Below are 121,896 nucleotides of genomic sequence, written 5' to 3' on the forward strand. Positions count from 1 at the left end.
TGTCCATCACCAACTCCCGGAGTTCACTCAGACTCACGTCCATCGAGTTGGTGACACCATCCAGCCATCTCATCCTCTGTCGTCCCCTTCTCCTCCTGCCCCCAATCCCTCCCAGCATCAGGGTCTTTTCCAATGAGTCAACTCTTCACATGAGGTGGCCAAAGTACTGGAGTTTCAGCTTCAGCATCATTCCTTCCAAAGAACACCCAAGACTGATCTCCTTTAGAATGGACTGGTTGGATCTCCTTGCAGTCCAAGGGACTCTCAAGAGTCTTCCCCAACACCACAGTTCAAAAGCATCAATTCTTCGGTGCTCAGCCTTCTTCACAGTCCAACTCTCACATCCATACATGACTACTGGAGAAACCATAGCCTTGACGAGACGGACCTTTGTTGGCAAAGTAATGTCTCTGCCTTTGAATATGCTATCTAGGTTGGTCGTAACTTTCCTTCCAAGGAGTAAGCATCTTTTAATTTCATGGCTGCAATCATCATTCTGTTTAATAGCTGCAAAATACTCCATGGTATACATATGCAGCAATTTATCTAATCTTCTATTTTAAGAAATAGGAGGTTTCTTCTTCCCCTTCTTTTTTTCAGCCTTACAAATAGTGCTGCAATAAACAGTCTTAGACATAGATATCTACAGATAGAGGCATAGATAGATAGATAATATTTACTTAAAAATACATATCCATGTGGTATATGGATTTGCCTTGAAAAGAACATTGCTTTTTAAATTTGGCAGGAATTGTCCACCAAAATTATCATAACAATTTACTCTCCCAGCAGCACTGCAGGAAACTTCTGGGTAACCCTCACCAAAACTGGACTTTATCAAACTTTATTTGGTGTCATTGTTGACACAGATGACCATTTATATTGCATTGTTGTTTTGATTTATGTCTTTAATTATGTGTGTAATTGAGAAATCTCTCCCATGTTTGGTTGCTGTATACATTTTTATTATTATGAACCGGCTGTTGCTACACTATTTTTCTGTAGAACTATTCACTTTTTTTTTTTTTTCTGCTGTAACAGCTCTTTGCACAGAAAGAAGCCTGTGACCTACGTGTGCGGCAAAACCTCCCCAGTATATTGTTTATCTTTTGGCTTTGTGTATTTTTTAAGTAAACGCTTAAAACTTTTTTTCTACAAAATTAATCAATATTTTTCTTTATTAATTCTGGCCTTCCTTTATCAAGATTATTTTTGAAATCAGCCATCTTTTCTTAGAACTCACAGTTATAACTAATTTTAACAGATCACAAAATTTTTAAAGGTGATTATATAATCTCAGTGGCTCCTGGGCAATGTTCCTGTGAAAGTTTTAACAGTTGTAAGCAAGGTTGTGTCTTAAGTGACCTTTTTCCAAGGATGACAAAGTCAAATGCCATTAGCTACCTGTCCTTCCTACCATGACTTTCTGAGGAAGCTGAATGCCAGTTAAATAGTCATGTGAACGTTCATGGTAACAACTATCAGTTTTCCTAGTTCTCTTTAATTATGAAAGATTCCTGGGCTACTATGGTCCTAACTGAATGTACAGTGTATCTTATTCAATGGTAGTGTCATTTATTTTTAATTGGAGTGACATTTCTTTTACTGAAATACTTTGAAAGTGTCCTTAGGGGCGCACTGAGCATGCTCAGGACCCGTGTCTGTGGGAAGGAAGGGGGAGGACAGGCTTGGCTGGGCAGCAGCATCTGCATTCAGCTCTTCTCTGATGCCCTGGGCCCACACGTCCCTCCTTTGGAGCACAGCTGTGGCTCTGGTGCTTTAGAGACGGTCCAGGTCGTGCTAAAGGCTGTTTGGTGGGAACACATACCACATATCAAACGGGAAATGGTTCTTCAGTCACTCACAGCAATGCTGCACAATTTTTTTATTTGCTTTTCCGTAATTTCGATCCTTATGTAACGAACCAGTATTAATTTTACTTTTTATAAAGATAATGGATGTGGGGAAAAGTTAAATAACAATAGTGTAGAAATTTAACTCTTGTTGGATGAACAGAGAAGATTTCTGAGTTCATTCGTTTTGAAGCCAATGTGGGAGGGTGAGAATACATGAGCTGACAAGGGTCCCTAAGGACCCCTGGTGGTCAGATGTCCTCATGGCCACTGAGGCGGATTCTGCAGTGTAGGCCACGGGCCGGCAGAGATGGCCAGCAATCACCAGAAGCTGGAACAGAGGCGTGGCCTTGCCAACACCTTGGTTTTGGACTTCTGGTTTCCAAAGTGTGGAACGATGCATTTCTGTAGCTTTCATCTGCCCGATTTGTGGCAATTTGCTGTGGCAGCCCTGGAAGTCCCTAACTTAAGGAACTCAGGCCCCTGAAGTGGAAAGTTTGACCAAACCCTCCCGCCAGGATTCACACTGAGGTGTGCCTGACCCTGAAAAGACTCATGTTTTTCCCTACTCCACTCTCCCCACAGGCCAAATGAGCAGCGGTGGTGACTGGATGGCGCTCCTGCCTCCCCTGCAGTAGTGAAGACACCATGGAAGGAGGCAGGGAGGAGAAACCGCCTCGGGGTGGTGCTGCCTTCCTGAGCTTGGCAGTCCTCAAGCAGGCGCTTTCTCAAAGCAATGGCGGACACACTAGAATAACTAGAACTCCACAGTCTGGCTAAGAAATATTTATCTTCAGAATACAAATCAAGTCAGAAAGGCTTAATAATAATAATAATAGTTGTGATAGAAGAATAGTTCAGGTGGAGAGCTTGCAAACAGCAAGTTGTTTATTGTTTCTTGTCCTCTAGCTAACCTTACTTCTCAGTGCTCCTTTTATGAGGGACCTGAGTCCCAGGGAGTAAAAGTGACTTTCCTAAAGACACACAACAGAGAGCTGGAGCTATGACTTTTAACCCTATGAACTGACTCTATACCAAGTGCTGACCTGATAGAAAGTTGTCGTAAGGGCTAACTAAGCACAGGAGAGAGCGCCAAGGGTCAATAAGGCCACTTCCACAAGGGCTTCCAGACTAAGGTCTTGCTGTCAGCTCTTGGGGAAGATGCATTTGTTATTCAGACTCTTGGCCCAGGAATCTTTTTTTTTAATTAATTTATATTGGAGTACAGTTGATTAACAATGTTGTGTTAGTTTCAGGTGTACAACAAGGTGATTCACTTGTACATTTGCATGAGTCTATTCTTTCTCAGTTTTTTCCTATGTCAGCGACTATAAAACACTGAGCAGAGTCCCCCGTGCGACACTGTAGGTCCTGTTGTCTGTTTTATACACATCGGGGTGTGCATGTCAGTCCCAACCTCTCCCTGGCAACCAGAATGACCAGAAGAGAGTGGCTGTGACAAGCTGGGGGCTTCCCTCGGGACCCCAGACTTCAGGGAAGAGGGCGGGGCTGGGACTGAGGGAAGCAATGGAGGAAGGAGGCAAAGTACCCCTCCTGGGCCCCCAGCACTCATATTAATAATAACTAGTCCCTAATATTCCCTTCTTCCACAATATCTTGGGTTTGTTGTTTGGGACCAAGTACCCCGATATTTTCTTTTCTCTTTTTCCCTATTCCTCTAAAGCTAAATGTCACATAAATAGGTGGCACTTGGTAAGAGTGGTGTCGGGTGGGAGGGAGATTCCTGGGCAGGTGGACTAGAGCTGCTGGAGTGAGCCCAGCAGGTGGGGGAGCCGGTCCTCACAGGGGTCCCAGGCCAGCCATCCAGTGTGCCAGAGCTTGCTGCACATCCTCATCAGATCTTACTAATACAGTGATGTAAAGCAATAATCCTCTAACAAAAAGAAACTTTAAAAGAGAGTATTTTATTCATAAATTTTCTTTTCTTTTCCACAGTGAAACCAGGAAAGCCTAAAGAGATTTTAAACTCAGGTTTAAATCAAAAGTCTGATCAGTGAATGTGAATAATTTCCTATTCAAAAAAGAAAGAAAAACGGAAGGAAAAAGCTTTTGGAAACTTCCTTGGTGACTCGATTTTCCTTCACCTGTTGTGCTCTCTTTCTCAAGACCTCATTTTCCATTTTTTCAGACATCACAAAGCAGAAAAGAAACTTATCTCACATAGACCCATCCAGGACGAGGAACCCACCCACACACCGAAGGCTGTAAGGGGGAATGTGGTTAATAATTTCACAGAGAGAAACCTCTTTCTGGGGAGAGCAAAGAGAGAAGAGGTTGAAATATTTACTCACTTGAGATCGACAAAATAAAATTCGAGAATTGGGGTCCATAAGACCAAGAGGGACAGAGAAACAATGAGCGAACAGCGACGTAGACTGCCCCAGCGATGCGTGCCTTTCACAGCCCCACTGCCTTCTCTCCATGCTCCTGGAAGCCCAGGTCTCTGGGGAATTTTATCTAGGATGTTGATAAGGAAACAATAGGGTTCTGGGAAGAACTGTTAAACAATTAAGAGTGTTGCACTTCTGACCTCAGCCCTATGTGGACAGTAAATAGAACTTACTGTAACCAGAAACAATTTCTTTTTCAAAGTCCATGTTTCTTGCCTGTTGGGAGAAACTTGTTCTCAGGCAAGACAGGCCCTCATCCCCTCCCACCCCAAGACTGATTCAGACACAAAGCAAAGCTCTGCTTCCAGCCCCGCTCACCCGGGACCCTCCACATTCAGGTGGTCGCCCTGCCGCCGGCTGCCGGCACACAGAGGCCTGCAGACTCCTGGTTTCTGTCTCCATCTTCCCAGATGCGCTACTATTTTTGCTTTCTTGGTGATTCCCTTTTACCCTCTCAATCTCCCTAGAAGTCACCTAGAGTTTCAAAGGAAAGTATTTTGTGCCACAAAATGCAGTGGAAACTGTACGCGAATCTAGCTTTTTGATCCTATAAAGAGAAAGAAATCTAAGTTGCTGCTAGCCTGTTTGATTTTTTTGTCTTTCATGTTACTTCAAGACTCCAAAGCATCAGCTAAAAATGAGTCTTGTCACAGAACCAATAGAAGACAACTTTCCCTGTAATATGGAAAAGCAGCCACACACATAGCAGCTGTCAGTGCTGAACGCTGCAGGCCCGTGGCAGTCTGTTTACTCATCGTAGAAACATAAATGGCACACAGCCCCTGTGATGAGTAATTTGGCTGCTGCTGCTGCTGCTGCTAAGTCACTTCAGTCGTGTCCGACTCTGTGCGACCCCTGAGACGGCAGCCCATCAGGCTCCCCTGTTCCTGGGATTCTCCAGGCAAGAACACTGGAGTGGGTTGCCATTTCCTTCTCCAATGCATGAAAGTGAAAAGTGAAAGTGAAAGTGAAGTCATGTGCAGAAAGCGACCCCATGTGCAGCCTACCAGGCTCCTCTGTCCATGGGATTTTCCAGGCAAGAGTACTGGAGTGGGGTGCCATTGCCTTCTCCCAAGTAATTTGGCAGTAGGTGTCAAAAAAAACCTTACATGTTTTGAACACTCATCAATTCTACTTGGAAAAAAATTTTAATTATATGTTAAAAATGACATGTATACCCCCAAATATGTGTGCACAATATTTATTACGTGAAGTGAAGTGAAGTCGCTCAGTCGTGCCCGACTCTTTGCGACCCCATGGATAGTAGCCTGCACCAAGCTCCTACGTCCATGGGATTTTCAAGGCAAGAGTACTGGAGTGGGTTACCATTTCCTTCTCCAGGGAATCTTCCCAACCCAGGGATCGAACCCAGGTCTCTCACATTGTAGACAGACACTTTACTGTCTGAGCCACCAGGGAAGTCCAATATTTATTAAAGTATTGCTTAAATAGTGAATGATCCAAAACCATTTGAAAATCCAAAAATGGACTCACTAAATATTTATGATATTTTCTTACAACGAAGGAAGTATGCAATCATTAAAATTTGTTGTAGATCAATACTTAACCACATAAAAATATCATAGCATCCGGTCCCACCACTTCATGGGAAATAGATGGGGAAACAGTGGAAACAGTGTCAGACTTTATTTTTCTGGGCTCCAAAATCACTACAGATGGTGACTGCAGCCATGAAATGAAAAGATGCTTACTCCTTGGAAGGAAAGTTATGACCAACCTGGATAGCATATTCAAAAGCAGAGGCATTACTTTGCCAACAAAGGTCCGTCTAGTCAAGGCTATGGTTTTTCCTGTGGTCATGTATGGCTGTGAGAGTTGGACTGTGAAGAAGGCTGAGCGCCGAAGAATTGATGCTTTTGAACTGTGGTGTTGGAGAAGACTCTTGAGCGTCCCTTGGACTGCAAGGAGATCCAACCAGTCCATTCTGAAGGAGATCAGCCCTGGGATTTCTTTGGAGGGAATGATGCTGAAGCTGAAACTCCAGCACTTTGGCCACCTCATGCGAAGAGTTGACTCATTGGAAAAGACCCTGATGCTGGGAGGGATTGGGGGCAGGAGGAGAAGGGGATGACAGAGGATGAGATGGCTGGATGGCATCACTGACTCGATGGACATGAGTCTGAGTGAACTCCGGGAGTTGGTGATGGACAGGGAGGCCTGGCATGCTGCGGCGATTCATGGGGTCACAAAGAGTCGGACACGACTGAGCGACTGATCTGATCTGATATTATAAAGTTCATATTACAAAATAATATTTATAATATTGTTTTTATAGAAATTTATATTATGTGATATGAATAAAGCAAAGACAAAAAAAATTCCCTTAAAAACTAAAATGTTATCACTAGTATTCCTAGATTATGAGAAATTAAACTTTTCTTCCTTTTTCTAAAATGCTTACAATGTATTTTGTGTCTGTATTGTATACAATTATAACTTTTTAAAAGAAATTCACTGGAGGGCCAGTTACAATATTTTTTATTTTTAAAATAGTTTTTAGTATTTTGCTCTGCATCACAATGTTCTCTCCAACATAAAGCCCGCAGAAGGTAGCACTGTGCTCAGCTTCATTCAAACTTGGAGAACACACTTCACAGAAATGAAAACCACTTGTGTCTCACACACCTGTTGTAAACTGGAGGCTAAAGATAACAGCTCCTCCTGAATTCAAAATAAGTTCACAAAAAACAAAAACAATCTCCTTAAGAAACAAACAACCCCCCCCATCTACCACATACTCTTTCAGTGAATGTGAAATTCATTTTTTCTACTTGATTGTCCAGTTTCTCCCATGATTCTTGCTGTAAAATGATCACTCAAACTAGACAGCTTTTATTGATCATTGGCAACATTGAAATCCAAGAATATAGAAACTGCACAAACCTAAAACCAAACCTGCATAGGGCAACTGAGAGGGCGCCAACCAGAGAGATTGCACGCACACAGCAGTGCCATCCAGAATGCAGACTGCACATGCTCTTTTCTTTAAGATTCTTTATAATACACATGTATATATACGCATGTATGTACACATAAGAAAACAGCCATCGTTGGAGTGTCTTAGTGAAGTAAGAGGGAGCTCTTACTATATATCATTACATTACTATTAATTAAGTTTAATTTTTGGAAGAATGCACTTCACAGAAATAAAACCACTTGATGCTACAAAATGGAAAGACCTGATGAAGCAGCATGCGTGTCTGATCTGAGTGGCAGCGTCTCTGCTCCCTGCTCTGCCGCACCCCCGCGCACCAGTGTCTCCAGGAGAGGAGCTTCTCTACGCCTGGTGACCGACTCTGTGCCGCTACCACCCAGAAGGCACCCCTGATCCCCTGGCTCTGTAGGCCAGGGAGTCTCGAGTTCCCAGGTCCCGTGAGACTGTGACAACGGGAAGGGAAGTCCTTGGTAGACATTGCTCCCAGGGCACTATCAAGACCTTATGCTGAAACACACCCCAGTCTTTCTGAGAAGGAAGCCTATTCAGCTTGAGGAGTGGGCTCTGGTTTGCAACGTTCACAGGGACCTGAACAGAGGCTCCCAAGGAATGGAGACTGGTGGATACAGTCTTTGTACTCTGCCTTGCCCCAGATCACAGCATCTTACAGAGAGGAGCTTACACCCTCTCCAGAACCTTGATTTTTGTGGCTATTGCCGGGGGACACCTGTGCTTTTCCTGGCTCTAACGTCCAGCAGGACTTTTGCTTCCAGGTGCCACAGGACTGTAACCAATAGCAAAGAATACGTAAACAGCTACCACCCCCAGGGCACAGCAAGGGGCAACAGACCCAGGAGCTCAGTCTTTCCAGGCAGAGACCTTTTAGCTAATCCTCATAGCTGCAGCTGGAGGGGCTTCTAATTCAGCACACATACAAGGGCTGACTGTAGAGCTTTCCTGATACCTCCGAGGGTGGGCACTCAGCACGCTAGCCCTCTGTTGAACGCCAGAGAGCCAGGGAGCTTTGACACATGTCAGGTATCCGAGGTTTTATGTCTACACCCTGGTGTTTGCAGCTGCCACTCAGGAGACGCCCTTTTGCCTTACTCTGTTGGCCGGGGCTTGCATTCGTGGCCTCACAGGACTGCAACAATCAGAGGGAATGTTCCGAGAAGGTTACACGGCTAGCGCCCTGCACAGAGAGCAAAATGACAGAGACCGACTTCCTTGTCCTGAAGCTTCAGCTGTAGAGGCAGGCACACCTGGATCTGTGGACATGCTCACAGGGGACCTCGGGTGTGGGTGCTATCCCTGTGCTCTCCCTCTGCCTCATGGCAGCTCAACAGGCTCCCCAGAATGGAGCTTGTGCACCCACTTGGAGCCCCAGCTTTGGCAACTGCAGCCCAAGGAGCAGCTCCAGATCACCTGGCTCCAAGGCCAGTGGGGCTCACACGTGTGGTCGCACAGGACCATATATATTTGCATTATTTCAAAGCTGCTACCTGATGGTCTGGCTTCCAGACAGCCTGGTCTAAGAGTTGACCGAAGTCAACACTGAGCAGTCATGGCACCCCTTCAACTACTTGGAGATATTAAAAATAAAATAGGTTGCGTGGACAGTCACAAAGGTTTGAAAGACACCCAAGGGAATGATTAAATGATAAGGTTCTCCTGCACAAGGCCAGCCCTTTAAGACTGGGAAAAGCAGCTATTCTAACTAATGTGTAGAGACTAACAGGGAGTCAAGCAAAATGAAGAAACAGTGGAATATATGCTGAGTGAAAGAACAAGATAAAACCTTAGAGAAACACCTGAATGAGACAAACACAAATAAATTACTTGATAGTGAATTCAAAATAATGGTCACACAAATGCTGTCCAAACTTGGGAGAAAAATGGATAAACATAGTGGGAATGTCAACAGAGAGACGGAAAACGTTAGAAAGTTCCAAATATACGTCACAGAACTGAAGAATGCAATAACTAAATGAAAAAAAAATCACCAGATGGATTCAACAATGTACTAGAGGAAGCAGAAGAAAAGATCAGTGAACTCAGAGGCAGGGCAAATGACCTTATTCAATCAAAGAAGCAAAAAGAAAACAGAATGGAAAAAAACAGTGAAGACAACATCAAGCAAACTAACATTTGCATTACAGAGATATCGGAATGAGAAGAGGGAGAAATGAGCAAAAAACTTCTTTAAAGAAATAATGGCTGAAAACTTTCTTAACCTGAACGAAAAAACAGAAATCCAGACCCAGTAGCCCAGAGATTTTCAAAGAAGATTTGCCTAAAGAGACCCACACCGAGACATATTATAATTGAAACGCTGAGAACCAAGGGAAGTAACAAAGCCCATATTTCAAGGCTAAGCAGTCAGTTAACCTCAGAGCCAGAGCCAGAGTCTGAGTCTTCTCATTTCTAGCCAAGAAGCACTCACCTCCACCACCCTCTTCTAGATCACATCTCAGAATAGTGACAGCTCCCAGCACCTGGAAATGCTCCCCTCTGTACCACCTGGCACTCGAGGCTCTTAACTAAGGACTGCTGCCCAGGAGAGAAGCGCAGTGCCTCAGGGAGCACCCATTGCAGCTCAGAGTTTGGAGTGCTGAGGAGTCTCAGTGGATATAATAACCTCCCTACAAACCTTGAGTTACCATGTTATCATTTCGGCATCCAGTTCAGTGACTCATTTCTTTGGGCAATACTGTGAACAGTGGCTTATAACTTTCTGTTATTTTAAAATCCACCTATTGATCTCCCCCGGTTGATTTCTCTGTGGCCTTTGACCTGGAGTTTAAAAATAGTATTAAAGGACCTCTCTGGTGTCCCAGTGGATAAGAATCTGCCTGCCAACGTGGGGGACACCGGTTCAATCCCTGGTCTGGGAAGATTCCACATGCCACGGAGCAGCTAAAACCATGCACCACGACTACCGAGCTGGTGCTCTAGAGCCCGCAAGCTGCAACTGCTGAGCCTGTGTTCTGCGGATCCTGAAGCCTGGGCACCTAGAGCCTGTCTTCCGCAACAAGAGAAGCCGCAGCAATGAGAAGCAATGAAGACCCAGCACAGCCATAAATAAATAAAGCTAAAAAGAATTATCTTCAAAGAAATCTTATTAGAGACAGTTATTCTTATACTTGGACCAATTCCAAGAACTGTGTTTTCCAGAACAGAGAATTAGTGGGGATTGCTTTGGCCTAAGTAGACCTGAGAGTGCAGTGAAAGTGTTAGTTGCTCAGTTGTATCCAGTTCTTTTTGACCCCAATGCAACCCCGTGGACTGTGGCCCATCAGTCTCCTGTGTCCATGGGATTCTCCAGGCAAGAATACTGGAATGGGTTGCCATGCCCTCCTCCAGGGGATCTTCCCAGTCCAGGGAGCGACCCTGCATCTCCTGCCCTGTGGGTGGTTTCTTTACGATCTGCACCACCAGGGAAGCCCTATGTCTAGAGAAATAGCTCCCGCTATTGGCTGTGCCATTGGCCCGTGCTTTGTCTGTCATCACAGAAGGGAGACATCCGGGACAAACGCTACAGACCAGCCTCCAGGAGAGGGGAGAAGGGGAGGGATGGAGGGAGATGCTCCTCTTGCACGTATTTTCTTCTTCTGTGCTCACGGCAGCCTGAGCAGAAAAATGATGATCATCCCCATGTTAGAAAAAAGGAAACAGGGAAAAAAGGAACAGGGGCTAATACCGCAAAGAGGAAGCCAAGGGTCAGGATCTGCCTCAGCCCACTTAATTCTGATGAGAGCCCGCTCTCCAACAGGCCCGGGAGGCCCGGGGCCCAGACCCATGATACTTTGAGGACCCACAAAAATAAAATCAGAAGAAACAATAAACAATGGTAAACGTATAACGTTGACTCCAACCTGGACTTCGTCATTGCATCAACACAACCATAAAATAATTTTCCAAGCACTTATACATCAGGGAGCCACAAAGGCCACAGCGCCCTTCACTGCATCTCAGAGGGAGCCTGTGCTTAATCGGAGGAGGCGCTGGCCCTGGACCCAGTCCCAGGCCCTAACAGTTCCTGGGTGCCCAGTCCTGCCCCGTGGCTTCCTCATCGTGCTATCGTGAGTTCCCCAAGCCCCTGTGTCCTCGTTTCTCTAACACGGGAATGATCAACAATCTTCACCTCGGGGCTGCTGAGGATAGAAGAAAACACGTGTAGGAGGAGTAACACCCGCCTCATCCCTCAGCTTCTCCCCCTCCTGGCAGGCTGATCCGCCGCACGTGCCATGGATTTCTCCCTTCTGTGATGACAGACAAGCTGCTGGCTGGTGGCGCAGCTGTTAGCAGAGGCTGCCTCTCTAGGCATCAGGTCCTTTTCCTCCCTCTGCTCCTGTCAGCACATTCAGGACATCCCTAAAACTTCCCTGTGATGATGGCCACTTCACCAGAGAGGAATTTATGTCTCCCGGTTTTTGCATAAACACAAGCTAACCTCCTGTACAGAATAATCCACTTTGAGCATGTTTTTAAAAATTAGCTACATAACAGAGTTACTTCAACAATGAGAGACAGAGGAGAAATATATGTCCAGTTAGTGGTGAAAATAATCAAGATTGATACATTCTGTAGTATCCTGAGGCCTGTCTTGCTCAGCTATTCATTTGTCGTAAATATTTGTGAAATATTTCAAGTGGGGAAAAAGTAGGTGAAAATATGGTGCAAGTGATTCTTGTTCACACAAATGCAGTTTAATTGAGCCCTTATTACAAGGCAACTGATCATTGTCCAAGAGAAGAACAGTTATAAGACTATTTGCATTATATACTATTCATTTTATAGTTCCTTATTCCCTCACTATCTAGTTCTTAAGAATTCTCCCTTGAACTGGTTGTAACATCTTACTGGTTCCCTTATTTAATTAATGAGTACAACAAGATCTTTGGTACATGTTCATTTTATATTGTTTGAGAGTCTCGTTTTACCTTTTTGTAAAATTATTGACATATTTCATCACCATTGATGAGATAACTCTTGCCTCCTTTACACAATCTTATCACATTCTGACATGGACCAAATCCTAAAACAAGGTTTTTAAATCATAGGCCCATGATAGGCCTAGACTATCTGACAGAGGGAAAAGATGTCAAATAAAACAAACATTATAAGAGGAACGACCTCACTATGAGACATCTGGAAACCCAACCTCTGATTACTGGTTTGAGATCATCAGATACACATACTCTGCTTTGGCAAATGTTAAATGTATGTGTGTGTTTGGCTGAACTATGTGAAATTTCTATCTTATAGGTTGAAATGGTCAAACATAAGCACATTCACAGCATTCAGTCTCATATCTATGTACACATATAGGTACTCACAGCACACACTTATGCAGAGTAAAGCCCTGAACAGCAGTGGAATTTTCTGGGCTGACTTAGGAAAAAGCAGAGAACTACATGTCTTTGTGTTTCTCCATTTCTTTAAGCTCTTATTTCTGAAACTTTCAGTGAAATGTCAAGAAGAGAGGCAGGATAGTATTGTAAGAAACATTAATCCAGGAATTAAAAGACTTTCAGTCTAACTCTTGCTTGAAAATGTATTCATTCCATTAGTACACATCACCTTAGAAAAATTGTCTTCGATGCTGAAAGATCTTGCAGTTTCTCTAGAGTACCATTTTGATAATCTGTTTTCCCTGACGGTCTGGAATGAATAGGAAGTAAAGTAGAGCTGGAGCTTGAAATTCTGCTTGACTTTTGGTTGGTTTGCCTCGGGTTTTGAAGAAGAAGATTCTTCATATGAACTTTTGTTCTGATTGAATTCTTTCTGCCCGAGAGGAGAGCAGCAAACACAGACGCTAACCGAGACTCCTCTTAGGGCTGCGGTGGTTCTGAGTTTGACGCTCCTGTATTTTCGTTTCACAGAACACTGGCCCCATACAAACCCACGCTCGCCCACATCCATCACGGTGAGCGTGCCACTCAAAATGACAGTGACTCAGGTGGCAGGGGAGGACCGTGTCCTGCTCATGGTGCCACAAGCGGCCTGGGCTCAGTCACGGCAAAGACTCTCACTGAGTCATCTGCACCTTCTCACCTTCTCAGCAATGCGTGTGACCTTCCAGCACAGACCTTAGAAAAAGGACTAGGTCGAGGGCAAGACAAAAGAGAGAGAGTAAGCACTTTTTTATATAATGGCTTTATTGAGATATTATTCATATACATATAACTCAACCTTTTAGCGTGTTATATCCAGTGATTTTAGTGCGTTCAAGGGGCTGTGTAATGATAGCCACTCATTTAGAACAAACCTCTCTTACTCATTAGCAGTCACTCCCTGTGTTCCCCTCCCCCAGCCCTCGACAGCCACCAATCTACTTTCTGTGTCTATGGATTTGCCTATTCTACATATTTTATATAAATGACTCATGCAGTACATGGCCTTTTTTGTCTGACTTCTCTCACTCGCTGTGTTTTCAGGGTTCATCTGTGTTGCAGCATGTATGAGTACTTCATTCCTTTTATGGCTGAATAATGATTCATTGTGTGAATAAACCACATTTTGTTTACCAATTCATCCATTGATGGACATTTGAACTGTTTCCATTCTTCAGCTATTATTTAAAAAATGCTACTACTATGAACTTTTATGTAGGTGTATGTTTTCATTTCTCTTGAATATCTATCTAGGAGTGGGATTTCTAGATCATGTGAGAACTCTGTATTTACTTTTGTGAGGAGCTGCCTGCTGTGCTCCTGAGTGGCTGCATCACTGTATATTCCCATAAGTGAAGCAGGAGGGTCCACCTTCCCCACAACCTTGTCAGCATGTATTATGGTTTGCCTCCTTGATTATAGTGATGCTAACGGGTGTGACGTGCTCTCCCGTTGTGGCTTTGATTTCCATTTTCCTGATGGCTGGTGATTCTGAGCATTTTTCCATGTGCTTGTTGGCCATTTATAGATCTTGTTTGGAGAGCTGTCTATTCAGATCCAATGTCCAGTTTTAAAAATTGGGTTAGTTTTCTCTTTATCGTGAAGTTATAAAAATTCTGTGTTTGTTGTGAACACAAGTCCCATATAAGACATATGGCTTGCAAACAATTTTTTCATCATATGGGTGGTCTTTCCACGTTGATGGTGCCTTTTGAAGAGCAAAAGTTTTAAAATTTGATCAATTCACCTATTTTTTCTTTTTTCACTTGTGATTCAGTGTTGTGTCTAGGAAGGTTTTGCATCATTCAAGGATACAAAAATGTACTCCTTGAATTACTTCCAAAAGTGTTATAGTTTTAGCTCTTAAATTAAGCTTTTTGACCCAAATGGAGTTAACATTTGTATATAAAGTAGGAGGCCAACTTCATTTTTTGGTATGTAGATAACCAGTTCTCTCAACGTTATTTGATGAAAAGATTTCTCCTTTAAATAATTTTGGTACCCTTGCTAAAACTCGATTGACCACAAAATGAGTGTTTATTTGCAGACTCCAAGTTCTTTCCATTCATCCCTGTGTTTATCCTTATGCCAGGACCACACTCTCTTGCCTTCTGCTGTTTTGTAATGGGCTTTTAAATCAGGAAGATGAGATCCTCTTTCAACTTTGTTCTTGTTTTACGAGATTGTTCTGGATATTCTCTGCCACTTGATTTCCATATGAATTTTATGCCACAAAGGAAAGCCAGCTGGGATTTTGATAGGCATCACATTGAATCTGTAGATCAATTTGGGGAATATTTCCATCCTAACAATAGAAATTGGGTATTCCAACCCATGAGCATGGAATGTCTTTCCATTAATGTAGGTCTTATTTCATTTTTTGGGTGATGTTTTGTAGCTCTCAGTTTGCAGGTTTTATATTTCTTGTGTTAAATTTATCCCTACGCATTTTATTCTTTTTGAGACTACTATAAATTGAATGATTTTCTTAGTTTCATTTTCAGATTGTTAATTACTAGTGTATAAAACCAATTATCTTTTATATATTGATCTTTCACCCTATAATCTTGAAGAACTCATTTATTAGCTCTAATATTTTGCTTTGTGACTTCCTTAAGATTTCTGTGTAGAAGATTATGCCATCTGCAGATAAAGATAGTTTTAATTCTCTCTTTACAATCCGGATGTCTCTCACTTCTCTTTCTTGTATGGTTGCCCTGTTGACCCTCCAGTACAAGCTGGATACATGTGGCAGGAGTGGTCACTCCTGCCTTGTTTCTAACTTGGGGGAAAGCATTCAGCCTTTTACTGTATAGTATAATGTTAATTTTGAGTGTTTATAGAAACTCTTTATAACATTGAAAATTTTCCCTTATATTCTTAGGTTTTTGCTGCTTTTTCTATGAAATGATGCTGAATTTTAATTTTAATTTTTTTTTGATGCTGAATTTTATAAAATTCTTTTTCTCCATCTATTGAGATGACCATGAAGTTGTGTTAGTTATTTTTTTATTATGGTATACTACACTGATTGCTTTTACAATGTAAACCGATCCTAGGTTCCTCAGATAAACCTTATTTGAATTAATCCTTTTTATATGTTACTGGACCTAGTTTGTTAGTATTTTGTTGAGGACTTTTGTGTCGGTATCCTTGAGGAATTATTGGTCTATAGTTTTGTTTTCTTTTTTTGTGGTGTTTTTTGCACCAGTGTAATACTGGCTTCATGGAATAACTTGAAAGTTCCTTCGTATTTTGTATTTTGAAAAGTTTGTGAGACGTTGGAGATGGTTCTGCTTTAACACTTGGTGGATTCATCACTGAAGCCAGCAGAGTCTATGTGTTCATTGTGGGAGGTTTTTTAATCACTAATTCAACCTCTTTACTTATCACGTGTATGTTCAGATTTTTTGTTCCTTCTTCTGTCAGTTTTGGTAGTTTGCTTCCGGTGCACACATGTGAAAAGAAAAAACTTAATTTGAAACCTCTTTCTCTCCCTCTCATCTATCTTGTTAATTAGGTTCACAGTGACTATAGAAAAAAGGAGAAGGAAAAAAATACTAAAGTATTGCGGATTCCTTTAGATTTTGCTGTGGTTTCTCTTCATATACATGGCCTCCTTTTAGCTACCGCTCCTTGTCTTGAAAACTACTCAACTGTAGAGGAACAAAAACACTGGGGCAGGGGAGGGGGAACCCATGGTGGGCAAGAGACGCTCCAGTGAGACCTCAGTCTATTTGCCCTGGCCACATGGGTGAAAAATCGGCACATCAGACTTCACTAATGGGCCAGCCCACGCGGGCATTTTAAAGCTCTTACAGTGAGCAACTGTTAGAAAAGGTGTGATGATTCATAATTTCAGCAGAATTGAGAACATGAAATTCTGTATTTCCTTCCTGTTTAGAATTGTCCAGAGGAAGAGAATACTGATTCTTCTATGAAAGTTAGTTGTAAGTTCCTTTCCTTTCTTTCTGAATGAAACATCACATTTATTGATGGTGAATCACTTTCACAAAGAACTAGGTAAAAAAAGATTACAGTTCTCATATAATACCAAGGTAATTGAGCAAAGAGGCCTTATTAGAAGGAGATGAATTATTTTCCCCTTATTGCACCTTAAAAAACAAAAACTAACCACTACCACCACCAACAAATACTCCTTAAACTTGTGTTTAAACTGCAGTGAGAATAAACTGTGTGAGACTCTAAGATAAATATTCATTTTTAAACTCAATTCTATAGTTTCTTTTACACTTTCTTAAAGCCGCCACTCTTTTACAATTATAAAAATAATGTTTATTATGATGTCTAAGTCTTTGAATGAAACTTTCAAATTGATTGTCAGTCTTGTTCCTTTGGCATTCTGATGCCTGTATTAAAATTTTGCCTCATTTATTTACTTATAGACGTTACTTTGAAATCAGTTCAGATTTACGGAAAAGTTGCAAAAAGAGCTCAAAGGACCCCCATATTTCCTCCACCAGATGTACCCAGGTGTTACTATTTTACCAATTTATTTTGCCTATGCTCATGTTTTTTAAAAAGCGGTGAGCTCTAGGATGGATTATGGAACAAAGGCTCTCATTTCATCGAGCAACAATCAACCACCAGCAAAACGTAAAGCATTAACAAGGCAGTTGGCTGCTGTTCAGAGCTCATCTCCAGTTTTCCTAATCAGTTTTTTTCCCTTGTTTTCCTTCTTTGTTTGCTTCTTGAACCCTGTTTCAGAAAGTCTGAGAACACAGGTTCTCATTCATTTACCAAACACTGCAGGACCTGAAAACGTCTGTCCTCAGTTATTTCACGACTGAAAGCAGCGCAAGTTGTAGCCTGTCGCACCGCCGCTGAGCCACACACAGGAAGCGCACGTCCATTGTGGAATGCAAACAAGCTGTTCTCGCTTCTTGTATTCCACAAAGTAAGGCTAATACTCATTTATCAGCACATAGAGCTTAACTCAGACATTAAACAAAATAAAGAGACCTTTATTTTCTACCCGACAGTGACAAAGTGATGGTCACAACAGCTGGAATAACAATAAAGCAAAGATATTTGATATGTCATAAAATGTTTATTTTCAAGCAACTATATGCTAATAAAAATTCAAATAGTAAATATCTTTTCCTTTAGATTAAAAAAAAAGATGTCTATTTCCTGGTTTGAGAGAAACAGTGACCCTATTTGGAGACCATAATTACTCTTTCTTTTCCATTTTCTTTCTTGTCCATGGGCGTTATCTTCACAGAATTAGATTATTCATAATTATGAACCAAGGTTCATGACAAACTCACCACTGGTCCGTATCTTGCTGTTGTTTAATTGCTAAGACATGTGCGACTCTTTGAGACCCCATGGATTATACCCCATGAGGCTCCTCCGTCCACGGGATTCTCCAGGCAAGAATACTGGAGGGGTCAACCATTCCCTTCTCCAGGGGATCTTCCTAACCCAAGGATCGAACCTGCATCTCCTGCACTGCAGGCGGATTCTTTACCATTAAGCCACCAAGGAATCCCTGGCCCATATCTGACTCTCTTTTATTAGCTTACTCATTTATGTACTTTTAATTATATAAAAACACCCATGGTCCCACTACCCATCACCACCAGTACAGAAGCCAGTACTTTGGCAATAGTATAATCCTCGTGTTCTGGCCCTCTTAGGAATCGTGCCACCATCCTAAATTCTTTGTTTATCATTCCCTTGCCTTTCTTTTTAAAGTAAGCTTTTTCCTTCCTTCTCTTCATTAGCAGGTCAACTTATCTTACTTATTTTTGAATTCTTCCTAGGTTTCACTCAGATATGCCTTTCACATAATTGTGTGTGAGAAAATGTTTTTGTTCATCACTGTTGAAGTAATCAGTTCTTCATTTAGTCTTATGACTGGCAAGGGTAGAGGAAAAATCCCATCTCACTGGACGATAAAACCAGAAAGTGCTTCTGTGAGTTGTCCTGTTACCTCATGTTGGGTCTGCTCATCACACACCAGCTTTGGGCAGTTCCTCCTCGCCCATTGAACAGTATCTGTGGCTAGCCAAGCTCAGAGATGGTCAACACCATGGGTTTCCTTTTCAGGAGAGTTTCTATATGATGGCTGACTTTTGAACTCACACTGAGGAAGTTTTAAAGGGAGGCTGGTTTGGGGGCTGTTGTCGGTATCATCCACTGGGGTCAGTGGAGGTGGCTCAGCAGGAAGGAGTGTCACAGAGCTGTGGCAAGAACACGGGCTCCAGAGCCTGGAGATGTGAGTTGTAGTTTCAGTCTTGCTGCTCACTAGCTGTGTGACCTTGGGCAAATGGTTTTTACCTCTCTGGGCCTCAGCTTCCTCTTCTGTAGAATCAACACTTATATCAGATGATTTCCTTCAGAGAAGGAACCTGGAGAAGGAATGGTTAAGTAAGCTGCCGAGAGTCTTGAGGCTCTTCTTGCAGAGTCAACATTCGGCCCCTTGAGTTCCGACAATGCACCAGGAACACAGGGAAGAATAAAGCGCTGTGGCTCCTAACTCAGGAGTTCAGAGTCCGGCTGCACCGGAAGGTGTTGTGAAATGTAGCTTCCAATCTGCATTACTGACCAAAGATCTGCTCACGGGCAGAATGCTGTGTTAAGACTGCTGAATGTGAGCAACAGAAGCGCGCTGGCACCACCTTAATCAAAAGAGGGTGCTTGTGGTAAGAACACGGGGTATGGAGGGCTTCATGAAATCATTAACAGAAATACAATTGGGAGCCAGATAAGTCCAGAGACATCAGCTTGGTTATGGGGGACACCCAGGAGACCACCTCTGTCCATCTTTATCTCCGATTCTCCTGTCAGCCGGCTTCTTTCTTCATTTTTCCAGCAGCTGCCACTTGACAGAAAATAGCTTTGACAATCACCTTGTTTTAAATGGAAGGAGACAAGCCTGTTTCCTCTGGGTCTCAATTCTGAATTCCTAGGAAAGAACTGTGGTGGCCCATTTCCATCCCATCTACTGTGGCCAAACTGGACTGGGGCTCCAGGCATGCCTGGAGTTCTTCCTCCACAAGCGTGGGATGTGGAGACACGCCTGGGGAAGGCCTTCTGGCGTCAGCCCTGAGATAGCCCATGAGCAGCGCTGTCAGGCACGTCCCCATGGGGCTCCAGCCCCGAACCGGTCCTCACTACATGCTTTTTGAATGAATGCACAAATGAATACTGTCAGCTAAAAGTGAAAATTTAAGGAAAGACTCACCAAGAGAACTTCATCTTTTTGGCTTTAAAATGAAACTAAAAGGCTATCAGCCTAAGAGAGTAAGCCATATGATTCTGAATTAGAAGTTCCTAGATGTTCCAGCTGCACATGTGGAATATTGTATGAATCCATGTGATGGAAAGAAAGGCTGATCATGACCCTTGGGACGAGGATGTATTGTCTTAAAGGCATCAAACAAAAAGGAAGTGGGAATAGAATGACATCATTTCTGAGATTTCAGTGATTTGGAGGTCTTTCTCAAAGCTCGTTACATTCCTTTAAAAATGCAGATACTGAAAAAAGAAGAGCCAAGGTAGACAGGGAAGCCTTGCAGCTTGTCTTCTAGTGGCTATGACCTTAAAGCCTAAAGAAAGCCGCAAATGGAAACCTGTGGCGCTTTAGAGCTGAAATGAGGCCGACCCACATCTCATTCTCTGCCCTAATTTTATAGGAGAGACTCAACTATTGACTGCCAGCTAGTGGCAGTGACCCAGCTTGGTTTTCTAGAGAATTAGTCTTTTGCAGCCACTGGTTTTATGTGTGCACAGTACTTAACAGCCGTCCTACTACTCGGAGTAAAGAGGAGAACCAAGGGTAAATGCATAAACGAGGGCTGTTAGCAATTCGGTTGTTGCTGACATAGTCAGTAGAAGTCTGGCCCTGACCTGGACATGCTCAGAGCTAAGCATCATGTTTGCATCAAGTTACTTGCTGTGTATTATCTATATTAGTGCTACTACGATGTAGTCGGACACTACTCAAGTGACTTAGCACTCAGACTTGAGTACTCTCATTCTCCCTGGCCTGTCTAGCAAATGCTTTGTTAAAGCCAGGCCTGAGCCCTGCGGGCCCCTGTGTAGGTGCTCAAAGAGGGTCAGGGGTCAGCATTTATACAGTCAGCCAGCTGGTCAGCATACGAACACACTGAGGTAGGAGAGCTGCAATACTCTATGTAACCTTATATTTATCTTTATAGATAGATATAGATGTGTATAGAGATATACACTTACATAACATATAGGTGTACATATTAAACATAGATAGAGATATATAAATATATAGATATACAGCTTGTGACAAGGTATCCTTTCCCTAGAATGTATCTGCTCTGTACCTCATGGGGCCTTTTAAAGGGAAGGCATATTTGGCATTTTATTTTTAAAAATTTAAAGCTAATCACCTTAAACTAATCATTTCAAAGTTAACTTGGACCTAAAATTCACTGGGGAAGGAAGCTCATGAGAAATGTCTCAGCATGAGAATGCTACCTGTGTTTTTGAAGGACAATATACCCGTTTACAAAGTCGACGATGTGTTTTCCTCTAGAATACTGAAAGTGTTCGCAAAATACACATGTCCTGGAGAAGCGGTTTACTTTTGAAATTTTGTTTTATTTTGCTCCGGCTGACATCAGTTGACTGATGTGTGAGGAGTTCCCCTTGGTGAGGCAATTCTAACTCTGATGCTGTCACCACAGGGGAGAAAGCCTCTAATTCCTCTCTAGCAGGGAGGGAGCAAGTGCCCAGGGCAGAGAATCACTCCCCTGAAGGAATATCATCTGTTGCTCAGTTGAATTTGTTGGCTTAAAAATTGATTTTTCAGTGCTTAAAAACTGAAACTATTGCTATAATTAGTAAAGTAAGTGCTAAACAAAGACTGTATTTGTAAGGTAAGCGTGGAAAGCAAATTTTACGGAAATGGAAACAAACGGCATGGGGCACATCTTTTGAAAGCAGCCCAGAAAATGTTCTATATCTTGAACTGTTACAAGAGTGTCGACATGTAAAAGGCCAACAGTATTATGGACTTGCCTGTATGTACATAGTATGTAATTTATATCATTACATAGTATGTAATTTGTCTCTCATTAAAAAAGGCAGAACAAACTAGCAAGCCAGCTAGTGAGCCGTGTAGAGAGCTCCTCTCCACACCTAGGATCAGCTTTAACCAAGCCCATCTCATCTCTGCTCCCGGCTCCAAACCACCCAGGTGCACGGCAACTCCACTCTGACAGGCGTCCGAAGGCAGCTGGTAGGGTGTGCACGGCTCTTGTTCTACTTTTATTGCTGAGCGGAAATGATTCTTACCTACTCCTGAATTGGTTCCACCCCTCAGGTGACGGAACTTGGAAGGGGACTCGGACCGTGTGCGCTGTGCCCCTTCTGCCTCCTTCCTCAGCACAAGGGGCTCCCTGGAGGCCCCTGACCCCCCATGCGCTGCCCCCACCCCTGCCCCTCCTCACTGACTGTCCTGCAGGGACATGCCTGCCACAAGAGGGGACTCGGACACTGCCTGTGATTGAATTGGGGGTCCACACTTGCCTGCACATACAAGCTGTTTCTTTATTAATATATCAGCTCCTCTTCTTATTTCTTAATTGGCTCAAGCCTCAGGTGTGAATGAAATGTGCCAATCATCGTATTCCTGCAGAGCCCCTGACACTTGTCTTCCAGGTGAGATGGATGAAAAGCTCCCCGCTTCTCTGAAAGGAAAGCTGGCGTGCTGGATTTGAGCCTTGCTAAAGCCTTGTAGAAGTATTACTTTTAAATATCTTTCATTTTTGAGGAAAACTGGATCCACTGTTGTTTTTGATGTTTGGGTGGCGCTTGTCACACTCGGTTGACAAACAGACACAGAAGCCAGATGTGGGTCAACATGTCGGCTTTGCTACTCGGAAGGTCAGATCAAAAGGATTGGCTTGCGCCCAAAGCCCACATGGTCTTCAAGTTACCACACACCCACAGGCAGAACAGCTGTAGCCTGCCCCCGCAGGGGCAGCACCTGGCTCCTTGGGCTTGCCCCGGGAGGGGAAGACAGGTGCATCCTGTGGCCAGGCTGTTTTAAAAAATCTTGAGAGAGAGAAAGAGATGGAGGGAGGGAGAGAGAGCGAGAGCACCACAAGGGGAGGAGAGAGGGGGAGAAGAAGAGAACTATATATGTTGAACTTGATCTGTAATGGACAGCACCAGTAGTTATCATTGCTAAAGAGCTAGGAAAGGAAAAAGAGGAGAGGGGGAGGGTTCTTTCCAACACTTCTGAAAAGCTGGTTTGAGGCAGGTATAGGTGGGGACAGGGAGATGTCTCTCTTGATTGATGATTTCAGTAGGTCACTGAGAATGTTATCGTGGGCCAAAACTGAAACTAGGCTTTGCCTAATACTCCTTTGCTCACGTTGCATCAAACATTGAGAGTCCAACAAAAGTTTTAAATAATGATTGGTAAAGACTGTGTACGCATTTGAATCCCGCCTCCCCAATAAACATTCTGCCACCCACACTATGGCCTCAGCAAAGGGGCCATGAATCCAGATCCAGCCTTGGGCCAGCCTAGGGGCCAGCAAAGTCACAGGGCTGGAGACAGTGTCCTTCTGTGGGCGTGGAGAGTGTCCCTCTTCTCCTCTCCGTGCCTTTTCCGTGCTGCACATCCTGCCGACTCTTTTGATTTGAGGAATTTCCCTTGTTGCTTGTCTCTAGCATCAACATTGGTAGTTCAGAAGCTGAAAGGAGAAGAATTCCATTCAAATGTTAGAATTCTTTCAGCACTTACCATGTACTATTCTAGGTGCTGGATATGCTACACTAAATGAAATGGTACATTCTAGTACAAGAAAACAGCAGTGAACACGAGATCAATCCCTGGAGATAATTTTGCTTGTATACATTTGCTTTTTATATGCTTTCACATAAACCAGTACATTAATAAGACTGGTTTCATTTACTTTGAAGATACTCATTGAGACAGTTCTTCGAGGAGTGATTATTGTAAAGAGGCATGAGTGACAAATCACTGACAGTAACACGGATACACATAACTGAGTTATTGGCCATTCAGGCTGGGCAACAAACACTTTCATTTTAAAGTTTACTATGTTTCGGGAAGTATATTAAAACCACAAACTGGTTCCTTTTTAATGGTGGACAAGAAAGCTTGAGCTCACATCTCTTCTTGGTTTTAATCAGATAACCAAAAGGGAATAGTAAAAGATTTTGGCTTTTTTTTTTTTTTTTTTTTTTCAGATAAAGACAAGTTTGAGAGGAAGATGTTTCAAACTTATTTTATAACCAAGTCACTGTGTTGATCTCTGTCCAGTGACAGCTGCTTCTTGGAGCCCACTTCCTCCTGCTGCCTATGCCTTTTGCCCTTACCAGCTCTTTATAAACAACAATTTATTTTGTAATCCAAAGAAAAGACACTCATCATATAGCAGCCTGCTGTGAGTATGTAGATTTATAGACTCAACATGGGAGGAGCCTGAGACTCATGAAGTCCAATCTCACCTGCAGCACAGCTGAGAAATGGTCATCTATCATATGTGCTGGCTGCAGGTCCCCAGGGAGGAGCTGCACTTTTGAGGGGGAACGACTATTCCACTGTTGTCTAGATGTACTTGTTAGACGTTCCTCCATATGCTGTGATTAGAATCAATGTCCATGCAGCTTCAACATGTGAACTAACTCAGACCTATGTTCTCTTGAGCATTTGGACCCTTCATAATGCAGCAGCTTGCAAATTGGCACTGTTGGATGTTTTATTCTTTCTGCATAAGGTTTTAATTTTTAGAATAGTTGCCAACACGTAAAAGTTGAAAGATTTCATATAATCCAGCTGCTCTTTATAAACTAGAGAATCAGGTAACGCCAGGTCTTCAGCAAGCTAGAAGAAATGGATAAATTCCTAGAGGCATACAATCTTCCAAGACTAAATCATGAAGAATTAGAAAATCTGAATAAACCTATTATTAGTAACAGAATTGAATGGGTAATTAAAAAACAACTCCCTACACATGAAAGCCCAGGTTCAGATGGCTTCACAGGTAAATTCTACCAAACACTTAAAGAAGAACTAATACCTATTATTCCCAAATTATTTAAAAGTGGAAGAAACACTTCCAAGCTCATTTTATGAGGCCAACATTGCTACTGCTAAGCTAAGTCACTTCGGTCGTGTCCGACACTGTGAGACCCCATAGACGGCAGCCCACCAGGCTCTGCCGTTCCTGGGATTCTCCAGGCAAGAACACTGGAGTGGGTTGCCATTTCCTTCTCCAGTGCATGAAAGTGAAAAGTAAAAGTGAAGTCGCTCAGTCGTGTCTGACTCTTCGTGACCCCATGGACTGAAGCCCACCAGGCTCCTCCATCCATGGGATTTTCCAGGCAAGAGTACTGGAGTAGGGGTGCCATTGCCTTCTCTGAGGCCAACATTACCTGGTACTAAAACCAAAGAAACCACACACAAAGAAAATTACAAGCCTATATCCCTGATGAACACAGACACAAAAATTCTCAACAAAATGTTAGCAAACTAAACTTCAACAATACATTAAAAATCATATATGATCATTAAGTTGGATTCATTCCAGGGATGTAAAGATGGTTCAACATTGGCAAATCAATCAATGTGATATACCACATCAAGAAGTTGAAGAACAAAAACCATTTGATCATCTCAATAAAGGCAGAAAAAAAGCATTTGACAAAATTCAACATCAATTTACAAAAAAACTCTCCAGAAAATGAGTTTAAAGGGAACATACCTCAACATAATAAAAACCATGCATTATAGTTCAGTTCAGTTCAGTCACTCAGTCGTGTCCGACTCTTTGAGACCCCATGAATCACAGCACACCAGGCCTCCCTGTTCATCACCAGCTCCCAGAGTTCACTCCAACTCACGTCCAATAAGTCAGTGATGCCATCCAGCCATCTCATCCTCTGTCATCCCCTTCTCCTCCTGCCCCCAATCCCTCCCAGCATCAGGGTCTTTTCCAATGAGACAACTCTTCCCATGAGGTGGCCAAAGTACTGGAGTTTCAGCTTTAGCATCATTCCTTCCAAAGAACACCCAGGACTGATCTCCTTTAGAATGGACTGGTTGGATCTCCTTGTGATCCAAGGGACTCTCAAGAGTCTTCTCCAACACCACAGTTCAAAAGCATCAATTCTTCAGCACTCAGCTTTCTTCACAGTCCAACTCTCACATCCATACCTGACCACTGGAAAAACCATAGCCTTGACGAGATGGACCTTTGTTGGCAAAGTAATGTCTCTGCTCTTGAATATGCTATCTAGGTTGGTCATAACTTTCCTTCCAAGGAGTAAGCATCTTTTAATTTCATGGCTGCAGTCACCATCTGCAGTGATTTTGGAGCCCCCAAAAATTAAGTCTGACACTGTTTCCACTGTTTCCCCATCTATTTCCCATGAAGTGATGGGACCAGGTGCCATTTTTCTGAATGTTGAGCTTTAAGCCAACTTTTTCACTCTCCTCTTTCACTTTCATCAAGAGGCTTTTTAGTTCCTCTTCACTTTCTGCAATAAGGGTGGTGTCATCTGCATATCTGAGGTTATTGATATTTCTCCCGGTGATCTTGATTCCAGGTTGTGCTTCTTCCAGCCCAGCATTTCTCATGATGTGCTCTGCATATAAGTTAAATAAGCAGGGTGACAATATACAGCCTTGACATACTCCTTTTCCTATTTGGAACCAGTCTGTTGTTCCATGTCCAGTTCTAACTGTTGCTTCCTGACCTGCATGCAGGTTTCTCAAGGTATTCATAGAGCCATTCAAATTCAGCTTCTTTGGCATTATTAGTTGAGGCGTAGACTTGGATTATTGTGAAACTGAATGGTTTTCCTTGGCAATGAACAGAGATCATTCTGTCATTTTTGAGATTGCACTCAAGTACTGCATTTCAAACTCTTTTGTTGACTATGAGGGTTACTCCATTTCTTCTAAGGGATTGTTGCTTACAGTAGTAGATATAATGGTCATCTGAGTTAAATTCACCCATTCCAGTCCATTTTAGTTCACAGATTCCTAAAGTGTCGATGTTCTCTCTTGCCACCTCCTGTTGGACTGCTTCCAATTTACCTTAATTCATCGAACTAACATTCCAGGTTCCTATGCAATATTGTTCTTTACAGCATCAAACTTTACTTCCATCACCAGTCACATCCACAACAGGGCATTGTTTTTGCTTTGGCTCCATCGCTTCATTCTTTCTGGATTTATTTCTCCACTCTTCTCCAGTAGTATATTGGGCACCTACTGACCTGGGGAGTTCACCTTTCAGTGTCCTATCTTTCTCCCTTTTTCATACTGTTCATGGGGTTCTCAAGGCAAGAATACTGAAGTAATTTGCCATTCCTTTCTCTAGGGGACCAAGTTTTGTCAGAACTCTCCACCATGACCTGTCTGTCTTGGGTGGCCCTACATGGCAAGACTCATAGTTTCATTCAGTTAGAGAAGGCTGTGAGTCATGTGATCAGTTTGGTTAGTTTTCTGTGATTGTGGTTTTCATTCTGTCTGCCCTGTGATGGATAAGGATAAGAGGCTTGCGGAAGCTCCCAAGTGTCCTTACCATAAAGTTACCCCTCCCTTGTCATTCTTCTCTTTGGAAGCAAGCCATCAAGCAGAGCCCATGCTAAAGAGGAGTATGGGGCAGAGAGGAAGAATTAATCTATACCTCCTCGAAGGCCAAGTGTCTACATAAATTTTTTGTCATTCTTCTATGTATATGTAAGATTCTTTTCCTTCTTCCCTTCATTTATTTCTTCAGTTATTCTTTCATTCAACCACTTATTTATCTTAGTATGGAATCACTGATATTTCTCTTACACCTTGGGTTATAGTCCAATTCTATGTTCTTTATTCTGTTGCTCAACATACTCCTTTCCTAATTTTGAGCCAGGCAGTTGTTCCGTGATTGGTTTTAGCTGTTGCTTCTTGACCCGCATACAGGTTTCTTAGGAGGCAGGTAAGGTGTTCTGGTATTTCCATCTCTCAAAGAATTTCCCACAGTTTGTTGTGATCTACACAGTCAAAGGCTTTAGTGTGGTCAATGAAGCAGAAGTAGGTGTTTTTCAGGAATTCCTTTGCTTTTTCTATGACCCAGCAGATGTTGGAAATTAGAATGGAGATAAACAAAATCAAGAACATAAAAATAGAACGTCAACAAGATCAAAAATAGTTTTTCCAAAAAAATAACAAAATTGACACACATTTAGCTATACTGACAAAAAAAAAAAAAAGGGAGAGACACATACAACTAAAATCAAAAGAAAAAGTGGGGACATATATTTTACAGAAATAACAAAATTATAAGTGAGCACTCTGAACAGCGGTAACCAACAAATTAGATAACCCATACACAAAAATTAATTCAAAATAGGTCATGATCTAAACATAAGGGTGAAAATGATACAACTTCTAGAAAGAAAACATAGGAATAAATCTTTGTAACCTTGAATTTGTTAATGAATCCTCAGATAAGACAACAAAAATGCAAGCAACAAGAGAAAAATAGATAAATTGAATATCAAACATTTTACATTTATGCATCAAAGGACATTATCAAGAAAGTAGAAGACATGCTGCAGTAGGGGAGAAAAATATTTTCAAATCAATATCTGATAAGGGATAGATATACAGAATATATTAACAACTCCTACAACTCAACAACACAAAAACTGAAGAATAAATAAAATGAGTAAAAGGCTTGAATAGACATTTCTCCAAAGAAATACAATATAAAGAAATACAACTGGTCATTTAGTTCAGTTACTTCGGTCACTCAGTTGTGTCCAACTCTTTGCAACCCCATGAACTGCAGCATGCCAGGCTTCTCTGTCCATCACCAGTTCCTGGAGCTTGCTCAAACTCATGTCCATCCAGTTGGTGATGCCATGCAACCATCTTATCCTCTGTCTTCCCCTTTTCCTCCTGCCTTCAATCTTTCCCAGCATCAAGAGTCTTTTCCAATGAGTCAGTTCTTCACATCAGGTGACCAAAGTATAAAAGCAAATCAAAATGGGCTACCACTTTACACCTACCAGGATGACTATAATTTAAAAAATAGAAAATTACAAATTTCAGCAAAAATGTGGAGAAACTAGAACACTTTTACATTGCTGATGGTAATTTTAAATGGTTCAGTCATTGTTGAAAACAGTTTGGTAGCTCTGCAAAAGGTTAAATATATAATAGAATTACCACATTATCCAGGAATTCTGGCCCTAGGTATATGCTCCAAAGAACTGAAAACAGGAACACAGATAATTTATGTCAATGTTTATTGTAGCATTATTTACAATAGTAAAAAGGTGGAGACCATTCAAGTACCCACCAATACATGAATGGATACATAAAATGTGGTATATACATTCAGTAGAATATTATTTGGGCATAAATTGAAATAAAGCTCAGATTCATGTTACAACACAGATGAACTTGGAAAACCATATGCTAAATGCAATGTCAGACACAAAAGGACCCAAACAATCACAGGATTCCTCTTATTTGCAATGTCTAGAATAGGTAAGTTCACAGAGATAGAAGTAAATCAGAGGTCATCAAGGGCTGAATCAGGGTGGAGAGGGTTCTGTTTGGAGCAATTGAAAAATCTTGGGAAATAGAGATAATGGTGGAAGAAAATTGTGAATGTAATCAATACCACCAAACTGTACACCTAGAAGTGTTTTAAATGACAAATTTTATGTGTATACTTTCCACAATTAAAAAAAAAGGAGAAGAATAAAGAGTGGCCTCAAAAAAAAAAAAAACAACAGTGGTTAATGTGTCATTTTTCCACTTAGAATTCTCAGCTGCTATTTGTAGTAAAGGCTTCAAGCAAGCAGCACGTTTGCTCCACACTCGCCTGAAGTGTGCCTGGGGCTACACACAAAATGCGAGGACATGGGCTGCGTTTTGAAGGGAAGCAAAGTAGAGATGAGAGGAATGCTTTTCATTATGTACTATTTTGTTTCTTTGAATTTACTATTTGTTTCATTTAAACATGTGGATGGCAGTGAAACTTTTGAAAGAGAAGACTGCCTTGTGAGCAGTAAAGCATGAACTCAGCAGGTCTAGGTTATCCAGACTTGTACTTCTCAAAGGAAGGTCCAGCTCTGCTGGCCTCCTGGGAGTTAACTTCTAAGTCCTGTCAGTTAAGACAGCCTGAGGCCTCACCAAAGGTGTATGTTGATATTCAGATTTATAGCTGGGGCCTTGAAACATGAGGTAATAGCTTGACCTCTGGAAGGAATGGTCATCTGAATTAAACGTACCCATTCCAGTCCATTTTAGTTCACTGATTCCTAAAGTGTCTATGTTCACTCTTTCCATCTCCTGTTTGACCACTTCCAATTTATCTTGATTCATGGACCTAACATTCCAGGTTCCTGTGCAGTACTGTTCTTTACAGCGCTGGACTTTACTACCATCACGGGTCACATCCACAACTGGGCACTGTTTTCACTTTGGCTTCGTCTAGTCATTGTTTCTGGAGTTATTTCTCCAATCTTCTCCAGTAGCGTATTGGGCACCTACCGACCTGGGGAGTTCATCTTTCAGTGTCATATCTTTTTGCCTTTTCATACTGTTTATGGGGATCTCAAGGCAAGAATACTGAAGGGGTTTGCCATTCCCTTCTCCAGTGGACCACATTTTGTCAGAACTCTCCACCATGACCCATCTATCTTGGTGGCCCTGCACAGCATGGCTCATAGTTTCATTGAGTTAGACAAGTTGGGCAAATTTAATTCAAATGACCATTATATCAACTCTTGTGGGCAAGAATCCCTTGGAAGGAATGGAGTAGCCCTATAGTCAACAAGAGTCCAAAATGCAGTACTTGGGTGCAATCTCAAAAACAACAGAATGATCTCTGTTCGTTTCTAAGGAAAACCATTCAATATCACAGTAATCCAAGTCTATGCCCCAAGCACCAATGCAAAAGAAGCTGAAGTTGAAGCTTTATGATGACCTACAAGACCTTCTAGAACTAACACCAAAAAAAGATGTTCCTTTTATCATAGGGGACTGGAATGCAAAAGTAGGAAATCAAGAGACACCTGGAGTAACAGGCAAGTTTGGCCTTGGAGTACAAAATGAAGCAGGCAAAGGCTAACAGTTTTGCCAAGAGAACACACTGGTCATAGCAAACACCCTCATCCAACAACACAAGAGATGACTCCTCACATAAACATCAGTTCAGTTCACTTCAGTCGCTCAGTTGTGTCTGAATCTTTGTGATCCCATGGACTGCAGCTCACTAGGCTTCCCTGTCCATCACCAACTCCTGGAGCTTGCTCAAACTGATGTCAATCAAGTCATTGATGCCATCCAATAATCTTATCCTCTGTCATCCCCTTCTCTTCCCACCTTCAATCTTTCCCAGCATCAGGGTCTTTTTCAATGAGTCAGTTTTTCACATCAGGTAGCCAAAGTATTGGAGTTTCAGCTTCAGCATCAGTCCTTCCAATGAATATTCAGGGTTGGCTTCCTTTAGGATTGACTGGTTTGATATCCTTGAAGTCCAAGTGACTCTTTTTGTGACCCCATGGACTATTATATAGTCCAAAGAATTCTCCAGGCCAGAATACTGGAATGGGGAGCCTTTCCTTTCTCCAAGGGATATTCCCAACCCAGGTATCGAACCCACATCTCCTGCGTTGCAGGTGGATTCTTTACCAGCTGAGTCACAAGGGAAGCCCCACACAGAAATCACCTGATGGTCAATGGCAAAATCAGATTGATTATAATCTTTGCAGCTAAAGATGGAGAAGCTCTATACAGTCAGCAAAAACAAGATCCAGAGCTGACTGTGGCTCAGATCATGAACCCCTTACTGCCAAATTAAGACTTAAATTGAAGAAAGTAGGGAACACTACTGGACCATTCAGGTACGACCTAAGTCAAATCCCTTACAATTATACAGTAGAAGTGGCAAATAGATTCAAGGGATTAGATCTGATAGACAGAGTGCCTAAAGAATTATGGATGGAGGTTCATGACATTGTATAGGAGGCAGGGATTAAAACAATCCCCAAGAAGAAGAAATGCAAAAAGGCAAAAGGTTGTTCTGAGGAGGCCTTGCAAATAGCCGAGAAAAGAAGAGAAGTGAAAGGCAAAGGAGAAAAGGAAAGATATATCCATCTGCACGCAGAATTCCAAAGAATAGCAAGGAGAGATAAGAAAGCCTTCCTCAGCAATCAATGCAAAGAAATGGAGGAAAACAATCTAATGGGAAAGACTAGAGATCTCCTCAAGAAAATTAGAGATACCAAGGGAACCTTTCATGCAAAGATGGGCACAATAAAGGACAGAAACAGTATGGAGCTAACAGAAGAAGATATTAAGATATTAAGCAGATATTAAGAAGAGGTGGCAAAAATTCACAGAAGTACTCTACAAAAAAGATCTTAATGACCCAGAGAGCCACGATGGTGTGATCACTCACTTAGAGTCAGACATCCTGGAATGTGAAGTCAAGTGGGCCTTAGGAAGCATCACTATGAACAAAGCTAATGGAGGTGATGGAATTCCAGCTGAGCTATTTCAAATCCTAAAAGATGGTGCTGTTAAAATGCTCCACTCCATATGCCAGCAAATTTGGAAAACTCAGCAGTGGCCACAGAACTGGAAAAGCTCAGTTTTCATTCCAATCCCAAAGAAAGGCAATGCCAAAGAATGTTCAAACTACTGCACAATTGCACTCATCTCACACGCCAGCAAAGTAATGCTCAAAATTCTCCAAGTGAGTCTTCAGCAGTATGTGAACCAAGAACTTCCAGATGTTCAAGTTGGATTTAGAAAAGGCAGAGAAACCAGAGATCAAGTTGCCAACATATGTTGGATCATAAAGAAAAACAAGAAGATTCCAGAAAAACATCCACTTTTGCTTTATTTACTATGCCAAAGCCTTTGACTCTGTGGATCACAACAAACTGTGGAACATTCTGAAAGAGATGGGGATAATAGAGCACCTTACCTGCCTCCTGAGAAGTCTGTGTGCAGGTCAAAAAGCAACAATTAGAACCAGACATGGAACAACGGACTGGTTCCAAATTGGGAAAGGAGTACGTCAAGGCTGCATATTGTCATCCTGCTTATTTAGCTTGTATGCAGAGCACATCAAGTGAGATGCCAGGCTGGATGAAGCACAAGCTGGAATCACATTTGCCGGGAGAAATATCAATAACCTCAGGTATGCAGATGACATCACCCTTATGGCCGAAAGCAACAAGGAACTGAAGATCCTTTTGATGAAAGTGAAAGAGGAGAGTGAAAAAGCTGGCTTAAAACTCACCATTCAAAAAAGTAAGATCATGGCAACCGGTCCCATCACTTCATGGCAAATAGATGGGGAAACAATGGAAACAGTGACAGACTTTATCTTTTGGGCTCCAAAATCATTGCAGATGCAATGATTTCATGCAACCATGAAATGTAAAGATGCTTGCTCCTTGAAAGAAAAGCTAAGACAATCTAGACAGCACATTAAAAAGCAGAGACATTACTTTGCTGACAAAGGTCTGTCAATCAAAGCTGTGGTTTTTCCAGTAGTCATGTATGGATGTGAGAGCTGGACCATAAAGAAAGCTGAGTGCCGAAGAACTGATGCTTTTGAACTGTGGTGTTGGAGAAGACTCTTGAGAGTCCCTTGGACTGCAAGGAGATCAAACCAGTCAACCCTAAAGGAAATCAGTCCTGAATATTCATTGTAAGGAGTGATGCTAAAGCTGAAACTCTAATACTTTGGCTACCTGATGGAAAAGACCCTGATGCTGGGAAGGATTGAAGGCAGGAGAAGAAGGGAATGATAGAGGATGAGATGGTTAGATGGCATCAACAACTCAATGGACCTGAGTTTGAGTAAGCTCCAGAAGTTGGTGATGGACAGCGAAGCCTGGTTTGTTGCAGTCCATGGGGTCGCAAAGAGTCAGACAAGACTGAGCGACTGAACTGAACTGAACTCATCAGCAGTCACTCCCCATTCCCAATTCCTGCTCCGCAGCCTGAGGCAACCACTAATTTATATCTGGTGTGTAGATTTGCCTGCTCTGGACATTCCATGTGAATTGATTCATGCAATATTTATCCCTTTATGTCTGATTTCTTTCACTCTACATAATGTCTTCAAATTGTTTTTCTTAATTTCCTTTTTGGATTGTTTATTGCAAGTGTGTAGAAAAGCAAATTATTTTTGTGTGTTGATTTTGTGTTCTGCAACTTTGTTGGAATTATGTATTAATTCTAACAGTTTTTGCTTCTTACTCTGTATGTATGTGTAAAAATTTTAGCATTTTTGACAAAAAAAAATCCTATCATCTGTGAATAGATGTTTTAATTCCTTTTCTTGACTAATAGCTATGATTATATTATGGAACAAATGCTCCCCCCAAATTCATATGTCGAAGCCTTAATCCTTGATCTTCTGATATTTGAGAGGTAATTTGGTCTTGAGGGTGGAGTCCTCATGAATGCAATGCATACCCTTATTTTCTACAAAAGGCACAAGAGAGATTCTCTCTCTCTTTCTCTCAGCAATGTGAGGAGGCAATCTGCAAACCAAAAATAGAGTTCTCATCAGGACGCAAATTGCCTTTGATCTTAGATTTCCCAGACTCTGGAACTGTGAGTAACAAATGTCTGTTGTTTAAGCCACTGGATTTATGGTATTCTGCTCTAGCAGCCCAAACGGAAAAGAAAAAAAATTAAAAAGGCTAGAACTTTCAATACTCTGTTGAATAGAAATGGTAAAAATTAACATTCTGGTCTTGTTTCTGATTTCAGAGGAAGAGTTCTCAGTATTTCACCACTGAGTGTGAGGTTAGCGGTACCTTTTTCATATATGACCTTTATTATGTTTAGTAGTTTTCTTCTATTCCTAGTTTGCTGAGTGATCCATGAAAGAGTGCTGGATTTTGTCAAATGCTTTCTCTATGTTAATTGAGATGATCATGTAATTTTCCCACACTGTGTTAATGGGTGTACTTCAGCATATGAAAGATATTCATATGCTGAAGCATCGTTGCATTGCAGGAATAAATACCACTTGTCCATGGTGTATAATACTTTCAGCATGCTGATAAGATCAGTTTGATTATATTTTCTAGAAGAGTTTTGGATCAATATTCATGAAGGACCTTCATCTGTAGTTTTCTTTTCTTGTACTGTTCCGTGGCTTAGGTATCAGAGCATTGCTAGCCTCTCCCTGATAGCTCAGTTGGTAAAGAATCCGCCTGCAATGCAGGAAACCCCAGTTCGATTCCTGGGATGGGAAGATCCCCTGGAGAAGGGATAGGCTACCCACTCCAGAATTCTTGGGCTTCTCTTGTGGCTCAGCTGCTAAAGAATCCACCTGCAATGTGGGAGACCTGGATTCGATCCCTGGGTTGGGAAGATCCCCTGGAGAAGGAAAAGGCTACCCACTCCAGTATTCTGACCTAGAGAATTCCATGGTCTGTATAGTCCATGGGGGTCACAAAGAGTCAGACACGACTGAGAGACTTTCACTTTCATTTAGAATAAATCTGGAAGTACTCTCTTCTAAATTCTTTGAGTTTGGGAAGGATTGGTGTTACTTCTTCTTCAAATGCTGTCTGGTCCTGGGCTTCTCTTTGTTGGGAGATTTTTTTATTACTGATTCAGGCTCCTCGCTAGCTACATCTCTATTCAGATTTTCTATTCATGATTCAGTCTTGCTAAGTTTTGTGTCTCCAGGTTTTTGTCCATTTCATATAGGTTATCCAATTTGTTGATGTACAGCTGTTCATGTGCTCTCTTGTATTCTTTGGTATACCTGTAGTTTGGTAGTAATGTCCCCACTTTAATTTCTAATTCTAGTGATTTGAGTCTTTCTTTTTGACTTACTCCAACTTGCTTCAGGTTTGTCAATTTTGTTGATCTCTTTGAAGAACCAACTTCTGCTTCATTGAATTTCTCTATTGTTTTTCTATTCTCTATTTTATTTATCTCTGTTCTGATCTTTATTATTTCCTTCCTTCTGCTAGCTTTGAGGTTAGTTTGTTCTTCTTTTTCTAGTTCCTTAAAGGATAAATTTAGATTGTTGATTTGAGATCTTTCTTCTTTTTTAATATAAGCATTTACAGTCGTGAATGTTACTCTTTGCAGTGCGTTCACTGCATTGTATCAGTTTTGACACGCTCTATTTTCACCTTTATGCAATTCTAAGTATTTTCTAATTTCTTTTGTGAGTTCTTCTTTGACCCACTTCTTATTTAAGACTGTACTTTTACATTATTACATATATGTAAATTTTTTCTATTTTATTTCTGTTATTAACTTCTAATTTCAACTTGTGTTTAGAAAAGGCATTGTGTGATAGCAATCTTCTAAAATCTATTGAGACTAGTTTGTGGTCTAGTGTATGGTTTATCTTGGAAAATGTGCCATGCACACTGGAGAAGAATATGTATTCCATTTTTGTTGTTGTTAGGTGAAGTGTTCTGTATATTATGTTTGTTAGATCTAGCTGGTTTATTGTGTTGTTCAAGTCTTCTATTTCCTTACTTATCTCCTATCAGGTTGTTCTATTCATTATTGAAGATGGGAAATGAAATCTCTAACTACTATTGTAGAACTGTCTATATCTCTCTTCAGTTCTGCCAGATTTTTCTTCATATATATTTTGAGGGTCTGTTATTAGGTGTGTAAATATTTATAATTGTTATATATTCTTGCTGTATTGAAACATTATTATATAGAGATTTTTTGTCTTTTACAGGAATTTTTGATTCAAGCTTATTTTGTATGATATTAGCATATGCTCCCAAGCTCTCCTGGTTTCTACACATAGAATATCTTTTTCCATCTTTTCACTCTAAATCTTTTTATGTCTTTGAATCTAAAGTGAATCCTTGTAAGCAGCATACAGTTGGATTATTTTTAAAAATTCATTCTGCCAATCTTTGTCTTTCATTTGAGAGTTTGATCCATTTACATTTAAACTATTTACTTTAAGGAGGGACTTGTTTCTGTCATTTACTGTTCATTTCTGTAGGGTTTATTGTGTCTTTGTCCTTCATTTCCTGCATTACTGTATTACTTTGTGTTTGATTGAAACAGTTTCCTTGCTTTTTCAGTTTCTTTCCGTACACACACTATAACTATTTTCTTTGTGGTTACCATGGGGATTACATTTAATATCCTAAAGTGTTAACATTCTAATTTGAGGTTATACCTGTCTGAGTTTAATACAAAGCAAAACCTCTGCTCCTACACAACTCTGTTCTGAGTTCCCATCTAACCTCCTTTTATTTCAACCTGGTGGATTCCCTTATCATTTCTTGCAGTGAGGTCAGATGCTAATAACCCCCCTCAGCTGTTGTTTATCTGGAAACATCTTAATTTCTCCCTTATTTCTGAGGAAGAGTTTTCCTAAATGTAGAATTCTAAGTTGACGGTTTTCTTCTTTCAGCACGTTGATTATCTGAACTCATTGCCCTCTGGTCTCCAAGGTTTCTGGTGAGAACTATGCTAATTCTGTTGGGGGTGCTGGGTGTGTGTGATGAATAACTTCTTTTACTTTCAAGATACTCTCTTTGTTTTTATCTTTCAACAGTTTGAGTATAACTTGCCTCAGTGTGGGTCTCGTTGAATGTATCCTGCTTGGAGTCCATTGAGCTTCTTGGATTTGTAGATTCTTATCTTAGTTCAAGTTTAGGAAGTTTTATATCATTATTTCTTCAAATATCTCTCTGCCCCTTTCTTTCTTCTCCTTCTGCGATGATGCCTCTGTTCCTTTTCTTGATGATGTTCCACAGATCCCTTAGGCTCTATTCCCATTTCTTCAACCTTTTTTCTGTTCCTCAGACCTGATAATTTCGATTGTCTTTTCCTCAAGTCTACTGATTCTTTCTTTCACCTGCTCAAATCTGCTTTTGAATCCCTTTGGTGGATTTTTCATTTCTGTTACACTTATCAGTTTCAGCATTTGTTTTTGGTCCTTTTATGCTTCATGTTTCTTTATTGATATTTCTATTTTGTGCATACATTGCTTTTCCTGACTTGTCCACATCTTCCTGTAACTCTCTGAGCATCTTTAAGAAAGTTGCTCTAAAGTCTTTGTCTAGTAAGTCTGGCATTTGGTCATCCTCAGGAATCATTTCTATCCATTTATTTGTCTCTCTTAATGGGTCATACTTTCCTGTTTCTTATATGCCTTATAATTTGTTGTTGTTGTTGACACCTGGATATTTGAATCTTATTACAAGTGACTCTGGAAAGTAGATTCTCTCCATTCCCTAACGCTTGCTGTTTTGTCTTTTTCCTACAAAGAAAAGCAGTCAAACTTTTGAAATATTGGGAAGACTATATGCTAAGCACTGTAACCTTTACATATGACTTTTTATTGCTGAAAACTATTTGCAAAATGGAATGAGATCTTTTCCTTATGTTAAAAATGTATAGTGTAATAAATCCTTGACAGTTGCTAGATTATTTTGAGATATTTTCCATTTCCCCAAATTTGCAATATGCTATCTTTGTATCATAGCAGTTGAATTTCTTTGGAGGTCATCTCACAAAGAACAAAGCTTTAACCTATTTATGGTGATAAGTGGAATACAACAAACTGTAAATGAAATGTGTGCGCTCATCAGTGGTAAAGCACACATATCAACCAAGTAACTTGGTTCTACACTTTGTAGAGCAAAATGATTCAGATTTCCCTCAAAAACATTATACATGACCATGAGTTGAAGACCTTTGACATCTCTCATATTTAATCTTTAAATCCCATTGTACAAATGTTGACCATAAATAGCATTTATATTTTTTCTTTGTTCATTTTAGTTTTGTCTCTCTCCCTCCATTCCTCTGTTCTTACCTCCATCTCTCTTTCTTTCTCTCATAGTTAAAATAATCTGAGCTGCTTATTTAGGACACATTTTATCATTTTCCTAATTTTAAAAAGTCATGGCAGCCTTAATAAATGTAATAGAATCCTTACATTTTGTACATAAAAACAACTACCGAGTCCTTACCATGTGCAAGACACTGAGTCGTCTACATGCTTCTTTGAAGCTGCATATGCAGTGCAACCGCCCAGGGAATCTTTTAAAACTCAGATACCCAGGTCCAGGCTTAGACCTGCTGAACCAAAGGCAGGTAACCAGTGGATTCCTGAGTTTCTAGCTCCACCAACCACTTTCATACACATCTCTTAATCTCATAACTGTGTGAGGTTGTATCTTGCCACACACTATGCTTGAGACGACTGACTCTCTTCAGTAAACTGCCCAGGGTTGCCAGGTGTCCTTTTCTTGCTCTTGATCTTATATAAAAAGTTTTCAGCTTTTCACCATTGAGTATGATGTTAATAGAACTCCCATACAGGTAAACAGTTTTGAGAGGTAAATAGGTAACTGTAAAGGTTGTTGCTGCTGCTGCTGCTAAGTCACTCAGTCGTGTCCGACTCTGTGCAACCCCAGAGACGGCAGCCCACCAGGCTCCGCCATCCCTGGGATTTTCCAGGCAAGAGTGCTGGAGTGGGGTGCCATTGCCTTCTCCGCACTGTAAAGGTTACCACCTCTGAGATATTAGTGTAACGTGTTATTCACACCTTCATAGCGCTGGTAGCACCATCACTGTACATTTCTAGCACAGTAACTGTAGTCCTCTTAAAGTGAGTTAAAAGAGATGCAAGCTTTAGTATAATTTTGAATACATTTCAATGTCATTTGGTAAAACTTTTGGTGCTGCATTGTGTTGGCCATCAATATCACATAATAAAACCATGACCCAGTCATCTAGTTAGAATTTCAAGTTTAAGTTTCATTCATGTTTACTTTCTTAATGTAACAGACATCACTTGACTAAAGGTTCATCCCATAATTAACATTTCTCTAGAATAGTCAAAACACAAAGTTAGATTTCCAGGCATATTTCGTCTACACTAAATGTCCCTGATTTCAGGGTCATAATTAATAAGCCCAGTGTACACATCTGACCTAACATGGGCCAATCAAACTTTTTCTCCCAGGCATTTAAAATCTGGAAATGAAAACCCAGATGTTAAGAGTTGCTGGAGGAGAGTTACATTATTGCACTATCTCAGGAAAAGTTCACCAATTCCTGTTGCTCAGGAATGCTCCCGTTCCTTGAAGACATGCTGGATATTTCTCTCCTGACTATTGGTTGCTTCATTTTTCCTTTGAGTCTGAGATAACTCATTGTTCACTGCCTAGTCAAGAACCCTCCCTCACTCTTCTTTGCTTAAACCCCCTAGATATCTCTCATGACTGTTCATGAGATGACTTATAATTGCTCTAAGACTTTCCAGACAATGTAGTTTATCTCTACCAGATACTATATTTTTTATCCTTTCTTGCAACAAAGGTGGCCATTTGACCCCATACTGACCAAAGATACATAAGAAAGTTTGAAGGAGAGATTCTGTAATAATTCTCCCTCTTTTTCATGGCCTTGAAAGCAGACACAGTGCCTGGGACTGCAGCCGCAGCAGCAAGTGCAAACACTGAAGACGGTGGAGTAGATGCAAGAGGCCCATTCCCTGACGGACACCCAAAGTAGAGCGATGCAAGAGGCCCATTCCCTGACGGACACCCAAAGTAGAGCGATGCAAGAGGCCCATTCCCTGATGCACACCCAAAGTAGAGCGATGCAAGAGGCCCATTCCCTGACGGACACCCAAAGTAGAGCGATGCAAGAGGCCCATTCCCTGATGCACACCCAAAGTAGAGCGATGCAAGAGGCCCATTCCCTGATGGACACCCAAAGTAGAGCGATGCAAGAGGCCCATTCCCTGACGGACACCCAAAGTAGAGCGATGCAAGAGGCCCATTCCCTGACGGACACCCAAAGTAGAGCGATGCAAGAGGCCCATTCCCTGACGGACACCCAAAGTAGAGCGATGCAAGAGGCCCATTCCCTGACGGACACCAAAGTAGAGCGATGCAGAGGCCCATTCCCTGACGGACACCCAAGTAGAGCGATGCAAGAGGCCCATTCCCTGATGCACACCCAAAGTAGAGCGATGCAAGAGGCCCATTCCCTGACGGACACCCAAAGTAGAGCGATGCAAGAGGCCCATTCCCTGACGGACACCCAAAGTAGAGCGATGCAAGAGGCCCATTCCCTGATGCACACCCAAAGTAGAGCGATGCAAGAGGCCCATTCCCTGACGGACACCCAAAGTAGAGCGATGCAAGAGGCCCATTCCCTGACGGACACCCAAAGTAGAGCGATGCAAGAGGCCCATTCCCTGACGGACACCCAAAGTAGAGCGATGCAAGAGGCCCATTCCCTGACGGACACCCAAAGTAGAGCGATGCAAGAGGCCCATTCCCTGACGGACACCCAAAGTAGAGCGATGCAAGAGGCCCATTCCCTGACGGACACCCAAAGTAGAGCGATGCAAGAGGCCCATTCCCTGACGGACACCCAAAGTAGAGCGATGCAAGAGGCCCATTCCCTGACGGACACCCAAAGTAGAGCGATGCAAGAGGCCCATTCCCTGACGGACACCCAAAGTAGAGCGATGCAAGAGGCCCATTCCCTGACGGACACCCAAAGTAGAGCGATGCAAGAGGCCCATTCCCTGACGGACACCCAAAGTAGAGCGATGCAAGAGGCCCATTCCCTGACGGACACCCAAAGTAGAGCGATGCAAGAGGCCCATTCCCTGACGGACACCCAAAGTAGAGCGATGCAAGAGGCCCATTCCCTGACGGACACCCAAATCTAATCGCACTGCCTCCAGACTTCATCTTATTGCAGAGAAATAATTTCTATTTCTTTAAATCGCTATTAGTCATGTTTTCTATTTGCAGCTTCAAAAATTTTGACTGATGCTCTATGGTAGACAGAATAAATCAAATATGTGCACATCCTAATCTCTTGTGAATATGATGCTTTATACAGCAAAATGCACTTTGCTGCTGTGATTAAGGCTAAGAACCCTGGAATAGAGATATTATCCAGACCCACTGAACCCTTCAAAGTGGAAAACTGAAAGAAGAGTGTCAGAGAAGCACAATGTGCAAAGGATTGATGTTACTACTGCTTTGAAGATGGAGGAAGGAATCCAGTGATCCCCAGAAGAGGAAATGGCCCTTTGCTTACAGCCAGAGGGGCTTCCCCGATGGTTCAGATGGTAAAGAATCCTGCCTGCAATGCAAGAGACCCGGGTTCAATCCCTGGGTCAGGAAGATCCTCTGGAGAAGGAAATGGCAACCCACTCCAGTGTCCTTGCCTGGAAAATCCCACAGACAGAGGAGCCTGGCAGACTACAGTCCATGGGGTCGCAAAGAATCAGACATGACTGAGCAACTTCACTTACAGCCAGAGAGAAAACATGGACATAGGTTTTACAACGGCAAGAACTGAATTCTGCCAACAAACCAATGAGAAGGAAACAGATTCTCCTCTAGAGTCTCCAAAAAGGAATGCCTCCTACCAACACCTTGATTTCAGCCCAGTGCAACCCAAGTCAGACCTCTAACCTATAGAACTGTATAAGTGGTAACTTGTTAAAGCAGCAGGAGAAAATTAGAACATACACATAACATCTCAGTAAATTCAATTTATCTCCCCTAGAACTAAAAGAATTTTTGTAATTCAAGAATTTAGATTCATTAAATTAAGCCTGTATATTCTCTGAGTTAAAAGGAAAATATGCTCCCAATGCTCTCAGATACGTGCCCAGTATAATCATGTTTTTGTTGTTGTCATTGTTAGTCTGTACTCTAAGACAAGGAAATTTCTATATTGCTCTCTGTTATTCTTCAGAATTATATCTGGAATTGTGGTTCCTCTTTGCTGCTTCCTCCATCAACTTAGATACACTCAGCCAATCAGAAACAAATATTTAGCAGAATTAATTAGAATCACAGTAGATATCTAGAAATAAAAGTGTATGAAATGAAAACAATAAATTCTAATCTGTGACTATGTTATTCAGCTCAACATATGGATAATTCATTAATATTATTAAAAATAACTTTATTATTTTAAAATGGTTGTTTGAATTCCATGTGGAATTGTTCAGTAATTATCTCTAATGAAATGCAGAGTAAGCATGCATAATACATTGGAATAACAGTTGAGTGCTGGCTCCCTGAAGCCACACCGCCTGATACAAATATCACTCTTTCCACTTACTCAGCACATGATTATACGGAGTTAGTCTCTTTTAAGGCTTCCCAGGTGGTGCTAGTGGTGAAGCACCCACCTAACAATGCAGGAGACATAAGAGATGCGGGTTCAGTCCCTGGATGGGGAAGATTCCCATGGAGGAGGGAATGGCAACCCACTCCAGTATTCTTGCCTGGAGAATCCCATGGATGGAACAGCCTGGCAGGCTACAGTCCATAGGGTCACAAAGAGTTGGACACAACTGAAGCAACTTAGCACTCACACACCCTCTTTTAACTTTAGTTTTGGATCAGTTAAAATGGGAATACAGTAAGTGAATCATAGACCTGTAGGCATCAAGTTAATAACCCATACTAATGCTAAAAATTATGTATTGTGTATGTAAAAACAATTTTTTTTTCTGACAACCCTACCCACACATGACCTACCAAAGATATGCACAACAATGTGACTCCCTGGGAAGGGGGAGAAGCCCAGTCCTGGAGCCCCAGGCACACCTTCTGAGACTCACACTGAACCAGGATGACAGACTTTCCCCTGTTTTGAATCCAAAGACAGTAAGCATTAAGGAACAAGAAAGAGTTGTCTACCACTGGGAGGTGGCATATTTACACAAATTTTTTATTGTTCGTGTGAAACTCAAATTTAGCTCTATTTTTATTGCTAAATCTGGTAACCCCGTGTGTTGCAGTCCCTGCCGTCTCCCAGTGGCAGGAGATTCTGGTACAGGGTCCCGGGCAGGACTGTCTTCTGTCCTTCCCCCAAAGATAGAGGGCTTTATTTCTAAACTTGCTTCAGACACAATGCATGTTCACTAGTGCCCCAGGGCTGACAATGTTTCAAAGCTCTCCCCGTGACATAGAGCTTTAGTCACACAAGGAAGAAAGATCTGGATGGGGCTCACGGTTCTCCTGGAGTGGAAGCACCTCCTCCTCCATGTCTGCACCCCCTCGGGGAGAGGGGGCTGTATTCAATCTCCTGCCCCTCCCACCCCCGATCGCACTGATGGGAAAGTGGTGAAAGTCTGCGGGATGAGCCTGCAGAAGGGCGCAGGCGCTCCTCATGTCCTTTGGTGCCTTCTGTTACAGAAAGCATAGCTCTTACCTACCTGTCTGGTGTCTGACGTCTTTCCACTGTGTCCCCCCACTGGTGGGCAAGTGCTGGTAGGCCTTGAAAGGGCCTACCTTTCCTTGGATTTGGAGCTGTTTGGTTAACCTATAACCTCAGGTCTTTGATGGGTTCAAGGCAAGTTACAATTGTACGGTTTATCTAGATCTCACTTGTTAGAGCAGGAGAAACACTCCTTGTTTTCTGGATGTTTACAACTCCTTGTCGTTCTGTTTTTATTAGGACATAAAAAAGCATACATTTTATTGGAATAAAGAAAATACAATCCTTAGTGCCTTATCTTTCTTATTAGCCAACTATATATCAGGGCGTTTTTGCACCAACAGTGTGACCACACAAAAGCTCCTGCCAGGGGCTTTTGGGACTGAAGGCCGCTTCTGTCACACACTTCTTGGCTCCAAGGAGCATATGCTGACCACAACTAGGGCTGGCAGAACTACCAAACCACTGAGGCTGAGGTGGACGATAGAATAAATGACTTTAAATTAAAATCTAATAAAGCCATCCTTGAAGTCTCTTTTTTAGAACACATAGGCATTTTTATTATCTTTACAAGTTTCAGTATTGCATAGTTCACTTCCTCATTATGCGTTGCCTCTCTGAGCTGACTAATTTGAAATGTTACACTAGAAAGAGACCTACTGCATGATGTGTATAATGTGCTCTATCTGCCCTTTATGCCTACTGTTACTGTCTTTCTTTTTTATAAGATACTACTCCTTTGCCTTTTTTTTTTGGCTGTGCTGGGTCTTCTCTGCTGTGTGAGGGCTCTCTCCAGCTGTGGTGAACGGGCTTCTCACTGTGGTGGCCCCTCTAGTTGCAGAGCATGGACTCCAGGCACATGGGCTTCAGCGGTTGCAGCACACAGGCTCAGCTGCCTCATGGCGTGTGGAATCATCCCGAACTAGGGATCAAACCCGTGTCTCCTGCATTGGCAGGTGGACTCAACCACTGAACCACCAAGGAAGTCCCCTCACTGCTATTTTCTATAACATAGGTGGAGTGTGGCTTCTGAGCAGCTCAGCCATCACACTGGTGTTCAGCGGGGAATCTGGAGACTCATCATGTGCGCATTTATCCCATCCCTTCCGGGTCACTCTTCTGTTTCATTTCTGTAACCCCACCTGCTATTCCCAGAAGACTTGATTTTATTCAACTTTCACTACTAACGTCCCATCTCCCAATACCTATTTTTAGTACTTTACGTAAAATTGGAACAACACTTTCGTGTTTTAAATGGTACTGAAATAACATGCTTATAACTATGACGTAATCATGGTGGTATTTGCTTACCTCTCAGAACAAAGGTAGGAAAAATAATCACTTTTTAGAGCAACCAAAATATTGTGATTCATAAGATGCAACAAAATTTAAGTTACCACTGGGTTTTCTGTATTTCCTGGTGTAATTTAGCTCTATATTTTCTACCTGGATGACCCAGAGGCATGTGAAACTCAGCATATCAGACAACAGTTGTCGCTCTCCCTTCAGCCCTCGCCCTCCTGTGTTCCCACCCTGAGACTGGCACCACCACGTGTGTACGTACCCAAGCTAAGAACCTGGGGGCAAACCTTTGGTCTTCAATTCTTCCAATTTCCTGTATCTAATAAGTCTTCAAGTCTTATGAATTCTCCCTCCTCCCCTTTCCCCAACCAGGCCCCACTGCCAATCTTTATTGAAAGTTCTCATTACTTGTCATCTGGCAATGGCCTTCTAAGAGAGCTCCCCATCTTCACTCTCACTTACTAAAATGCTATCCTCCATAAAGCCCTCAAGATGCTCATTTTAAAATCCAAATCCTGCAAAGGGTCCCCAAGTTCTCTGAGAAGGAGTCGGCATTTCCTGGCATGGCATATGAAGATGTCTCTACACTGCCCTGCCCCCTTGCACTGGTGTCTAGCTTCTCTCCACTTTGCATTCCGGTTGTCACCTTGCTAAACCTTCTCAGATCCCCAGCACGCCACTGTCTCTCTTGGCAACATGACTTTTTGTCTATAATACCCTCTTTCAGACTGTCCTTCACCCAGGCTTCATCATCTGGCTGACGGCTACCAGGATGCAAATTGGATGGGCCGCTCTTGAGCTGGACAGGCTTGAGGCAGGTTGAGCTGTTTGCTCAGCCTCTTGTCTGTAAGAAGGGAAAGTAATGCCAGCCTTTGTGAACTGCTAGGTTGAGCTAGAAATAGTAAATGCAAGGGTCTGGTGGTGAAAACAACAACACACATAACTCACACTACGGTGTAAGAAGTCTAAGCGCTCTATTCATGCTAACCCCTTTATTATTCCCACACTCAGCTCAAGAGTCACCTCCTCCATGTAGCCTTTCTCGATTTCTCAAAACTTGATGAGATGTCTTTGCTGATCATTTTCTACTTGTCCCCCTGAATCCATTCTCACCCTTCTCTGTCCTGCAAAGCCCTGGGAGAGTACACATGTGGAGCAAGTCACCTGAGCTCCTTGGCCGGCCTCCAGATTGCTTTTTTTAAGTGAGATCACAGAGCCGTTGGAGAGAGAGGCTAGGGTACCTCTTCCCATGGCCTCCCTGACAGAACCGTGGTTCTGCCATGGCTGCTTCCTTCTCTGTATTAGTTTGCTAGAACTGCTGCCATATCAAGGCACCACAGCCTGGACAGGAAACAGCTGTCATCTCTTCTAACAGCAGGACATCCATGTCCCACAGTTCTGGAAGCCAGAAGTCCAGGACCAAGGTGTCAGCTGGGTTGGTGCCTTCTGCATCCTCTCCTTGGCCAAGTTCTCCGTGTCCTCCCGAAGAAGTCGTCTCTCTGCGGTCTGTGTCCTGGTCGCCCCTTCTTATAAGGACACCAGGCATGACTGACCCTCCCACAGGACCTCATTTTACCTTGATCACCTTTGTACAGACCCTCTCTGCAAACACAGTCACATTCTGAGGTGCTGGGTTGACTTCGACATACAGCTGGGGACACGACTCAGCCCACAGCACTCCCCACCCTCAGCTCCAGTCAGGTGTCCCGGCGTCGCGGCTGCAGCCTCCACTGGGCCTCTGGCGGTCTCCCCTTCAGGAGCGGGTGTGGCAGCGGCCCCCCCGTGCTCTCCCCTGCTGCCAGCATCTGCTGTGGCCCTCAGCCTGGGTACACTGTCGCGAGGTAATTCCTCACTGTTGTCGCGTGAGCTAGCCAACTGCATTCCATTTCCTGATGCGGTGCTACTCCGGGACTTCCTCGCCTACCCCCAGCGCTTAGGTTACAGTATGGCAAGTGTTGACCCCCTGTCCATGTTCCCTTCAGAACTGCAAGTTCCTCGGGGATAAAAACCTTTCCTTTTAAATTTTGTACCTTTGGGTCTGTACAGTAGGTGTCAAAGTCTGCTGTGCAGTTAAACCATTGGCTGATGCTCCCTGCCAACTTTCCTTTATACCCTCTTGCAGTCTCATTTCTTTAGAACACTAGTAAATCACCCCAGGCTGTAGAAACAGCTTCTGAGTGGATCTCACCCTTCCCCATCTCTTCCTCCATCAGTGCTGATGACAGGCTAAGCTTCCTATTCAGTGATGCTCAGTGATGTCTATACTGTCCTAACCTACCCTGCCCATCACCACCACCCGCCTTGCAACCCAGAAAAAACTTCTACTGCCAACTTTGCGCTGCTGCTCACGAGCCTCTTTCCACCTGAAGCGGTTGCCTTCCTTACCTTCGGCTGGAATCTCACCCGGCCTTCTAGGCTGGACGTTCAGGACATCACGGTATCACAAGTACTGGCCCACCCAAACAAGATTAGCTTGGAGTGCGAGCAGGGCTGAAAGGCTGGGCTGTGGTGAGTTGCCCTTCTGGTCACTGGTTAGGGGGAAGGCACGTGAGTATCTGAGGATGGGCTGGATAATGAGGGAAAGCCTGAGACAGCAGGTGTGTTCTGCTACTGCGTATTTGTGTGGCCCTAAGAAACCACTGCTTATTTTGGTGCCTCAGTTGTCCAGCAGCTTAGACTAGAATCTGATGGTCTTCAAAGGCCCTTCAAGTTCTGCAATTCCATTTTCTTCAATATACACCAGATTTGATTTGCTGATTTAGCTCATGATAACTTTCTATCTCTTAAGGCCACATTTCCCTCAAGAAAAAGGAAAAAAGCTTTCTCTTCACAGGCTGAATGTTTCCCAAACCTGTATATTGTCTGCCACTTTTATTTATCTGCAGTTTCTGTAGGTCCAGTCTTGTCTTGACAATGGTACCTGTCAGTTTTGGCTCATAAGCAAGAGCACAGTCTAGGGCTGCCCTTGTTATGTCCAGTCATGAGGGAAACGCATCATTCCATGTGTTCCAACACTCTTGAAAACAATATTTTATGAACTGAGAGTTCCTGAATGTGGCAATAAGACAAGCCCTGAATAACCAGAACCTCTGTGCTTGAAACGCACACGAGTGTATGTGTTTGATGAGAACTTGCACATGAGTGTATACATTTGAAGAGAACTCGCACACAAGAAGTGGGAAATGGAAGGCGGTCACAGAAAAGAAGAGTCACTGAGGCAGTTCTGAGCACCTCCTCTACCCTAAAAGCAAGCTTTACAAGCTCAGAGTGTATCACGTTACATGGAAATCATTCATGTATTAAGTCCCTATTTCCAAATAACTTATGAATGAATGTGAATTAAGCATGGGAACAGTTCGGGTTTATTTCTGTATCCTCAGCTTCTGGCACAATATGTAGAACATAGTAGGTTTTCAACAAATGGTAGTCGAATGAAAAAAAATGCCACTTCAGTGCTTGGAAATGGGGCTGCAGAGGACATGTATGACCCTGTTCCCTGCAGAGCAGTGACTGGGCTGAGGACAGAGAGCAAGCGGTGAGGGTGTGAGACGAGAAAGAAGAGTATGAATTAAAACACTTCTGTACCCAAACCTCCTGCTTTATGAAAATCTAACCACTTTTAGGAGTCTATTTCCCTTGAAATAAATACTCATTCAAGCATTGTGATCTCTTCGATTTAATATTTTAAGGAAAATCTATTAGGCTTTCGTGGTTGCTCTGAGACAGTTTCTATGGCAAATACTCAAATTGAACCTAACACAACTATTGATTTGTTTTGGGAAAGATCAATATGTATTTTTCTTAAGGGAGAAATACTAACATTGACTTTTCTTTAATCAATGCTTCCCTTCTGGCAAGTGCCAGCTGCCAATGACGAGGTCAGAGGAGAGACCAGTGCCTGCTGGAAACTGCCAGACCCGTCCTGTAGTGGAGGAAGCAGGGCTCCTTTCCTATGTGGCACACCTGGAGCCATTTGTAAACAAACAGGAAGCCAATTGTAAATAAACAGGAAGCCATTTGTAAACAATTTAAACCAATTGCTTAAACAACAATTAAGTATTGTCTCTCGTTTAAAGCCAATGTACCTTTTCCCAAACACACCACAGATCAAGGGTCACCAGTTGTCCCGCGGCCAAGGAGTAAAGGGCTCCCAGGACGCAGGACATCTTTTTCAGAAAGAAAGAGACCCAGGGCACACTGGACAAAAGGGTCCACTCATGAGAGACACTCTATACCGAGTGCAAGGACCCAACTTCCCCTCTTCTTTATGTGACAACTGAACATTTTATGAATAAGAAAATGTTTCAAACTAAAAGCAGCAGAAAATGACCAAGTATTTCTTTAGAAACTAGGTAAAGAGGGCTAAGGGATTACTACTTCCACTCTGTGAAACTGTATTCAATAACGAGAAGAGAGCACCGTCTGCCTCCCACAGAGGAGGCCCTTCACCCTGAGCCTATCGCCGTCAGACGTGTGATTCTGGCGATCAGAACAACACTTGTACTGACTGAAGTTCTAGAGCTGCTGTTACTCAAGGAAAAAACCACACACGTACCTTTATAACAGAAAGAAACTTCATACATGGCTTGAATAAAACAACCACAAAGCAGAGAGCTTCCTGCCCCACTGGCTTGGTTGTTATGACTGCAATGAAAATAGTGAGATTTTAAAAGCAAAAGTTCACCTTGTATTGCACATTTTTATGATATTCAATAGTTTGTAATAGCCTGTAATGAAAAATAATCTGAAATTTTGTGTGTGTGTATATATATATATATATAACTGAATCACTTTGTTGTACACCTGAAACCAAAACAATATTGTAAATTCTATACTTCAAAACACTGTACATGTTTTTGAAAGCACTGCACTGAGGAAAGATGTCCACAGATCATACTGCCTTATGGACCAGTTATCCGTGTCTCTAACAGACAGTGCGCTTGTCCTTGGTCTGCCTCACAGAACTGTGACAAGCGGGAGGGAGACTGCCACTTAAAAGTCACAAAGTTTTCTCTGTTTAGAGACAGAGATCTCATATCCCCTTCAAAACTGTGCCCTTGATAGGGTTAAAACACCATCATGGACGCTTTAATTACAAGAGTGGTAAAATAAGCACTCCCTTGTACTTTGGAGCAGAACGGGAGAGAAATGGACGTCAGTATAAAGTCAAGTATAAAAACTACATAAAGTCAAGTATAAAGACATCAGTATAAAGTCAAGTACAGGTGTTTTTAGATGGAGAGCTGCTCCAGCCTGTACGGTGCGCAAGTTGTGTGTTGGTGAACCAGGGCGTGCATGGCCACAGGCCCCCTGCCCTCGTTCAGGGGTTACTGGATGTGAAAGAAATACACCCTCACTTCCTGTTAACTGAGTAACCCTGTCCTCCCTGCGGCAGCTCCTCCTGTGCTAGCGGCTGTGCCTCAGCCTGGAGTGGAAGCCCTGCACAGAAAGGGCATGCAGGCTGGCAGGGCTGCAGAGTGCAGGACATAGCACTGGAGGTGTGGGCTGTGGACGGCAGGTGCCGCGCGGACGGAACCCGTCCTGTCTGGGTGGAGGCAGGCAGCCCCCTGCAGACCAAGAGGTGGTCAGCGAGAAGTCACCAGTGCTTGTTGTGGGTAAGAAAATGATCCCGCTCTGTCATCTAGCCCGAGGAGCACTGTATGTATAATGGTCTTTCCGTAATGCACAGGGCTTTAAAGATGAATGACTAATCAAAATACTGACAAATATTAATAAACTGTCAACAGAGTGTTGAACAGGGACACCATTATGTAATATGCAATGGACTTCCCCCTCACAATAAGTGAAATTTCTCTTGGGACATTCCATCCTCTGAGGAAACCCCCTTCTCCCTCCAGCCCCCTACCCAGACACCTTTTAATGTCTTCAGATCCACTCAATTTCTGTTTCACATAAAAGGGGAAGAAAACAAACAAACAAAACTGACCAACATGAGCTCTTCAGTAGGAAAGAACTGCAGAGTAACATTTAGCAGATGGGGGTCAGTTTCTCTGAAGGGGAGCAGCCCTTTCCTTCTATCACTTTGGGCTGCCCCAACCCCCAAAGGCATTTGAAGAAGCAGAAGTGTGCCTCCAAGAGGGCAGCTGGATACGTAGGTGTGGTAAATGCAGACAGACGGGATCCTCTGACTAGGGACACTTAGGGACTATCCCTCTCCACTGGATTTCAGTCATGTGGTCACTTTGAATAGGATTTTATGAGGATTTGGAGATCATGAAAATAGAACTACAGAGAGTGCAACTCTCTGTGTGCCCGGATGAGTTAGAGTGAAAAGCAAGGCCCAAGCTGTCAAACATAGGTGAAAAAGACAATTATTCGACTAAATCTAAAAAGACACTAGTTGTTCAGATTTTGTCAGATACTTTGGGCTGGGATCATCAACTGTGAAGACTTTTTTGTTTTTTTCATCATAGAAAGTTTTAAAGGACCTGTTTGTTGTCTCAGGTAGACCATCCAGATAGAAGGAAATGCAAACTGTCCCAGACAAAAAAGAAAAAAAAAGAACCACAGCCAACCGGCAAGATGATGTTCATAAACCAGGAATGCTTCCTAACCAATGCTCAGAGAACACAGGATGTCAAGGGCGGAACTGCAGCCTGTACTGGGCCCTGCCGACCACAGCTATGGCTGCAAATCAGGGGGAAGACCACAGCAACTCTGAAGACACTGCGGGAAATGCCTCCCCCTCCCCTCATCTTCTTCCTTCGCCTCCCTACTTGTCTCTTTCTCTCCAGTAGACACAGCATCTATTTCAAAAGGACTTCAGTCACTCCTAGATCACGCCATCCCACTTGGAAACTGTGCTGCTGTAGAAAAGCCCCACCAGGGAGATACAGCCTTGACACAGTAGCTGGCAAATAAAGGGATAATTATTTGTGAACCTCACAGCTGGATAAATGCAACAATCTCCCAGTCGTATTTTCTCTCTTGAATCAACAAACATCTAAAAGCTTCCCCACGCAGCAGGGCTTATTTCAGGTGCTGGAGAGTAAGACTGAGGACACCTTGCCCCTGCTCCCATGAAGCTTGCAGTTTTGCAACCTAGTGCCGCCTTCACACAGGCACGCATCTGTGACCGCGGGCTGACAACACTGTCGCCCTCCTCCAGGGTTAGGAACCTGGGCTCTGTCTTACTCCCCCTTGCCTGATGCTCTGCTCTATAATTTGCTGAACAGCTCCATTCCTCCACAGCTGGCCGTCCTCTGCCAACTCTGTTGGGGACTCCACATGTCAACAGGCTCCCAACTATATGCATGCCAGGGTCTCTCCATTTACCTCTCCCAGGTTCTCTCTCACATCTCGCTGCTCTGCTTACCTACCTGGGTATTCATTCCTCTTGCTGTATTCCCCTGACACCACCCTCTTCAGAAGTCAGTGCTCTGAGATCTGAGGTCTCCAAACTTCTTAAGTGGAAAGAGGAAACCAAGTTCATATTCAGGAGAGTGTGTGGACGGCTGGAAATCAGTGACCTTTTAAAGGCTGAGGTCATTGAAGGACCCATCCTCATGATCAAGCAGTCAGCTGGATGCCCACTCTCTTTCTAGACAGTTGGAGAAGCAGAGAAAATGTTTTGTGCTTTTGCTTCAGTAGTTATAGATTCCACTTAACTTTTACTTCTGTCCACAATTCATTAGGTTCCAGCTTTTACATAAAAAACTTTCAGTCATGTTTTTGGCTAATTAGCTCTTCATTTTAACTTCTTGTTCTTAATTTGCTCTAATCTGACAGTGTGGCCTGAGGCTTCTGCAGAGGGCTGACATTATCTATTAGTATGTATTTAAGCGGTTATCAGTGGGAGAAACAGATGGAAAGAGACACCGATAAAGACATTTCATCCCTAAAAGATATCCCTGTAACCCCACTGCACAGAGGGTAGTGGCAGGAGGCACGTGCTCTCTGGGGCTGGAGACTCTTCCGACAATCATCTGGTGGGGGGCGGTGCTGGCTCACAGGAGCAGAGGCCAGGGACGCGCTCAACACCGCACTGCGCGCAGGACAACCCACAGGAAAAAAGACGTAGCCCCAAATGTCAGCAGGCCCGAGGCTGAGACACTCTGGACCACAGTATGTTCAAAAAGCCAAGGAACGTTACTTAACTACTTTCCGCTTGCGCCAAGGTTTATCTCAATTCTCTTAACTGTCAGTAACGCCCCAAAGGGCTCGGCTGGCTCTAATGGCTGAACTTCTGCTTGTGGTCTTTTACCCACTCCCACCTTAAAGTTCAAAGTTATTGCTCACTAAACACACCACTAACTGGTTATCCTTAACCACATGCGCATGGTTCTGGTTGGCCCACATGACTAGTGACCGTTCCACATTCTGCACACATGAAGCCTTTGTTGGGAGTTGCTGCCAAAATCTGTGATGCCGGCTGCGCTGAGACGGGGAGGCAGCAGGAGACGAGTAAAAGGAAGAGTCTTATGCGGCGTGGAGTTCCACCAGGCTTACGATGCCTTAGCAATTTTATTAATGAGAGAGAACACAAATGAACAAATTCTACCTTAAATGTGACAAAAGCCAGCTTCTTCTAGGTGTCTTTGTCTCTCCCTTCTTTCCATTATCAGGGGCTTTATGGAATGAGGAGGAAGACAGGAAGGAGCCTGGAAATTGCATGACACCAGCTCAGCATGAGAGCTGAACTTGAAAATCTCTGGTCTATGAAAATGAAGAGAGAGAACCAGGATCTGTCAAAATGGGTCAGACTTTCTTTTTTCCTTTTCTTTAGCTTGAACTGCAAGACAACGGCCATTACTAGGTGGGGTCAGGTTCAAGGAGAAGGTGGATGCAGTACAGGGAGACTCTGTCTTATGGAAAACCTTCCCCAACATACACACACACACACACACACACACACACTCACACACACTGACTCTTCTGACTTCTGATGCTAATGCTTTCACTTTTCTCATTTAACCAAAAAGCAGAATTTGAAATGCGCTCTGGGCATGTAAGTCTTGTAGGGCCATACTGAATGTAGGCCAGAGTGCCACTTCTGACGGTTAGGAGGCAGCCAGAGCTGGTTCTGAGCTTAAGAGAGATTGCTAAGCAGCTGATCTGAGCTAGAAAAATAAATTTATGAGAAATAAGAGAAAGAAAATGTTCCAAGTGAATGGCAGAAGAAAAATTGGGTGTGGATCTGTCATTTATGGGCAAAATACTAACTTATGGATTGTGATTTCACAAGTTCATCTGACTACTACAAGCTCAATAGCACAGTAGAGAAGGAGAATAAAAGTCATTCATTGATTTCGGGGTAGGATCTTTGTACATTTTCAGGAGGAAAAAACACACACACACACACACACACAGTTCAGAAAAGTCGATCATCTTGCCCAATAGCACACTGAGATTTAGGATCAGAGGTTGGTCTTGGGATTCCCCAGGCAGTCCAGTAACCATGCTGTGCTGCCCACACAAGCAAGAATGGTGCAGAGCAGAGGAGGAGCTGCCCAGGTGACTGGGAGGTCAGAGGGAAAAGAGGACGTCAAGGCAGGAGGGAAGGAACACTCCAGAAGCAAGGGGCAGGGAGGGTGCTGTCTGGTCTGGGTGCCATCCTACCCATGGGGGACAAGGTGGGAGCACGCTGAGGGGGCATTTCCTACACATGGGGCTCTGGTACCTGTTGTGGCCCAGAAGACATTAACAAGGGGGGAAATGACTAAGATGGAGTCTGCAAGTTCTTTTCAAAATGTCAGCATTCCTTAGAATCACACAACTGTTTTCTTAGCCCTCTGGAATTCATTAATTTATTCAACAAATATTTACTGAGCACCTGTTTTAGTGCCTGGCACAACGGACCCTTAAACGACAGGCCCTTTTCCTCTGGAGGGTGTTCTAGTGAGATATAGGAAAATAAATAAATATGAGAGTGTCTAATCATGTTAAGTGCTATGAAGAAAACTGCACAGGGTAATATGAGAGTGACTGGAGGATCTCCTTTGGACTGGGTGGTTAGGAAAACCTCTTTAAGGAGGCGGCATTTGAGCTGAGACCTCGAAGAGAAGAGCCAGTGACACAGTGAGACAGCTGGTTAGAGAGCACAGCCCATGCAAAGGCTCAAGGACAAGGTCAAGTGATCATGAGACCAAGGGTGGCAGGTTCAAAGAAACACAGAAAGTCTGTGTGGCTGTGACTCTGGGAGGAAGGAGGAGCAGATGAAATGAGGTCATCCGGGTGAGCTCAGCCATACCAGAGTGATGCATCTGTCCATTTAACAAGTATCAAGCGTCCACTAGGTGCAGGGCATTGCTGAGGATATAAAAAAGCAAGATGAAACCCTGATTCAAGGGTTTTGTCTGCAGGGAAGAAGTCAGGAGTTTAGCAGGCGTGCAGAATACTTACACAATTGTGTTAGAGAGTACTCCACTCCGGGCAGAAACACGGTGCGGACATGACCATGTGCTGAGCAAGGGCAGGGGCTTTCCAGAAGCACCTGAACCAACACACCCATGCACCTACTCGAGCCAGTTTATAATCTGAAGAAGGGAACGCACTAGCCGTCCAAAGTCACGGTATGAGGTCTCAAATCCGGACATCTGCTCTGCTGGGGTCGGGAGGTGAGGTCATCCCAGAGATGAGTCACCGAGCCCACCTTTCGCCACCGGGTGAGCCTTCTCGGTCTTCGTGGGTGGGGCAGGGCCGTAGGAATCCCCCCACCCGGCCTAAATCGGGCGCACTCAGAAAACCCAGACAGGGGAGCTGCCAAGACCAAGGCTCTGATTAGCACCTGATTCACCCAGGCAGTCAAGGCAGGGCGGTGACTGCTGGTAACAGGCCCCCAGTCTCCCCGGGGAAAGGCCTGCGGGAGTTTTGGTGACCGTGATCCCAGGGGAGCCTCCGTGACTGTCCCCACCGGGTAGGGGCGCGCCTGCGTGACCACCGGCCCCGCCCAGACTCAGAACGCGCACGGCAGCTGCGGCTGGGGCGCGCGTGCGCCCTGGCCCGGGCCTCCGAGGAGCCCCAGTCCCCAGTCTCCTGGCCCGGCCGCCGAGGAGCCGTAATTCCGGAGGCCTCCGACCCCAAGAATCTTGTCCCTGTCCCCGCCCCCCGCCGTCCCCAGGAGACAAATCCATTTGCCCTGGCCCAGCCTCCAAGGAGTCGTGTCCACAAGTCCGGGGGTCCGGCGTGGCAGGCGCCCAGCTCACTGGGGGGCGGTGGGGGGGGGGGGACGTCGCGAACCCCTTCCCACAGGGGCGCTGGCGCCTCTGCCTGGCGGCCGGGAAGTCCGGGGGCGGAGAGCAGGCAGGAGCGGAGCGGTCGGACCGGCCGGGCGGCCGCGGGCCCCGCCGTTGGTCCGCGGGAGCGCGCTCCTCCTCGCCCGCCCCACATGCCCTGACTGCGCCTGCCGCCGCGCCCCGGGCGCCAGACTGCGCGGCCGCCATGGGGAATGGGATGAACAAGGTAACGTGCCCCCGCTCCTCCCTCTGCCCCCAACCCCAGCCTCCCTGCGCGGGGCTTTTGCGGCGAGGGGCGCCCTGAGCGCCCGGGCCCAGAGGGCGGGGGCCGCGTGCCAGCGCCGCGAGGCCGGGCCGCGCTTCCGGGCGGGCGGCGCTCGGCCTGCGCGCCGGGCTGAGCGGGGAGGGCTGTGGTTTCTCCCTTCTCCCCCCACCCCCTCCCCACCCCCCGCTTCACCCCCAACTCAGCTCTTGAAGCATCACCGCCCACGTCATTACTAAACAGGAGATAAGTGTCTCTTCCTCCGTAATGTCTTCCCAGATTTTTTACCGTGTACGGATAACTTTTTCTTACGGACAGAAAAGTTGATAGAAGCCTAAATCCTGGGGTGCTTGTAACTGCCCGGGTGTGGGGCACAGATTCGAAGCTGCTTTATCGCGGTCGTGCGGCTGCTCCCCGCCTCTGCTCGGCCGGCCCTCCAGCCCTCCCTGCCCAGAGCCCTCCCTGCTATGCCTCTCCTGCGGGGGAGGGGATCGGACTCCAGCTGCCTGGGGCAAACGCAGCGAAGGATTTTATGATCTGGTGCTGCCGGCTTAAAGAAAAGAATACAGAACTTTTTTTAAAAAGCCCTCATCGAAAACTGTCTGTTCTCGGGTCTTTGAAGCGGTCCTGGACCAGAGGGTGGACTCTGTCCTCTTCTCCTCCCCGCGCACCACACTCACCCAGGGTCCGTGCAGGTTCAGCTGTCCTGCTGGGTGGGTCCACGGCCGACTCGTAGGCCCCAGGGTTCCTTCAGTGTCCGCGGCCGAGGCAGGCAGTGAAGGCGCTGCAGGGAGTGTCCTGTGTGCCTGCCTAACTGCTTACCTGCCACGTTCACCATGTCTTTGAGACTCAGTTTATAAAAGGTCGAGTGTGCGGATTAGGCCCGCATACCAGAGGTTTTTGTTAACCAGGGTCATATTCCTTGCGAGGGCTTTTTGGGGGGAAGGCGGGTGACAGTAAACAAGTTTGGAAAGAGACTGTTTCTTGGATAAATACTTGGATTATGTCTCCATTAGCACGGCACCGTGAACTTTTTTTTTTTTTAGTGAAAGCAGAACCTTGAAGGGTCTTCCGAGAGGCAGTGGGCTCTGTTTGCCTTCCCATTAGTTGTGATTATGCCTCAGGTTTATTTTGGTGTTTTTCCTAGTTTTCTCCACTTGAGGTGTTCACTGTCCACCTTTTTCAGCATTTAATTTGTAGTATTTTTCTATTAAAACTGAAAGAACATACTTAGGGATACAAATCATTGCCTAAGTGTTCAAAATTATTTTCAGATTTTTAGCCAAAGCTGTCTTTTTCATACATGATTTTTACCTTTCAAAGAAAGCAGTATGTTTCTTATTAATGTTATTATCATAATCATCTTGTATTGTAAGTAGAACCAGTATCTCCAAGGTAGAGATGGGGAAACATGGGTAGAGATTTGGAGACACCATTAAATTAGTGAGTTTTTATTGTGTGCTTACTATTAGGTGCTGGTTGTGGGGACCAAGGAGGGGTGCAGTGGTAAATGACACAGACAGGTCTTTTATGAAACCTTCAGTAGAGACCAGCAGTTGCCCAATAGAAATATAATGTGAGCTATATGTGTAATTTAGAATTTTCCAGTAGCCACATTAAAAAAGTAAAAATAATTTTAATAATATATTTTATTTAACTGAAATATATTGTGAATATTGTCATTTCAACATTTAACTAATAGATAAAAATCACTGTTTGTATATGTATATTTTGTACTAAGTCTTCAAAGTCTGGTGTATATTTGATACTTAAATGACATCTCATTTGGGATTAGCCATGTTTTAAGTACTCAGAGTCACTGTGGCTAATGGCTGCTGTATTGCATGACAGCGTGTGTGCGTGTGCGTGTGCGTGTGCGTGTGCGTGTGATCTGAGAGAGAGAACAAGCACACGGTCAAGAGGAGTGGAGACCCCGGAGGACAGAGAGTCAGAAATAGGTGTGATGAGCACAGCCTGGAAGCAGCGTTCGGTGCAGGCCAAGGATCATGTGGAGTAAAGATGTTTAAGCTGAGATCTGAAGAACTGCTCAAAGTTGCAAGATTGTTTAGTGGCAAAGTAGATTGCTGGAAGCCAGAAATTAAAAACCTTAACTAGAATTTGTTCATGTGTTATTGTGTGACTTGGAACTAGGCTTCATTTCTTCTGTAAGAAAAGGAGTGGTTGATTTGCCGATCTAGTGGAAGTAGTATAAGGTGCTAGCCATAGAAATGCCTTTCTAAGAACATTTGTAGGTTAAAAACACAATGCCCTTGGAACTGAAAACTTAATTTGCGATGTGTGTGTGGGTCCTGAGGTGCCTGGCACAAGATTTATTTCCCATCTCACAAAAATCGGTCATCCTTGGCCAAGGAGAACTTATGAACCAAGCAATGCAGATTCTGTTCTCACTGTTTTGAATACAGCAGTTTTTATTTGTGATCCATGTCCCTGTGGAGGGTCTTCTCATCAACACGTGCCAGTCTCCTACGTGGCAGAATATTGTGCCCATGTCAGCTAGGTGTACATAGCATTCTACACAGCTCTAGAGGGGCAGGGGAAGAGGTGTTTGCATTCTGGGCAATTAAAGATGATGAGGAGACAAAGAAAAGAGTACACCATTTGTTGACTTTTTTTTTGAGTCTCATATGATGTGCCTGCGGTTTATCACTGTAGCCCTAGGAGGTCAGTATGCCTTATCTGACTGTTTGTGCAGATTGGGAAATGGACACTCAGATTAAGTGGCATGACTAAGGTCTTAAAGCTAGGAAGTGGCGGAACTGGTTTTGAACCCAGCTGCCACTGATTTTGATGATAGAAGTCTTTACTTTAAACTAGAACGCCAGTTTAATCCAAGTGATTTCTAAAGACGCTGGAAAATAACCTGAAAAGAGCTCCCCAGAGTCCCAAATTAGTTGTAAAATAGGAAAAATCCATCTCCTGTCTTCCTTCATGTTTGATATGGATAAAGAGGAGAGGGGAAGGTTAGGCAACCAAGACTGGCCAAGGTGTGTGCCAAGGCCTGTTTTGAACTTCACCACATAGGGTAACTCATTGAACCCCAGACCGCCATTCCATCCCTAGGCATTTACAGGTGCCCAGGCCAGAGTCACTCACTGGGTGAGTGGCAGAGCCTGGACTCAAGGCCCGGTGGCCTGGCTCTTTTCTTCATACCGATTGCCTAGCTATGCTGCTAAAGGCCAGTCTGGCAATTGCCTCAAGTAGGATCAGGTTAAACTCAACAGGTTGCTGCAAGCAAATGTGTTTCTGTGCAGTCTTTGAAAATTCCTAGTTGAGTCCAAGCTTTCTCCAGGGTCTGACCACAACATCTTTTGGGGAAGGACCTGTAAAGAAAAGTCCTCATTCTCATCTTATTAGTCTTAAGTACAATAATAACTGATTAAAAACAACAGTCAGATCTCTCTGGCTAAGCATCATACTAGAGAAATGTGCACATTTTTATCTTGTCAGCCAGAACCAATGACCTAACAGTGGGCTGGAGCATTGCCATCCTGGGGCAGCTTGTGAGCACCAGGTTTGGCTCAGTTCATCAGTGCTGTTCAGGGACCTCTTTCTTCCTCACTGCCCTGTTTTCCCGGAAAGCAGCCTACCTGGTAGAAGTGAGGCTACCCTAGTCTTTCACGGGAGACTTGCTCTTGGTAGTGGGAGGTAGATCCTTCCCTGAGTGCATTGCCTTGCTATGAGAAGTGCACTGTTGTGAAAGGGACATAGCTGTCAGAAAGCCTCATTTGGGGTGTCTACCACTCTGCTGTTGCGTGGGTGTGTTCTTGAGCGAGTCCCTCAGTGTTCCTAAGCAGCAGTTTCTTTATTGCCCTTGATTCATAGGGATGGTGGTTTGCTTAGCTAGTCTCCTTATTTGTTTTAAAATGAGTACAATGTTGCCTCCCCCAATTACTACCCAGATTCTTGGAGAAACAGATGAGAATATACTAGAAGACATTTTTTGCAAACTGTAAAGTACAGATTATTGTTGTTGTTTTAGTCGCTCAGTCGTGTCTTACTCTTTGTGACCCCATGGACTGTAACCCACCAGATTCCTCTGCCCATGGGATTTCCCAGGCAGGAATACTGGAGTGGGTTGCCATTTCCTAGAGCAGTCATCTCAAATGAGATCTGAGTGACAAGCAGCCATCCAGGTAGACGATGGGGTGTCAACACCCTCAGCAGAGGGAAAGGACTTACTCCTTTAGAGCCTAGGACATTCTCACATGGCACATACAGACTTTCTTTGATCTGTCCTTACTTCTCGCCATGGGGTGATGACTTCACTCCCCCTGTGTTCTCAATTCTGGCTTGAGCCCCAACTCTCGGTGATGTCACCGATCAGCCACTTCACCCTCCATGAGCCAGGAGGAGCCTGAGCCTGCTGGAACATTGTTTCATTTCATTTTCTCTTTCTTTGTCCTTAGGGATTACCAGCAGCAGTTATACTGGGGAAATCTACCAGTCAAATATTTAGAGTTTTAAGTTTGAGTTGAGGCTGACTGATGTAGACATTTAAATATTTATGGGCTTTTTATTCTCCTTGAAAACAAAAATGTAGTTTCTCTCCCTGTCAATGGCCAGTTCTCCAGCTTTCCTAGATCTTGTTTTATAACTCTATCATGGGAAATAGATGGGGAAACAGTGGAAACAGTGTCAGACTTTATTTTTTGGGGGCTCCAAAATCACTGCAGATGGTGACTGCAGCCATAAAATTAAAAGACGCTTACTCCTTGAAAGGAAAGTTATGACCAACCTAGATAGCATATTCAGAAGCAGAGACATTACTTTGCCAACAAAGGTTCGTCTAGTCAAGGCGATGGTTTTTCCTGTGGTCATGTATGGACGTGAGCGTTGGACTGTGAAGAAGGACTGTGAAGAAGGCTGAGCGCCGAAGAATTGATGCTTTTGACCTGTGGTGTTGGAGAAGACTCTTGAGAGTCCCTTGGACTGCAAGGAGATCCAACCAGTTCATTCTGAAGGAGATCAGCCCTGGAATTTCTTTGGAAGGAATGATGCTAAAGCTGAAACTCCAGTACTTTGGCCACCTCATGCGAAGAGTTGACTCATTGGAAAAGACACTGATGCTGGGAGGGATTGGGGGCAAGAGGAGAAGGGGACGACAGAGGATGAGATGGCTGGATGGCATCACTGACTCAGTGGACGTGAGTCTGGGTGAACTCCGGGAGTTGGTGATGGACAGGGAGGCCTGGCGTGCTGCGATTCATGGGGTCGCAAAGAGTCGGACACGACTGAGCGACTGAACTGAACTGAACTGATGGAAGAAACTACAGAAATTGGGATTGAGCAGTTGGCTCACATGGTGAAGAATCTGCCTGCGATGCAGGAGACCTGGGTTTGATCCATGGCTTGGGAAGATCCCCTGGAGGAGGGCATGGGAACCAACTCCAGTATTCTTGCCTGGAGAATCCCCATGGACAGAGGAGACTGGCAGGCTATAGTCTGTGGGGTCGCAAAGAGTCAGACACAGCTGAGCAACTTAGCATGCAGTTTGCTTTCTATTTCTAGCCCTTGAAACTGTAATTTATTCTCCTCATCTGGAAAATGGAGTTGAAAGTTTACTCACACAACTCTGTCCTCTTTTTACAATTAAAATATTTAAATGCATATAAATGTGCAGCTTGCATGGTTTCGAGTGAGTTGCCTCCCTGATGTTGGTGAGGGCAGACCTCTTGTCCTTGCCGTCGTTTGGGCCTGGGCGCCGACCTTCCCAGAGCAGAAAGGGGCAAAGCAGGATCTCTCAGGCCTCACCCACAGTGGTTTTCCATCTCTCTCTTCTTTGCCTGGCCCATCCCACCTGGCTCGTGTTGTTCATTCATTCATTGAAGAGACGTTTACCTGAGTAGTGACCTGCCGATCATGCAGCAACCACTCAGGTTAGAGAAAACGTATTCACAGATATGATGCAGGCAGCGTATAGGGGTCATAGTCATTTATCACAATATTTAAGGTTTTTAAAAATATACAGTTGACAGTGTTTGAAGATGGAGATGTTTCCCATGACACCTAGGTGCTGGAGCTGGGGAGCCTGACTTGTGTCTCTGCCTCATCACCTCGGGCTGTGGGGCGGAGGCTAAAGGCATCAAAACCTCCATCCCTGAAGGACAGCTCTTGTTGAGGTATCTAATTTCCCAGAGCTATTTGGAGCCCTGGGAAGAGTTTAATCTGGAGTTACACGGTCAACTTGGCACCTTGAAGGCAGGTTCAGGAGCCCTTTGGGGGACAAAGCCAGAGGTAGGGGATCTCTAAGAAGTTGTGTCAGTGGGTCAGATGGGACCTGGACAAAGGCCTGCACCACGGCTTCCAGAGGAGCAGACTGGTTGGGATTCCAGGGAGGCGTGGAAGCCAGTGCTGACCAAGGCGGGAGTGATGCCCAGAGGAGGGCGGACTCTCCTGGTGGTCCCTGCAGCGCCCGTGGGGCTGCTTTCCCAGGTGGGCAGGGCTTTGCTGCCCTGTGACTTGCTTGAAGATTTGTGCAGTTTATTTACATTTGTGCATTTTTCTGGGTTGAAAGGCCTACATCAGGATGCCTAGTTGTAAGCAATAGAATCCAAATGCATCTGCTTGAGCTGAAACAGGGCAGAAGGCCAGGAGGGCTAGAGAACCAGATTCAGGCAACTCTGCCAGGAGCAGATTCTAGGACTGACCTGGGGAGAGCGTCTCTGCAGCTGCCCCAAGGTGCTGCCGCTGCTGCCACTGCCAGTGGGCTCTGCGGGTTCTGCCAGCCCTGGGCCCCCGCCACCAGGCAGGGTGCTGGTGGGTGCTGTGCTGTCTCGGCTCCAGCCTGGAGCAGCCGTGGAGGCCTGCTGCCGCTGTAGCAGAGAGCCAATGGGCTGGGGGCTGGTGCTGCCTACTAGGCTCCAAGTGGGGGCTTCCAAGTCTTGGAAACCGGTTAACAGCTGTCAGTTGCAGGGTTTGTAACTCTTGAGCAGACCCATGGGATGAAGGGCCCCAAGCAGTGAGGGTCTCTGCCCTCTCTAGTGAGAATACTGGGAGCAGAGCAGGCGATATTCCAGGGTGGAACTGGTCGGGGAGTCTGGGCTGTCTGGCTTGGTGGAGACTGAAGAGAATTGGGGTCCTTCAGGGGCAGGAGACCACGGTGAAAGTTTCCGTCTGGCCTCCGTTTTCTTTGGAAAGGGTTTGCTATTGAACATTTTGATCTAGAAGAGGACCCAACGAGAATGTGACTTTCAAAGGTTAATTTGATGAAATAGATAAGTTCAGTGGCTACTTCTGCAGCCTATGAGGTTCCAGACTGGGGTCCTTGGCCCCATAGCCAAGGGCCAAGGGCTGCGATGGGGCTGGGGGTAGTGGAGTACAAGGGGCTGAGCTTTGGGAGGAGAGCTCCAAGGGGTTCGTTAGGAACTGTAGAGTCGTGGCTCGAGGGTAGCAGAGCCCAGAGGTGAGCTATTCACACACCCCTGTTTCTTCTATTTAAAGATAATATGAAACGTATTTGGTTTTGTTTAGTAGAGAAGATAGTAGAAATACAAAGAAGAGAAGGAAAAATGGGTCATAGAATCTTTTCCCCAAATAGCCCACTTAATTTCTGAAGAAACTAAATGGAAGTAATGTGTGTGCACTATATGGAAACGTGTCCTTCCTGACCTCCAGACCCCAGCACCCCGCCAGGGTGAGCACCAAGGAAGGTGTTCCTTCATACTCATTTGGATGTTTCTGAGATACAGTAAATACAAATACTTCCTTCTAACAGCCCCACACACCCAGCATCTCAGTGGCATTTGACCTAGAGCCCTGGACACCTGCAGGGCTGCCCATCTCTGCACCCTCTGTGTCACCTCCTCCACGCCCGCTCCCAGGAGAGACCCACCTCTTGCAGGGCTGGCCATCTCCACCGTTCCCCTGCCCATCCTCCTGTCTCCCGGCCCACTCCTCTGGGACATCAGGGGCCCCCAAAGGCTCTTGGGGACCCCAGAGTGGCCACGGTGCCTCCTCCTTCCTGGGCGAGGGGCTCAACAAGGGAAGTAGGACATTGGCAGGGCCGAGTCTCTCTTGGTCACACTGCATCCCCAGTGCCCAGAGGGTGTCCATGTGTGACCGGAGCTCAGTAAACCATCCGTCCACTGGAGCCCATTCTGCTACTCTGGGCAGGCAGACCTGCTGCTGCTGCTGCTGCTGCTGCTAAGCCGCTTCAGTCGTGTCCGACTCTGTGCGACCCCAGAGACGGCGGCCCACCAGGCTCCCCCGTCCCTGGGATTCTCCAGGCAAGAACACTGGAGTGGGTTGCCATGTCCTTCTCCAATGCATGAAAGTGAAAAGTGAAAGTGAAGTCGCTCAGTCGTGTCCGACTCTTAGCGACCCCATGGACTGCAGCCCACCAGGCTCCTCCGTCCATGGGATTTTCCAGGCAAGAGCACTGGAGTGGGGTGCCAGTGCCTTTTCCGGGCAGGCAGACCTGCTCTGCGACTATGGTGTGGTCTGTCGTAACTGTCAGCTGTGTGAATTGGGAGACTTTCATGGTCAATATTATGAAAGAAAAATAATTTCAACACATTAAAAATGACAATGAAGATTTTTATTAAAGACGTTACAAGTGAGAGATGGGGTTCCACTCCCAGTATAACGGGCAGATGAGTGGATGGAAGATCACTGACGGAACTTGGTTAGATGCCGGGGGGTGGAGGAAGAGGAGCTTGGCTGATACTAAGAGCAGGTGGATGCTTGACAGCTGGCTTAGCAGGATTCTTTGCTAAGTGTGGCCAAGGACCGGGCCTGCAGTGGAGACTCAAAGGAGCCTGAGCAACGCTTGGTCCGGGAGGCTGTCTTTGTCCCCATCAGTGAAAAGAACTGTGCTGGTTTTGCCCTCGAATGTCTCATAAAGACAGGACAGGCCCTGGGGGACTGGAGATGGAAATGACAAAGCCCCGCACAGGCAAGAGCTGCCAGGGAACGCAGTTTGAGCTGTCTCCTGGATGAGCTTGCATTGTTCTTCCATTTTAGAACAGGAATTGTGAACTAACTGTTCCACCCTTGCTCCCAGGAGAATTCCACAAACTGTTTCAGGAGAGACCTGTTGAGTGCTTTATCTCCTTGGCAATGGATGCCGGGGTTTCCTCTGAGACACAGTTTTGTATTTCCTGGTTCCAGGGAGAATCCTGCCTGCCTCAGTCTGTGACTTCAGGCGGCAACAGACCCAGGCCCTCACTCCCCTGGGGTGCTTTCCAAGCCAGTTTTGGCTCCCAGCTTGTTGAGTCAGCCAGAGTGACCACAAGGCCCGGTGCCCACGTCCGTTCTGGGTTTTGCCTCTTGTCCTGGAGTGATTATTAACAGAATCTCTTTTCACTCTCATGAGTGTCCCATCTTGGTCAATTAGTCCCACGGTTCCCAGCACAGACGCTGAGCCTGTGTCCTAGTAGGTCCCCGCAGTCACTTTTTAGCAGCAGCTGGGTGTCAGGAAAGTGCTCGAAAGAATCCACACAGCTGATGAACATTACTGCCCTTGCTCTCAGCTTTCTTACTGAGAGTGGAGAGAAGAGGGAGTGCGAAGCAGACAGGCCAAGAGGAGTGTTTGGTGGTGGCTGACGGGGGTGTCGCCAGGGCATGGGGCTTGCAGTGAAGCGTCACCACGGCCAGTGTGCTGTGCACTCTTGGAAATCACATCGGCAGTGTAGCTTCCCGGGGGGTGTCTGCATTTGGATTTCAGAGTTTCCATACAGAGTATTGCAGGGCGGAGGCTGGCTTCGTATTCTGCAAGGTGGGGGGTACCTGTGACCTGCAGTCACCCATTCTCATCTCAGATCTGCTGAATCTCTGTGTCAAGCCTGGGGCTTTCCAGAAATCTGATTCTGGCTTGAGAACCTTAGAAGAAATAGATGTTTTGGAGTAAATGTGTGTTCTTCTTAACTTGCATGTTTAGACAGTTCACTCACTCATTTAGCAACTCTCTACTGAATGGCCATCATGGGCCAAGCCCTGGGCTGTGCGCTGGGTCTGCAGCCCAGCAGAGGGGACTGCCCTCCACCTGGTGATGCCCATGACAGCCTCATGTGAGGGGAGCACAGAGGATGGGGACACTGAAGCAGGAGCCCCCTAGACACGGGGGTGGGGCTCAGGTCAGGCCTCCCCAGGTTGTGAGTTGGAGCTGAGGCCCAAAGGATGGGGAGCAGGAGGGGAGGGACAGCAGGTGCGAGTCCTCAGATGGTGGTGGACGGGTGCTGGAGCCCGGAGCAGAGGGGCTGGGGGACAGGAGGCAGGACGGGAGGAGGGGCTGTGGAGACTCTGGTTTGGGGCTGGACTCAGAATGTGGTGAACACTATGAGGCCTGGAGACAAGGAGACCTTTTGGTCTGTCTGAGAAGCTGCTGGGAGGTAGGTGTGGTGGGCATAGGCCTCGGGAGGGCCCAGCCTCTGTGACGAATGCCATCAGACTGAAACCTGTAACACTTCTGTCTGGTCTGTGTCTCCCCATAGATCCTGCCTGGCCTGTATATTGGCAACTTCAAAGGTGAGTTCTCTTCTTTCATTATTGTGGTAGAATATGCAAAAAACTACTAAATACGCCGTCTAACCTTTTTCAAGCGGCATTCAGCGCATTCAGCACAGTCTTGCCATGGTGCAGCCGTCACCACCACGCGTGCCCAGCACGCTTCCATTTCCAGCTGAGTCTCTGTCCCCACTGGACACTACTTCCTGTCCTGCACCCCAGCCCTTGGAAGCCACCCTCCTGCTGTTTGCCTCCGAGTCTGACTGCTCCAGGGGCCTCGTGTGAGCAGCTCACGTGGCCTTCGTCCTCTTGTGACGGGCTTACTTCACAGAGCTTGACGTCGTCTTTCGTTGCTCTAGCTGGTGTCGTCACTTCCTTCCTTGTTAAGACTGAATAATCGTGTGTGGATGAGCCACCCTGTGTTTATCCTTCATCTGTGGATGGACACGGGTGTCTTTTGCCAGTGGTGAGCTTGCTTTTTTAAAGCTCAGCTTTAGGCTCTCATGCGTGATGGAGTCGAGGTGTGAACTCAGCGTGTGCAGTCTGGTCTGGACGGGACCACCGCCGGTAGCCTTACCCTTGTACCCCGACGTCTTGGCCCATGGCTCAGAGTGGTGTAGAGAGCCCTGCAGGGTCCACCTTGACCTCTGACCTTCCTTTAACTGTACACACATGTTGGAGTTTTACTATCAAAAGAGGATGGCTAAAAGGCACACTTAGCAGTCATATAACTTGTTTATCATCTTTATCACTTTTATTTTCTAGTTAGTAATAAATTTTCAAAGACCTATTTTTTTAGTCGCCTGGGGAAAATAAGTGGCAGTTTCATCTCTAGCTGATTATTCTTATCACACATTTCTCTGCAACTTCTCTGATATTTACTGATATGCTATTAGCTATTGACTTTTCATTTTTAGCTTATTTGTCTCAAAATGCTCTGTAGTTGCAAAGGTGAGTAGAAAGCCACAGAGCAAAGTGCGCGGGGAGGGAAGGGGAGGGGAGGGGTGAGGGGCTGGCCCCACCCCCTGTGTGTGGGGGAGGGCAGGTGTGCTGTCCTGGATGGGCCGGACACAGGCAGAAAGGAGCCTGCCGTGCTGGTGGGGAGTCCCTCCTCACCACGCCTCCCTTTCTAGACACACGCACTGGAACACACTCCTGTCTGTTTTCTCGTTGTGTAAATCTGCAAGTTCAGGTTCACACTGACTCTTAAAACAATCTCTGACATCTCTGCCCTGATATTCACGTCTTCTTCCCCGCTGGGCTCAGAGGGCAGCTAATTGGCCTTAAAGAGAATTCTGAGCACACTGGACTGACAGCTGCTCATCGCTGCTAGAAGGTGTTAAAAATAGTCCTGGAGTTCCTAAATTAGTAAGCTTTTTTGTTCTGAGAAAGCGAGTGCTTTGTGGCAGGTAGGCGAGTTGGGCTGGAATGCATGAACATCTTTATGGTTATTTAATGAGTTGTTATTAATGGTTTCATGGGGAGAGGGGAATGTCTTTGAGTTTGGAAACAATATGGAATTTAGGATAAATTCTTGGGTGTAGAATTGCTGGGTGAATATTTTTACAAATCAAAAAACTGTAATAAAAACCAACCAAATTCAGGACTTCTGCCAGCAGTTCCAGCACACTTGCCGATGGCAGACCTTGCTTTGAGTCACAGAGAACTGAGTTCTCCTAGGACTCCCTGCTCAGGGAGAGCTCGTGCGCGTGCGGGTGGGCGGGCTGAGCCCCCAAGGCCGGTTCCGACTGCACGTGTGCTCCTTGCCACCGTGCCTGTGGCTGTCGACAGCCGCCCACCAGCCACTTGCAGTCCTGAAGAATGGATGCCGTCCTCAGTAGTGCCCTTACACGTGTGGACAGACACATGCTTGTGGGAAGAGCTGTCCTACGGTGTGTGTGTGCGGATGGCGCTACCGCAGAATAGAAAGGCTCGGACTGGACTGGGAACGCAAGGAGCAGAAGGAGCAGGGGCGTCTCCAGGAGCCACTTCTGTGTTCTTAAGGGCCCAGCAATCAGTTCTTCTGATTTGTGGTACCAAGTGTGGTTATGTTCAAAACAAAGTAATTTTGACTTCAAACCACCTTTCTTGTTGTTGTTTACCTTAATCTGTGTTACAAATGTATATTCATGGGGTGATGAAAATATTCTAAATTTAGGTTGTGGTGATGGTTAGACAATTCTGAATATACTGAAAACCATTGAATTGTACACTTTAAAAGGGTGAATTATCTCAGTAACACTTTTTTTTCCACTTTATTTTTTAAATTGAAGGATAATTGCTTTACAGAATTTTGTTGTTTTCGGTCATACATCAACAAGAATCAGTCATCGGTGTCCCCTCCCTCCTGAACCTCCCTTCCATCTCCCTCTCCATCCCACCCCTCTAGATTGTCACAGAGCCCCTGTTCGGGTTTCCTGAGTCAGGCAGTTTTGCATGAGGTGCTGTAAGTCCCCACCTCAATCTCTCCATGCATCTCTCCCTCTCCACCCCCATGTCCTTAGGCCTGTCTTCTGTGTCTGTTTATCCACTGCTGTTCTGTCTCAGTAACACTGCTTTTTAAAAAAAGGAAAAAAGAACATATATGTAAACAATTATTATGGACATGAGTTTGAGCAAACTCAGGGAGATAGTGATGGACAGAGAAGCCTGGTGTGCTGCAGTTCGTGGGGTCACAAAGAGTCGGACACAACTTAGCAACTGAACAATAACAAAACAATTACTGATTTTCCAACTTCGTTCCTGGGTGGAGTCAGAATCTGGAAGATCCTGGCCCACGGTGTCTCCTCCAGCCGTGCAGACCCTCCCCATGCCCCTCCCAGCCCAGCGGCTCCGAATGCCTCTCCTGCTGCCTGCCTCACCTTGTCTGGGAACCTAATGCTCCAGCTTGACCGTTTCACTACTTGTCCAAAATGTACGGTCTGGTGGGGATTGGAAAATCACATTTGAGTTAAAACGTGGGGGATGCCTGTCTGTGGACCCTAAATAAGTCCAGTTCCTGCCAAGTTCAAAGCTCACCTAGATCACAACTTGGTGTAGTTGGCAGCTGGGTGGCTAGATGAGTCCCCATGTAATGGATTGAGAGGCTGTTTGAGGTGGTTGGAGCAATTAAGAGAGTCAAAATAAAAGCCAACATTTTTATATTACTTTTAAAGATTATTTTCCTGACTATATAAGTGGTATATGCTTATTGCAGAATGTTTTAGAGCGGTGCTTCTTCGTTTCTACTCTTATTCACTAAGGCTTATTTGGAATGTGGCCCTGCCGTAGACCCTGAACTAAGTTGGAGCCCAGGAATCTGCCTTTTTAAAAAAATCTGGGTAGTTCTTAGGCATGTTGAACTTTTACAGCCATCTGTATTGAATACACACACACACAAACGATAAAGAAAAAACTTAACACATAATTCTGTCTCTTCGCGATGGTCACTGTCTAGGCTGATTCCTTACAACAGCTGTCCCCTCTGTGTGTTGTCTTTATGTGTTTTTACAAGTTGAGTTCATATTGTATTTATAGTTTGGTGCCTGCTTCCCCTTTCCCCTGTTTAATGCTACATCCTGAGTGTTTTCTCATGACGTTAATATTCTCCAGAAACAGAATGATCAGACATTTGGTTTTCAATCATCTTACCCTGTATCACTTTAGAAAACGTGTCCCGGGGGAATGGACCTCCTTGTCTCCTGCTGCACCCTGTTCTGTAGATTAGCAGAAGTTCCAGCTTGAGGGGATTCGCGTGGCTTTCTTCTCTGGGTGGGTTCATAGGAAGGGAATATAATTTGGTATCTCCTTAGTTTCACATGCAGATAATTTAATAGCCAGATGACTTATGAACTGCTTTGTCTGGACTTTCCATTAAGTACCTGTTTTTAGTTTAGCGTAAGTGGATGCAGTCGCAAACCACGTCATACCTGCATCTGGTCCCATTCCTGCTATTTGACATTAGGTCGATTAGTCTCTGGCAGGTTCCTGTATCTTAGACAGAAGATTGTTTTGTATTTAATTTTAATTTAGATTCCTAATCATTAAGAGGTAATTAAAAATATTTGAAATATCTTTCTTTTTCCATGTTTCATGTGAATAGCTAACGTGAGGGTCTGCAACTTAATAAGCATCAGCTACAACATGACTTAGTGGTTCATTTCCTTTAAACAGCAATAATCATCATTATAATATATATCAGTCTACATACTTTTTAAGTTTTATATGACCACTTTGTATCAAAAGACTTGTCAGTCAGAAATAAACTGAGTTATCTGCAGAATACCTAAAAGCAATAACTCTAGATTCCCTTTATTGTTCAGTCGCTAAGTTGTATCCAACTTTTGCAGCCCCATGGGCTGCAGCACACCAGGCTTCCCTGTCCTTGGCTATCTCCTGGAGTTTGTTCAAACTTACGTCCATTGAGACAGTGATGCCATCCAGCCATCTCTGTTGTCCCCTTCCCCTCCTGCCCTCAATCTTTCCCAGTATCAGGGTCTTTTCCAGTGAGTCGGCTCTTTGGGTTAGGTGGCCAAAGTATTGGAGCTTCAGCTTCAGCATCAGTCCTTCCAATGAATATTCAGGGTTGATTTCCTTTAGGATTGATTGAGTTGATCTCCTTGCAGTCCAAGGGACTCTCAAGAGTCTTCTCAAGCACCACAATTCAATTACGAATTTTTAAGAAAGAAATATGCAAGTAATTTTGTGTTTTTTCCTTAAGGAGTATTCACTTGCAGAAAATACTAAAATGTCCCCCCTTTCTTCTGTGACAGATGCCAGAGATGCAGAGCAGTTGAGCAAGAACAAGGTGACACACATTCTGTCTGTGCACGACAGCGCCAGGCCGATGCTGGAGGTGAGGGTGCTGACCTGTGCACCTGTCTGTGCTGTGCTCCTGGACGGGGCAGCTGGCCAGGCAGTGTGTGCTCCGCAGCAACAGCTCCGTGTCCTGGCTGTGCTAACCCGTGCTTGGCCACGCCTGGGCCTGGGCCTCTGGCTGGGCTGGGCTGGCAGTGGGTGCTTCTTGTTCTCACCATGCTCCTGTTATGTCACTACCTTGACTTTCTTGGCTTAACACCGAAGAACAGGCTGATACAGTGTTTTCCTTTAGATTTTAAGGACATTTAAAACCCATTTTCATTTCTTTCAAAATTACCTCTTGTTTTAGAATCCCAAAGAATTCAGGCTGCTTGTTTCCTGATTTTTTTTTTTTCCATTTGAGCTCAATTGTCAATCATTTGCATTTCGGAAAACAAGGCCTCTGAGGATAAATTGTCCCTAGAGATTTTCTAGTGCTTCTCTCTGCAGACGGTCAGTGAAGAAGCTGTTGTGTTTCAGGTTTTAAAGTAAATAGAATGTGTCTGCCTGTACACTGATTCCAAAAACATCTTCAATTTTACTTTAATGGATGGTTTGAGCTGTTGGCTGGGAGCACAGTCTCTCTCTGTTTATTAGCCTTGACAAAGCCCAAGCTACCTCTTTTCAGAAAATAGTGTGAATATGGTTGTGAGATGTGTGTGTGTGTTTGTTTCTATTTCAGGGTGGGGTACTGGAAGGGAGGTGTGGCTCATTCTGAAAGAATCGTCATTCAAGCAGTTTTCACTAAAATTCATATTATACAAGAGTAGGTAATATATTCTTATTTCAAAGTCATCAGTTTTACCTGGCCATTAGAGCTGCCGGATTTCAGTCAGTATCCAAAAAGATGAGAACTTAGAATAATAAGCAGTTCAACTGACGACATCACCATAAGAGGACCACAGGAGGTGAACAGGCTCTTTCTCTGGATCCGAGCTCGCAGTTCCCTCTGCTGCTTTGTCTCATGGTTTTGTTAAGGTGCTATACTTTGTGCTGCAGCATGGTTTTATTGGAAACCACAGCAACAAAGCATCATTGTTTCGAAGGCTGACATCTCCTTTGAAAATAGGTATCCATTTTCCATGTATCAACAATAGTTTTTTAAACACATGGCCAAGCTATGGCCTAGGGGATAAGTTAAATGTAAGCTGATCATGATTGACTTCCTCTTTAATCACAAGATGAGGCTTGCTGCTGGTGCTAAGTCACTTCAGTCGTGTCCGACTCTGTGCGACCCCGTAGATGGCAGCCCACCAGGCTCCCCCGTCCCTGGGATTCTCCAGGCAAGAACACTGGAGTGGGTTGCCATTGCCTTCTCCAAAGCATGAAAGTGAAAAGTGAAAGTGAAGTCGCTCAGTCGAGTCCGACTCTTAGCGACCCCATGGACTGCAGCCAACCAGGCTCCTCCATCCGTGGGATTCTCCAGGCAAGAGTACTGGAGTGGGGTGCCATTGCCTTCTCCAAGATGAGGCTTAGGTTTCCTTTATTTTAATAAACTGCATCGACGTCCTGCCTACCCTGACCCTCCAGGCTGCCTCGTGGCATTGTACCCCACTGCCCACAGCCGCTGTCACGTAGGAAGCCGGCTGGGAGTCTGTGCCACGGCCACTTCTGCCCACAGAGCTGGCCTTCAAGTCTCGGAGGAAAGAGCCCCGCCCTCACCTGTCCCACCCCCCACTTTACACACAGGAACAAGGGCTGGAGGGCTGGCGAGTGGAGCCCATGCGATTGCAGCCTGGTGTAAACAGAACACTGTCGATGTAAAGGTCTCAGTGCTCTGGGCAAACTGTGTCCCCTCGCCAGCCGTGACTGCGTATCCTCTTTATTCCCTGTGAGAAACAAGGGGCCCTGTGCCTTTTCCCCACGAGACAGCCTCTTTGATTTGGAGATGTCCTGTTTCAGGCTTTGGCTGCTGTTACTATCTCACTCAGTAAGTACTTTCCTGTGATTTCATGTTTACTTCAAGTTAGACCTCTGTTTTATAGCATAGCATAGTTTATCACTGCCCTTCTTATTTTATTCATTTTTAACTTCACGAGTGATTCATGAGTATGTTCTTATTTTAAACATGAAAGCAATAGTTTCTCTGATTGCACAAGTGGGGAAAACAGAGGCATTAAAGTGATGTGAATGGGCCTGCTCGCCCTCAGGGAGTGGACAGAGGGAGTCCGCCAGGGTCCTGAGAGTGCTAGACCTTGACTGAGCCCTCTGCCTGATGCATAAATGTAGTCGTCTCTCTTAAATTTCAAACTCAGTTCCAGAAGCCATAATCTCACCAGGCTGAGATGAATCTGGGAAGTTATCTCAGTGCTGTACTGGTCCTGACCCTTGGAGGAGAGCAGGACCAGGATGGGGTGAGAGGGAGGAGCATGTGCCGTGCTGAGAGCCAGCCTGGCGAGGGCAAGCGGGGCAGGGCACAGGAGACGACAGAGCCGCCACCTCCTTCCCTGTCTGGAGTCTCCAAAGCCCAGAGTGTTTATGGAATGCACCCCAGCTTTCTCTGGGCAGACCCGGGCTGGGGCGGGCTAGACGTGGGGAGGTAGTTACTGTCTAAAATTGAGAGGTTTTAGTCCTGTCACATCCTAGTGGAAGTTCTAAGGATCTGGAGACTCTGGCTGGGGGAGTGCCAAGTCATGCCTCCTGGCATGGCCCTGCCTCCACGGGACCACCTGCTCATCCCCAGGGCCCGGGAGCCCAGCCCGCACCATGGCAGCATCCTAGCTGCTGTGGCGTAACCGGACCCGGGGCCTAGCACGTCACCTCTAGCAAGTGGCAGAGCTGGGGAAGGGCCATTGCCTCGTAGCTTAATTTCAAATAGGAATTAAGCCCAAACTGTAATTATAACATTGAAGGAGGAACATCCCTTCCTCTGATTCCACGTTGAGGGCCGGGCCTTTGCTGAAAACGTTTCCCTTTTTTGTGAGCTGTGTCTTCAGCGCCTACTGGTTGCTCCAGATTTGAGGGGGTGGTGAAAACTGCTGTCAGAAAGACAGCGCTCTTTCAGATCAGAAACCCCATGTTGTTTGTAGGTGCTGAGGAAGTAATATTGAGCAATGAAAGGTTTCTCCCTTCCCCTGAGAAAAGAACCAGAGGCCTGTCTCTCTAATGTAAGAATTTCAGAGTTTGTTTCATTTTTCATGTTGGTATTTAACCAGAGCACCTGCAGGAAACAACTATTTTTCACTATTAACAAAAATACTTTTAAAGTATTCTCATTCCTTCACTGGGCTAATGACACAAAGAATTTAATTTTAAAGTGATTTCTATTTTCAGATTAAATAGAAAAAAAATAGTTTGCATACGCATATTCACAACAGGGCACTGTGTGCATGCCAGACAGGTCTTCTGAGCTTGAGTTCAGCCTGGATATTCTTCCCATTTTGAGCTGTGACTTGTATTTTGAACCGTTTATGCATTTGTTTTTGCTTTCCAGATTAGGATGTTTTTATAGGCCAGCATTTATTCCTGGTGATTCTGTTTTATATTTTCTTTAACATGAAAAACATTTTTTTTGAGGTGTCCAGGCTCAGAATTTAACACTGTTGGTTCTGTTTGCAGCTGACCGCTTCTGCTGGCTCTGACCCTTCCTGTGTCTGTGTGTCTGTACATACAGGTGTGTGTCTCCCAGAGACGCCGGTCTGTGTGGACGGTGGTCCCGAGCGCCTGAGGGGCTCCTGGAGGGGCCTGGTCCCCTGCCACCTGTCTGTCTGGTGGCCCCCTCCGTTTCTCGCCCTCAGAAGCTTTGCTGCCTTCCCAGATGTAAACAAGCCCATCCAAGGTGTGCAGTGGCACTTGAAGTTTAAGAGACTTGCTTCTGTGTCCACGTCTCTCTCTCTCCCTCCTCTTGCCCCCGCTCCCGACGAGTCCTCCCATCCCTCAGAGCTGGGCCCAGCTCTTGGTCTGAGAAGGACACTGCAGTGCCTGCCAGCCTCGGGCCTGCTGCCCTTTCCCTGTAATGTCTGTGGTCATCAAATGGCTGTCTAACCTCTGTCCTCCTGGGCTGATCCTAGGCCACTGCAGGCAGTGGGTTTCTTGGTCTCCCCAGCACTCAGCCTGGCTCTGGCTCTGAGTGTGCTTCTGACAGACTCTGTGCCGAGTGCTTTTCAGCTTCACCGCCAGGTGAGAAGCCGTGTCTCTAGGGGTATGTGCCGGACTTCAGGGTGTGGAATAAGAGTGGAGTCTCACTGACCACAGTGCTCTGTGAGGTCAGAGGTCAGGTAGTGCAGGGCTGCCTCCCCGGGCACCCCCACAGTCAGGAAGCCCGGTGTGCAGATGCTCAGCACACGCAGTTGGTGTGGCCTGCAGTCCAGAAGAGCCTGTTACTAAGCTCCCGCCACCAAGTGACGCTCCTGTAACTCCCTGACAGGTCTCAGTGGTCTTTCAGCTGCCTTGGGTCTGCATCAGAAGTCTGGTCCTACAAGGACAGTGCAGTCTCAGATACGGACAGTGGGTGATTAATTAAAAGAAGACTTCCCATATCAAGGCAGGTGAGGTTGGGGCAGAGTTCGCTGAGACCTCGTCTCAGGCTCCGGGGGCTTGGAGGCAGACCGTGGGAAGCTGAGGCCCACATTCCAATTCACAGGGAGACCTGTGCCCACTTGTCTTCCTCAGAGGCTTCCTAGGCAGAGCCAGCTCTGCCCTCCTCCCGACCTGGTGACCTTGCCAGCTTGGCTCTTAGGACCCCAAGCCCCTTCCTGTCCATGACCTTCAAGTCACAGGAACTACTGCCATGAGCAAGAGCCTGTTGGACACCACACACCTAGTCCCGGGCACACAGGTGTGGGCAGGAGGCTCCCTGCAGGTCTGCTTGTAATCAGGAAACTGGAGCTGACCTGCACACCCAGCAGAAAAGCCCTGGTCAGTGGTGATGCCTCTGTAGAAAAGAAATACTCTGCAGCCATTGAAAAAGAAGAATAGGGCTTATACGTATGCAGAGGAAACAGTTAACTGATGAGCAAAAGAAGCAAGTTGTAGAATAATATCCACACTATGACCCCACTTATGTAAATTACACATTAATAATGGACTCCAGTACGTACAAATATGGGGCTTCCCAGGTGGTGCTAGTGGTTAAGACCCGCCTGCCAATGCAGGAGACTTGGGTTTGATCCCTGGGTCAGGAAGATCCCCTAGAGAAAGGCATGGAAACCCTCTTCAGTATTCGTGCCTGGAGAATCCCATGGACAGAGGAACCTGGCAAGCTACAGTCCCTAGGGTTGCAGAGTTGGACACAACTGAAGTGACCTAGCATGCATACACGTACATATATGTGTGTAAAGGCACAGATAAGAGTTTGCAAGGACCATGTCATACTCCTAGGATTGACAAAAGGGAGTCGGTTAAGAGAAGAGGGTGGGAACACAGAGTGTCACTTTTTTCTTACTTATTTTCCTCAATGGGAGGGTCCTCATAGTATCTTTTTGGATGGCGGGATCATGAAAGGAAGATAAGCAGGTGGCCACCTCTTGGAGTCTAGAGCAGTGACAGGCAGGCTGCGCTTGGATGTCTCGGCATGGCTGGAACGGGTTCTGTGTTTGGTAACAATGTCCCCCATGGATTCACATGTAAACGTGTGACCTCAGACATGCTGCGTGCGTGTCATCTGTGGTCAGTGCCCACAAAGCGCCTCTCTCAGCCATCCTGGTCTTCAGAGGGGAGACGGCCGTGACACGCTTTCTGACTGTATACATTTTATTAGCAGCATCAGCTGTGTTTTTCCTCTGATTGTTTCAGTTGAGTGAGTTTATACCCTTGTAGAGTTCACAGATCCCCTGGTGATACAAGTTGAACACCGGGCAGGAAATCCTGATCGGAGTGGCTGGAGTGGATGCGTTCTGTCACTGTACTGGCATCACCCACCGCCGCGCCCGTGTCACTGCTGGGGAGGTTCAGGGCCTTGAAAGCTGTCGGCCCTGGGGCAGTTCTCAGCCTGACAGTTGTTGCCATCTCTCCACTAAAGTCTCTGAGCTTCGGTGGCACGTCCTGTACCAAAGGTTTGCAGCTTTCATGTGTTGAGGTAAATTTGTTTGAAGCCAACCCCAGACTTAAATAGAAATGACTCAAATAGAAATGATTATGGTAGGTATCGAAAACTGTCTAGTAATCTCTCTTTCTTAAATCCAGCTGTGTCTGAGTTCCGTGTGTGGGGGCAGTCAAGTGCAAAGAAGGTGGCCCCCCCACCAACACCGGCCCCTGGCTGCTTGCCCTCTGTGTCGAGTGGAGGTCTGGAGCTGGAATCCCAGCTTGGATGGCCCAGAGGGGCAGAAATCGTCGGAGGTCACTGGTTCTAGAGAGGAAAGCGGCCTTCTCATCTCTGAGTGAGCATGCTGTGCTAACTGCTTGGCTCCCTGGAGCCCCTGCCCTTCAGCTGTGGGTGGTCTCTTGACTTCGCACGCTTACCGATCAGCCTCTCCACTCAAGTGAAGACTTTCGCACAGCACTCTCCTTCCTAGACTTCCCTCTCAAGTCCCAGTTTCATGAGCGTTTCCTGCTGAGCCCCCTGTGTGCTCAGGCCCTCAGATTAGTGCCAAGCGCTGCTCCTCATGCAGGGGTTGGGGGTGCTCCTGGGTCAGACCCCTCCCAGTCCTCAGTAGGGGATATGATGGGGGTAGGGTCTGCCGGGACTCGCAAACCAAGGGCTCAGGAGAGGTGAGGACCGTGTCCTCTCCCCGCTGCTCCAGCTGGAACGGCAGCCTGGACACACTGCGACAGGACGGCCCGCGAGAGCCGGAGCAGGTGGCCAGGGCACTTGCTGGTCTCTTCGTGAAGAGCCTCGCTCCATGGGCTGGAGGTTGGGAAGACTTTGTAAAGAGGAGTGATGAGGCAGCCTGGCAGGACTGGTATGTCCGGTTCCAGGGGAGGTGTGTCTCAAGTGGGACCAGCCCTTCCTGAATGGTCAGGAAGGGGGAAATGAGCCCTGGGGACGTAGGACACGTGTGGATGGCGGCTGGGTACCGAGTGGCTAGGGTGGTCAGCATGGTGGGACGAGGGTGGTGCCATCTTCAGTTCTCTTTTTGGCTAAATTGGGCGTTATTCCTTCACATTCAGCAAATGCTAGTTGAGTACATACCTCATAGCAGGGATTAGGTATAAGACAGTGAGAAGTAAGGTGCGGCCCAGCACCAGGAGATAGGCATGGAAATCCTAAAAACGTGCAGACTTGTACCTTAGCTGCAGAGCTGAGGGGCTGGGGCCACCTCCCTGCCGGGTCCTGCAGGCCTCGCCATGGGGCCGGCACCATGGAGCGCCCCTGGAGGATGCAGGGGGCAGCTGGGGAGGGGCAGGACCTGGGGTGCGGGCAGCACCTGCGGGGGGGCCCAGGTGCGCAGGCACAGGCAGGCTCCGGGACGCCGGAGGGCTCAGCAGAGCAGGTCTGCAGGGAGCCAGGCTGTAGAGGGCACAGGGATGATCAGGGGAAGTTTCATTTGTCAAGCTGAGGAGTCTGAGCTTCATCTTGTGTGAAGCAGTCAGCAAAGGTTCACGAACAGTCAGGTGACACACTCCCGTTTCCTTCCCAGGAGGTGGGAGTCGGCAGAGCTGAAGGACTGTCAGCAATGAGACGGCGGGCATGCTGCAGCTGCACCCATGCCTTAGGTTGATGGAGCACACACTCTTGTCTTAGAAAGGCTACAGCCTGACGGGACTCACTTTCGTGGGGCCTCAGTGTCAGCATGTTTCTGGGTCCAGGTCAGGACAGTGCAGCAGACCAGTGGGAGCCCGGTGTGTTGTGGCGGCCGGCGGCGGGCCCATGGGTGTTGCGGGTGTTGCAGGCTCCTTGGGAGAAGGGCCTTCAACTTTACAGTCAGGAGTTTGAATGAGCAGTTAAAGGTGGTTAGTTGGTTAAGACCCAAAGCAGAGTTAAACGGCTGTTTGGGGGCCGTTGTTGTTTTTAGCCACAGGAAAAATACTAATTTAAATGTAGCCTGGTTTACTGAAGACTGGTTTAAGCAAATCTGCTACCTGCAGGTGCTCCTATAATTCATTCTTTGGTAGCTGCTGCCCATGGGCCCTGCGCCTGCCAGGCCTGCAAGGGAAGCGGGCCCACCTGGCCCGAAGCTTGGGGGAAGCAGCGGCCCCAGACGGTAGGCTGGCCTCGCTGTGGCCGAGGTCCTGCCGTCCCCTCTCGTGCTCTGACTCCTGGGATGGTTCGGAGCCTGTGTGTGCCCCGAGGCAGAGGCTGGTGTCGGGCCCCAGGTCTGGATTGAGAAACTGTTTCTCTCCTTTCAGTTGTCACCACAAGGAGCACAGATGTCATTTCAGCATTCGTAACTGGGCAGGGTGTCTCCACCAGCTCTGCCCTCTCGTTCAAGGGAAGACCAGTGGCTGTGTGGTGAGGGGCGGCAAGCCGCGGCTGCTGCAGCCCTGGCTGCCGGAGTGGACACTGTGCATCTGGGTCTGAGTGGGAGCCTCCTTCTCTGGAGGGCCAGCTGTGGACCCTGTCCCAACTACAGGAACCACGGCCGGAGCCTGAGAAAGGAGAGGCCGTCCAGTGTTGCTCCCCTAGCCGGGAGGGATGCTCCCCTGACCCATGTGGTCACCTGGGATCCAGGGCAGCAGAGTGGAGCCCAGAGCTCAGCTTCAGCCTTCTGGTCTGCGGAATTGTCCTTAAGCCAAGACATTTAAAGGTCATTCCAGACTGTGCTGGCCCTCAGAGTGGTTGGGGCCTGGCGATGGTGGGCCTGGTCCAACCTGAATTTACCTGTTCAACCAGACCAGTCCCCCAGCCTCTAGGTGGAAGCCATACACAGATCCACAGATGGACCCAAAGTGACTGAAGTCAGGCTGCGTTCATACAGACGCCCTGACTCGTGCGCCTGAACCGGCCCCTTCTCAGGCTCCTGCTGCAGCCCCTGCACTCGCCGTGGCTTCCTGGTCAGTGCTTTCTGCCAGGCCTCTCTAGGTCCTGCCCATCCCAGGGACTGCTGGCCTCCCCACACTGTTCTCCCCTCTGTGCCCACTGCGAGAGGATGCAGCTGTCAAAATAAAAATAGCCGTCAGATTGCTTTCAGTGGCAGCTGGTGGGGAGGGAGGGAGGGCTTGGTGAAGACTGAGCTTCAAGGAAGCTTGGGACACTGATCAGCCTTAGAGCCAAATGAAGAAGAAGCCCCCGGTCCTGTTGGAGGCTGGGCACCCACACTGCAGTGTGACCCATGTGCCAGGGAGCTCAGTGGTCTCTGACCCCTACACGTACCTCCCTCAGAGAGAGAGGACTCACTTGCTGACACCCAGGGGAGACGGGAGTCATGGGCTCATGCGCTGGCCCGCTCCGCGTTTGTGTGTCCTGATCTGACCCCACCCCCACAGGACTGGCCAGCTGCCAGGCTAGGGACAGCGCCCTGCTCTGGGTCCGTGTTTGCTAACCCTTTTGGGGGTCTAATCCCATTTGGAGGATGCAGCGTCATGCCCAAGGGACCTGGAATGCTGCTTAGGAAAAGCTGCTCAAGTTCTGAGGCTCAGTAATGCGCCGGAGGACGTGTTGGCAGCCTGCAGGAAGGTCTTGTCCCACTGCAAGGGGTGGAGTCCGGACTCAGGTGCGGGAGCACAGACAACATCCCAAACGCTCTGCTCCTGCCCGAGGCAGCATCCAGCACCGTCCTTCCTGCAGAAGGTGAGGATGGTGGGCCTCGTGCGGTCCAGGCAGCTGGCACACGGTCCTCCAGGCCCCGCGACCTCTCTGTGCCTGGTCTGTGCTGGCAGCAACGCGCAGACCTTGCTCCTTCACGGCCACGCAGTGTGCCAGACATTGGCTCTCATCTCCCTGTTTAAGCGAGTCCTGTGCCGGAGGACCCCTCGGCCCCTCTCTCTAGGGAGCAAGGCGCGGCGCTGAGCACGAGCGCAGTGTCCCCACGCCTCCCGCATGAGAGACGGGCTCCTGGTCATCACGGAACTATGGGAAGCGTCTCCATGTGAGCAGGGCTCGGTACACGTCCGTCAAGGGCCAGGTGGTGAGTGCGTCAGGGTGCTCTCTTCCTCCCCTCTTATCCATGTCGTGACAGGAGCCATGGGTGACACGCAGATGGCAGGCGAGGCTGTGTCCCGATGCACATGGGCCTGTGTGTCAGCTCCTGTCCTCATGGCTGGGTGGCAGGGTTCGCAGCCAGGCGTACCTCAGTGACAGAGCCTGCATATTCCTGGAGCCCACATCAGGCCTGAAGCTTGGGGCTACTGCGTCCCCAGTGCAATCAATGCACACCTGCAAAGTCCTGAGCGCCCGGCCTGCCTCCACCGCAGGGATGGCTTTCCACGGTTAGTGGGTCCGGCCCATGCGTCCCACAGAGCCATTGAGCACGCAGGACATGCACATGGAGGCTGTCGGGCTGCCCAGCCGGGGCTGTGCATCCTGCCAGCCACAGGGGCGCTGGCTCCCTGGACATAGGCTTTCAAGGCACGCAGGAGTTTAAGATTCTAAAAATGGATCCCCTCCCTTCTTTCAGTGACCCATTATTGATGATGGCTGGAGAGAGAGGAGCTAGGCTGCAGCAAGAACTGAGCGAGGACCCAACTCGATGGGGACAGTCTGACGGGGAGCCCGATCCTCCCACACCAACACTGTCCTGTCCTGGCAGCAGTTAGGGCAGTCATCTCTAGAGTCCGCCTGGAGCAGGGAGACAAGGTGGGGAGAGCTTTCTGAGGAAGCACCCCCGCCCCCCAGACTCCTGAGGGAGAGAAGGACCCACGGGACCTGGGGAGCACAGGGCACCTGAGACACAGCAGCCAGGTGGTGGGCTAGGCGAGCTGTGGGTTGGGGGGATGGCGTTGTGATAGAACGCGGGGCTTGGGAGGGTCTTCTTCGCTTTGCTGACGGGCTGTTTGACCAGCTGAGATGGGCAGTTAGATGAAGCTCCACCTTTGTGTCTCTTACAGCCGGACTGTGCACCGATCACTCCCAAAGAGTGCTTCATCCACGGTGACTTTCAGCATGGTCGTGTAGGGCACCTGTTAAGTGACCCTATAGAATTGCTCGGTTTGGGGAGATTGTGCCTAAAATGCTCCGTTTTCATGAGTCCCATCAGGCACACCCCCAGCAGGAAGAACCCGGAAGAGGGTTGGTGGTGTGGCTGGCGTGGCCTCCCCATCGCCCACCCGTGAGGCCCAAGGAGCTAGGACACACTGACTGTGCCCACTTTAGCAAAAGGAGTTTGAGCAAAAATAAGCACTTGGCTTCTCCATCTGTGGACCTGACAAGTCAAATGCATGTCATCTTTTGACTAACCTGAAAGAAGCCAACAGGTGCTGGAGGGCGCTCATTTGCATTTTTTCTCACAAAATCAAACTGAAGGCTAAATCTTGTCTCTCCACTCTGACCTTCCCACCCCTCCCCACCCACCGGGCACCACAGAGTTCTTGGAAGTTGTTATTTGTGGTAGAGTTTCCTAAATTTAGCTGGTGCAGAACAATCAGTGGCCAACGGGGACGTTAAGAAAATGCATCGTCAGTTTAGAGCCTGGACTTCGGACGTTTTACGTGCAGCTAAGGGAGGACTGCCTTCTGCGTGGTTTTCTACAGTAGTTTCTTTGAGACTTTTGCTGGGGTATCAACAGCTAAACAGAGAGGTCATGGGACCCCACCCTCTGGACCTTCTCTGCTCAGGGTTTTACACTGATGTCCAGATGCAGTCTCTGTGCATATAATTTGTACTATTTCTCCTTAAAACGCTAACTGGTGACAGTTCTTAAACTGAGGAGAAATACTAATCAGCGTGCCAGGACTTGGGTCTGGCTTCCACGTGGGCTTTCTCCACAGTGAGACTCTGCCGGGGTTGGGGTGGGTGAGCAGTAACAGACCGCGAGGCCGTCAAACCTGGCCCGTTTGTCCGTAAGCAATTTCAGGTCAGCAGTTGCCATCTTTTGGGTTTGTGACCTTTAAGAGTGTGCCCAGACTGATTTTTTCAGGGTTTACCTACCTTTAGGTTTATATAAAAGTTCAGAAGCTGTCAAATTCGTAGAGAAAGTAGAAGGTTCTGATGGGCTGAGGCAGGGTCGGAGTTAGTGTTTAGTGGGGAAAGTTTCTTTTTGGGAAGATGAAAATGTTCTAGAGACAGACGGCGGGAATGTGAATGTGAACACATGTAACGCCAGTGAGCTCTATGCTTACAATGGTTAATCCTGTGTTATGTATATTATACCACACGACAGCTGGAGAGCGTGTCTCAAGGAGACAGACTTGTTTTAAATTAGTGGGCTTGTTTCTGATCAGGTGTGAGACAGTTCAAGCTGAATTCTTTTTAATTTTCTGTCTCAGCGTTTTGGGAGTGTGGTGAAACGAGCTCTCCTGGGGTCTCAGCTTATTTTCTCAGACTCTGCGGTGCAGCCCCCAAACGAGCGGTCGAAGGAAACCTGGTCTTTTCAGGGGACCTCCGTGCACACCCATTCTGCTGCTGACACTGAAGGGGAGAAATGAGAAAATGAGGCTTGTGATTACGTCGTTTCGCCTGTATTTCCTGATATCCATCCCATAGGAGCCCCCTCGCCTCCCACCGATGTTTCCTCGTAGGCTGTAGGTAGGCACAAGGGAGTGTTCTCTAAGGGGTCTCCGTTAGCCTTCCTGGGAGAGAGAACACAGCTCTGCAGGGTTTGACTTTCCTTTGAAAAGTAAAATGTCAGCAAGGTTCTTCAGAAGACTCTTACTTATGATGTTTCAGAAAGAAAAAAGCAGTGAGTTTTAGAAATTGTACTTGAAACAAGCGAGAGTTTGATCCCTTGACGAGTCCTGAAATCAGGCCTTGGCCCTGCTTTTCAAGTACTTGCCTATGTATCATTTTAGGTGTCATCTTTAGTTTCAGGCCCCAAGAAAGGCGAAAACCCTACTCTTGGTGGTTACTATGCTTGTTGAAACAGAAAACTGAAAAGTATTAGAACTTTTGAGAATATAGTTAGAAAGCTCTAACCTTTTGTTCAAGACGAGCCTCTGGAATGCTTTCTGAACTTTCTTCTCACTCAAGTGCTAATTCCTGCTTCTTTTAAAACCTAACGCAGAAGCTTCATCCAAAAAGCTGTCCTTGGCAATCCCGCCGCACTCTTCCTTCTTTCCTGTATTTCCCTACATTGTGTCACACTAACTGATGTCACTTGGCCTTGTGAATATTCAGCACATATGTTTTTTGCCTCTTCTTCCCTCTGGTTCCCATTTTGTCAGTATTGATGCCATTCTCAGGACATGTGAGGACATTCAAAGTGTCATGGAGCCCAAAGAAATCTGTCTTTGCACTTCAGGGCCAGCTCTCTACACTGATAGTCTGTAACTTGACATTTATCAGTTCCAAAAAAGCTTAATGTTAATTGCCTTTCGACCAATCACTTTTTGGAAATACTGAATTTTTATTTATTTAGTAAGAATTTTATTTCAAAAAACATAATTGATTTTAGGGTTTTTAAAATAATAGGGGTAATATGAGGGAGGAAATGCCACCAAACGGATGCTATAGTAATGGAAACATTGGTGCTATTTGTATTACTTATGAATTTTTCAGATTGCTGTAGAATTTTGCCCCACAATAAGATATCCTTTCTTTTTTGCTAAACTTTCCATAGCTTAGCTAAACACACCATGGCCCGTATTCCTATCTCTGCGAACTCCAGCACTACAGAGTGGGCCTTTTTTTAGGTCCAAGCAGATGAATCTATTCCACATCATCCTGAAACATCTGCAGAGCCTTGTCCTCTAATATTGGATAATCTCAAGTGTGTCCAGCTTTCTTGTTAGCGCTAAGGCCCTTCAGGCTGCCGGCACCCTGGCTGCTTTCTGAATTAGTAATTAACTGAACTGTACACGTGTGCAGGCATCACAAGCCTTCTTTCAGGCACCTCATGTTCTGCACTCTGGCCTCCAAGGAGATGCTTTGTGCTTTGTTAATGACTAAGCCAGGATAAGTAGACGTCCTGGGTGGTGAGCAACTGAGCCTTTTTGGCAATTTTGACTCCTTTCTTCACTGCATTTGCATAGTTTGTTCCCTTCTTATTGTAGGTCACAGTGCCCCGCTGGGGCAGGCAGGCTGGAGGCTGACACCTGGAGTGTGTGTGTGTGGTGTGCCCCCCGCGTGGTGTGGCTCTAGTTATCGTGGTCACCAGAATAAGGCTTACACTTCACAATAGCTTTCTTTCCTTCTACTATGCTACGACTATGTGTTCTCATCATTCACCAGACATTAGTAAGTACCTGCTGTGTGCCAGGCATCATTCCAGGGAAGGCTATTATTGTTGTTATTGCCTTTGAAAGAACAAGGTCTTATATTTCATATTTTCTGTGTCTTTCTTTGAAGCAGAGGGTCCCCAGATTTGTGGCCGGGGCTGCTTGTTCCTCCGCAGATGCGTCACAGATGGGATGCCGTAGTGGCCACACACCCGTCCCAGCTGGCCCGGCTGAGGGCCCCGCGGGGCCGGAGCAGTCTCCTCAGCCTCTGTGGGGCCAGAGGGGGCGCCCCTGGCCATGTTGCCTGGTTTTCTCCTGCTGTGTGGGGCCGGCCCCTTTCCCTTTGTGCCTCGGGCACCCCCAAAGGGAAGGAGACCCCGTCAGGGAACCCCGAAGAAGCGGAGTGCGTCCGGCACACCACACTGGTGTCGAGCCCACGTGGACGCCGGCGTCGAGGGTGGGCCGAGAGCTGTTCACCCGCCTCCTTCTCTTCCTCCACTCCATTTCTCTCTCTCCGCCAGACGCGTGGGCTGGGCTGGCCCTGGATTCTGCTGGAATCGAGGGGCTGTTGGTTGGAACATGTCGCCCCACGGAGGGACCCTCCGCGTGTGGCTGGGTGGCCAGCCGCCCAGAGCAGCGGCGCCAGGAGCACGGCAAGTGGAGGCTCAGGAGGACCGGTCGGCAGGGAGCGGGGGACGCGTGTGGGGGGGGGGCATCTCACAAGCTTCTGGGCCCGATCCACAGCCAACCCTCCCTCGGGAACAAAAGGAAAAGAGTGAGTCATTTCAATGGAGACTTATGAGCTGATCAGCGAGTGTATCTACACCACGTCTTGTGCGGCCTGCGTGAGGGAAGGTGTGAAATGACTCCTCCAACAGTATCGTTTCCTTTTCCCTTTTCCTGCTCTCACATCGGGGCTCGCAGACCTCTGTGGTCAGGAGGTGTGTTGGAACTTCAGGCAGTTGCCTCGCTTTTTCCAGTCGAGCAGAGGAGCCCAGGGCCAGGGGACAGAGAGAGGCAGGAGACAGTGGGCCACGAGGCGAAGCTCGAGCGGGCGTTGGGGGGAGGTGGGCAACCTGTGGCTCATGTTCTTCCCCACAGCTGGACCTTGCGTTTCCCGTTTGCCTGTGGGACGTTTGGCCCCATGTGATGAGCTGCTCTGTGGATGAGTAGCAATAAAACTCATCTTCTTTAAAACCCAGAGAGGCCTTTGTTAGAAGATGTAATGATTGACTCAAAATTAAAAATGTGTGTATGTGAGAGAGAGAGAGAGAAGCAGGAAAAATGTTGTTTCTGGCCTCTCTTATGGTGGGAGACAGGCAGGGGAATTGTGTCCCCTAACCCTGGTGACTCATTTGAAAAGACCCTGATGCTGGGAAAGATTGAAGGTGGGAGGAGAAGGGGACAACAGAAGATGAGATGGTTGGGTGGCATCACTGACTCAATGGACATGAATTTGAGTAAACTCCGGGAGTTGGTGATGGACAGGGAGGCCTGGCATGCTGCAGTCCATGGGGTCGCAGAGAGTCGGACACGACTGAGTGACTGGACTGAACTGAACTGATAGGTCAGTTGGTAAAGAATCCACCTGCAATGCAAGAGACCCGGGTTCAATTCTTGGGTCTGGAAGATCCCCTGGAGAAGGGAAAGGCTCCCGACTCCAGCATTCTGGCCTGGAGAATTCCATGGGCTATACAGTCCATGGGGTCGCAGAGAGTTGGACATGACCGAGTGACTGAACTGAACTGAACTGAACTGAAGCCTGCTCTTAGTTGCAGACAACAGCTTCCACTCTGAGCCCTGTCAGCAGAATGGGGCCTTTTAAGAAAAAGTCCAGGCTTGCGGTCTCCTCAGAAGAGCTGGACAGACAGGCTGTCTTCTGAAGCTCCAGGGACAACACGCAGACCACAGTACACAACTGCCCGTTGTGACCTGCTGCCACGCCCACCCAGCACTCCCCGCCCAGGCGGCCACCTGCACTGCTGAGCAGGTGCTCCTCACCTGTTGGGCTCTTCCCATGTCCCGTTTCCAGATCTGCCTCAGGCAGGTGTGTCAGACGACGAAACCAGGTCCCAGGTCCGCACCCAGCAGCAGAGGTTGAGAAACAGTCCATGTAGCTTCTGTGTTGGAGTGTGGGATCGACAGCACAAAGGACCACGTGCTCCTTACAAGGCAACACTAGCAAATGCAACACAAAAGTTCCTAGCCATGTGAGCTGACACTATAATCGTAGTGTCCAACTGCAAAAAAATGCAAATAACTTAGAAATAATAGTTTTATGGCTTCAAATGCTGAGGGACTTGTGGTTGGTGGCACCATGATTCCACATGTTTCTCCTGCATTTACTCTCAGGTCAGTTATTTTTCTAGTTTCTGGTATGTCCCCCCCATTGATTTTTTATGACATGGTGGCTATATTCTGTTTGATTAGGCTATCACGAGAAAAAGGTTTAAAAATGGTTTATTCATGATTAAGTCTTCATAGAGCCATATTGCTTTGAAAAGTTTACTGAGATTTCTGAACTCTGTATTTTCACCTGACACTGTAGAGTTTTGGAACTGTACCTTAAGTCCCTTCAAAGAAGAGGTGTTAATAAAATTCGAGTTCAGCATGATTTTTATAGCATGAATTTGCATAAACATTTTTATAGATGTTTATAGTGAACAATATGAAGTTCATTTTTTTCCAAACTGAGTCATTCTTGTAAAAAAATTAGTTTGGGATATAAACTTTTACTGTTCTGAAAAATAAGCAAAACAAATCATTTCCAGTGTGTGCAGGTCCAAGCGCTTCTTCGGTGGACTTACGGCTCTCCCTGTCCTGGGACTGACACACAGCATGTCTTCATGACAAGGCTTCTGTTCTAAGTGCTGCCTTTCTGGCCATTCAGGGTCTTAAGTGAAATAGATTTAAAAGGGAGAATATGAATGTGCATCGGAGGTGGTAGTTTTGAAACTCAGTAAGTGGACACTTACTGAGAAGTACTCTAATTATTTTGCTTTTCGTGTGCATATGGTCATGGAAAGTAACCAGGAACCTTAATTAAAGTTTCCCCCCAGTTCCTTGGCAACAAAGGATGAGTGAAAAACTTCTCCTTTTTATTTTTTATATTTTGACCCGAGTAAATAGTTCCTTTAAATTTTTTTCTCCACTGAGTATCATCTTTTTATTTTATATATGTTTTTATCATTCCACAGGGGGTTAAATACCTGTGCATTCCAGCAGCGGATTCACCATCTCAAAACCTGTAAGTTGGTTTCTTTCTGTATTATTTGGACATGTTAAAGGGAAAGGACGTGCAGTCACCAGAGCAGAGGGACCTCAGTGCCTGGCAGCTGCCCTGCTGGGAACCGGAGGCCCTCCGTCTGTGCTCCAGGTGGCTGGTCCTTCCACTGAGCAGCTCGGGTGGCGTGTGTGTCAGGGACTGACTTTGTAAAGGGTGTCTCAAACCATGCTTTAGCATGTTCACACTTCCCTGTAAACTGTTGCATTTTGTGCAATAGGAACAGAACATGAGCCACAAATGCAAGCTACACATGTAATTTAAAATTTTCTAGGTGCCACATTAAAAAGTAAGAAAGAGAGAGGTCACAGCAATTTGAATAATACGTTGTATTCAACTCAGTCCACCCAAAATACTGCCGGTGCAACGCGTGCTCAGCACTTAAGGACGAGGCATTTTACGTCGTTTCATTCATACTAAGTCCTCAGACCTGGGCGCTGTTTACCCTTGCAGCGCCTCCCATCTGGGCCAGCGCCGTCCCGAGCGTCCAGCAGCCCCACTGGCCAGCGGCTACCCCACGGCCAGAGTACTTGGGAAGATTGTCTGAGTTGAGAGACCAGGCTTTTCTGGTGAGGAAGGTCCTGCCCTGTCTTTCCCACAGCTGGAAGCATCTCCATCCAAGGAGAGTCATAATCACCCTCCTTTCCAGATCCCCATCCTCATGGTCATATGAGGCCCGTGGAACTGGGCTTGGGTGGATGGGGGACAGGGATTGGAGACCCATGAGGTAACAGCTGGGACACCACCCTGCTTGGTGTCTGGAGGTTATGTGGACCAATTGACGTTTTCCTGAGCCTGGATTTGAGCCAGACAGCTGAGAGGCTCAGGAGCTGAGGACACGGCTATCCCAAACGTCCATCGACCAACTCGTTCTTGCTGCCTGTCTTCAGTCGGACACAAGGACCCTTCCCGATGACACACAGCTATGTTTCAACAGGAAGAGCCTGTGTAGTTTGAGGATTTGGGAGTCCAAGAGCTTGTCAGCATTCAGCTTTCATGGCTCTCAAGCTCTATTGCCTATAAGTCCTATATTACAGAAATGTAGGCTATAAAAATCTTACCCCCTGAAGGTTGTCCACTGCTGAACATCAGCCAGCCTTGGTTTTCCACTGCTGGAGAGCAGAGACATCTCAGGTTATGCAAGAATTTTGTGAGATCCTACCTGTTTGGAGGAAAGGGGAGCATCATTAGATAAGCTTATGTGGGGAAGACCAGGGGTTGGGGCAAGGCGGATGGTGCAGGTCTGACCAGGAAGGGGCAGGGGGGCCTGGGTGAGGGGCAGCAGTTCCCACCCAAGGTCGTGTTTCCACACTGACTCTCCATGTTTCACAGGAAAAGTCCTTCTTTAAGATTGAAGATGACAGAGGAAAGACTTTACAGGGTCACTAGGAAAACAGTAGTAGCCTGGATATGGGAGGAGGAGAAGCATCAGAGAACTTCCTTGGTTACTAGTCGTGTCGAGAAACAGAAGTGGTTGGAGGGCACGGTGTGTGCGGAAGGAAGTGAGCCACTGCCTTTCTCTCAAGCCCACAGCAAGCTTCTGCCCATGTTTTGGTGGCTATTTTTAGAATGGTTGCTCTGGTCTTATCTCAAACCGAGATTCTGACATGCTGTTGAACTTGTCAATACCTGATTGGCATTCTGACTGTTTGGAGCAGTCTGATTGCCGCACCCCTCGGCATTTGTAGTCAGGGCAGATGGCTGCTGTATTTGGACCATGCTGCCTGCCAGGACTCTCCAGCTTTGGTGCTTTGGAGGGGGCAGCACTGGGCTTGATGTCCAGGGGCGAGGACCCCGACCCTGCCCTGTGCAGACATTAGAAATCTCAGGTTCAAGGCCAGCTCCATCAGCCTTGGGCAGGTCGTTCTAAGGCCCCTGAGCCCCAGTTCTCTCGTCTGCAAAGGCCTGCCTTTGGCATTTATGGAGATGAGGCCATGTGTGGAAGTCTTCTTTGTGACCTCCAAGCACTTTTGAAAACAAGAGTGTGTTTTTGTTCAGAGTGCATTGGTGTGGCCTGAGAGTCACAGGAAGGGCCATTCTGGTGCTCAGGAGGATGGGCCCCAGGAAGGCCGGGGACTGAGGCTGCCGTAGCCTGTCCCCTGACTTCTGGCATCTCCTAGGTCTGCTCAAATCTTCTGGCAAAACCAGCCCAGCGACAGTCAACCTGGGCCCAGAGGACTAGCTCGTAAGATTTGAACTAGTTCTCCCCTGTCCCAGACATGTAGAGAGGTCTTGTAAGATTTGCCTTATTTTAACTCTTTGCTTGTATCTGGATGAGAGGCTGGTCGACAGGTGGGTGCTGCAGTTGGGAAAGGGGGTCCAGACCATAATTCATCAGAGATAAAGTTATGCTCATAGGCTCGTAGGCATGTGGGTGAGTCTTTGGGGAAATGTTTATTTTTGATCCATTAGTAATAGAAGAGCTTACACACAAGTAAGGCTTTGGGTACATAAGCGTCCATGGCTCTGTAAACGTGTCTTGCTTTAGTGAAGTTCTATGAAGATAGGGAAGCTAGGCTTGGAATTCGAGTGTAGTTCATATCTTTAGAGACAGCCTATGAAACACCTTGAGTTTCTCCTTGCCTGTTACAGGTGTTTCATTGGAAAGCACAGCCTGCAATTTAATGGTAAGCATGAGTTCATGATACAGAAAGTCTACTGACGCTGACAGGCAGAACCCTTGACTGTGTGACCTTCTCCCTGAGCTCATTACTCACCAGATAGAGGAGCATGTGAAGGCTGACCATAAACCTTCAGTTTCTGTATCCCCAGCCAGTGTAGACAGTCAGGACACAAAGCCTCCTCAGGCTCTGGGACCTGGCTAGAACCAGGGTCCTTCAGGTAAGCAGTTTCTTCTTGGTGCCTAAGAGTTGTTATATTTAGAGACAAAATACATTCTAGAAAATTGTATTGCTTATTCAAACAGATTTAAAAAGTTGTTTCCAACTTAGGATAGGATTTAAGGTTAGTATCCTAAATCTTTCCCCACACATCCCTGTAGGAATTCTTCTTGCTACTTAGGTCAGTCAGAAGGCCATGACCTTTGGAGAATAACTGCTTTCAGTCACTGCAGAGGCTCCAAAAAGGTCAGTTTTCTGGCTTGGCCATCTCCTCACAAACTCCCCCTCTGATCTTCCAGGAACTTAAATTGCAGAAACCTGGTTTGAGATGACAGTTAACACATCAGAATTTTAGCTCGGTTCCCCCAACCACCCTGCCTTGCAAAGTCAGGAAACGTGAAAGTTCAAGCTCTCTTAGTGGCGACAACCCCGACCCAGGCCAGTGTGTTCTGCTTGATTTGCAGAATTAGAGGCATCGTAGGCTTTGTCTCAGACACACACACCTCCTGCCAGTGGCCGACGTGCGGTGGTTGAGTGAACCGAGGCTTCTGGGAGTGTTTGCTTTTGCTTTCTCTGTGTGCTTCCTCGGGCGAGTCATTGTAACCTCATTCTCTCCTCTGTGAAATGTCTATCTCACATAATTTCTGTAGCTTTAGGTGAGGTGGTGAAAGTGTTTACAGACCCTAAGTGTCTCCAAAGAATTAGCTTCCATTTTCCACTTATTCAGGAAAGGAGTGTTCACGTGTCTTGAGAGTGAGTGGTTGGAGGTATCACTGCTTATTCATTCTTGTTTTAATATTTTTCAAATTGGTGCCTGTATTTAGACACCATAAGAGAATGGTTATCATTTTGCCTTCTTTGAGGAGCTGGCAGGTTTGCATCTTCACAGCAGAGCCTTGATGACAACAGAGGCTTGAGAGTCAAGCAGGCTCTAAATTTCTTGGGGTTTTTGTGGGGAGAAGAGGTGTCAGCGATGCAGAGAGCTTGTAATAAACAGCAGTAGACCCTCCTTGTCTGTCCCACCTCCTGTCTTTTTGTGTGTGTTTTCTTTAGTTTATGTCTCTTTTTCTCTCATTTACATTTTTCTTTAATGTTAAAAAGCAGTTCTGCAAGATCAGAGGTAGGTGGGCCCTGGAGTACTGTCCTATTTCCAGACAGAAATGCACATACGTAACTCCTGAGGACTTTGTAGCAGAAAGGAGAAATGTGTAGAAAATGTGTGTTGCTTTCTAAGATTTCACCTATTCAACTTAAACACCTAGTTTTTAGTCTTAGACTATGTTTCTTTCTTTTTGGCGGTGAAACTGTTCTTTGTGAAATGAAGAGATAGTAGGTGGTAGAGAGGGTTTTTGTTTAATTCGTTTTAAAATGACCTCATCTGGCACAATGAAGTGTACACTACGCATGCCTCGCCTGACTTTTCTCAAGTGTTGACGGGGCAGGAAATGCAGGACTTGGGGAATCCTTGACAGAAGCACGTTGAAGGCTGTGAAGTCTGCCGGGTGGGGAAGTGTCTCTGTCCTGCTCACCTCAGCTGCGGTGAGAGCTGCACGGTCAGTGCAGGGCCCCGGGGGTGGCGCCAGGGCTGGACGGCTCTAAGGAGGAAGAGCTCGCTGACCTGAGCCCGCCCTCCAGAGCCGGCGCCCAGGAGAACACGCCACACATGTGCTTTGTTTTCAGCATCTTTTCTGAGGAAAAACCCCTGAGGATGCTGGCCTTTCCTGGGCTTTTTCTCCTTTGCTTTCCTATATACATACTGCACACACTTGTATACACTCTTGTACACACAGGTGCACACATGTACACATACTGTGCACACACACATTTGGACTCTGACGAGGGTCAGGAGAAGCAGCCTGGTCTGTCTCTGCTGGCTTTGGGGGAGCCCAGCTGCCCACATGGTGCTGAGCCAGACCTCCCCCAGGCAGAGTCCTTCCCGCCACAGACCCCTCAGTGGGGACCATAGCCCACAGGTCCTGCCATCTTGGAGTGAGAAGTGATTGTTCAGGTTCAGAGGATGCACGTGGCATGGCGTGGCACGACTGTGCTGGACCCGTGAAGGTCAGGAAGACCCTGCTGGCTCTGCTCTTGGCCTCTGGGTGGATGCCCTGGTCATGAGGAGGGCCAGCACTGACCGCAGAGGAGGAGCCGGGGGTGGTGGCCGCTGCTGGGCTGTTTGCCAGCCCCATGGAGGACAGCGCTCACCAGGCACACAGGTCTGCTGTGCTGACGGAGCTGCACACTCACGTGGGCATGCTTCTTGTGGACGCACCCTACCAGCTCTCCCCCTACAGAGCGCACCCCACGTCTCTGCGTGGAAGTAAAGGGACATCGCGGAGACCAGGAATAGGGAACCTGCCGCCTGTGGGGGTGTGCTTCCATCTGGGCTTCTGCTTTGATCTGGGGTTGAGCAACGCGAGGCCTGAGCCCTGGGGATTTCCCGCGATGGGGGATGGGCTGCAGTGACCAGGCCTGGGCTCCCGTCATGAGCTTCCTTGGAAATGACCCACCCTGGGGGCCCTGAGAATGCCTGCCTCCTGGCTTTCCTCGGAAGAGGCGCTTCTAGGAATGTCTGTCTGGCGTGGCCTCATGCCCAGTCCTGTCCGTGAGTCAAGTTTCACGGCGGGGCTCTGAGCAGGCCCTCCGTCAGCGTCCTGACTCTCCTGCCCTCGTTCTGACACCGTGGTGGGCAGGAGCCGTCCGTGGGCTTTTCCTGGACTTGATGCCTGATGCGGACAGAGGTGACGGAGGAAAGGCCGGTGGGACCCTCCTCTCGCTTCCTCGTCTGGGACCCCTCACATGCTTGCTCTGGGCTCAGGTCAGTCTGCACATCGCCCTGCTGACCACACCCCTGCCCTAGGGGTTCAGGAAGGGGGCTCAGCTGTCACCTGTGCAAGACGTCAGTGAGCTCACAGGGCCGACACATCCCCAGGACAAGCCTCTGGCCTGGCATGGCCTTCACAGCATATTCTGAGGCCACCCATGTCCTTCACAAGCTCAGGCTACTGTGTCTCATCTCCTGACTCCCTCTTCCTTTGCTGGTAGGAGGTCCGTCCCACCTGTGGAGGACCACAGAGTGTGGGCTTCAGTGTGGCGAGTCCTCTCGGGAGCCCTGGTGCCGCAGCGTGGCTGGCCTGGGAGACAGGCGCCTGCCCTCAGCCGCCAGCTACAGTGGGCATGAGCCTGGGGTCCGGGCACACAGCCCAGCTGTGGACCTACAGTCAGAGCTGCCCGTCTGCTGGCTTGTCTGCAGGGGAGACCATGGTAGGCGGAGCCGCTCCTCGGCCACAGGAGAGGCTCAGTGTCCTTAAATTGTTGCACCTTTGATGTCAGGTTAGGCTGTAAGTAGTAGGATTGACAGTGTTTTAAGTTATAAAGACATTGATTTACTTCGCTCCCTGCCCAAGACGCACAGGACAAGTGCTCCAGGTCTGGGCAGTAGCTCCCAGAGCCCCCGTTGCAGCCCGAGGCCTGTCGCCTGTGGTCACAGGGCAGCTGGCACAGCTTTGGGCACCAGCTGGCCATCCAGCGCCCTGGAGGAAGCCTGAGGTAGAGACCCTTCTTTTGTCAGGAAGGGAGTCCTCCTGGAGCCCAGTCCCAGCCTCCCCTCTGCTTCTCTGTGGCTGGAACTGCAGGGAAGATGGGAGCTTCTGACAGCCTGGGAGGGTGCGGACAGATGAGCCTCTCCCCTCCCCCGCCCCCAGCCTCAGCACTTGCCATCAGAAGAGCTCATGCTCAAGGCGGGTTTTACCTGAGATACGGGATGGACGCACCCCACCCTGGACGCTGTGCTCAGCACTGGGCAACCTGACCCCTGGGGCCACCGCACCCCTCCCTGCCCTCTGCCCAGCCTCTGCTCCGAGGTCTCTGCATGTCGGGGTCACCGCAGCGTCTTCCTTTGTCTGTCTTACACCACGTCAGTTTAGGGGTGGCGCTTTAGTCCCCGAGGTTGCCATGTGCACTCACCCTGGGAGCACATGTGCCCAGGGAGGTCAGCAGAAACACCCCTCACCTCACCCTGCCTTGTGGTCTAGTTGGCTCTCCGCTCAGAGTCTGGAGTCTGTGGCTGGGACCCTGGCCCCTCCACACAGTAGCCTCAGGCCGTGCGAGAGATGCCTGCACCAAAGTCCTCCGTGCCTGCTGCCCGGATCCAGGACACGCAGCTTGCTAAGTTTCTTCTGCAGTCCACACCTGGCTGCGTCTGCGTGCCCCACCTGAATCCCCTGTTCCTCTGAGGTTCGCTCACCCGGTCAGCCTTCATGGAACCGCAGGCCTATGTGTGGCTGCGAGCCACGTTCTATTCCTCTCTGATCTCCAGGCTTAGCAGAGTCCCTGCTGCACGCTCAGTGCTCAGTAGCTGCTGTGCTTTCAGGCCACGGGCAAAATCCACTTCAAGGCAGGAGACTTGGGAAAGCACAGGCTCTGTGGTTCCCCTCGGTTTTCCTCGACCCACCGCACGGTCTGGATGACACTGCTGGGCGTGAACCGGGCGGGAGAAGAGGCTGCCGAAAAGTGCAAGTGGCTCAGTCATGTCCGACTCTTGCGACCCCGTGGACTGTAGCCCACCAGGCTCCTCTGTCCATGGGATTCTCCAGGCAAGAACACTTGAGTGGGTTGCCATTTCCTTCTCCAGGGATCTTCCCGACCCAGGGATCGAACCTGGGTCTCCTGCGTTGCAGGCAGATTCTTTACCATCGAGCCACCAGGGAAGCCATAAAAGCTAAGGATCAGGAGAAAAAATCGCAGTCTCATGGTCACGTGGGACCTCAGAGTCTGTGAAGCCCGTTGCTGTGTGTTTCTCTGTCCCGGCCTGTGAAGCCCCGTTCCCATTTCCCAGTGAGGCTAAGGGAAGGCAGGTGACGTTCCCACGGCCACACGTTCAGTCAGACCCCTCGGGCTTGGGGGCTGCAGTTCTCCTGCCCCAGCCTGGAGGATGGGCAGTCAGGACCTCCTCCAAGATGGTCAGACGTGAACTGGAGAGCCCACACTGGGTGGGTACCTCCCTCACCTGGTGGGTTGTGAGCAGGTCACTGTGGGGATCACTGCCCTGCTGGGTGTTGAGGGGCCCAGACTGACCGTGGGGCTGGGCCGGACCTGCCCCCAACATCCATGTGGTCCCTGCGTGTTTCAGGGGTTCCTTGCAGAGAACTTCCAAAAATCCCAGTGGATGGGCCGTCCCCTCCCAGCCTCAGCACTGTGGGTCAGATTCAAAGCCCTGGACAGTGACTGGGATCTGGACCTGCGGACTCAAGACCTTTTCAAGAAACCTCAGCGGGTTTTTCTTTTCCTCATACGTTGAGTAAAGTAGAGAGATGTCACTTCTCTCTTTTTTCCTCCCCACAGGACGCGACATTTCAAAGAAAGTATTAAATTCATCCATGAGTGCCGCCTCCAGGGCGAGGGCTGCCTGGTTCACTGGTACGTGTGCCCCTGCCCGACAGCAAGGGCCTGCTCTGCCCTGCTCAGGGTCTCCCTGAACGTCCAGCACCCACCCACCTCACCCCGGCTGCGTATCAGCCATGGTTGGCTTTTGTGCAAAGAGAGCCAAACAGTTGTTCCTTCCTTGTCACTTAGCATTTTCATTTTTTGTTAGGTTTTTGCAGGGACTGTCAAGGTTACTGGAAAAAAGGAGCCCTTTTTCCATCCTCTCCCAACATCCTTTCAGAACTTGGCTCTGCTCAGTAGCCATTCAAAGCACTGTTTCTTGCTGGAGGGTTTGGCTGCATATGTGGGTGTTTAGCATTGCGTTACTGTCGCACCAGAACAACCGTCTCTCCTCCATTTACAGATCGGGGCTTTTATGTGTTTGGAGCTTGTACTTGGCTCTAAGCAGAGCTGAATAGACTTTTAAAATTCAGCAGGTCTGTGCAGCTGTTGCCTCCATTCACACACCGTGTATGTGGTATAAACACATATACCTGTGTACACGTTCTGTGGCAAAGGCTGCTGCTGGGCGCAGACCCCAAGGACAGTGCCCCCAGCCTGGCACAGCCAAGCACTCAGGGGCCTGCGGGCCCTCATTGCATCACTGCCAGCGCTTATGCCGAAGACATGGCTAACAGTGACAACATAAGCTGCTGTTCATAACGGTGACACACGCAGGGGCCCAGAGGCCGGTGTTCTGGGGCAGAAGCCTGCTGTCATTAGAGCACGGATCGGACAGGCCCCCTCGCTCCTGAGTGAGGTTCGGTCTGGGTTCACGAGACAACCTCAGTCATCTGAGTTCCCCCAAGGAAGCTGCCGTTGCAGGGAAGGCTCTGTGGAGTCGCACGGCCCACCCCTGGGGGTGCTGCTGCCCCACGGAGGGCTGAGGGGCCCGCCGTGTGGACCAGGGGAGCCTCCTGGAACCCCCAGTCGGGCAGGGGCACTGGGTAGACTGCCTGTTTTAGCAGTGTTGTTCTGCAGTTTTATGCGCTTGAAACTGGATTTTCATTTTACTTTAAAAAAGAGCAGGATGTGTAATAAGCACGAAGTGCAGGTTTGTGAAGTTCGCTCGCACTTGCTCCAGGGCTCGCGGCAGTGCAGCCAGAGCTGTTTCGGGGGGTGAGCATCTCCCCAGCTGCGCCCCAAGAGGATGTGAGTTTTTTAAAAGATTTATCAGTATTTCTGATACACAGCCCAAGGGAAGAACCACTACTTGAGAGTGGTTTTTATTGTTATTTATATTTGAATAAGTGCAGGGCTGATGTTCTAGGAATTCGTGTTTCATTTGGTTGTGTCAATCTGAAGATAAGCTTTTCTAAAAATGAGAAATTTGCTGAACTTCCCCATCTTAAACCGTTGCTGAGCACTCCAAGTCTGACGTAGCACAACCTCTCTGTGACCGCCTTAATTTGCATGCACATTTAAAATTGGTCGCCTTATTCAGCCTGCTGGAGAAAACTGGCCATTATCACCTGCAGAACATCCCCACCCCCACCCCCCAGAGCATGTGGAGTGTGCCACGCGGGTACTCTGCTTGGGTCTGTGGAGGAGATCAGAGAATGTTGGCTAAGGGCATCCGTATTTAATGAGTTTTTTAAGTGATAGACTTTACCCTTACGTGTCATGTCCGACTCTTTGTGATCTCATGAACTGTTGCCCACAAGGCTCCTCTGTCCATGGGATTTTCCAGGCAAGAATATTGGAGTGGGTTGCCATTTCCTCCTCTAGGGGATCTTCCCAACCCAGGGATCAAACCCGGTTCTCTTCCATTGCAGACAGATTCTTTACTGTCTGAGCCACCAGGGAAGAGGTACCTAAGAAAATCAGACTTTAAAAGTGTGAAGCTGTCTGGATGCCTGAGGTTATAACTGACTTATTGCTGGGCTCCTGGACCCTTCAAGTTCCCAGATGTCCTTTCACAACTTTTCTGTCCAGGGAACAGGGACTATCTGAAGGGGAGGTCAGGAGAAAAAGAATCAGAACACCAAGTGTCTGGAGCCATAGCCAGTAGACAACCAACCCAGACGGAGGCCGCGTGGGTGAGGAGTGCCCAAGACCCTAGTGTGGTAAAGCAGAGAGAGCTGGTATGCTTCTGAGTGATTTCCAAGGACGCACTGGTTAGCTGTCCACTCATAACCGAGGACAGGCAGCTTCCTAAATGAGTCCGCTGACCGCCCCTTGCCGTGTGGCTCTCAACCTGCAGCCTGGCGGGCGTCTCCAGGAGCGTGACCCTGGTGGTCGCCTATATCATGACGGTCACCGACTTTGGCTGGGAGGACGCCCTGCACACCGTGCGTGCAGGCAGGTCGTGTGCCAACCCCAACCTGGGCTTCCAGAGGCAGCTGCAGGAGTTTGAGGAGCTCCAGGTCCACCAGGTAACTGCGCTCCACCTTCGCCCCCAGGCCGGAAGGCTCACGGGCTCCCTCCAGCCCCTCGCAGCCGTCTGCCTTCCGCAGGCCCCAGGTCAGCTTCTGCCTCTCTGCCTGGGGGTCGAGCGTTGTCCTCTTGACGAGGCTGGCTCTCACATCCTCAGGCCAAAGCCTGGAAGAAGTCATTCTGTCGCTCGGTGCCCACTGGCCGCGCCAGAGCTGACTGGGTGAGGGCACCGGGCGGGCGGGGTGAGGGCGCGGGGGTCGGGCCGCGCCGCGTGACGCCGCGTGTCTCGCTTCCCCAGTTCCGCCAGTGGCTGAGAGAGGAGTACGGCGAGAGCCCGCTGCGGGACGCCGAGGAGGCCAGGAGCATCCTGGGTAAATACAAGGAGCAGGGGCGCGCGGAGCCCCCGCCGGGCGCGCGGCGCTGGGCGGGCCTGCGGGCGCCGCCCCCGCTGGCCTACGGCGGCTACACCCCCGAGACTTAGCCGGCGCCACGGACGCCTTCCGCCGGCTCCTCGTCGCTGCCTGGCCTGAGGACTGGAAGGGGGTGCCCAGTGGATCCAGGCTCCTCTCGAGACCCCCCAGCCGCCCCCCAGCTTCTGTGCTGCCAGACACTGCTGACTGGCATGCCCACGGGCGAGCCGCGGTGTGTGTGACACGGGTGTGTGTGTACACAGGTGTGGGGTATGAGTGTGTGACATGGGTGTGGTGTGTGTGTGACACAGGTGTGTGTGTGTAACACGGGTGTGGTGTGTATATGACAGGTGTGTGTGTACACAGGTGTGGGGTATGTCTGTGTGACATGGGTGTGTGTGACACGGGTGTGTGTGTGACAGGTGTGGGCTGTGACACAGGTGTGTATGTACAGAGGTGTGGGATATGTGTGTAAGACATGGATGTGGTATTGGTGTGACAGGCACATTTGCACACAGGTGTGGGTGTGACACGGGGGTGTGTACATGGATGTGTGTGACGCGGGTGTGTGTGCACACGGGTGTGTATGCGTGGATGTGTGTGACACGGTGTGTGCGTGTTGTGGTATCATCATGAAGGCCACACTGCCCAGACGGATCTCGTGGCCTCTCCTCGTCTGAGACCCACTGGGCGGCGTTGGGAGGTGACTGTGGAGAAGCTTTTCTCCAGAGCATCCTGGGCTTGCCCTGCGGCCATGGGGGCAGCCTCCTGAGTGTGGTTTTGGGGTGTGGAGGGGTGAGCAAGCCCCCCTCTTGCCGGCCCTACTCAGCCCTGCCCTTCTCAGAGTCCTGCTTGGCTCTGTCCGCCTGCACTGGTGTTGAGTGGGGAGCACCCCAGACGCCCTCCCTCAGCTCCCGTCCAGCTCCTCCCTCCCGGCCTGCTGCCGCTCTCTCCCTGGGCCTCTTTGCAAGGCATGCATGCACCTTTGGGATTTGGGGAGAAAGAGCAGTTATCAGGCACGGTCACAGTTTGCGTTTACGAATATGTTTAAATGCCTGTGAACTCATTAAGCACCTCTGTCTGCCGTGGATGTGAGATGATCTCAGCTACCTCATTAAATAGTTTCTGAAAAGCTGTTTTTCATTTTTCCAGTTGTCTCTGCAGCTTTGTGCTTAAAGTGTGTGGTCACAGTTGCTTTGGAAGCCAGAGGGAGAGGAGTGCATCTTTGGGCTGCTCGAAGCTTCTGACTCAGGCTTTGGGAGCGCCTGGTGGTGGGGGACTCTGACATCGGGCTCTGCTGGCGGTGCTGGGCGAGACCCAGTGTGGCCTTGGGTGTGGTCCTTTGTGTCGACCCGCGTGGTTTAGGCACTCAGAGCTATGCGAAAAAACATGCTCAGCCTCTCCCTATAAAGCTTTCTCTGAACCCCACCACGGAAGGAACCCTGAGTAAGAACAGCTTTCCCTGCCTTCAAAGGGTGGGCCCAGATGAACCCCTGGGCCCCAAACGTGTGCAGAGGGCAAGCCCAGTGAGAACCTGGGGCCCCACACGTATGCAGAGATCAGACCCAGATGAAGTCCTGGGCCCCACACGTGTGCAGAGGGCAGGCCCAGTAAGACTCTGGGGCCCCCACATGTGTGCAGACAGCAGGCCCAGATGAAGCCCTAGGGCGCCACATGTGTGCAGAGGGCAGGCCCAGTAAGACCCTGGGGCCCCACACGTGTGCAGAGATCAGGCCCAGATAAAGCCCTGGGGCCCCACACGTGTGCAGAGGGCAAACCCAGATGAAGCCCTGGGGCCCCACACGTGTGCAGAGGGCAGGCCCAGTAAGACCCTGGGGCCCCACACGTGTGCAGAGATCAGGCCCAGATGAAGCCCTGGGGCCCCACACATGTGCAGAGGGCAGGCCCAGATGAAGCCCTGGGGCCCCACATGTTGCAGAGAGCAGGCCCAGATGAACCCCTGGGGCTCTACATGTGTACAGAGAATGGGCCCAGTGAGCCCCAGGGGCCCCATGCGTGTGCAAACCCCAGCTGGACAGTGGGGAAGGGAAGCCTGGCTGCAAGTTCCCCACCAATAGCTGAGAGTTTGCTCTAAAGTAATTTTTTCCTTAAACCAAAAAGGAATGTGAATACGTGAACAGGAGTATTTAGGAATCAGTGTGAATGCTTCAGTGCCTGCGTGGTGTGAATGCCCAGATGCATTCTTGCACCTGAATGCTGTTTCAATGCTTGTCACCTGTGACGTTCTTTCTCCACAGCCGCCCCAGGCATTCTGAAGTTCTGGCCCTTTCTCAGAAGACCATAATGCACCTGAAACATGGCCAGAGTTTAGGTGCTGCTGGAAGAGAAGCAACCAGAGTTCAGCTTAAGTGTCCAGACGTGGTGTGTGCGCGTGCACTTGTGTTGCTCCCTGTTGGCAGCTATGCGCCCTCTTTGACAAGAGGACGATTTTGGCCTAATTCCTTCTTTGCTGAAAGCTGTGCTGCCCCCAGGCTGTCTCGGGCCCGCCGGGTGCACCCTGCTCCTCGGGACTGTCTCTCGGGCTGTGTGGCCCCGTGCACCTCCCCATCCTCAGCCCGGGTGTGGAGCCCACATGCTCCTGCCACGGGCACCATGAGGGGGGTTCGGGGGCTTCCCTGTATTTTAAGGCCACTGCCCTCCTCCAGAAGGAGATGTACTGACAACAGGAGATGAGAACTCCCTTCCCTGAGACAGTGGGTGCCCAGTGAGCAGAGGGACATCGGAGAGGGGGTGCACCAGGCTCCCCAGGGACTTCTCATTCCAAGCTCGGCTTCAATCCAAGAATGTTAACTGGTGTGGACAGCAGTTTAAGACGGTTTCCCAGTGTTTTCTCATCTAACTAGTTGGGGGTGGGGGGCGCGGGGGTTGGGTGAAGGGGGACGGAAATGTGATTTTTGCTTAAAGGAGAGGTTTGGCTAAATGCAGGGAGTCAAGGGCTCGTTGGCTGAGGGAGGCTTGGCCCGTGCCCTGAGTGTCCAACGCCGGCACGCTCCTGCCACGGGCTCGGAGAGCACCCTGTGCTGGCGTGGGCCTGATAGGTGTGGGGCGATGGTGTTAAAACGCCAATCTTGACTCAACAGGCCTGCCTGGGGGACACACAAGTAGTCCATGTGTAGGTGCTGGGCCCCAAGGCCCGAGGGTCCACCTTTGGGTAAGTGCAGGGGCAGAGCCTTGGAAGACCCAGGCTGAGCACAGGGCATAAGCAAACAGCAGCAGGAAGGCTCCTGTTGGGACCCCGCTGCTCATGGCACCAACGGCAGCCACCCGGTGACTGGTGCTCTGCAGGTCACACACTGCCCTGTGAAGCTTGTAAACCACAGAGCAGATATTTCATTCACACAAGGCTCAGAGAGGCCAAGGAACTCTCCAGAAACTACAGATGTTAGTGCGCTTTGCCTGAGCCTGGTCTTCTGGTCCCGAGTCAGTGTCAGGGTGAGAGAGAGGAGGGAGTGGTGCCCTGACCCTTGGTCTCAGGGGCTTGTGAGGCTGGCCCAGGGCCCAGGGGAGCTGGCAGCGCCATGATCATTCTGTCTGAGCACAGCTTCCTACCTGCTCCCCCAGCCTCTCGGGGGTGGTTTGGGGCATGGTGGCTGGTAGGCAATTCCTGTCCTCACCAAAATCTCATGGACATTTCCATTGGGATGGTGTTGACCACACTTAAATGTTAGAGGTAGAAGCCCTTCTCCGTTGAAGCCCAGACAGGTGTTTAGTTTACATGGACTGGGGACGTGACCCACCTGCCTCGAGGTGGAGTGGGTCCTGGCCCTGGCAGCTTCCTCAGGCTCTTTTCTGTGATGTCCTCCAAGCGCAGGTCTGTCCAGCCTGGTCTCAGAATTGTGGCCGATGGTGGAGGAGACCTGCCCTGCTTCTCTTTGTTCAGTCACTTGCTGGTTCGCTTGAGAAATGCTTGTTCATCTCAGTAGGCGCTCTGGGACCCAGGCAGGATGCACAGACCCGCCCTGAGTCTCAGAAATGCTAGTTGGTGGTGTTGACAGTTGGGAAATCGGCCGTGAGCACTAGTGTGGGGGCTCGTGGTGCTACGTTTGGGAGGAAACAGGCCCTTCAGGTGCGGGGTGAGGGTCGTGTCCTGGGAGGGTGTCCCAGAGACAGAGGCAGAAGCCCAGGTGCGGGGGTTGCTGCATGCGGGGAGGGGAGTCTGGCGGGGCCGGCACATGTACAGGACAGAAGGCACAGCCACTGTGTAACCGGGGTGAGCGTGGCATGCGCGGCGGTGAGGGGGGCAGACAGAGCTGCAGATGCAGGCCCAGGCTGTCCGTCCGCTTGGTGCTGCCGTACAGCAACTGGTTGGCTCAACTAGCCCTGGAGCTGCTGGGCTGGTCCCAACGTGGAGCATTGCAAGCATGTGGATGCCATCCTGTGGACTCCATCCTGCGGACGCGGCGGGGGTCTCGCCAGGCGTTCTGGGCAAGCAGTGATGGGTGTCGGGGAGGGTGGACAGGCCACGGTGGGGGCCGCTCAGGGGGCTGCCATCGTGGCTGTCCAGGTGATCGTCATAGCCTGGGGCGTGGCTGTGGGTGGAGATGAACAGGCCCAAGGGAGCGAGGGGGCGTAAGGAGGCTGGGGGTGGGCAGCTGCTCCGGGGTTGGGCCCCCAAGGGCTTGCTCTCTGGGTCAGCCTCTTCCACAGTGGGCTCTACCGTGTTGAGGGCAGACTGAACGGGGCTGCCCCCGCTGGGACCCAGCTTTGCAGACAGGGTGCTCAAGTCTGTCCATGAACCCGGAACTGACTCCCAGGAACTAGACTTGTGATGATTAACATCCAATTTAGATATCCAATTTATTAATTTATTGTGAAAGAGAAAACACTAGGTTAATAGAGACTAATTTTACCCCTAACCAGGCTGTCTTTCATTACCGGATTTCTGGGAGCCTTAACGGACACAATGCTCTAAGTCAAAGATATCTCAATGAAGCTGAGAAAGAGAGTGAAGCATCTTGTGAACCGGCCCTGAGGCGTCACCCTGCCCTCCTGACTGGGCTGGGGCCTGGCGTGGGGCTGCTGGTCCTGCGGATGCTGTTGCTGTAGCGCCCGGGAGCACCTGCGCAGCCTGCAGCCCCCGAGGCTCTGTCTGGCCCCCGGCAGCCACCCCGGTGTGTGCTCCTCTGCCCACACTGGTTCTCTGAGGGTGCCTTTGTTAACCTTTGTTAATCAGGCTTCTCCCTGGCGATGGTTCCTGCAGGGCTTTATTATTTATGGCGTGCTGGGTCCCCAGGTCTGTCCCTGCAGGGACCCCCCACTCCAACTTGTGCTCCTGTGGCTGCTGCTTAGAGACAGACCGTGAATCCCAGTGTCTGGGCACTGCTGTGTCTTGTTGTTAAAGTTTAGAGGACTCCTCAGCCTTCAGGGGAGTCACGTGTGCAAAGCCAAGGGGCGTGTCGAGCGCAGGTGGCTTGGGCAGCAAGGGAGATCAGAGCTGTTGATGACCTGACGCCCTGCACACCAGCATCTAGTCTTGAAAACAGGGAAACACTAAGACACAAAATCCTGTGATCCCACGTTAGGTGACCCCTCCCATGCTGACACTGAGTTATTAATAATTTTATCAAGAATGTGCTTTCAACATGCCTGTATTTATAGATGTGCTTAACAAAAAATCACCGAGACCTCGGAGGGAAGTTCCTCTTCCCTTTCCTTTTTATTGCCCAGAGGAAGGGAGAAAAAAAACAGCAGTCTCTGACTTGTCCCTGAGGCTTGAGAACATTCACTGTCCCTTCTGAGGATATACTGGGGTCTCCTTGGGCTGTCAGGGGCTTGAATTCAGGGATGCCGGCTGCATTTCTGGGGTACGTTTGCCCTCTCGCTTCCTCCCAGCTGCAGTGACGGCCTGTGACAGCTTGGCCAGGAGCGGGGTTAGCATTCTCTCCTGCCCCCGAGGCTCCCACCTCGACAGGGGCTGCAGGGCTGGGCTGGGCTCGCCGTCCTCGGCTGAACACCTGAAGGTATGGGGTATTTTGGCCCCAGGTGAGGTCGATTACCAGGAGATAGCCGTCTGCAGTTCCCTTTCCTGAAGCCTCTGGTTCAGTTTGAGAGGATGTGAGGGGCGGCATCAACTGGCAAGGGAGCCAGGTTGCCTGTGCGTGGGTGGAGCCTGACAGCGTCCTTCGTACCAGGCCTGTTTAGGAGACCCGGGCACGGCGGGGGGCTGAATCTGGGGGAGCAGCCCCTCCCCGGGGTGGCAGAATGGTTCTGGAGACGGTGCGGGTCACGCCAGGTGCGGTTGGTGAGCTGGACCCAGGCAGGCGCCCAGCTCAGGTACTCTGTGCACACAGCTCTGCGCTTCCCTCAGAGTCCACTCGCCCCCAGACGTGGCCAGGCTGGCACAAAGAGGAACCACGCTCCCTGGCGAGCGGGCCTGCTCTGTCCTCTGCCAGTCACTCTGGGTTTCCCCAGGGCACTGATGGCAGCGTGTTTAGAACATAAGAATCAAGAGGCCTCCACGTGTGCCCCAGAGAAATGCCACCTTCTGCTTTGCAAAGGGTGCGCCCTTCATGGCAAGAGGCCGCAGGCACCCAGCTTCCTCAGAAGGGTGTCTAGAGAGGCCCCTCCTGTGGGACGTTCCATTCCCCCGGTGTGTGTGCAGCACGCAGCGGCCTTGACAGGCCGGCAGGCAGGAAGGCTTGAGGCCAGCTCCATCTTGGGGGCACAGGGGGCGTCCTGGCTCCCACAGCACAGCATCCCCTCCTGCCACGTCCACCGCTGGGAGCTCGGAGCTGCGGGTCCAGATGTGTAGTCAGGGTGGCGGTGGTACAGGGTAGGGAGAGTGCGGCATGGGCTGGAAACCAAGCGGCCGGCGGGGTCCTGGAGTCTCTGGAACACCTGGGGAAGCCCCAAGGAGGCAGCTCCCTCCCGTGGAGAGCCTCTCCGTGGGGAGACTGGCGTGAAGGAAGCGCTCCTGGAGAGCTGGGGTGGGGCTGGCTGGCACCCTGCTGCCCTAGGGACCCCCTTGTGCATCCCGCCTCCCGTCTGGAAGACAGCATGGCCAGCCTGTGGATGGTCAGCGGTCACTGAGCACTCTGTGTCTGATGCTTTCCTAAAGTCACACCCTCTCAGCAGTCTCGTCACATGGATTTTACTATTATCCCCAGTTTTTGGATGAAGAGGCCAGATTCTAGGGAACTTGAGTGTTGCCCAGTCTCGGGTCAGAAAGTGGCCATGTGAGCCTGGAGCCCTGCAGCCTGACCAGCCGCTCCAGGGTCGCCTCCCTTCTGAACACCAGCATCCCTGGAGGCGCGGGCATCCCTGCTGACACGCTCTTAGGAGGCCATCTGGGGAGCAGGCAGCACCTGGTGAGACCTGGGGTGTCCAGAAGTACAGAGGGCTGCATCCCGTCCTGACTCCCAAACCCAAAGTGCAGCCATCTGGCGGGCATCCTGCTTGCTGTGGGCCAGACTCTGTCCCCCCGGCCGGGCCCTCCACAGGGGAGGGCCAGAGACCCCGTGACAGGGCGGAGGACGTGCCCCCAGCTTCCAAGAAGTGTAAGTGTGGGCAGTTGGTGCTGAAAGTGGGTCCCAGAGAGAGGAGCCTGGTCACCTGCACGCTCTGCCCCAGCAGCGTGGTGTTGGGAACCGGCCTGTGACTCACCACTGTCCCTGAAGTGTCCGTGCCTCCTGGTGGGACCCCGACCTGTACTTTCCCGCGGCCCACCTGGATGAAGGACCCCCTCCGAGGGAAGGCCAGCGGGGTCAGGAGTCATCTGACGTCTGCTGGGAACCGTGGCCTGCCCCATGAAGGTGGGGCAGGACCTCGGTCAGGCCCCGGTGCCCACCTGCACAGGGGCCTGGGACTGCCTGGGGGAGGGGAGGAGCGCGGCTTGGCAGCCCTGCCTTCTGAGGCTTTTCGGTTGATCTGGGGACAGGAGGCAGTCACTCCAGAATGTTCTGTGAACAAACACGCTTAGAAGCACAAGTGCAGGCCAAGAGGGCGCCCAGTGCAGGGTATGCTGGCTGTGGATGGAAGCCGAGGGAGGGGGCAGTGAAGAGCATGCGGGGAGGGGATGGGGGGACAGGGGTGCAAGCACGGCTGGGCAACCTGGAGGCAGACGTGTGGAGGCTGTGACTCGCGGGCAGGGTGGGCTGGAGGTGGGGACAAGAGCTGTTGTGGGGGTGGGACGCCCACAGCCCCTTCCCAAAGACCAATCCACCAGGAAAGGTGGCGTGCGCAGGTAGGTTCCTGGCACCTTGACCTGGCGGTGGGCAGTGCTGGTTTGGCTTCCCCAGAGCAGAAAGTGTCAGGTGCCAGAGGTGACTGGCGGGGCAGCCCCTGCAGACAGAGGGCTGTTGGGCCGCAGAGGTTCGGGTGGGGGACGCCCAGGAGAGAGCGTGGGGCACCCTGGGGTCACCCGGTGCTGAGGTATGACCCTAGGAGGAACTTCTGCACAAAGCGAGTCCCCGTCAGGGCTGCCGGGACTCCTCACCCAAACTCCAGGCTCCAGTCCTGGAGTTTCTGGGCCGTGTGGTCACTGGGTGCCCCTGGTGACCTGAGTGCCCGCCCCACACCCAGCACCGGGACTTGGGTCCAGGGTCCTTGTGCCCTGGCCGCAACCCTGCCACTCCCACTAGAGGGGGAGACACACCAGCTACAGAGCACTGATGACATGTGCCTCATAGTAAACAACCGCAGTTCATCTGTCTTTCGGTGCCACCGGGAGCCAGCAATCCTAAACCATGCAGGTGCTAAAGTACTCCTCCTCCCAAATTTCTGTGGTTGATCTAAGTCTCAGTAACCACTGTGTGTGCTGTAGTTTTAATAATATAATGGCAACCTCAGACATGGTCGTTTTAAATACATACCCTTTAATTAACAATGTCTTCTGCATGGACGTGAACATGAACTTCCAACTAACAGCCAGCATGCACAGAGAGAATATGCTGCCTTAGTCTTGTCCTTTTCTTTTTCAGTGAATTCAGAAAAAGGCTTCCCTGGTGGCTCAGACACTAAAGAATCCGCCTGCAACGTGGGAGACCTGCGTTCGATTCCTGGGTTGGGAAGGTCCCCTGGAGGACGGCATGGCAACCCACTCCAGCGTTCTTGCCTGGAGAATCCCATGGACAGGGGAGCCTGGCGGGCTACAGTCCATGGGGTTGCAAAGAGTCAGACACAACTGAGCCACTAACACTTCACATTCAGAAAGACTTGGGATCTGAGCCCCATGGGGGCAGTTTGGTCTCTAACATGCAGAGTAGATTTGAAATAATCAAGGGCAGCCCCGCTACAGTTACCTACCTAAACAACATTGGGACTGGGGGGCGTTTGAAAGCCACCAGAATTGGTCCCAAAGAAGCACAGTAGCTGCTGTGCTCGGTCGTGTCCGACTCTTGGTGACCGTTTGGACTGTGGCCCACCAGGCTCCGCTGCCCATAGGTTCTCCAGGCAAGAGCACTAGAGTGGCTTGCCATGTCCTCCTCCAGGGGATCTTCCCCACCCAGGAATCAAACCCAGGTCTCCCACATTGCAGGTGGATTCTTGACGTTTGAGCCTCCAGTAGAGGAGTGTGGACTTGCTGTTAATGGAATTTGACATCAAATGGGATTTCTATGAATTTCTCCCAATCTTATCCTTTTAACACTTTTCCTATTTGTTACTTAACATGAAAGAAAAATTTCAAAATTAAAGCACAAGTGGTCTGTGATCAACGATGAGTAAAGACAGGCTGAAAATCTGACATGAGAAATTTAGCTTTGACACAATCATCTACACATTTGCAAAAGTTAAGACTTTAAAACAAATTGTGATTACTCATTAATGTGACAGACCAACACAGAGATATATATATGCATTTTCCCATTTTTCAAAATATATTTTTATTGCAATTGAAAGTATTAGTCCATGACTTTTTCTATCCTTTTTACTGTGACGTTTATTTTAATTTTGTCCCCATTTACTTATTGGTATGATGATAAATATAAAATTCAATAAGAAGTTTTTTACAGCACATGTTTCTCTTCTGTCCCGTATTCTTTTTTGTTTCGTTTCGTGACCATTACTGGCTATCACGTGGAGACTCCTGGTCGTCTGTGCTGTGTTAGGGATCCGAGGCCGAGACTGTCAGGGTTACTGCAGCCTGTGGTGGTGGGGGGAGGGGGCCAGTCCCATTCTGATCTGTCTTTTTCATATTTCCTAATAACTGGGGTGTGGCCAACGTGCTTCCATTTCACTCTCTGTAGAGGCTCCAGTGAAAAGACTGAACAGTCTCTGACGTCTCCCATGTCTGTTTTTCTGGCCCTTTCTTCAAAGACAGTCGCAGCGCACCGTTGCTCTCTGAGGGCCCTGGAGAGAGAGCTCCCTGTCTCCTGAGCAGCGTTCTCCTGTGGTGTCCCTTCCACTCAGAGACTCGGGTACAAAATCGTGCATTTCACAAGAGACTCGTGCAAAAACGTGCATTTCACAAGAGACTCAAGTACAAAAACGTGCATTTCACAAGAGACTCAAGTACAAAAACGTGCATTTCACAAGAGACTCAAGTACAAAAACCTACGTTTCACAAGAGGTTCAAGTACAAAAATGTTCATTTCACAAGAGGCTCAGGTACAAAAACGTAGGTTTCACACGAGACTCAGGTACAGAAATGTTCATTTCACAAGAGGCTCAAGTACAAAAATGTTCATTTTACTAGAGACTCAAGTACAAAAACATGCATTTCACAAGAGACTCAGGTACAAAAACGTTCGTTTCACCAGAGGCTCAGGTACAAAAACACATTTCACAAGAGGTGAACAGAGGCTGAAGGACCCCCTCTCTGCTATCAGTGCATCTTCAAATTGCCACCTCTCCCAGTGCATTTCAGAGACTCAGACATATAATCATTCTACATACATACAACTTCCTATCTCCTCTACTGCAAAAATCACAAAGCCCTTCTGTTTGCTGTTGGAACCTAATTTAATTGTTTATGAGGCTTTGATAAACACCAGCCATAAAGCATGCCTTTCCTGGGACTTCCCTGGTGATCCAGAAATAAAAATAAATATCTTTAAAAAAATTTTAAAAGCATGCCTTTCCTGTTTGTCAGAAATTATCAAATGCATTTCTTCTTTTTTTAATTGAAGTTTAGTTGATTTGTAATATTGTGTTGGTTTCAAGTGTACAGCAGAGTGACTCAATTTTATATATTGATGCTTTTAAAAATTCATTTTCCGTTATAGGTTATTACAAGACACTGAGTAGAGATCCCTGTGCTGTTTGGTAAATTCTTGTCCCTTACCGGTGCGTTTCTAAGGAAGGGGTACAGCCTAGGCCAGGGGACCCTTAGCTCCTTGCGGGTGGGGCCTGGCCCATAGTAGGAGCTTGAGTCCGCCCCCTCCCCACCCCGAACCCCTCCTTGGGTGCCCCTCGGGTCAGCAAGCCCCCAGGCCCCAGCTCCTGCCCACCTTGTCCCCAGACCCCAGGGCACAGTCTGTGCTTTGCCCTGCTCCTGGAGTGTGGGCTGAGCCATCATCGGAGGACAGGACCCCCTGCTCCTGCCCACCCGCCCAGTCCCAGAACTGTGCTCAGGGCCTTGTTTGCATGCAGCTAGCACCGTGGAAACTGCGGGAATCTGAGCAGGACCCGGTTCAGCCCACGCAGAGCGTCAAGCCCGCCGTGTGCCCACATCGTTCATTTCTGAGCCCTCCCTTTAAGAAATAAATACATAAAAGTCAAATGTTTTGAGAATTGAATTTTAGCCTCTTTCTTCTTATCAAGGCCTCACAAAAAGGCAATGGCAACCCACTCCAGTACTCTTGCCTGGAAAATCCCATGGACGGCAGAGCCTGGTGGGCTGTAGTCCATGGGGTCGCTAAGAGTCGGACACAACTGAGCCACTTCACTTTCACTTTTCACTTTCACGCATTGGAGAAGGAAATGGCAACCCACTCCAGTGTTCTTGCCTGGAGAATCCCAGGGACGGGGGAGCCCGGTGGGCTGCCGTCTCTGGGGTCGCACAGAGTCGGACACGACTGAAGCGACTCAGCAGCAGCAGCAGCACCGCTAGCACCTGAATCTTGTTTTATTTTGCTTCTCAAGCTAAAAATGTAATTCTGCTGACATGTTTCATGTTTGTATCTTCTCTGTAAGTTAATCAGTCAAAACCACTAGTGGCCCCACTGTGCCCACAGCCCTGGGCCAGGCCCCCGCCCAGGCAAGCCCACAGGTCTGCCGAGGGCACAGGCTGCTCTGTGCACAGAAAGGCCTGTTCCAGGGTCTCCTCCGGGATTCCTTCTGCAGCCAAAGCCCAGCTCCACGTCTCTGACTGCAGATGCATTCTTGTGGCTGGGATTTTTAAACACAGCTACGTATTTCTTACAATGTCACTGACCTTCGTCTTGTCACCTTTCACTCTGATCCATGCACTTGCTATCTGATAGCCCTGTTCTGTTTCCTGGATTTCTTCATTCACTGCCTTTCTCACAATTTATATTCGTTTCTCAGAAAAGGGTGATGCTGATTGTTTGCTGTGAAACTAGCTCTGGACAAAGTTCACGGAAGAAGCTGACGCGGTTGCCTGAAGCCATGTTTCTTCTCTCCAGAGAAGCACGGCTGGTCCTGGCACCGCACACCTCTCTGGAAAAGATGCGGACAATGTCAGCGGCGGGAATGCTGAGCATGCCCCAGGCTCAGCGCCAGGTGCTCTGCTGCGTCACTGTGTGCAGACGTGCCTGCTTTATGGCGGCACCCCTCTTCTCCAGGTTTCTCGGGGAAAAGTCTACACCCTAGGTTGTCTCTTCAACAGGTTCTTCCTGAGATGATGAAAATTTATCCACCCCCCACCCCCGACGCCATGAAAGGCATCTACAATGGCATTCAGAAAATTACTTTGGCTTGGTCAATTCATTTTGCTTTGCAAAATGCTCCCATGCAGAGAGCACCTTCAGGTACATCTATTCATCTTCCCAGCAGAGCTGCATAGTGGCCAGCACCCATGTTCAGGTGACCTGGAACTCAGGTCCGACTCCTAGTCCAGTGCTCTTTGCTCTACACCATGTCAGAACCAACGGGCTCTCTGTGTGGGCAAAACAAAGATAACCGCCAAAATAATTTGGGCACAAAGGTTGAAGCAGTGTTGCCATGTGACACAGCCAGGTCCCAGTGGATTGATTTATGATTTAATAAAGCAGAATTGAATCACAGAATTGCAGGCCGCAGTTACCTGGTCTCCACATGATGCACTCACATAGGAAAGCGTCATTCCTCGAGGAATGTGGCTCTGAAACTGTCTTGAGTCTTGTAGACTGGAGCTGGTTCTGTCACTGATGAGGCCCAGAGAAGCCAGTGGGTAGAAGGGCAGCAGGTAGAGAGGGGTCTGCTGGGGGCGCTGCGGGAAGAACCGAGGCAGAGGTGCAGAAAGTAAGCTAGACGGGAGCGGCAGCGGGCAGACAGCCCGGGAGCCCGAAAGACAGGGAGGGGGAGCTGGTCTAGGGGAGGGACGGACCAGGAGCGGGCCCGCGGGCCTGGGGACTGCCCGGGAGGAGTGCAGTGTGCTGCCCTCGCACTGGACGGGTCAGCGTGAGTCACACATTCTCCAGCGCAACTCTAGACCAGTGGCAGCTCTTCAGTCTACACCGAGGCATCAGACATACCTCAACATACCTTTAAGACCAGAGACTTGGTCTCCTCTTATCCAAAATTCTTTTACCCTAAAACTTAAAAAAAATAGATCTCAGATCCATGGAAAAGAATTGACTTTTTCAAGAGAAAATTTGAGTAGGAAAGGAAACCATGGGGCAGTTGAAAAGTAGTTACAACAACCAATCTGAAGCGGCAATGGCAACTATTTTCATGGACGATGGTTAAGTATGGTGGTGACTACCTCTCTGACTCTCTTAGCTAGAAAAAACCTAGTTGAGTTGTTGAACCAGTAACCCTGCCTCCCGCTTTGGTTTCTGTAGGTTTATAACTTGAAGCATAGAAAGCGAGTCACCTAGCTTGCATCACTTGGGTGGTGAGGACCATGCTGCTCACTCTGGTCATGGCACTCGACAACTGTCAATATTTGGAAAGAGAACTTTCAAAATTACTCCTGAAGCTTATCTTTATGTATCTGTCAAAAAGAGGTAGGCAAGAAAGCCCTGACTTTGGGTCTGCTCTAGCAACGTTGCCTTCTCCCCCAGTGTGTTAGAACATGCTTGTTTTTAACATGTGTCTGTTGCCCGGACCCTACTCAGCAAACACCGCTGTGAAGTTGTGTGCATTTCACAGAATATGCGTGAGACAACCTCTGTCTTTCACTGCCCGTTGTTGTGGCTGATCAGCAAGTCAAAGAGAACATTCTACGTGGCACTTTCTAGGAAACCAGTGGGATTTAATCGGTAGGTCAGCAGCCTTCCTGCCCTCAGCTCACTTTGGAGGTTGGGCCTAATCAGAATTATTGATCATTCATTCAGTTGCTTTTCCTGAGACGTTGGCAGGCGTTGTTGGGTGAACTTCCTCCTAGCGCCTTCCGTCGGGGCTGGTGTGAGTTCCCATGTCCTCAGTTTGCTGGCCTTCAAGCAGGGACAGGGCTTCTCAGAACTTCACTGTCTTGTAGCATATCAGATGTAGAATCATTAAAACAGAAAGTTATCTTTTTGCGTGAGAGGCCTTGGGGGAAATTTAAATTGTTAAATTTAAATTGAAAATGAAATCATCTCTTCTCTTCCACAAAGTCCCCACAGCTTCCAGCGAAAGGAGGTGGGGGATGAATTCACTATCAGCACCTTTATCCAACACTTGGCCACAATGAAGTGTTGGGATAATTTACCCAACAGCCTCCATCTCTAACCCGCTGTTCACGTTTCACAGGTCCATTAGAGCTGAAGGTTCTAGAAATGTCAAGTGCTGCCTCATGGAGGGTTGAATATGTATTGGGTATTTATGGTAGGCAATTATAACTTCACCAGGAAGGCTCCAAACCCCTGGGAATAACCAGGATTCCAGGTAAGGGAGAGTATTTCTGTTCCCCAAGAAGAGGCCCCAGAATTGTTTGAATAGCAACAGTAGCTGTTGTTTAACACATAGCAAAGGAGATAGGCTTCTTTTTTCTTTTTTTTTTTTACTGTGGCCGAGGTTTGAGTCTGCCATGGGGGATTCTGGGGGGTTTCAGGCCTTTTTCCCCTTTGCATCTCATGTCACAGTGGGCATGCTCCATCATGAATGCCCCCCACCCCATGAAGAATGCACAAGGTCCTCCAGGGCAGACCCCGCTGGCTGCCTGTCTTCTTCCTGGCCAGGTTGGACATGGGTGGCCATGCATGCACGCTGTTTTCCATAGAAAGACACACGTAAGCACTGACTACACAGCCCGTTGAGTTGCATCAGGTGCTAACAGACGGTGCAGCTGTTTGACCGGCAAAAACATCTTGCTCGCTCTAACGGTCACTGTGGTCAGCGGCATGCTGGGGACTGGCCTCCGTTTGGGGGGACCACGGCCCAGAGACCAGGGAAGTCCCTGGGACGGGGCTGCCGTCCTTCTGCAGTGCGTTTACCCTCCTATTGTTTTGTGTTTTTTTCCATTTTTTAAAAACAGCTTTATTGAGGTCAGATTTACATACTGTAAACGCCGCTTGTCTGGAGCGTTCATCTCAGTGAGGCTGAGAACCCCAACCTGGCTGTGCAGCCGTCACCTAAAGCAGATGCACCGTTTCCACCAGCCCGCAGCCCCACCCTCCCTGGTGCCCGCGTGTGCACTGGCGCTCCCTGTGAACTGCCTTGCAGAATGTGCCATGTAAACGGGCCCATGCAGTGTGTGACCTCTGGGTCTGGTGTCCTTCCTGGCATAAAGTTTTTGAGAGTCATACATGGTGTAGCATGTGCTGCTGTTTCTTCCTTTTTATTGAACAGCCTTTGTTTTAGTTTGGTTTTGGTTTGCTTTCTACCAGAGTTAAGGGTTCACCGACAGTTCTCCACGGGGATGTGTGGGGGCACAGTGTTGTCACGTGTGGACGCAGGCTGCTCCCAGCCTCTGGTGGAGAGGCTGGCGATGCTGATAGACAAGCCCAACAGCAAACGTGACCTGTGCCAACATGCCAACGGTGCTGAAGCTGAGACTCCCTGAGTTGAACCTCAGGGAACATCCTCTCACCCTTGAGGCACATGTTCAAAGCCAAGCGTCGCCTGTGTACCATGTATCATTGACGTTCTGTTTGTCTAATTTATATGTATGTTTAAAATATAAACTCGTTTGTAAAACTGATACTATTTTTTACCATTTGGGAAAATTTTGCAATCTCCAAAAATATTATTCGACAGGCTGCATTGTCCACCAGGGAGAAAGAGGAGGAAGAGGAGGAAGAGGAGTACACAGTTCTCCTTTCCTGGTTGAGGTCTCAGTAGAACTTGGTTCTGAAAATTTATTGACAGAAAAGGGGCAAATGGTGTGGCTTGTATAGCTTAAATTCTAGGAGCGTCAAGAATCTTTGGGGGCTTATAATAAAGGAATTTAATAAAGGACATTAAGTTTACTTAGGAAAACATTGCACCATAATTTCTGTGGCATAACAGTGTTATCTACTCTGGTTATACTTTTCCATTTCATCTCCAGACCTTTGAATCTCAATGTTATTCTTAACATTAATGAATAAAGTTTACCAGGAGTTAGATCCAAAAAACAAAACTGAAGACTTTCTTATCACCCAGCCTAACACCTCTCTTGAGAAAAGGAAATCAATCAGAATGGAAATACTTTGTTTTATCTGAGACTAGGGTCTTTGCTTGACTTTCCCTCTCAAGTGGTTGAGGTGCCAAGAGGTGGGATTGTCTCTTGGTTCCTTTGAGCTTTGTGTGGTGATGAGTAAGAAACAAAGTTCTCTGGAGCTTAATAACGCAAGAGGGGCCTGAAGTGCTGTGAGTGGAAAAGCCGCCCCAGCAGGGGCACCTCTGGGTATCTGGCAAATAAACCGTGTGTTCCTGCCACCCTGGGTGGCTTCTCGCTCAGACCTCAGACCACTCCTGTGTCCCCGCAGGCGAGGCAGGGCGCGGGGCAGGCTGGGCGGGGTCTCCTGGAAGCTCGCCTGCTTTCTGACCTCCCGTATTGCCCCTGGGTCTCATCAGCTCCTCCTGCCTTCACGTCAGAACTACGTGGTGGAGGTAAACTGAGGGCAAATGCAAACATACACGTGCTGCTGCGCACACATGTAAGCACACGGGTGCGTGTACAGACACATGACACATGACACATATGTGTGCGCACACACAGTACACGTGGTCACGGCACAGGCGCACACGTGTGCACACATGTATGCACACGGGTGCGTGTATGGCCACATGACACACACGACACACACATGCGGGCACACACAGTACACGTGGTCACGGCACAGGCGCACACATGTATGCACACATGTATGCACACGGGCACGTGTATGGCCACATGACACGACACACACATGCGGGCACACACAGTACACGTGGTCACAGCACAGGTGCACACATGTATGCACACATGTATGCACATGGGCACGTGTACAGACACATGACACACACGTGCGTGCACACACAGTACATGTGGGCACAGCACAGGTGCACACACACATTCCTCAGAATGACCATAAGCACTATGGAGACACAGGCATCACCCTCAGGTAGTTATTTTGTGTCTGTGTTACAGTTGAGGACACAGGCTCAGAGAAGTCGAGTGATTTTAACAGGGCCACACAGCTGGTAAGTAGTGGAGATTAGAATGGAGTTTTCTCTAAATACAAATTCCAAAAAGAGAAGTAGTACTAAAGGAGATCTGGCCTTTAAAATCTGTACCCAACATAAACAGACCAGGTGATGACAAGCATTTATATCTCCCGGTTCTTGAGGCAGAAGTCCAGGGTCAAGGTGTCAGCAGATGTGGCATATGGGGAGGCCCCTTCCCGGTTCACAGATCTCCATCCTTGCTTGTGTCCTCTTGTGGCAGAAAGGCCGAGGCAGCTGTCTGGGTCCCCTCTGCTGCTGCTGCTGCTGCTGCTAAGTCGCTTCAGTCGTGTCCGACTCTGTGCGACCCCATAGATGGCAGCCCACCAGGCTCCCCTGTCCCTGGGATTCTCCAGGCAAGAATACTGGAGTGGGTTGCCATTTCCTTCTCCAATGCATGAAAGTGGAAAGTGAAAGTGAAAAGTGAAAGTGATCTGTGGGGATGCTAATCCCATTCCTGAGGCTCCATCCTCAGGATTGATCACTCCAACCCCCAAGGCCCAGCCTCCTAACACCTTCACCTTGGGGGCCAGGGCTGCAGACGCGAATGCCTGTGGCACCGATGCTTCAAACAGCCATCTGGGCAGCTCACCCGTGGGCACTGACCCTTCAAACGGCTGTTCTGGGCAGCTCACCCGTGGGCACTGACCCTTCAAACGGCCGTTCTGGGCAGCTCACCCGTGGGCACCGACGCTTCAATCAGCGGTTCTGGGCAGCTCACCCGTGGGCACCGACACTTCAAACGGCCGTTCTGGGCAGCTCACCCATGGGCACCGACTTCCTGTCAGGTTAGCACTGCCCGTTCCTCACCTGGAAAGGTGGCGGACACAAGGCTTGTGTTCAGAGTGAGGAGGCTCTGCCATTTCTATCTGCTTGCTCTTCATTCCTGCCGCCTTCAGTCATTTTCTTGCTAATAGTTCTTTGGGGGCCTGTCTGCTCAAATCCACATACAGGGCTCTGCAGGGCCCATGCTGGTCACCTCTAGGAGGGGCCACTATCACTCTCTAGGCTAAGCGAGGAGTCGGCTCATTTGTTTAAAGTGAAGTTGCTCAGTCATGTCCAACTCTTTGTGACCCCATGGACTGTAGCCCACCAGGCTCCTCCATCCATGGAATTTTCCAGGTCAGAGTACTGGAGTGGGCTGCCATTTCCTTCTCCAGGGGATCTTCCTGACCCAGGGATCGAACCCAGGTCTCCCGCATTCCAGGCAAACACTTTACCATCTGAGCCACCAGGGAAGCCTTTGTTTAAACTTTGCGTTAAAACAGACAGAAGTTCTGGCATACCCCTTTGGAGATCTGCTAAGAACACACAGCTGGCCCTGCGGGGCTCTGGCCCCTCGAAGGGAGCTGTGCAGTGGCGGGTGCTGACAGAGGCTCACTGGGAGAGGGAAGGAATTTGGACGGAAGTCACCTTCCTGTCAAAGACTAACAGGGCCAGGTGATAAACCTTCAGGTGGAGCTGAGCCTTGGAGCTCCGTCTAGTCTAGGGGGCGGGGTGCTCAGGCGGCTTTCCAGACTCCCACATGTGCCCCACGGAGTCTGAGCCGTGAAGTGGTGCCTCCGGATGGGCAGGGAGTAACGGGGGGCCAGGGGGAGACTCGGGGTGTAAACTCTGCTTTCTGTGCTCTCACCTCCCGAAGTGAATCGGGGGCCAGGCTGACACGGACAGCACGTGTGCCCTGTAAGCTTGCCTCACACCTCCAGCACCGGGGCCCCAGGAGTCCGCCAGGAGCCCTGGGTACCACCCTCAAACAGAGGTGGGGTTCACTCAGGCCTTGTCCTAGAGAAGTCCGGTATCAGAGTGTCCCACAATAATAAAGATACAAGTAAAAGCGCTTCATTTTAGGGGAATCCAACATCACGCTCAGCACAGTGTGTCGCCCCCCAACTCGCTCCTGGGGCTGCCCGCCCCCGGCTCTGGAGGCCCCAGTTCTGGACGCCCCCGGCTCTGGACGCCCCCGGGCTCTGCCTGCCCCCGGCTCTGGACGCCCCCGGCTCTGGACGCCCCAGTTCTGGACGCCCCCGGCTCTGGACGCCCCAGTTCTGGACGCCCCTGGCTCTGGAGGCCCCCGGCTCTGGATGCCCCCGGCTCTGGACGCCCCAGTTCTGGACGCCCCTGGCTCTGGAGGCCCCCGGCTCTGGAGGCCCCAGCTCTGGACGCCCCCCGCTCTGGACGCCCCCCGCTCTGGACGCCCACCACCACCACCCCCCCTCCCCTGTGGGCTTGTGTGTCCCCCACGAGCATGCAGAGGAGCCCTGACGACCTGTTGCCTGAGCGCCGTAGCGGCCCTGCCGCCGATGCCCTGAGGCACACCTGTCCTGAGTCCTGGGTGCTCTGGCAGCGCTGGGGGTGACTTAGCCTCCCCTGGACTCTGTTTCCTTACCAGTTACTTTTAGAAATATGGACGCTTGATTCCTAGTTTCCGGTTCCCCAGGCTGGCAGAAGCTGGAACTGCCTAAAAACCTGATTCCTTCCGTGGCCCACATGCAGGCATGGCTCCAGAGCAATTTGCAGGCAGGGGTGGGGGCAGAGGGATGGGCGAGGGTGGGGGTGAGGGGCACCTCTGCCAGGGACGGACGTGGAGGCCTCGCTCCAGGAGGTGTGGATTGGGCACAACTGAGGTTGTGAAACAAGACTCAGAAACAGTCAGGTTCAAGCCCCGCCGCCCCAAGGGCTGATTCCAGCAAGATGACCTGCTGTGGGCGAAGTGGGGGAAACTACCCAGGAACCCGAGATGTGTGGGGCCAGAAACCTGGCCGGCTTGAGGAAGAGAGGGAGGAGCTGAGAACTCAGTGGCGGCACAGGAGCCCGGCCACTCCCACCTCCAGGCAAACGCACCTAATGTGAGCAGCCAGCAGACAGGAGCTTCCCACCCATGGATTACAGCTGTTGGGTCCTAATCTATGGAACAAAGTAAGCGTCCATGAGTCCACAGTGATGGATATAAACAGATAAATAGATAAGCAAAGGACAGAGCCAGGCAGCTCCTTACAGAAGAATTCAAGCCAACAAACGTGGAAAAAATGAGGAAAGGGCCGAATCACCAACAGGCAAACTTCACAGTAAATGACATTGCAGGAAAGATCTTCTCGTGGACACAAGTCACGGCACTTTGAGAGAAAAATAGGATATTTTCATAGTCTCTTATGAAAGATACGTCTTATGATAAGACAGGCAACTTCTCCCTCCCCAGAGATTGATCAGCTTAAAAGAAAGAAAATAACCGCACAGTCCGAATCGTGGAGAGCACCCACAGCCGTGGTCACCAGTGAGGAAGGCCATCTCCAGGAAGAAGAGGCAGCCCGAGGTGATGCTCGCAGAGGACCACGCACGTCTCTGTGGGATTCCTGCCAAGTGCGCCACCTCAACACTCTGCACTGAGGAAACACCAGGCAAGTCCTCACGCTAACACTTTCCACAAGAGCATGAGCCCAAGGGCGTGAAAGACAAGGAAACGTTGAGAAACCATAGAAAAGTTCTAATGATCTGCTCTCCCAAAAAACAAACAGATGATGAGGGTTGAGATGCAGAGAAGCTCGTGAGCCAGGCCTGAGCTTGGCCTCACCTGGGGGCCTTGCCAGTCCAGGGCAACGTGGCCCCAAAGTCTCTCTCAGGATGAAATGAGGCGTGAGGGAAAAGCACCCGAGTGTGGAGGTGGAGACGGACAGTTAAGATGGTACAAACGCAGATGTCTGTTTTTTTAAAATTAATTTAGTCTCATTTGAAAAACTGCCTGAATTCTTGAATTCTTGTTGCTGCCTGAGAACTCGCTTCACGTAGAGCGCTACTGTAAGTCCTGGAGAAAGAAAAGAATTAGAAAACACGGTCCTTACCCTTAGAGC

The 121,896-nt window shown here is 48.1% G+C and overlaps 1 protein-coding gene and 1 long non-coding RNA gene across 14 annotated transcripts; one reads left to right on the forward strand and one right to left on the reverse strand.

The window, feature by feature from the left end:
- Positions 1–53,630: 53,630 nt before the first annotated feature.
- On the reverse strand, positions 53,631–55,662 carry LOC123328635. The gene is made up of 2 exons (XR_006543608.1): positions 55,524–55,662; positions 53,631–55,430 (listed from the first exon to the last, which is right to left on the reverse strand). It is a non-coding gene; the product is annotated as an uncharacterized LOC123328635 (long non-coding RNA).
- DUSP22 (dual specificity phosphatase 22) lies at positions 55,437–111,406 on the forward strand. 13 transcript variants are annotated; one of them, XM_044926278.1, is made up of 9 exons: positions 55,649–55,786; positions 67,070–67,103; positions 71,834–71,916; positions 89,243–89,292; positions 97,512–97,586; positions 99,796–99,967; positions 100,267–100,339; positions 110,654–110,763; positions 110,826–111,406. In XM_044926278.1, exons 3-9 carry the CDS (start codon positions 71,908–71,910, stop codon positions 111,030–111,032), a joined length of 696 nt encoding a protein of 231 aa, XP_044782213.1. In that variant the 5' UTR covers positions 55,649–55,786; positions 67,070–67,103; positions 71,834–71,907; the 3' UTR covers positions 111,033–111,406. The 13 variants fall into 13 exon arrangements, 11 of the variants coding, with proteins under 11 accessions (XP_044782231.1, XP_044782213.1, XP_044782223.1 ...); XM_044926266.1 differs by lacking the exon at positions 55,649–55,786 and adding an exon at positions 56,118–56,582; XR_006543603.1 differs by lacking the exon at positions 55,649–55,786 and adding an exon at positions 56,130–56,582 and having other exon boundaries at positions 110,658–110,763; positions 110,826–110,950.
- The last annotated feature ends 10,490 nt before the right edge of the window (positions 111,407–121,896 follow it).

Source organism: Bubalus bubalis, chromosome 2 (genome assembly GCF_019923935.1).
Source record: "Bubalus bubalis isolate 160015118507 breed Murrah chromosome 2, NDDB_SH_1, whole genome shotgun sequence".
Classification (NCBI taxonomy): domain Eukaryota; kingdom Metazoa; phylum Chordata; class Mammalia; order Artiodactyla; family Bovidae; genus Bubalus; species Bubalus bubalis.

Coding starts and splice junctions, on each gene's coding strand:
- DUSP22 (XM_044926266.1), top strand. CDS start 56,562: ATGGGGAATGGGATGAACAAG. Junction 89,293..97,511: donor GATTCACCATCTCAAAACCT/GTAAGTTGGTTT, acceptor TCCTCCCCACAG/GACGCGACATTTCAAAGAAA. Junction 100,340..110,653: donor GGAGGCCAGGAGCATCCTGG/GTAAATACAAGG, acceptor CTTTCTTCAAAG/ACAGTCGCAGCGCACCGTTG.